This window comes from Lampris incognitus, chromosome 3 (genome assembly GCF_029633865.1).
Source record: "Lampris incognitus isolate fLamInc1 chromosome 3, fLamInc1.hap2, whole genome shotgun sequence".
NCBI classification, from domain to species: domain Eukaryota; kingdom Metazoa; phylum Chordata; class Actinopteri; order Lampriformes; family Lampridae; genus Lampris; species Lampris incognitus.
Window position 1 is genome coordinate 11,235,109 of NC_079213.1, and position 123,305 is coordinate 11,358,413.

A 123,305-nucleotide genomic window follows, 5' to 3' on the forward strand; every position below is an offset into this window, starting at 1 on the left:
ATGGATGAGCCAAGTGGCGGAGTTTTCAGGACGGAGCGGTGAGCAAGGTTAAGAGGACCCTACTGTTGAAAAACTTGGGAACAAATTAGCTCCCATGCTGAACCACCATCACCCAAAACTGTCAGTATTCAGATGCATGTCATTGCAGTCAGATTGGAATATCAACTATAATCATCTTTTAGCATACTGGATATTCATTGCTGAGACATCCAGTCGTATTCTATCAAATGGCCATGCAGTCAAACTAACAAAAACCTCCAGGGTAGGTTTGCCAATGAAAGGAGGGAGTTCTGTGTTTCCGGACCACAAGTCTTCCTTCCTGCAATGATTACTAAAAGTCACATGTCACACTGCTGCTGGCTGTCAACAAATAACCACAAACTTGGGGGGGGGGAATCATATTCACAAACAAACGAGTATTACGAAGCAGCTGCAGACAGGATGAAGTCCTGCAGCTGTCACATATCAGAAGCGTATCACAGGACAACGCTTCACGAAGAAACCAAAAAGAGAAAACAGAAAGAAAAGACAAATGTCCCCATGCACCCTTGTAGCTCATCGAGTCGCGCACAATTTGACCCAAAATTTGCGTCATCTTACGCGAATACGACACAAATCACCGACCGGCGGTTGTGCAACATAACAGCGGCTCGGCGGGGACGTCGTCGCGGGAAAACGTGCGCGTGAGGGACAGAGCCATGAACAACACACGGAAATAAAGCGCTCGCGGTGCGAACCGGAGCTCAGCTGGGCGATAAAAGGGTAGTTCCGTTCGGGAGCTCACGCCAGAACACGCGTTTCTACGCTGTGTGTCATTGTTCACAAGTTGGAAAGACAACAGGCTGTTTAAAAAAAACAAAACAAACCAACTCACATGGGCGCTGACGGGAACTGGCCGGTGGAGACGCAGGAAATGGTTGACGCGAGTAAAAGTAGACTGATGGAGAAAGTGTTGTATTTATCCATTGTTTTGCTTTGTTTTGGCTTCTCCTCCCTTTGAAAACGTAACGATCCTGATCCCGAAGACGTGCAAGATGCTCGGAGCAGTCCGGCGACTCCGTACCGGGTGTTTGTTGTTGTTGTTGTTATTGTTTGTTGCTGTTTGTTTGTTTGTTTGTTTTCAACGCGCGGCGTTCACAGAGCGAGTCCGTGCGACTTTCCAAACACACCAAAGAAATCTCGGCTGGTTGGCCGGCTGTTTAGAGCGAGGACCCGCGTGCGTTTTCATGGGTTTTGGAAGCAAGGAGGAGGAGGAGGAGGAGGATGATGTCTGTGTGTGTGTGTGTGTGTGTGTGTGTACACACGCATGCGTGCGTGTGTCCAGCTCAAGCTGCGATAGTTGGGGAAAGATGCACGGCTACGTGTGTTTGTGTGTGTGTGTGCGTACACACGCGTGTGTGCGTGTGTCCAGCTCAAGCTGCGATGGTTGGGGAAAGATGCACGGCTACGTGTGTGTTTGTGTGTGTGTGTGTGTGTGTGTTTCAAACGTAGAAAGGGAGGAGGGCGCGTCTCTGATCTCCCCAGCCTGCCAGCAGAGCAGGAGTGTCTCTGAGTGCGTCCTGACGCGCAGATCGGTTTCCGCCCTCCCACACACACACACACACACACACCCCAATGCTGAGAAGGATAATTATGTGTGGCTCTCTCTCCATGTAAGGCTCTCCTCTTGATGTCTTGAGCACCAGGCTGGGCCAGCATGGACACCGCTTGGCCAACCACTCAACACCACTACCTCCCACCAGCCCCCTTCACACACACACACACACACACACACACACACACACACACACACGCGCGCACACACACACGCGGAGTCCACAATTAGCTGGTGTCTGAAAAAAAAGAAACTTCTTCAGAAATAGATTGATCTTCCAGATTAGTCATCACTATGATCTGAACTTTGGCAATTTGTGTCTACATTGGAAACACATTGCCGCCTGACATTAACCACTTCATATTTCAAAAGCATATACAGCAGACCAGTGGTTTGCAGACGATGGGTCGTAACCTCCAAGTGGGCCACAGCAAGGGGGACCAGGTGGACCACGGGACGTCACAATAAACAGAACTTGTTTGGAGACAGAGAAAAAAATGCAACTGCATAGCCTGAAAACTACTCTTGACTCCTTGCAAACAAAGCAATGATTTCATTGTATTCCAAAATGTCACTAAAATGATTAATGTTGTCATGCCCTGTCTGTTTCATTTGATCTTTAGTATGCAATTATTGAACGTTAAAAAAAAACAGGAACACTGCACTGATGAATAATCTTGAGAGTGACTGTTTGACATTGATCCAGAATCTGAGTTAAGGCCCAGAGCGAGTTATTCTCATACCAACAACCATTTATTTTATCAGTCCATTTGTTTTCTCCTCCTAATGGTCAACATCTTAAACTCCACAATCAAATCTCTCCTTGGCTCTCCAGTTTCTCAAGTCAGCATTTCTACAATTCTTACAGAAGGCCTTACAGTTATAGTTATGCTTCCACATGTTTCATTACTCCACCACAGAGCTGTTGGCATGTCCCATGACTAACACATTGCATTGTGGGACATGTTAGAGATAGCTGGAGCACCATATTTTCAACTCTCCCAACTCCAAACTATACTGTATGACTAACATTGCTTTGAGTTTTGCTTATCAATCATATATCTGTGTGTGTCTGCACAGAGGACTTGTATGTATCTTATGTGTGTGTATTCACACACCGGTGTTCCTGTTTGTCTAATTAAGGCAATGTGGCCATGCTTGACATGTCAGTGGGTTCATTTATCCTTCACACTGTTGCGTCCTGAAGGAGAAGTTAGCCTACATCTTCAAATCATGTCGGCATCAAGCTTCTGTCCTGAACCCTTTTTTCCCAGTTTTGTTGAAATTGTAAGTTTCTCCAAGGATTTAGCACCCCTTCCCTAGTCTAATCCAATGAAGTCTTGTAGGTCTGAAGCCCCAGCACTTGCTTCATACTCTCATTCCATTCTATCCAAACACCGTCCAAATAGTCATTTCCGTTGACTCAACTTTTTGATTGCAAAACTAAGATGCAATTGTCTTCAAATTTTGAGAACAATTTTGAACGTGACCCCTCCCCCCATCCCCCAAGATAAACAAACTCACCGGCCGCTTCCCTTGGCCAACCCATTCAAAATTCTTTGGAGGCTTCGCTGCATTCATAGAAAGTCTGTTTGCTGTGGATGAGTACAATACCAAGCCAAAGCTTCTGAGATAGTGTCTTACAACCAAGGAACCAGTGCCAAACAGACGAACTTGCCAAGTGCCCAGTTTACCAAGCCAGCTGACAACCTTACATCCACCCTGTCTACTCAAGGTCTTCTTGACCCAGCAGCCCCCATGTCAGATTCAGCACAAGAGAAACATTTCAGTCTCATCCAAAAGCTATAACCCTTCAGCTTCCTTCTGATTTTTATTTATTTATTTGTTTTTTGTCATTGTAAACCATCATTTAAATTGCAACAGTGCAATGCATCTGCCTGTGCTGAACAATTTTCCCTGGACGCTCTGATAAATACTGTGAAATTACATTTACCTCCTCTAGCAAAGTCAGCAAAGTAAATACCGGAAGAATATAATGTGTTTTGAAATGAGTTCCTCTGTTTCTCCTTGTCAGGTTTGCTTGCTGATGTCTAAATAATTTACTGCTGACGCAATAATTTCATAACTTCTGACTCACTCGTTATAGTTATGTGGGTATGTTTGTCTTTCTATTTTATTTATATATATATATATATATATAATATAAAAATGTTGTATTCAAATATACACACCTCCCCCTTCCCATTGGACGTTGTGCACGTGATGTGCACAATGAGACAGTTATATGTTAAGTTCTTTGCCGTTTAGCTTTATTGACAGCTGATGATTACTTATAGCATGAAACAGGCTTGCACTGTCTAATTAAAAAAATACTTGAATCACTGGATTATTCTGCTCCTTGTTTGTTTTGCACTTTCCCTGCCGCTGAGGGTTTCATTTAACGAAGTTTTATATATTATAGCATTTTTTTCCAGAAACCATCAATGGTGCTGATAAAAGTGCTCAACAAATGAGGAGTGGAATATAAAGATAGATATAGGAGAAAAAAACTTTAATACATAGCAGTACAAGCTTGTTTCGTGCGTCACAGACTCATCAGCTGCCAATGTGGTTAAACAACAAAGAAAAAAGCCAATAAATAAATACATCTCCCCACATCATGCCCCTAGTATATATACATGTATGTGTATGTGTGTGTGTGTGTGTATATCGATCAGCCAAAACATTAAAATATTGAGAGGTAAGTGAATAACACTGATTATCTCATTACAGTGGCACCTTTCAAGGGGTGGGTTATATTAGGTAGCAAGTGAACAGTCAGTTCTTGAAGTTGATGTGTTGGAAGCAGCAAAAATGGGCAAGGATCTGAGCGACTTTAACAAGGACCAAATTGTGATGGCTAGATGACTGGGTCAGAGCATCTCCAAAACAGCAGGTCTTGTGGGTGTTCCCAGACCCAGTATGCAGTGATCAGTGGCTACCAAAACTGGTCCAATGAAGGACAACCGGTGATCCAGTAACAGGGCCATGGGCTAACAAGGCCCATTAAGGCACGTGGGGAGTGAAGGCTAGCCCGTCTGGTCTGATCCCACAGATGAGGTACTGTAGCTCAAATTGCTGAAAAAGTTCATGCTGGCTATGATAGACAGGTGTCAGAACACGGTGCATCACAGCTTGCTGGGTATGGGGGCTGCGTAGCTACAGACTAGTCAGTGTGCCCATGATGACCCCTGACCACCACTGAAAGCACCTACAATGGGCATGTGAGCGTCAGAACTGGACCATGGAGCAATGGAAGAAGGTGGCCTGGTCTGATAAATCATGTTTTCTTTTACAACATGTTGATAGCCAGGTGCACGTGTGTTGTTTACCTGGGGAAGAGATGGCACCAGGATGCACTATGGGAAGAAGACAAGCCGGCAGAGGCAGTGTGATGCTCTGGGCAATGTTCTGCTGGGAAACCTTGGGTCCTCTAGTTCAAGTTCAAGTACTTTATTTGTCACATGCACAGATATACAAAGTAAAACATGCAGTGAAATGAAGGGGGGTACTCCGTCTGTCACTGTGTGAAAAAAGACATAGGCCTAGTATTCAGAGATAAAAGACAAAAGATCAGCGCATTCTTAAGTCAAAATAAAAAATAAAAACCTAGCTGTCTCAAGTATGTGAAAGGTTGTATATGTTGAGAGTTATTATGGCCTGTGGACAGAAACTTCTCTTTAGTCTCTCTGTTTTGGCCCTAAGACTACAGAGGCGTCTACCAGATCCCAATAGCCTGAACAGTCCGTTGTTAGGATGAGAAGTGTCGCTCAAGATCTTCTTGGCTCTCATCCTCACCCTTCTGGTGTAAGTGTCCTACAGGATTGGGAGGGATGTTCTGGTGGTGCGTTCAGCCACTCTCTGCAGGTCAACTCGGTCACAGGCAGAACAGTTTCCATACCAGGCAGTGATGCAACCTGTTAGGAGACTCTCCACAGCTGAGGAATAGAATGTCTTCAGGATGGAGGGTGAGACCTTGAATTTCCTCAGCCTTCGGAGGAAGTGGAGCCTCTGTCTGGACTTCTTCAGAGTGTGCTGAGTGTGAAGAGTCCAGGTGACGTCTTCAGTGATGTGTACGTCAAGGTATTTAAAGCTGGAGACCCTCTCCACAGGTTCCCTGTTGATCTTTAGTGGGTTGTATCGTTTCCCCTGCTGTCTCCTGAAGTTCACCATCATTTCTTTGGTCTTGCTGACGTTCAGGGTCAGGTTGTTGGACTGGCACCACTGTGCCAGGTCATCTACAAGGTTCAGATAGGCCTGTTCGTTGTTGTTGGAAATCAGGCCTATTACCACTGTGTCGTCTGCAAATTTGATGATGGAGGTGGAACTGTTCGTGGCTTTGCAGTCAAGTGTGTAGATGTTGTACAGCAGAGGGCTCAACACACAACCCTGAGGCATTCATGTGGAATTCAATTTGACATGTGCCACCTATCTAAACATTGTTGCAGACCAGGTACACCCCTTCATGGTAATGGTATTCCTTGAAGGCAGTGGTATCTTTCAGCAGGATAATGCACCCTGCCACACTGCAAAAATTGTTCTGGAATGGTTTGAGGAACATGACAAAGATTTCAAGGTGTTACCTTGCCCTCCAAATTCCCCAGATCTCTATCTGATCGAGCATCTGTGGGATGTGCTGGAAAAAAAACAAAAAAAAAAACAACTCCGATCCATGGAGGCCCCATCATGCGACATACAGGACTTAAAGGATCTGCTGCTAACATCTTGGTGCAGATACCAGAGGACACCTTCAGAGGTCTTGTGGAGTCCAAACCTCGATGGGTCAGAGCTGTTTTGGCGGCACGAGGGGAACCTACACAATATTAGGCAGGTGGTTTTAATGTTTTGGCTGATCGGTGACATATTTATAACACACACACACACACACACACACACACACACACACACACACACACACACACACACACACACACACACACAGCTGCCTTTAATTTTCCAATCACAACTTGATGATAAGGGTCTTACTGATGACCAAAATAACTGCTCTACGTTTTTACATTGTGTGTGCGTGTGTACATTGTTACATTGTGTGTGTGTGCAAACAAGCAGAGCTGTTGCTCACCTACTGTTATACGAATCACACAAATAGATTTACTGTGCAAATAGCCGCCATGTTCCCCCACTCAGCAAATATCAGGTTCCACTGGAGCTCATAGAAAAGCTGTACCACAGGGACCTCTTGCCAGGCAGGGCTTGGAGCTGGAGAGATGAGTGCATTTACAGAGCTGCAGTGGAGAGGTGGGGCGTTAGGGTTGGACAAGAGACAGAGAAAGAAGAGCGAGGGCAACAAGGTTTTATGGCTAATAGTCCTGATCTACACACAGCAAAATGTAATAATAGCTATACGTATACATGTACACACACCAACACACACACACACTCACACCAATCCTTCTCCCCCATAGGCACATGCTAGGGGCAAGGAATGTGAAAAGAGTGGGTGTGGCACCATCATAATGCTATGATGACATCAACAGTTACCATAAACTTATACAATATCTCTATTTTGTGTGTGCATGCACAAGATAATTTATCTCAGCCAAAAACTAAAGATAATAAACAGACTATCAATGTTTTTTTCTGCAATTTACATTTTCAGAGGGATTTTCCGGTGAAATGCGCCATGCAATGGGCTATTTTGCAGCATATAATAGTCATATGCCAATCCCTCATGCTGCTTGTGTCTTTAAGACAGGAAAGCAAATGAAATACTCACTTTAACAGGATTATGTGGGATTTCAGAGGGATTAGGTTGCATTACTAAATCCTCTCACAATAACAGCAAATTTAGTTTAACTAAAGACATCACACAGGAAGAACTGATCAGATTAGTGGCAGACAGTTTTGTTTGGCTTAACGTTTGGGGTGTTGGAGTGCAAAGCATTTTAAAGGCATTAAAAATGGATAGGGTTTCCCACTGATCTTGATACATGCGTACGTTTAGCGCCACAGCAACTCTATGGCCTACATATGCCAACCGACATATATTCAGTCTTATCAATGAAGAAACCTCAGTCTAACCAATCAAAACAGAATTTAGACAGCAGGCTGGTGTGGCTCAGGCTGGATGAAGGATATTCAAAGATGTGGAAATAGATTAGATGAAGATTAGATTAGATTAATTAGATTAGATGTACATAGATTTTAGAGTAGCTGTAAAAAACGGCCACATTTCTTACAAATCAGTTTGTATGTTATGAATAAGCACTCCAGTAACGCTTTATATTATAATGAATAGGTGTTGTGTGAATAGTGAGTAGTAAATGAGAAATAGGGCTCTCACGACACACCTGTTAACATCAGTAAATGTATTAAAAATATTCATCATCATCTTGTCAATACGGCTCACAATATTGTATCTAGTATCATCTTCCATTTTGTGTTTTTGGTGTGTTGCTTTTATGTTTATTTTATCATATGTAAAGCGTCCGAGTACATTGAAAAGTGCTGTATAAATAAAATGCATTATTACTATTATATCTAAGTTTAACCTCTTCCTAATAGCAACCTTCACATTCAGGAATGTCAGGTCTAAATTTGATTTCAAAAGGCCTAATTTCACTTCAAGTGTTCTCGAGTTTTTCATGTCACGCTATTACTGACAATTATATGAAATTCATGAGATGGTTAACATTTTCAAGCTGTCTGCTAATGTAAACAAGTATGTGTAAGAGCCTAATGTCATATTACTCATTTATTAATCACCATTTACAGCTACTCATAATGTGTGACCAGCCGGTCAGAAGCTCGAGAAGCAGAAGAACGTTTTTCTTTACTGCCATGTATGTCAGAGAGGGCCAGTTTGGAGGCGGACATGTTTTCTAAAGGACTGAGGGCTGAATGACTGACAGACGGCAGGTGTGGTCGCACTCAACAGCTCAACCCCGCCCACCTGTCCAGGGAATTGCCCAGCAGCCGTTGCCTAGCAACCCCCTCCCATTTCCACGCCGTCTCCTCACCAACGTGCCACAAGGCTGTTATTTTCCCAACCAGTGAGAGTGTGTGTGTGTGTGTGTGTGTGTGTGTGTGTGTGTGTGTGTGTGTGTGTGCAGCTCATGAGGGGAGCCGAAGACCAGTGAAAGAACAGCAAAGATGTCTTTTAATAAAACAGGGGAGAGGACGCGAGGTGTTGCCGCTGAGGATGAAGACTGTAAAACGATGACCAAGTCCCAGATGTCCCATAGTGGCTGTTTGGCTTTGACCTAAAAGGCCTAATCCTTTGCATTTCTTGTGTCCTCCCTGTCCCCCAAAATGTCTAACCTGTTGTAAATCCCTCCAAAATGACAAGACCTTTACCATATCATGAAGAAGGACAGATTAAAATGGATAGCGGGTGCAGCCATATGCAGGGTGTTGATAAATCACTACAGCTATTTCCAATTTCAGCTATCTGCTGCAAGTGAATGGTGTGTATTTGTGTGTGCACATACCTAATTGTGTATCAATCTTTCTGCCCCATCTCTCTTTCATTGGGTGGCAATTTGGCATTTATCATAACTGTATCATATCTCATATCGCTGTCTTTTCATAACACCATATCAAATTGTGTGAATGCATTTTTAGTATCGGTTGTCCTATCCAGAATTTAATTCTGTACCTTTGGTTTCAACATTTCCCACTGAGCTCATAATAACCAGCGATATCCAAGTCTCCCAAGCTTTCATCTTCAACTGGAGAGCAAAACAGACTGGAGAAGTAGTGCTTAATAATAAAGTTTAATTCCTCAAACATGTAACAGCTCATTAAAACACACTTGCGAGGCAAAAGCCTTTGCATTTTATTCAAATGACTCTGGAGTCATTTTGGGTAGAAAAATCGCCGGAGGCCATTTTCCCATCAAATTACACTTCATAGTCAAGCAATGACAACGTTCAGGGATTTCAGTTAGCCTACTTCTCACTTTGATATCATCATCGTGTACATTGGGCTTGCTCCAGAGATGCTGACATCAATAAAACAATGCAGATTCCGAGTATTCAAAGAATAACGCAGTGTCGGCAATATGGAAGAATACAACAAAGATGAAGTGCTTGTCAAGACTCCTGTTCACAAAGCTAACCATGAAACATGTCACTGCCATCTCCTTTTGAATTTCCCAGTGCCTTGCAAAACAAACCAACAATAAAAAAGGGCATATTGCTGAGCATTCACGAAACAGGTAAATTCAAGAAACTGTTTGTGCAAAAATATGCATGGTCCCCCTTCTTCCTCCCCCACAGGCTGCCAAGAACAATTTGTGTATTAATTCCAATGGGTGAATGCGTTACCCTGGCAACAAATGATTTCCAAGTTTAAAGTTTAATCGGCATCTCCCCCACACAAGTCTGGGCTAAGAAGATGGGAAACGAGTTTTATTTTCATGAAAGCCGACACAGACACCATCCTCAGCATGCAACCCCACTGCCCTAGAGATGTGTTGGAACAGCTACTGACCAGTTTGTGCGGACAGAGAAGTCGCCCAACCGGCCCTTTGCTTCCTCTGATTTGAGATGGCTACAGCTGGGCTGAAGAAGCTTTGCCTCTTCCTTAAGAGAGAGAGAGAGAGAGAGAGAGAGAGGGCGGCATTATGGTGAATAACTTCATGATCGTGATGTTATTCAGTTTTTACAAAGAAACCCTGAAAAAAAATCCTTCAAATATGTCTTCAGCACCTAAAATGTAGTTGCACCGCATGTGGCTTGTTGCTGTTCAACCAAGCCACAATGTGACATTCTCGGGAATAAACTGGAGATACATGTGTAAAAGCATTATCTTTATGTTAATCTGTACGCTGCTGTTCGTGGTGCTGCTGCTGCTACAGAAGCAGCTGGTGGCTGTAGGATGTGCGTCAGCATCAGACAGCCCGCCCCATTCCCTGGTGAGGAGCATCCTTCCGGACATTTCGACGCGGACTCCACGACAGCCGCGAAAATCAGCCGTTGTGGGCGGAGTAATACGGGTGAAGTGACGCGGACCTCCCGACGTTATACGGTTGAAGCTTTCATTGACGACATTTCCGGCCTTAAATTTCTTTCCAGTCATCCAGTCAAGACTGGTTTAGGCACACGGTGGTGTTGCGTCTCTGCCTCTTCTACCGACACTGTCAGACATGTCCACCCTTTCCTTCGAGCGATCGTCGCCACCAGGCTGTTGGAGGTCGCCGCAAAAAACCACACAACTGTGTCCTTCCGCCGCGGGCCTCTCAGCAGCGATGGCCGCCATGTTTATGCGTCGTTGGCTCAGTGAAAGCGAAGTGGCGGAGACCGCGTGATAGGACGTCTCACTCGGGACAGGGGGGCAGCCTCAGTCCCCCTATGCGCAATGACTGGCCGCATTATTATTAGTCAAAGCTTTTCTGCCAGGGGGAGCAGTCGCGGCCAGGCAAGAGAAGCCTTTGGGGGTGACCCAGAAACCCCGGGAAGGGGAGCTGGGCCCAGGGCAGATCCTGGGAGATGGAACATGATGGGTCCCGCCTTGTCTGCCACTGTGGCCCACTCAAAATACTGTTATTTGTACAGCCTCGTTTCCTTCACAAGAAATTATTTTTTAAAACTTTTATTATATATATGTAAACTACCAATAAGACACGTTAGCCCCTAGCTAACGGGTCTGACCCTTTAGCCGAGCGGTTAGTGATGTCGCCTTGTGGTGCAAAAAAATAACCGGTTGCATCTGTTAGCCTCTAGACATTATCGAAACGGCTACCGAAAGGATCACGCCGATATATATATATATATATACACTACCGTTCAAAAGTTTGGGATCACCCAAACAATTTTGTGTTTTCCATGAAAAGTCACACTTATTCACCACCATATGTTGTGAAATGAATAGAAAATAGAGTCAAGACATTGACAAGGTTAGAAATAATGATTTGTATTTGAAATAAGATTTTTTTTACATCAAACTTTGCTTTCGTCAAAGAATCCTCCATTTGCAGCAATTACAGCATTGCAGACCTTTGGCATTCTAGCTGTTAATTTGTTGAGGTAATCTGGAGAAATTGCACCCCACGCTTCCAGAAGCAGCTCCCACAAGTTGGATTGGTTGGATGGGCACTTCTTTGAGCAGATTGAGTTTCTGGAGCATCACATTTGTGGGGTCAATTAAACGCTCAAAATGGCCAGAAAAAGAGAACTTTCATCTGAAACTCGACAGTCTATTCTTGTTCTTAGAAATGAAGGCTATTCCATGCGAGAAATTGCTAAGAAATTGAAGATTTCCTACACCGGTGTGTACTACTCCCTTCAGAGGACAGCACAAACAGGCTCTAACCAGAGTAGAAAAAGAAGTGGGAGGCCGCGTTGCACAACTGAGCAAGTAGATAAGTACATTAGAGTCTCTAGTTTGAGAAACAGACGCCTCACAGGTCCCCAACTGGCATCTTCATTAAATAGTACCTGTTAGAGCCTGTTTGTGCTGTCCTCTGAAGGGAGTAGTACACACCGGTGTAGGAAATCTTCAATTTCTTAGCAATTTCTCGCATGGAATAGCCTTCATTTCTAAGAACAAGAATAGACTGTCGAGTTTCAGATGAAAGTTCTCTTTTTCTGGCCATTTTGAGCGTTTAATTGACCCCACAAATGTGATGCTCCAGAAACTCAATCTGCTCAAAGAAGTGCCCATCCAACCAATCCAACTTGTGGGAGCTGCTTCTGGAAGCGTGGGGTGCAATTTCTCCAGATTACCTCAACAAATTAACAGCTAGAATGCCAAAGGTCTGCAATGCTGTAATTGCTGCAAATGGAGGATTCTTTGACGAAAGCAAAGTTTGATGTAAAAAAAATCTTATTTCAAATACAAATCATTATTTCTAACCTTGTCAATGTCTTGACTCTATTTTCTATTCATTTCACAACATATGGTGGTGAATAAGTGTGACTTTTCATGGAAAACACGAAATTGTTTGGGTGATCCCAAACTTTTGAACGGTAGTGTATATATGTATATATATATATATAACCGGTTATTTTCTTGCCCGGTGCGTGATTCGATACGGGGTGTACTGCACCACAAGGCAACATCACTAACCGCTCGGCTAAAGGGTCAGACCCGTTAGCTAGGTAGGGGCTAACGTGTCTTATTAGCACGGTTTAGCTAAATTTTCCACAAAAATTCCTCCAAACTACAAAACCGCGTATACTTTACATTTGAGTGGCCGTTTTCCGGAACATGATGTAGTTTATTTTACGAGTTTTGAACAGGTTTTTCCTACCTTGCAGGCAGCCGTTGGTTTCCATTCACGCCAACGTAGTATAATAATAATTAAAAAAAATTTTTTTGCAGAAACTTGAAACTTGCTTGAGAAAGAGAATCCATCACAGTGAACATTTAACCCCCTTTAATGTTTGTCAAAGTTACGTTGTCTTGTCCAAGTTGTTGTTTTTTTATGTTACATTATCGTCGCGGGATGATACAGCGGAAAGCGTGGATTGATTTGGGAAGTTGCACTTTGCTAAAGGCGCGACACGGTTGAAAACGTCCCCCACGACAGAATGTACCTCCGCCAGAAAATAGTCCACTGGGAAAAGATCGTCTCACACATGACATGAAAACCGCCGGGTATTCATGGCGACCAGAGCTGTTAGCTGGAGGAGAGAAGCGGAGTTTTGATGTGGGCTTATTGCCTGAGTGTTTGCGTTAAAAGAAAACAGAGAAAACGGGCAATTATTCAAACGTCTAAAACACCACGGTACACTTTGGGAAGAGGTCGGGGGTAATGAAAGTATACGCGACGTGTAGTGAATGGGCTAAAATTATGCAAAAACACCGGTATGGCCTTCTAGATGCAAGATCGCCAATACTCCCCCCCCTCCTCCCTTTTTCTCCCCAGTTCTACCCGTCCAATCCACCCCACTCTTCCGAGCCGTCCCGGTCGCTGCTCCACCCCCCTCTGCCGATCCGGGGAGGGCTGCGGACTATCACGAGCCTCCTCCGATACACGTGGAGTCGCCAGCCGCTTCTTTTCACCTGACAGTGAGGAGTTTCACCAGGGGGACGGAGCGCGTGGGATGATCAAGCTATTCCCCCCCTGAAAAGGCGCCCCGACCGACCAGAGGAGGCGCTAGTGCAGCGACCAGGACACATAGGGCTTCCCACCCGCAGACACGGCCAATGGTGTGCCTGTAGGGACGCCCGACCATGCCGGGGGTAACACGGGGATTCGAACCCGCGATCCCTGTGTTGGTAGGCAACGAATAAAGAGCGCCAATACTGCGCGTATTCTGGTTAATCTTGTAAAGTGCAGGAACAGGCGGTTCCGGTCAAAATGCGCCCTCTACCTATAACCTCTTTTCATTTTCCATTCTGCCGTCCTGTCTTTTTAATAGGACACCGCCCACACAGTCGTTTGCCCGGCAGTCTAGCACATTCATACACCGTCATGTTCCCAGTCGCTGGGCTCAAATGACATCATGACATTGACATTAGTCACCGGTTGACAGCACGGCCCTCAGTACCTTACCGCTGGGCCTTTCCAATCCATCCAGTCCACAATAAATGTCTAAACCAATTTCCAGATGGTTCCCACTTCCACCTCTTTATATCTTTTTACGTGTCTCTTTGTAATTGTGTTACTGGACCTAATGGCAGGGTACACGTTGCTTATCACCAGTAAAGACAGCGGGAGAGGGAGCGAGAGAGTGACATAGGGAGCGGGAGAGAAAGTGCAGGAGCCAGAAAGGGCAGATAAGCAGACAGCCAGGCAGGGTCAAAGTCATTTTGATGGAGCCCAGAGCATTCTCTCCAAACCCCTATAAGGTCACGGTGTCAGTCCAGGACAGCTCTGCCCTAACACAACAACAACAGCAGAGAGCGAACCCACGTCTACACTGACTGCACTTTACTGACCACCCATCGGTTGCACGACAACCGCAATATGATATGTTAAATGTTCGCTGCTTTGCTGTTACTCGATGAAATTCTGACCCAAATCAGACACGTGATTTGACTTTTCATGTCTAAATACCTTGAACACGACATAATCACAAAACCCTCATCCGTAACTTAGCGATCGTCTCAGGGATTGACAAGGTGCCTTGTCCTCATTAATGTTCATGAGCGGAACTTTGAGTGACAGGTAAGGTTAGGTGGTAAGGGTGGGCGGGGTTTCATATTTTGATCATCGACATCATTGGCTGCATTTTAATGAGTGAGTCTGATGACATCATGAGGAGAAATGCATTAAAACTGAAGTAACAGGTGCTGTTAAAAGAGAGTAGCGTTACAATTTAGGTCTGACTTTAAAAGGCCGATGAAACGGCAACCAGCGCAGTGCAAACGTTCATGTTTTGATGGATGAGTGAAACTGAGCAGTCGGGTGGGATTTTGTGGGGGGGGGGGTCTGAGTTGACTGACAGCCCATAATGACAGGGCCTTTTTAGAAGAACGTGGACGTTGATATGCCGTTGGCTGGTTTCAGTTTGGTGGTGCTCTTCCCTCAATCTCACTCCCTGTAGATTGGACTCCCCCCCCCCAAAAAAAGCCCACGAATGCAGGATGGTGGAACTAAAAACAACTGTCAGGAAGAACAAAGCTATTCTTATGAACACAAAAATAAACATGAAACATTTTGTAGATTTCTTGAGCGTGTCAAGATGTAAAATCAGTGTGGGTAAGAGGTAACAAGAATGAAAATACAATTTGCATTTTACGGCTTTTAAAGACAAACAAGGTGCAAATAAGATTTATCTCATATATATAGTATATATATATATATATATAGTATATATACACTACCGTTCAAAAGTTTGGGATCACCCAAACAATTTCGTGTTTTCCATGAAATGTCACACTTATTCACCACCATATGTTGTGAAATGAATAGAAAATAGAGTCAAGACATTGACAAGGTTAGAAATAATGATTTTTATTTGAAATAAGATTTTTTTTACATCAAACTATGCTTTCGTTAAAGAATCCTCCATTTGCAGCAATTACAGCATTGCAGACCTTTGGCATTCTAGCTGTTAATTTGTTGAGGTAATCTGGAGAAATTGCACCCCACGCTTCCAGAAGCAGCTCCCACAAGTTGGATTGGTTGGATGGGCACTTCTTTGAGCAGATTGAGTTTCTGGAGCATCACATTTGTGGGGTCAATTAAACGCTCAAAATGGCCAGAAAAAGAGAACTTTCATCTGAAACTCGACAGTCTATTCTTGTTCTTAGAAATGAAGGCTATTCCATGCGAGAAATTGCTAAGAAATTGAAGATTTCCTACACCGGTGTGTACTACTCCCTTCAGAGGACAGCACAAACAGGCTCTAACAGGTACTATTTAATGAAGATGCCAGTTGGGGACCTGTGAGGCGTCTGTTTCTCAAACTAGAGACTCTAATGTACTTATCTTCTTGCTCAGTTGTGCAACGCGGCCTCCCACTTCTTTTTCTACTCTGGTTAGAGCCTGTTTGTGCTGTCCTCTGAAGGGAGTAGTACACACCGGTGTAGGAAATCTTCAATTTCTTAGCAATTTCTCGCATGGAATAGCCTTCATTTCTAAGAACAAGAATAGACTGTCGAGTTTCAGATGAAAGTTCTCTTTTTCTGGCCATTTTGAGCGTTTAATTGACCCCACAAATGTGATGCTCCAGAAACTCAATCTGCTCAAAGAAGTGCCCATCCAACCAATCCAACTTGTGGGAGCTGCTTCTGGAAGCGTGGGGTGCAATTTCTCCAGATTACCTCAACAAATTAACAGCTAGAATGCCAAAGGTCTGCAATGCTGTAATTGCTGCAAATGGAGGATTCTTTGACGAAAGCAAAGTTTGATGTAAAAAAAATCTTATTTCAAATACAAATCATTATTTCTAACCTTGTCAATGTCTTGACTCTATTTTCTATTCATTTCACAACATATGGTGGTGAATAAGTGTGACTTTTCATGGAAAACACAAAATTGTTTGGGTGATCCCAAACTTTTGAACGGTAGTGTATATATATATATATGAGATTTCTGTTACCAACATGCAACCAAAGCATGATTCTAGAGAGAGAGAATCTGTTAATAGACAGATAACCAAATGCTGTGGTTGCATCTGTTTGGGGTTTAAGCTGTGTTTGGTCACCGTGTGTCCCCTGACCCAACTTGCAGGAAATACAGCGACGTCGTCAGGACAAATCTGTCAGTCTGATCAGCCTCAGCGCTCAGTGAATCACAGGCTCACAGGGACAGACAGCAGTGCTTCGCCAGGCCCTTGTGTTTTTTCAAACACACGGCCATCTTTGATGGCTGAAAGAGAGGAACAGACACCTCTTTAAAAGAGGATCTGAAAGATCAATCAGAGAGAGAGAGACAGAGCGAGTTATTGAAAAGGGGGATGGAGAGAGAGCATATAAAAGAGACCGCTGAAGGGAGAGAGAGAGAGAGAGAGCAACAGACGGAGAGAAAGAAAGAAAACTGGGGTCCTTTGATCAAAATTTTCAAATGGATGCACACAAATGCACGAGTCAAACTGATCAATGTGGTTCAAGCAGCCGGCATCCTCTACATCCTCCACAGGGATGATGAACTCACACACACACTTGTGAGCGGAGTCACCTCACGAGGACTGATTGACGTACTTTCAAAATGGAGAGGATCATTCTACCATTTGAAAAAACAGGACACCTGCTCTTACAAAGTGACTCAGCACTACACGAAGATACGTTGTTGCAGGCCCGCCCACAGAAATGGTTGGGCCCCTGAAAAGGTCCAGTGAATGCCCCCCCCCAAAAAAAATCTGCTTTACTCATATCAGTGCATGTGTGTGCTCTCTCTCTCTCTCTCCTACTAAACACATACATGTAAACTTAGACTTACTCAGTAATGGGGACTACATAGGCACGGACACAGACACACACACACACACACAAACACACATAATAACAGCACTCTTTGACACACTTAAACACACTAAGGTCAACAAAGATCTGCTACACTTACACCACACATTTCTCAGTAGAAAATGCAATTTCTTACCTTATGGCTTCATCTTTGCCTCTTGAACAGCCATTTTCCTTATCTTACTGGATGCACAGTCCTTTATAGTGTCTTTAAAGTCCACCTGTTTAGCCAGTTCACACTCAGTTGCAAGTATTGTAATTATCATTGCTTATATTAGGATGAACATGATTATTGCTGGCCTCCATGGCCCCCCCTAGTGGCTGGGCCCCAGAAAGCTTTCCCCCTTTTCGCCCTTATGTCCGGCCCTGGGCTGTTGCAATTTCTACAAGGAGGACAAGAAACTGTCCTTCACTGACGAAACAATGACACTTTCAGAGATGGGCTCTCATGTCGTTTGACTACACATACTTACATATTCAAAGCTTTTCCCACCAAGCAACCAGGCTTTTGAACAACGAACATTAAAAGACACTAAGCCTGGTGCCGGACTGATGGTACTGACCTATAGTCTTCAGCGGATCATCAGCTTACACACACACACACACACACACACACACACACACACACACACACACACACACACACACACACACACACACACACACACACACACAGAAGTAACATATGAAGAATCTTGAATCTTAAAAGATATTTCCAGCCCCACGGTGCAGTGTTTGTAAAGTATGTTAATGTTGCATTTTGCGACGGATATTTTCCAACATCAAGAATTCTGTCAAAGCTAAATGTGGATGATGAACATCTGAATTAAGACAGATGACCTATGGTCTAAGAATACGTCTCCGGTTATAGCCTACACTGGGAGTCCATTGCCCGTCTTTATTTTGAGGATCTCGCTTATTCAAGTGTACAGTGGGGACGCATTTGGAGACTGACTGCTGAGATATAAACGTCATAGCTATCGCTGCCCTTTTTTGAAGCTGGCAACAGGTGCGTGTGCAAAGGTTATTTCCCGTTTATAGCGGGTCATCAGCTGTGATGAGCAGACCCAACCTTAGTCTGAAGATATAACCTGGTTGAATTGACTTGCATGACTTTGCCCCAGCTCTCCTAAGACAAGTCTAGTTCCCAGCTCGCCCCGAGGAACTTTTATTAAAAAGCCACAAATAAACACATGGGAGACATCTTCAGTGGTAGGTTTTGGCCCCGTTACAAAAGGGGCTAAGATCATGTCTGATTGTCTTATGCAAGCGAAAAACAACTGCCCTCTACTCACACACTGGGTACAAATATCAGACCATTTTTTTAGGTATTCTGGATCAATTTGACACAGAGCATAGGTATGGTTAAGCTTTTATCATTATGTGAAAATGGTTAAAAATGAGATGTTATTGATTAGGCTCTGAATACTGACTGTTTTAATGACAAATTATAAATGTTAACATTTGAGTTTGGGGTGGGCTTCCCCACTGGCACAAATTGATACACAATGTATTTCCATTCTGCCATGAGATAGTCAACATATTAAAAAAAAAATGGGACACCAGGTTTTACAAAATTAGTGATTGCACAAATGTGTAACAAGTTGTGGAGATTTAGCCGCATAGTGAAGTCAACACTGAGCAGAAAACAGTTCTTTGGGATACGTCGTGAACTTACAGTGGTATTGTTTTGGATTTACCCTTTGTGGGAGTTGATTCCTCAAATGTACAAGCTGTAACTTTTCGGCTCTTGTGAACCCAGGAAGAAGAAGCAGGTGGTGCAGCTGCAGCCACAGTCAAACAGGTGCATGCACACATTCATTTCCCACTCACAGGTTGTGTGTGTGTGTGTGTGTGTGTGTGTGTGTTTATATGCTTGTGCAGTCTCTTTCGCTCTCTCTCGCTCTCGCTCTCTCTCTCTCTCTCTCTCTCTCTCTCTCTTTCTCTCTCTCTCTCTCTCTCTCTCTCTCTCTCTCTCTCTCTCTCTCTCTCTCTCTCTCTCTCTCTCTCTCTCTCTCTCTCTCTCACACACACACACACACACACACACACACACACACCCATCCATCAATTACTTGTAACCCCACGTTGAGTCTCTTCAGATTTTGGTCATGCCTGCAGAGCAAAATATGATTCTCTCGCCTCCCAGAGGCAGCACTTTGTCAATGGCTGCAATCAGATAGTTTTATTTGAGCGGAAAAAAATAGTGTGTGTGTGCATGAGCATGTGTGTGTGTGTGCATGAGCATGTGTTTGTGTGTGTGTGTGTATGTGGGGGGGGGGCACTGAACCATATCTATCATGGGAGTGAGGGCAAATATATGATCTCATCCAATAAATAAATCTTCTAATGGTATACATAACCGCAGGCATAATTCACTCCTCCCTGCACGCACGCGCGCGCACGCACACACACAACTAGCTAATTAATTAGATGATTGGTTTTATGCCTGTTCTGGATCATTAGTGGCTTTCACATGGAGCTAACCTCTTGTAAAAATGCTCGGATATTTTGATGGCCTCACACAATCTGATCTTTTTCATCCAAGTCTAAACAGCACTCTAACATAGCCGATCGTACCTTTGGGAAGATATACAAATAGAGAAAATCTTAAGGTCCGGCATTCTTATTTCCAAGTTTCTGGAGATTTGCCTTTCAACAAGACTAAAAGCTTTCTCTTGGCTATCTATCTATAGCCAGGAACAAACACTTTGACGTAAACTGTACACAACACTGTTATGCAGCATCCTGTTTATCAGGGGATATGAAATCAGCAAGGTTTCGTTTAGGTTTTTTTTAAAACAGGTTTAATGCTAAATGTACTGGAACGTCCTAAGAAAACAAAATATCCCAACATTAACAATGTGTCACAGACTCAACACACAAATTGACTGTTTGGCCCAAAGGCCTAGGCTAACCGGCATCAGCTTACCTAAGCTAACCGGTATGAGGATGCCACGTTTAGCATCCTCATACCGGTTAGCTTACCTAAGCTAAGTATGAGGTTAGCTTAAGTAAAATAACCTCATACCGGTTAGCTTACCTAAACTAAGTATGAGGTTAGCTTAAGTAAAATAACCTCATACCGGTTAGCTTACCTCAGCTAACCGGTATGAGGATGCTACGTTTAGCATGCTCATGCTAAACGTAGCATCCACAAACTCCTACTGTTTCTTTGACTGGAGTTTAATTAAATCGTGGCTCTTGTCCAGTCAAACTCGAAGCACGGGTCCAAGTCTGAAATGGAAAGACATCTCGCTGAGGCCCCGTATGTTGAATCACTGGGTTCGTTTGGATTATCTCAATAAAAAGCAACGAGAATTCCCAGAGTTTGTTCTCTGAGGACATTTCGCTCCTGCGGATTCGGGGTTTCAATCAGTTAACAACTTGCAGTGACTTTAGACTGTATTTACTATCTGTAATGCTCCGAGTCCTCTTTTCCACCCGAGTAAGTCACGGCGTTTCTCTTACGTGCGCCATCTTCCATCACAGGCGTTTTCCTCTTGGTTTCACCGACTTCCTGTGAAAACCAAAGGCTTCCTGCTGGTGAAACGAGCACGGTAGACAAGCGCGCGCGCGCACACACACACACACACACACACACATTTCTCTATAATTGTGGGGACCCCTCATTGACTACATTCATTCCCTAGCCCTTAACCCTAACCCCAACCATCATAATTACGTGCCTAACCTTAACCCTTACCATAACCTCAATCTAATCCTAATTCCAACCTTAACCCTAAAACCAGGTCCTGACCCTAAAACAGACCCTTTTCCTCATGGGGCTTCATAAAATGTCCCCACAGGATAGGTGGTTTCTGGTTTTTCTATCCTAGGGGACATTTGGTCCCCATTGGGTTAGAAAAACAAGCACACACACACACATATGACATATATATCTATCTATATCTATTTCTGTTGGTGCAGACCCCCCCCCCATGAGCCTCTGAACCGGTTTATATATGTCCCTTCCTATATGCTCACAGTACACTTAGCATGCACACTATGTCCCCCTTCACACGCCACAGCCCACAAATCACCCAGTACAACTGCGTTAGGACTGCAAACTGAAAGCAGAGGACAGAGGGACTGATTAATGAGAGCGCTGAGTAATATCACACATGCACTTACACACAAGCATGCGTATATACTACATACACACTTGTGCACTTGATGAAAGGGTGTATGCATGGACAGGAGGTGACCAAGAGGACAGTCGTAATAAGCGTTTGCTCGGGGTCAACTTAGTGGCGTGTGTGTGTGTGTGTGTGTGGTGGTTGGGTAGAGGGGCTTTACACCCACGCCTGCCTTCAGCCGCACGCGGTGAAGTAAAGTGACTCGTAGTCAATTTCAGCCGAGCAGATCAACGGACCGAGACACCAGATTCAGAGCAGATCACGTCATCCGAAGCTGCAACCGCCCAAATCATCTGCGGATGCGTGCGTGCACGCTATGGCCACGAGCCAGAGGCAGTCCATGCCGTGCTCCCGCCATCATCGCTTTATCTCCACGCTCCCCGGATGTCCTTTCCGCGAGCCGAACCTACAGCCGATTTCGTCAACAAGCAGACTTAAGTGACCGTCTGTTCTTTGAAATCCTACCAAACATGGAGAACAGCTGGAAAGAAGCGTGAGTTAATCTTTGTTAAAAAAAAACGAAAGAATAAGAAGCGAGTCTTTCAACAGTGATGACTTTGAATTTGAGCTGATTTCTCACTGGAAAGATAAAGTCAAATCACGCTAAACATGCTCAGCAAACTGGAGGAAATGAGCGTGACTCAGGGTGGGGAGGGTCACATGGCGCCATCTGGTGGTTATTTTATATTACTACACACTACTGGTGGTCTGGTCTGGCTGTCAGCTACGAAACCACTAAATAGGGGGGGGGGGGCAACAACAACAACAAAAAAGACAAAGTTGTAGCCTGAAAATTTAACAGTTACACATCAGCATCAGTTTTAAGTTAAAGACGTCGAAGTCAATGTAAACACAAACACAACCTCTCTTCGTTTGTACAGATATTTAATATTTAGACATGGGGCAACAGCCATTTTTACAGCACATTTTGCATAATTTATCAATACCTCCTGTGTACAATCACAAAACCATGACAGTAGTTTTTTTTCTCTGTTTACGTACAAGTGGAAAACCAGACGGGTTTTACAAGCATAATCTTTGTACAGTCAGCATATATCATTAAATAATTTCAGTAATTTTTCTTTATAATCTCCCCATCTATAACATTTCTGCTCTATGTCTTTCTCTACCTCTCACTCTTTTCTTTCTTTTTTTTTTTAATATAGTATCTGGACACAAAAATTGTATGAACCACCAACGAAACATGCAACATCCAGTTGTGAGCACATTTAAATTCTCCTGCAACTACTTCAGTTGAGTAAGATGGACAGACGTCTGTGTGTACTGAGACTGGTAAACCTTTCGTGTGTGGTGTAAAGGGCGAGGTTGGGTCTAGCGTCCCCTGTGGAGAAAATAAGGTCATTTCTCAATCTATTCCCTGTACATTGATCAAGAGAGCAACATCGATTTGTTTTTTTCTCCTTCTGTCACCTCTCTGACCTCAGGCTTAGTCTGTGAAAAGACTGACGGCCCGTCAGTAGAAAAAAACATTAGTATTTACAAGCTCGGAAATACAGAGATGGGGTCTGTGTGAGTTTTTTTGTACATGAGCATGTGTAATTCTTTGCATGTGCGCGCGAGAGAGATTTAAAGTCAACGTGTTGAGACGGACGGACGACACTGGACGTGAGAGAACCGCACCCCGCGGGGGCCGATGCCGTGCGCGAGGTTCACGGGGAGGTGCTGCACACAAAAGCGCAGGGGGTAATGGGAAAACAGCAAAACTAAAATGGGGGGAAAAAAATGGGGAAAACAGATTGACCTTAAACGAGTCACCGTTACCAGGCTTGCCATCGAGTGGCTGCGAGGCCGGCGGGCCTGTCTGGCTTGGCCGTGATTCGTCCGGAGAGACGGTCGCGCGGCGCCTCGACAGCTGCAGCTCGACGGCGTGGGGGGATGAGTCCGCGCGCGCTTTATGCAAATCTAAGCGGAAAGCAAGATCCGTGCACGTGTAGGCGTGCGCGAGGGCTAAAAAGTTGCTTCTCTGAGTTTCAGGACCTCGTAATCGTTGTAAACAAGCACTACGTTGTGTGTGTATGTGTAAATATATATATATATATATATATATTTAAAAAAAATCTCAATTATTTATGTACACCTGACAAGTAAACAAATACAATAAAACATAAGAATTACAGTCTCATGGGCAATAAATAAAGCTGCATACCGCAATACAGAATAAGACATTTAAAAAAAACAACGGTGGTGTCCGTGTGGTCTGTACCAGGCAAGTAAAAGGGGAAGAAAAACCAAGTGACACACGTGTTTGAGTAATGCAATGTCCCTCTTCCACCAAGCGTCAGGATGCAGTTACAACACTTTATGCTATGTTGCATAGATATCACTCGGACACCACTTGTGGCCTCGACGCGGAGGTCGGCGTAAACGGCGAGGTCAGCCGGTGAGCCAGCTCCCGCGCCCTTTGACCTTTAGCACAGGCATACTGGACAACCGAAGCGTGGTAGAGGCGGTGTGTCAGACGGCGGTGAGTACAATTTAGGGTTACCTTCTAGTTTGGTGCTGTGAAGACGAAATGGTCGGTCATGACAACAAACGTGGAAACGCAACAGCCACATCATCATCAGCATCATCAGCATCACAATGCAACGGGATGGAAGAAACGTTCCCCCCCTCCCCCCCCCCACTGTACCCATCCAATTACTCCGCTCTTCCGAGCCGTCCCGGTCGCTGCTCCACCCCCTCTGCCGATCCGGGGAGGGCTGCAGACTACCACATGCCTCCTCCCATACACGTGGAGTCGCCAGCTGCGTCTTCTCGCCTGACAGTGAGGAGTTTCACCAGGGGGGACGTAGCGCGTGGGAGGATCACGCTATCCCCCCCCCCCCCGGTTCCCCCTCCTCCCTGAACAGGCACCCCGACCGACCAGAGGAGGCGCTAGCGCAGCAACCAGGACACATACCCACATCCGGCTTCCCACCCGCAGACACGGCCAGTTGTGTCTGTAGGGACGCCCGACCAAGCCGGAGGTAACACGGGGATTCGAACTGGCGACCCCCCCGTGTTGGCAGGCAACGGAATAGAGCGCCGCGCCAGCCGGACAGCCCGGGAGAAGCGCTCCTCTTTAACAGCTTTCTTCTTCGAGGCTTTGCTTGTAAGGGTGAGCGGTCAGCAGGCAGCTGAGCAACCACGTCAAGACGACAGACGGAAACAAAAACAATGAACAGACTTTAGACTTCATGAGCGCCTCCCAAACCGGAACACACGCAACACTCGTGTTGACATGCTGGACCCTGACAACGGGCATCCTTTTCTTTTGGTTGTTGTTGCCATGGTACCTTCCAGTATTGCGATCTCTGTTAACCCCGCCCCCCCCCACCTCGGGGAGGCCGCGCGCGCGGGGGCTGTCTCTCCTCTCTAAGCAAGTTTACATTCTGAGCAGAAAGTGCAAAGTAATAATACACAGGTGTGCGTTTAAAGCAGGACTGAATGTGATGAGCGCGGATTTCACGATGCAAAAATAAAGTTACCGCCTGACTCTCCTGTGCTCCACGACTCACGTTCTACAGGGGGCGTCGAGGATACACGAACCTTCTGCGTCACAATCGCCAAGACCGGATTGTCCTTGATAAAGATATCTATATCTATAAATCTATATATAACTCCCCCCCCCCAGCTATTACAGTTAACTTCACTACATACGACGTGAACCTTATAGGTGAACAATTTTTTGTGCAGATCACGTGGCGCCAGATACCACGTAAGATAGACCCCTGCACACTATATAGTATCTGGTCTGATATCGGCTCAGATATCGGCTCAGATATCGGCTCAGCGGTGATATCGGATCACCGCTGAGCGCCATCTGATGTGGTTTAATCTACAATTGGGGAGGGCCCGAATGCAAACGAAGCAATGTTTTCTCCCCAAAAACATGCTTGAGGAGATTTGTGTGTGTGTGTGTGTGTGTGTGTGTGTGTGTGTGTGTGTGTGTGTGTGTGTGTGTGTGTGTGTTTGTGTGTGTATATATATATCTGTGTGTGTGTGTGTGTATATATATATATATATATATATATATATATATATATATATATATATATATCTGTGTGTTTATATATATATATATATATGTATATATCTGTGTGTGTGTGTGTGTGTGTGTGTGTGTGAAATTGGAATGTGCTAGGTAGTATGTTGTAGAATCGGGACGCGCCTCCCCCCCAGGTTTACTGTGTACTTAGATAATTGAGGAGAAGACAAATGATAGAACTCTACGCGGTAACCATAATACAAAAATAAATATGACGTCTTTAATAATGGGAGACTTTTTGATATTTCATTCCCCAAAAAATGCTTTCGTAAAACCAATGAGACTCTACAGATCATAACAAAGCAACGAGAGTCCGCTGAAAGAACCGTAATTTCATTCGTGGATAAAACATCTACATAAATAAATCAGAATCTACAAGTGTCCATTCCCTGTATCTATTAAAGTTTAACTTTCTCTTCTGTTTGGATTAATGTGTGCAAAACTACGTATCTGTGTGTGCGTGGGTGTGTGTGTGTGTGTGTGTGTGTGTGTGTGTGTGTGTGTGTGTGTGTGTGTGTGTGTGTGTAATACCTGGTTGACTCTGGGCTTGCCCTCTTAACCCAGCAAACACTGCGTGTTCTTCTCACCTCCGGCTACACTACTTCCTGTAAACACGTGTTCATGTCTTGTAAACACAGAACAACTTCCTCCCAATTTCCCAAAAAAACCCAAACCCTCCCCGATCCCTGACGGTTCCCCTTTTTTCTCAACCTAAAACGACTGGCCGCAATTCAAGCTATCCTTGCCCTGAAAGGGAGATTCAACAAAGAGACATCCCACCCGCTCCGCGCCCAAGCCGCCCTCAACCCCATCCCAACAGTAGAACCCGTGATTCAATTGGAAAAGAGTGGACCAGTGAGGGGAGACGTTAGAGCGTTGCGTCAGGCGCCTCCAGACGTCTCCCACATCTCTGACAGACCCCTTTGGACGGACTGGACTCTCCTTTTATGAGTGGATCTGGGCGGTGCTGGCCAGCAGCTTGTGCCAGCTCACCACTCGCTTGCGCAGGTCCACTTTGTCCAGCCACACGTAGGCCTCCCCGATCAGCGTCTTCTTCACAAACTTGCCACCGTTGGACACGAGGAATAGCTAGCACAGAACCAAAACGAAAAAAAAAACAAAAACAGAACATGATGTGTCTTACCATTGACAATCTACAGAGACTAGGATGTACAACACTAAATAAATCAATCAAGCGATCATTTATTTTACATGTTTCGTACATGGAAGTGCACTGAAACACACGGGGTACAGATGAAAATACACAAAAACATTCAAAGAACAAGAACGATGCATAGAATCTATCTATCTATCTATCTATCTATCTATCTAGCTAGCTAGCTAGCTAGCTAGCTAGCTATCTAATCTATCAATCAATGAAAATCCAGGCCCATGACATTTGACAGCAGCATCACTGTTGCTGCTAGTCTTTTAGAAATGGCTGACAGAACGGAGTTTGCACTGACAGACACAACTCTAGAGATAAAATACTTATATACGTGGACTCATAATTAGCCGTCTTTGCTGTAGCATAGTATGTCTGTAGCTCTTGGAGGGTTTGGGTCATATGTTCCATCAGTTTGCAGAAGTGCATGTGCTGCTGTTGTGTCCCAGATTAGAGTCTGCTCCTCTAACGTCACAGTCGTAAACATCTCTATCACACCGACAGTTCAACACCAACCCAAAACCCAAATCATGCTCGCGGATGGAGAATTTGTTTTGGACCCGGGGCAGGCCCGTGTCCATAACCTTTTGTTCCAGTGTTTTCTCTGAATTCCTCAACCACATTGCCTGCTCCTGTGTTTCCAATTACTGCTCCCTAAAACGTCTGATTACAATGCAATAGAATCTACACAACATGGACCAAGCTTACAACAAAAATTACATGTATTTGTATCACAAAATACACAAGAATGATTATGTTCAAGGTTAACAGGGCTAGCTGAGTGCATCTATCATTCATATTATATACAGAGTTCGCTTTTTTAAAAAAAAAGTCTCCCTTTTTCTCCCCATTTGTACTTGGCCAATTACCCGACTCTTCTGAGCCGTCCCGGTTGCTGCTCCACCTCCTCTGCCGGTCCGGGCAGGGCTGCCTCCTCCGATACATGTGGAGTTGCCAGCCGCTTCTTTTCACCTGACAGTGAGGATCATGCTATTCCCCCAGTTCCCCCTCCCCCCTGAACACCCCGCTCCGACCGACCAGAGGGGGCGCTAGTGCAGCGACCAGGACACAGACCCACATCCGGCTTCCCACCCACAGACACGGCCAATTGTGTCTGTAGGGACGCCCGACCAAGCCGGAGGTAACACGGGGATTCGGACTGGCGATCCCCGTGCTGGTAGGCAACAGAATAGCCCGCCACGCCACCCAGACAATAGAATTTTTAAGTTGAGTAAGGCTTTACTTTACTGACCCCTTTGTCACAACAGAAATTTGTCGGTTTGCTGCCTCTGCTGCCCAGCTTGATGTGTGTGTGTGTGTGTGTGTGTGTGTGTGTGTGTGTGTGTGTGTGTGTGTGTGTGTGTGTTCACAGGACCGACTCCAAGGCAGCATACCTGTAGAGAGTGTCCGGTGGGGTTCATGCAGAAGCGGAAGGTCTCGTTGAAAGAGGGCTCGCGGTCGTGTCGACACACCCTGGTCTTCTTCTTGATGATCCGCTTCTGGGTAGCGATGTTGACTACGTACAGCTTCACATAGAGGTCTGTGGACAACATGTGATCACATACAAGCACACACGCACACACACACACACGCACACACACACACACACACACACACACACACACACACACGGTGCAGCATTTCTGTCTTCTGTCTTGGTATGGGTTAAATGTGAATGTGTATGTGTGCGTCTGTGTTGATACGTTTTGCGTGCATGTCTTTTTATATAGTCGTATATATGTGGGTAGATGGGAGCATGTGGTCACTGCTCACATATTGATTTCTTAAGAGTTCATCTGTTTTCATGATGAACACACTTCTGCGTGTGCACCTGTGTGTTTATTTCCAATATCCCACAGGTGGTCTGGAACCTGGAGCTTGTCGGTAATAAAGACTACACGACACACCGGGCTGTACGCCTGAAGGTGGAAGCATAAAAACGTTGGAGAGGGGTATTTAAAGGTGGCTTACAGCCCTTCAGGGGGCACTGAACTGAGCAGTGTGAGTGAGGTTATTTATTTGCTGTCCATTAAATTACAGACGGTAAACATTTCCCCCAGCTGCTCTCCCAAACACACTCTCTAGTACAGCCCTTTTGTCGACTGTCAGAGTGTTTGTGTGTGTGTGTGTGTGTGTGTGTGTGTGTGTGTGTGTGTGTGTGTGTGTGTGAGTGTGTGTGAGTGTTATTTCCTCTACCTGGCAGGTGATCTGGAGACTTGAACTTGTAGGTGATGTTGCGACACTGGAGTATTTCCAGGACCAGATGCTCGCCCTCTGTCTTCATCTCCTTCTTGAGTGCGATCTTTATCTCTCCCATCACCTGGGTTTTACCTGAACACACACACACGCACGCACGCACGCATGCACACACACACACACACACACACACACACACACACACACACACACACACACACACACACACAGAGGATTGGGCAAATATATCAATACAAACTGAACAGACTATGAGTCAATCTGTGGTTGGTCTCTAGCGGCAAAGAAAATAAAATGGCGGCGGCCTCCATTTTGCACAAAGCATCTTTATTTCCATTTCTTCTTTCTCTCTTTCGTCACTTGCTCTCACTGAATCTTCATTCACTCTACAGCTGAGAACTGTCAACTTTTCATAAAACCCGGTTCAAATAAACCCAAACACCGAATCTGGTGTCTTTCCCGTCTCGTGTGCATCGATGCCCTCTACTGGACACTGAACACACTCTGCAAAGACCACAAGCAATATTTCTCATCACTGTCCTGCAAGAATGAGGAGAAACGATAAGAGGTCCTAACTGGCCTCGCGTCGTCTTTGCAACCGAATACGTAGCCGCTGGCCAGTAGAAAGAAACAAGAACAGAAAAAACAGCAGACTGCTCCTTTACGGCACAGCAGAGGAGAGTGTGATACCTGCTGACACATGTGAGGGAGTGTGTGTGATGTCGAGTTCACGGGACATTTTCCTAAGCGCAGGACTGGTGTCGGAGACGGAGAGAGACATTTGAAATGAGAATGAGGCCAGGGGAGGGTCTGAAAGTGAGAAAAGGAGGAGGAATACAACGGATTGCTCAAGCGATTCTGGTCAGCCGTTGGGAGCAGGGAAGAATCTTGTGGGGATGATAGCTGTGACAGGAGATGACGGGATTTTCAAGGACCCACAACCTGGAGACGTACGATAGATCAGGATAACTAGAAGAGGGACAGCTATCATTGACTGCACCTCAAAGCGTCGGAGCGATAGAGCCCTTAAGATCGAGATATTTGGAAGTCTGTGTGACTTGCTTCCTACCCAGATTAAAAGCAAAGAAGAAGGGAGTGGTATGTGAGGTTCCACTGTCAACAGAGGCCGAGTCATTTCGGGATGTTGCAGGTGTGTGCGAGACTAGAAGAATGACCAGATTCAGAGGAGGAGGACAGAAATTCTGTGTTCGACCTTTGAAGAGGGATTTCCAGAAAGAGTCCATCCATCCACCCGTTACCCAAACCGTTTATCCTCCTTAGGGTCACGGGGAGGCTGGAGCCTATCCCAGCAGTTATCGGGTGGCAGCAGGGGAGACACCCTGGACAGGCCGCCAGTCCATCACAAGGCCGACACGTTCACACCTAGGGACGATTTAGTACGGCCGAGTCACCTGACCTACATGTGTTTGGACTGTGGGAGGAAACCGGAGCACCCGGAGGAAACCCACGCAGATGCGGGGAGAACATGCAAACTCCACACAGAGGACGACCCGGGATGACCCCCAAGGTTGGACAACTCCGGGGTGGAAGGGGGATTGCCAGAAAGAGTGTAACTTGATGATGTGAGTTACAGGTTGAGGCCATATGAGAAAGCTCCTCTCAGATGTTTTTGCTGTCAAGAATATGGACACGTTGCAGCGGTATGTAATGGATTCAGAAGATGTGGGACATGCGGGGAGGACAACTGCAATGTGGAAAATTGTAAAGTTGAGAAAGCACAAGCAAAGGGCCTGCGATGCAAGAGAACTCATGATACGGGGTCAGCACAGTGTCCAAAAAGCATTAAGGAAGAGAGGGTGAATAGGATGAGAGCAGAAAAGGTAATGTGGTATTATGCTGAAGCTGCTAAACGAATGGAGAGGAATAACGAGAATGATGTGAGACAAGAAGCTAAGGAGGACAAGCCGGTCAGGAAGCATGCTGAGTTTTGCTTTTGTAAAGACCAGATGAAGTTTTTGGCCTTTTAGGCAATGTAATTAACGGTCCTGCTGGAGTAGAAAGAAAATCTGAGAGAATTGACATAATTGCAGACGCAGCAGGGATATTTATGGGTGTTGTGGGAATTTCTGGAGAAAGTGTGCAGCAGCAGCAGCTGCTGAGAGAGGCTTTTAGTCCCTCTCAGAAATCTGAGAAATAACAAGTTTAATTGAGAAGACATGAGTTTTTTCTTTTTAGTAAATAGATATTTTGATCCGGGTGGCACGGCGGCGCAGTGGTTAGTGCGGTCGCCTCACAGCAAGAAGGTCCTGGGTTCGAGCCCCGGGGTAGTCCAACCTTGGTGGGTCATCCTGGGTCGTCCTCTGTGTAGAGTTTGCATGTTCTCCCCGTGTCTGCGTGGGTTTCCTACGGGGGCTCTGGTTTCCTCCCACAGTCCAAAGACATGTAGGTCAGGTGAATTGGCCGTACTAAATTGTCCCTAGGTGTGAATGTGTGTGTTGACCCTGTGATGTCCAGGGTGTCTCCCGCCTGCTGTCCAATGACCGCTGGGATAAGCTCCAGCATCCCCGTGACCCTTAGAGCAGGATAAGCGGTTCAGATAATGGATGGACATTTTGATCCACTCTCCATTCCAGTTGGTGGCAGTAATGCACCAAATCATTGTTTGCCAACTGCCAATAAACCTAAAAAAGAAGAAAGAAGGGAGACAGTGTGTGTGTGTGTGTGAGGAAGAGAGAGAGAGAGAGAAAGAGAGAGAGAGAGAGAGAGAGATGACTGAGGAGTGAGTGTCTGAGCCAGCTGTAAACTACAAGCCAAGTGAGTTTAAATCCATTTTGATTCTCGTTCATATTAGGTCATAACAGTCACAGGTACTGGGGTGAAGAATCCCCGAGCTGCATCAGACTCCAGGACGACTGCTGCCAGCAAACACCAAGAGCAGGTTTGATTGTTGTTGTTTTTTTTTTTTACCTTTTTGCTGCTGTTCTGTCTGATTGGATCTGTTCATTACCTGGACAATCACGATGGGATCACAGAAAGTTGAATCGGTTCATCTGGACACAACGTTTAGGGAGCGACCATCGCTGAACCGCTGATCCGAGGAGGCGGCTAAGAGTCCATCTTACAATGCTTACAAGAGAGCGTCTTACAGTGCGGTGACTGCAGCTATTCCTCAGCCCTGGGTGAATAGTACACATGGCCATTAAAACTCTACTTAATGGTCACGGCAATTTGCATATGAAACCGAGCATTGATTTTGGTCGTTAAGCCGCTGTATTGTTTGTAAGGGTGGGGACACCTACAGCCCGTTGAGACTGACACTTAGATGAGTGACCACACGTTTCTGTCAACACACGTTGTGTCCAGATGACCTGACTCACCTTGCTGTGATTTTCTAACCTGGATTATTGAGCATGCATCGAAACAGCCCTGAGCTTCATGAAGACACACCCCCCCCTTCCTTCCTTCATGTATTTTGTAGCGTGACATCCCCCTTCCTTCATGTAGCCCCCTTCATGTATCCTTCATGTATCCCATGAAGACATCCCCCTTCCTTCATGTATTTTGTAGCGTGGGTTACAAAGAGAAGTTAGGCCTAAACTACCCCCCTGAGTGATTAATGACAGACTTAATTATCCGTCTGGTGCCTAATTTGGATAACCACAGTACCTTCAGGCCTTAAATTGCACTACTCGTAGAAATTACATTTTTGAAAGCTGGGTCAACAAGACCTTGGCACACAGTAGACTGATGAAAAATGCTTGTGTGTCTGTATGTGTGTCTGTATGTGGTGTGTGTGTGTGTGTGTTATTAGGGGAGAAAAGTCCTTTTTTCTTTTTACCTCCCCCTCACCCTTTTCTCCCAAATTGTACTAATTGTGTCCAGCCAATTGCGCTCCACCCCCTCTGCTGATCTGGGGAGGGCTGCAGACCACCACATGCCCCCTCTATACATGTGGAGTCGTCAGCCACTTCTTTTCACCTGACAGTGAGGAGTTTCACCAGGGGGACGTAGAGTGTGGGAGGATCACGCTACTCTCCTCAGTCCCCCCCTCGAACAGGTACCCCGACCGACCTACTTGTCTTTGGACTGTGGGAGGAAACCGGAGCCCCCGGAGGAAACTCACACAGACACGGGGAGAACATGCAAACTCCACACAGAGGACGACCCGGGACGACCCCCAAGGTTGGACTACCCCGGGGCTCGAACCCAGGACCTTCTTGCTGTGAGGCGACTGCACTAACCACTGCACCACCGTGCCGCCCTTAAACATCAGTCATTATTTCAAAACAACCCAAGTTCAGCAGGAGAGGAAAGGCAAGGAGAAGACGGAGAGGGGGAGAGCAGCAGAAACAACCTAGTGCTGTGTGTAGATGTGATGGGAGTGGTGAGGATAAATGGAGAGTTTATGCAAATAGCTGGAAATACACATGTTGAGAGTGACTCTACGGCATCAACACGTTCAAACGCACGAGCAGGTTTGCTAAGTTTGACAATTTCTGTTATTGACACACTTTACCAATACAACTCTGAATTCAAAAATTAAATCTCTTTTTGTTCTGTACAAGTGCCGAGAACGTTATTGTGCAACATTTCCACTTACTGTTCTAAACAGAATAAGGCCTTATTAATGTGATTTGAATCTTGTGCCCACAAGCGTACAGTAAAAAACTTATAATTGCTTTACAAGTAGAAAACTTAACAAGTAAAATTCATATTTTGAAACTTTTTAATACCCTGTCAACATTGAAATCAATATTAATATAAAAAAGTGTCAATTCATATTGTACACACACACACACACACACACACACACACACACACACACACACACAAACATATATATATATATATCTAACCTTCAGAGTCACAGTGTCCCATTGAGGACTTCATCACATCTGTTCCATTTGGGATTTTTCCACTGGACAGAAAAACAAACAAAACAAGATGCAGCTTGTCACACATTTTGAAGGACACGTTAATAACACGATCCTCTTAACATCTTTAACTGACTCAATTTGGATCAGTACGAGTGAAGCAGAGTAAAGAGCACTTACATGATTAAAATGAACAAATCAGAAATACGCAGACTCACAATCGTGGCACCTGAAAGATGGCACTGTCCACCTCATTGGTCTCTCCCTCCTCGTCCAGTAGGCTGAAGGCGCTGCCGCTCAAGCCGCTGTCCAATGAGGCGGCGGTGACCGGGGCATCCCCTGACCTGTGGCTGGACCGCGCTGCGTGGGGGTATGACCACACCGGCCACGACAGAGAGACAGACAGGAAGGCAGACAACCGAGAAAGCACAGGTGTTGTCAACCACATTCCAACTGCCAGTTAGGATTTTCCACAATCAACTTGTTTCTAACGACAGTTCGGAATACTGTTCACGCTCCATACGGCAATTAGAAGCTCTTACAACTCACTTTAAAATATTAATAGCTGATTTATGGCTCTTTTTTTTTTTTTTTTAATAATTGCCCATTTTTGGCATTGCAGGGAGAGAAAAAAAACGGGAAAATTTAAAACCGGAATTAAATTGAAATTTAGACCTGACACAACTTTAAAATGGTTAATGTTAGGACAAGTATTTTGGTCTAGAAAGTTCAGTGTGATAAGCGCTATTAGAAACCATCATCCATCATCCATTCTCCAAGCCGCTTATCCCAACCGGGGTCACGGGATGCTGGAGCCTATCCCAGCAGTCATTGGGCGGCAGGCGGGGAGACACCCTGTACAGGCCGCCAGTCCATCACAGGGCGGGCACACACACACACACACACACACACACACACACACACACACACACACACACACACACACACACACACACACACACACACACACACACACACACCTAGGGACAATTTAGTACAGACCTGGCCTACATGTTTTGGACTGTGGGAGGAACCGGAGCCCCCGGAGGAAACCCACGGAGACACGGGGAGAACATGCAAACTCCACACAGAGGACGACCCGGGACGACCCCCAAGGTTGGACTACCCCGGGGCTCGAACCCAGGACCTTCTTGCTGTGAGGCGACAGCACTAACCACTGCGCCACTGTGCCACCCTATTAGAAGCCAAGCCGAATGAATCGTTAATAATATATTCAAGCGGTCTGCTAATGTTAACAAGTGTGCCGTTAGAGCTCATAATCACTCATTATAGTGTAACCGAAATGCTCATTCAAGACACCAGAAACTGATTTGTAATGAATCGCACGTAAACAGACGACTAACGAGAAGCATGTGGACAAATGTAAAATAGCTAACTTTCTCTCAGACAAATACAAGACGGCAGACTCATTAACCAACATGGAAAGCGATAACATGAAACAGACAAATCCAGAGGCATATCACACATATATGTAAACAGAAGACCATACAAGAGGCACATAGACCCTACTGACATGGTTAGTGACCTTCATGTAAGCACTACTGGTTCCTCAGGCGCTATAACTCCATCTGTTGGTGTGTGGTGTTTACGAAAATGAATCAGAGCTGAATTATTAGCCTCTCAGAATCATGTTTTAACTTTTAAAGGCCGGTTATGGATAAACTTTGTTGGAAATAAAGGTTTACTGCATGTGTGCCACAGTTTTTAATGTTAATCCTAGTAATGAATAATACCTTTAAATGGTTTGATACCTCGACATAGTGATGTCATTACTCCCCGACAGTGGATAAAGGCGGTGACAAGAGTATGAATGACGTGAGATGCGTGGCTGTGGTGCAAAAAACCGGATCCATGCGGACACATTTTTCGCTCGGGCCGCTCAACCCAACGTGACCGGAAGACAGATTCACTAATACCATTTCAATGAACAGGGGTACGAGTGCAAGCAGCTGTCTGAGACCTTGTGACACAGCGGTTGCGAGAAGTGGCTTAGTGTTAACCGTCAGTGAATCACACCTTGGGTTGTAAAATTCATTTCCTTGGTATTAGTGAACTGTGTCAGCGATTTGAAAGGAGTTGTGTTCTGCTGCATGGATCTCTGGTGATGTGGCAATGTGTTACTACTCTCTTTCTTAAGCCCCTTACATACATATATTCACTAACATTGCCGGAAAGACTTCTCTGGTACCGCTGGTGGTGTCCCCTGTTCACACATGCAGCTTATATCTGTAAGACTTCTGGATAGTGTTTGTTCACACATGACATGACAGTGCCTTCTGTCGTTACACCCCGTTCGTATAGGAGGTCTTTCCCTAACTACACCATACGGCTGATTTTTTTATTTTGATATACTTTATTAATCCCCGTGAGAAAATTCCTCTCTGTATTTAACCCATCCTAGCTGTGGCGCTAGCAGCAGTGGGCAGTTGCCGTGGAGCACCCGGGGACCAACTCCAGCTGGTCTTGCCAGGCCTCGGTCAGGGGCTCAGACAGGAGTATTAACCCTAACATACATGTCTTTTTTGATGGTGGGGGAAACCGGAGCACCCGGAGAAAACCCACCGCAGACACGGAGAGAACATGCAAACTCCACACAGAGGACGACCTGGGATGACCCCCAAGGTTGGACAACCTCGGGGTTCGTACCCAGGACCTTCTTCCTGTGAGGTGACAGCCTTAACCACTGGGCCACTGTGCCACCCATTTTTAGGGCGGGTCTGATAATTTATTTCACCCTATGCGTGGACTGAAAGTAGCACTCAACTCTAGGTCGGTCTCGTTTTCATATAGTTTTAAACATGCTGTGTCTTTTACCGGTTTACAAATACGTCTACTGCCATTCTTGTGATTGGTTCACCTGCGTCTTATAGAACGTTTGGCGTAACACTTTGTGTGCTTGACCCCATGATCTTAAGTCGCCAACACATGATGAGTGGAGAGATTGCTGTGTGCTGGCGCTGAGCCATTGTTTTCCTATGGAGAGTGATGCTGCCCAACCTAGCAGCATTGCTAACTTGGGTGCTGCGGATGACTCCAACTTCAAATTATTTGAATTTTAAGCCGTTTTGCCCATTGACCGCTCAAAAAGCGTCCATCCAGACTAGAGCTTCGTGTGGTGTATGAGTTATCAACAGCTCTGGCTCGGACATGGAATAGACATTAATACTAAGTGTCGCTGAGTTTGCCAAGCTAGAAACATTAATTTTCAATCTTACCAAGAACCAAAAAAAAAAAAAAAAAAAAGAAAAGAAAAAAGCATGCATAGCAACATATCAGCCATCAGACAGGATTTGGTTTCCTCTTCTAGTGTTAAAAGCAAAGCTAACTATGACTAGCTACTTAGACCACTGTGCTGCTTGAGCTAATGTTTAGCTACTGGTGCTAGCTTATCTGCGCTCAACCCAGTGGCGAGCGCAACTCAGACCACTCATCATGTGTTGACGGCTTTACGGCTTTTTTGCAAATTGTCGTTTTGGGACATTTCCGGAAACGATAGCCTACTGTCTTGAACTAGCAAACTGCCAATTTAGCCTTTCTGGAATATTGTCTCACATATGACACTGACAGGGGAAATTGGCAGAAGAATTACAGGTTAGGCTGCATGTGTGGGAGGGGTTTCACTCTCTCTCTCTTTCTCTCTCTCCCTGTCTAGCTTTCTGTTTTTTATCTCGTCAGACTCCTCTTTCTCTCTTTCTGCAGGTGTGCGTTAGTAGTATCCATCCTCTCTTTCTTTCACTCTCTCTTCCTCTCCATCTGTGCTTCAGTCACAAGACAGAGAGGAGACTCTTGGGGGGCAACTCTCACCTCCGGAGGTCTGCGGTCTCTCTTCTGACATGGCTTTCCTGAGGGTCAGGTGTCTGCCGTCTGCTCTGTTCCCCTTGGCCGATGCAACCGATGGCAAGGCAGGCAGCCAGTCAGACTGGGCTCTCTGAATGGTGAGCACGCCCACTATGCTGTGTCTGTGATGCCTCAAAGAGAGGCGGCCTTGTTGGCCTAGGTGGGCAGTATGGTTGTTATTGTTTTTTTTATTTATTTTATTTTTTTCCATCGATGTAGGTCACAGGATCACACCAGGAGACAGAGATCATGGCCAGAAGGTTCAACGGTCAAGATGGAGAGGAGGGGGGGTAGGAGGAGCAAGATGGAGACTCAGAGAGTTGAATATCCGCACCATGGCAACCAGGTTGACTGTCAATCACATGCAGCCACAGTACGCGGTACACACTGGCCCTGCCCACATATCACACAGGGGCAGGGAGGTGCAGCGTCTACTGAGGTGCATTGTGGGTCCAGTAGAAATCAAAACAGAAAAAAGGGGTGGTGGGGCAGCGGACTACATGCACAGCCATCTCAGTGGAGTAGCCTCAGAAAAGCCGGCCGTTGTTGGTTGACATAACGGAAATCAAAAGAGCTCCAAATCAATAAAACACCAAAGGAGACTGATAATACCTCAGGGAAGGGATGGAAGAGCAGCTTTCTTCTGTTTTAGTGATTGGATCAAACAATCCAAAACGGTAATAATTTTGATCACTGTCCTGTTCAGACACTCTCTCTTGGAGCCATAACCTTATAGCACCATAGTAAGTCATTTGTTAGCCTCGTCATCTTGAAAAAGCTGAACGTGGCAGTACTCTGACATTGCTTGACAGATTGTCCTATCTTGACCCTTCAGAAAACAGCCTTAGAAGTCTGTTGGATTTGTGTCAGATTATGCACTCTACAACAGTCTTTCCTCAACTGTCATTATGCGTCAACTCAAAGGAGATCTAGGTCCATTAAGACTAATCTAAAAAGTAAGTAGGAGAAACTCAATGAAAGTGATCCTGTTGACTTCATCATTAAGATGGGTTTAAAGGAAAATATATCTATTTAATAGATAAATTAGATTTATAACCTCTTTGACAGTTTTGCATATTTATAATTTTACCTTTAGTAGAACTGTCTATTAGTCAATAAGCAGCCAGGGAAACATTTAAGAGCAAGCTTTATGCCTCTTTGGGACAATCTGAAGAAGGGTCAAACTGAGAGGGGGGGTGAAAGACAAAGGGTGAGGTGCTGACTCTACACACTGTGAGTACATACAGAAGAGAAGCAGCGAAAGGTGGACACGTTGTGATTATCAGGGGGTGAGAACCAGAAAATTAAAAAAAGGGAGGGGGGGGGATAAGGACAGATAATAACTCAACAGAAGGTGGCACAGATGAATGTGAGGAGGCCATGCTGCGTAGGCTTTATTTGCGTCTTGGTTTACTTGGTTGGACGCGTTGCTGCGGCTGGTGCTGCTGAGGGGCTTCGCCCGTTACTATGGCAGCGCCGCTGCCTCCATTTCCAGTGCCGCCCTCCTGATGGTGTTGCCGTGAGGCGCTTTTGCTGGAGCGTGAAGCACCGTGTGAGCGAGAGTGTTGGCTGTGGCTGTGTCCATGGCTGTGGCTTTGGCTCAGGCCCTCGGACGGGGAAGGCTTCGATGTGCCAGGGCTACTGTGAGATTTCTCAATAGTGGGCACCTGCGTGTCTAAAACAACCAGATTAACCAAATTACCAAAAACACTAGCTTTTATTCTAACTCTGTTACCGTTTTCTTAACCTTTGCACACAGTCTTTGGCAAAAAACTTAGCTGGCTAGTGCGCCATCTAGCTGGCCTGATGACTGCCTAGTTCAGGTAAAGAGTCTGGGTTATCCTTCTCATTTGAGGGGTTTATTGCGGGACAATGGGGGGGTTTCAAAGCCTTCCACGGCCAAGATGCCTTTAGCGTTAGAAAAAGGGTAGAGGGAAGCTAAGGCTAGGCCTTTAAGCTTGTTCAAGTAATGGGAAACAAAATCAAACCACGGGAAAAGCAAAAAGCGTGAAGCTGAAGCTATGATGGGTGAGCAAAAATGTGTAGAGGAGAACCTGGTCAAATAGAAATGAAGTTAAGAGAGACAGAAGACAGTAAGATAGGGAAAAAAACATGACAGGCAGAAAAAAGTAACAGAGGTATGCAGAAAGGCAGAAAGAGCATCAAAGACCAGAGAGGAGAAAAACAGAAAAAAGTAGAAAACCAGTAGAAAGCCAGTGGAGCGCAGAACATTAGGCGTGACCGTGGTGGAGTCAAGCAGGTGAGGGGGTATTTGATTTTTTTTTCCCTACCCTTGGCTGGATCGGGAAAGATCCCGTGGCTTCGGCTTTTGATGACGGACGTTTTTGGCGAATCCTGACCATCGTGGGACGACCCGGTGGTTTTTGGGGAGGAGTGCTGTGAGGAGGGTTTGGAGGAATGCTGTCGACCCTGACCAGAGTGGGACCGCCGGTGGTGCTCACCTTCACTCTGCTCCTTCAAAGAGAGCCAACGCGGGACGTTGTCCAGCTGGGCCGTGTTGGATAGGTCAATCAGGACCTAGGATAACATACACCCATTTTATAAGCGTGATTAAAGACGAGCATTTGTATTTGACCTTACGAAAAATGGTATACTTTAAGTATATATCTTTTAAAAGTATACTTAAAGGAAAATGATTTTCAAACATTATTTCAATATGTCTTGATGGAGGCTCAATAATCCAGGTAAGAAAATCAAAGAAGTGGGTGTCCGGGTAGCGTAGCGATCTATTCTGTTGCCTACCAACACGGGGACCTCTGGTTCGAATCCCCGTGTTACCTCCGGCTTGGTCGGGCGTCCCTACAGACACAATTGGCCGTGTCTGCGGGTGGGAAGCCGGATGTGGGTATGTGTCCTGGTCGCTGCACTAGTGCCTCCTCTGGTTGGTTGGGGTGTCTGTTCAGGGAGGAGGGAGAACTGGGGGGGGAGTAGTGTGATACTCCCATGCGCTACGTCCTCCTGGCGAAACTCCTCATTGTCAGGTGAAAAGAAGCGGCTGGCGACTCCACATGTATTGGAGGATGGCTCGAAAGAGTGGGGTATTTGGCCAGATACAATTGGGGAGAAAAAGGGGGGGGAATCCAAAAAAAAAAGAAAGAAGAAAAATCAAAGAAGGTTGAAACTGATTCAACCTTCTTTGATTATTTCAATATATGTTCCATTATGTTATGTAGTACATGTTCCACTCCATTAGCAGCTATGATACAAAACAGTCTTCTGTGTGTCTCTGAAATGCCACTGAAACTGTGCAGAACGGTGTCTGCTGGTGGCGTCCTCGGCAAACAACCCGTGAATGTGAAAGCCTACTTCCTGGTTTGTCATTAGGCTGCATTGTATAAGACAATGTGAATAAGAGGGCTTCACGCAGCTGTGTAGTGTCGCATTCGTATTTGCATTTTCTTATACAATGCAGTTTATCAGCAAACCCGGAAATAAGTGTTCGCATTCACAGATTGCTCGCCGGTGACGTCACCAGCCGACCACAATTTCACAGACACACAGCAGAATGATCAGCGTTATTGCTGTTAATACTAGAATGAGTGTTTTTCGAGCACCGAGAACCTGTCTGCTCCTGCATCTCCCGTACTCTTTACCCTCCTTTGTGTGTGACACTACACACACACACACGCACACACACACAAGGTTTCAACATTGTTACATTTCACACGTGCACGAGGACCTGTCGTCTCCTGCAATTTCATTTCAAAACATTCAATATTTTCTCACAATGTACCCCAGCTGCAAGTTGGGGGAGGGAGACAACAATTAAAAACTTTGCGTGTGTGCGAAGAACCGAGAGATTCGGGTCGTCCTGGACATGTCACAGGGACTCCGTGGCCACAACATCACATGTGATAACATTTTTACTTCACACAAGCTCGGAACACTTGTGTGAGATGTTCCTCAAACCAACAATGGCTGGTCTTCAACAATGTTTAGGTAGGTGTTACGTGTCAAAGTGACAACCACATGAATGCTAGGACCCGAGGTTTCCGGCAGAACACTGCCCAGAGCATCACACTGCCTCCACCGGCTTGCCTTCTTCCCATAGTGCACCCTGGTGCCATCTCTTCCCCAGGTAAATGATGCACATGCACCTGTTCATCCACATGGTGTAAAAGAAAACATGATCATCAGACCAGGCCACCTTCTTGCATTGCTCCATGGTCCAGTTCTGACGCTCACATTCCCATTGTAGGCCCTTTCGGCGGTGGACAGGGGTCATCATGGGCACTCAGACCGGTCTGTAGCTACACAGCCCCATGCACGGCAAGCTGTGCTGCACTGTGTGTTCTGACACCTGTCCATCATAGCCAGTATTAACTTTTCAGCAATTTGAGCTACAGAAACTCTTCTGTGGGATCGCACCAGATGGGCTAGCCTTGGTCACGTCACCTGTCAGTGGTTTTAATGTTTTGGCTGACCGGTGTATGTCCCCTTACTATTGTACAGACATTCTCTACTGTAGCAAACTGTCCAACAAAGTACATCCCAAGTCTGCATTGACTGTTTTTATACATGTATTTTGCTCAGGCACCTTGATTTCTTTCATTTCCCACACGTGTGTTGAGCCAGCAAAACACACATTTCACTGTGAGAATATGTATAAACCTGCTTTCACATATGACAAATAAACTTGAAACTTGATCTTGATCACATGCCATGTAAAGCCGCATGCTTGCAGGTTTTCCTCAAACCCCTGTGCCCGCTGATTTGAATAATTACTTGACTAAACCTAGAAGTGGAGCTAGAACGTTGAGATGATAATTGTCTAAGCAGCGTACCTCTCCCAAGAAGTCATTGGAGGAGTTCTTGTCGTAGTCCCACACGCTGACCTCGAGGGTCTTCTTCCTCAGCTGGAGAAACATTATAGGCATAGTTAGAAAGGCATAGTTAGTATTTTATCTTGGCCATATAACACACAAACAAATGGCAAAGCAACCCTTGGACAGAAAAGGATTATTCTCGCCATCAAGGGACCAACAGTGTATCGGAGACACTGAAACACAAAAACAGAAATGCACATGCTGTATTTAATTGATATGGACCCAGTGAACTGTTTAAAATGGAGTAATTAAATCCCAATAGCACAGCCATCTGCTCTGTGAAAGCTATTGGCCCATCAATCACAGTAGGGTCTACATTAAAAAAAAAATTACATCGCTAGTTAAAACGCGGGAACACCACAATTTGCCTGCACACACTAACAAAAAGACAGGCGAATGTTTGAGAAAGGTCAGTGTGGAGGAATTTAACACAAAAACTCATGGGACTGAGATCAGATGTATGATTAAGCCTATGTTTAAGGGGTATTGTCAGTGGGATTTCAGACTGTGCATGTGTTTATGTGTCAGTAAAAGAGGTACCAGTGAGGTACCCCTTCTGGTGCCCTGGGGCAGATAGCATTCATCCCATTTGTTTGGTCAGTTTACCATCTGCGTAGCTAGGAGCGGTGGGCTGCCGCCTTCACGCTTCGCCCGGGGACCAACTCCAGTTCTTTTCCCGCTGCCTTGGTTAGGGGCACAGACAGGAGTATAAACCCTAACATGCATGTTTCTTTTGATGGTGGGGGAAACCGGAACACCCGGAGAAAACCCACTACAGACATGGGGAGAACATACACACGACCTGGGATGACCCTCAAGGTCGGACCTTCTTGCTGTGAGGCGACAGCGCTAACCACTGGGCCACCGTGCTGCCCATACAATCAAACCAATTATTCATTTACAAAGCTTTACTGAATAAAATGCCCCCCTATATCTCATCTTTTTAATCTGGAACTCAGTTCTGGTACTCGCCCCTATAACAGGATTATGCTCTATGATCCCCCAGTCAGGACTCAAACCGGAAAAATGGGATTCAGTTTGAACGTGTCCTCCACATGGGACAAACTGCAGAGCACTTTGAACTTGATGAACTCTCTGCTGCTGATCTGGCAGAGCAAAAGACAGATTTCACAGATTGGATTGTTATGTTTTCATTTATTTGATCATTCAGCTCTTATATTTCATTTCTGTGATCCGTATCTTGATGCATAACCTAATATTTTATATTGTATTTCATTTTACTCACTCACTTCTTTTCACTTTAAATCATAGGCCACGCTTTACATGGAATTAACCGAGTAATAATAGGATGAGTGATAATTGCTGGGTAATATATGAGTAAAATGGGGGCTTTTCTATATCTCTAGTTTGATTCCTTGTCATTATTATGTGCTGTTAAATATCATTGAGATCAAATACTATGTATGATATTACATCATATTGTACCACACAAGCATTTTGAATCCCTTTTGTGTCACAGAGACATAATCAGCTATTAAACATTAGGTGAATATTGAATGTCCAGCTGAGTAGCATAACCAAAGTAAAGCTAGCACGACAGTAGATATTCACCTGGTATTCGAGTTTAACAGCTTTATTTATTCATCCGTATGACACAAAGGATTCAAAACACTTGTGCTTGTGACAGTGTGATTTCTGAATTCATCCCACATAGTGATGTAGATTATATTTAACAGCAGATTATGAAAAGAAAGAAGAAGAAATCCACTTTATTTTGTCATTGTAGGTAATGATGAAAATTTGTTCTCTGCATCTAACCCATCCTATTGTATAGGAGCAGTGGGCAGTGGGCAGCTGCAGTGCCTGGGGACCAACTCCAGTTCTTTCCATTGCCTTGCTCAGGGGCACAGACAGATGTATTTACCCTAACATGCATGTCTTTTTTTTTTATTCCCCCCCCCCTTTTTTTCTCCCCAGTTGTACTCGGCCAATTACCCCACTCTTCTGAGCTGTCCCGGTCGCTGTTCCACCCCCTCTGCCGATCCGGAGAGGGCTGCAGACTACCACATGCCTCCTCCGATGCATGTGGAGTCCCCAGCCGCTTCTTTTCACCTGAAAGTGAGGAGTTTCACCAGGAGGATGTAGCACATGGGAGGCTCGCGCTGTTCCCTCCAGTTCCCCCTCCCCCCTGAACAGGCGCCCCGACCGACCAGAGGAGGCGCGAGTGCTGCGACCAGGACACATATCCACATCTGGCTTCCCACCTGCAGACACGACCAATTGTGTCTGGAGGGATGCCCGACCAAGCCAGAGGTAACGCGGAGATTTGAACAGGCGAGCCCCGTGTTGGTAGGCAATGGAATAGACCACCACGCTACCTGGACGCCCCAACATGCATGTCGTTTTGATGGTGGAAGGAAACTGCAGGATCCAGAGGAAACCCACGCAGAGACAGGGAGAACATGCAAACTCAACACAGAAAGTACCTGGGACGACCTGTGGTTCAAACCCAGGACCTTCTTGCTGTGAGGCAACAGTGGTAACCACTGGGCTATCGTGCCGCCTGACAAGGTAGCAAACTAGAGATAAATAAAAGCCCCTATTTTACTCATGTTTCACACTGCAATTAACAATCATCATAGCTCAAATAAATCCATTTAGCCTGTAACTTGCTCAGTTATTTCTGTGCAATGAATGGCCTGTAATTTAAAGGCCTGCCTCATTCTTTTCTTTTTCTCGCAACTTGAGAACGTTGAGAATGTGGCGTCTTCCTCAGTGTTTTCCCAAGGTGAAACATAAAGGTTGACTGTATTTGTCCAAATACTGTACCTGCTCCAGGTGAATGTTCTTATAGATGACAGTCTGGTTCCACTCGGGGTTCAGACTCTTTCCGGCGTGTTTGGACCTCCTCTTGTTTTCAGCGCTGCACGAGAGAGACAACACACAGATACAGCGGGTCACCAACGACGGCTGACAGGTGAGACGGGAGTTTCAAGGGACCAACCACAATGCAATGAGCACGACATAACGGGCACAATATCACAGTCGAGAGGGAGAATGAGTGTGATGCATGGTGTTTAGTGGATGGCACAATGTGAAAGTCACGATATAAAGAGGGCCACGGTGTCAGTATGTCGGGAACGAACGAGAGGATGCACTGCAAATAATGAACATCTCAACAAGTCATTTAGTTGCATATTTAGTCTTGAAATTTTGTTTTTCTTCCGACGGTGGGGGAGAGAAAGTTTTGACTTGTTTCCCATGCAGTTAGACCTGGTTCAGGAATTTTCTCGGGGGGAAAAGTAGAGAAAAGTTATGCGTTTCAGAAGATTTGGAAGCAAGGCGGTGATCACTGAGAATTAGGAAAATGAGACCTTGGAAAAATTCTTGAAACAAGCTGCGTGCAAAACTGAAATTCTCTCACCCATTTGGTGGTTTATTCACCTCTTTTCGATGAAAGCAAGCTTTTCAGGTAAGACATCAGATTAAAGGATTTGCTAAGATGTATATTTGTTGCAGTGAGTCGGGTATGATGTAAGACCGCAATGTGCAACGCAAGTGTGTGCGATCTCGGTTAGTTCTGCAATATCAGAAAACGATTAGGAGAGTAAAGACAATAAATGATGGGGTAAAAACAAAACAAAACAATGCAGGGCAAAAATAATGGCATATGCGTGTTTATGGGAGCAAAGTTGTCGGGCATCGAAGGCACAGTGCGGTCACACAACACTTCTAAGAGATTCTAAACACAATAACGACGACAACCTAAAATGTCTAGGTCGCAGTATTATGGGTTCAAATAACAATGGTGGGAACACAAGGAGGTCGTCTACCAAGGAGAACACAACAGTTAGTTGGGGGAGAGGTTAATTGCCTGTACGGTGAGCTGTATGGAGTTGTATATTAAGGTGAACGGTACAGCGGATGTTAACACTGAGGGTTATAAGGGTCGCTGTTCTCTACGATACACACTCATTCTGAAGGCGAAGGGAGTATCATGGCATTACGGCGGAAAACAGATAAATTTGCATCAGTGGGGAAGGGTGGTGGGGGTTAGTGGGACTAAAACTGAATTAATTTGAATAAGCAGTGCGCTTCCAATCGGGGTTAGGGAAACTGACGCCAACCAATTTGCAACCTTGACCGACCGACAGCCAAATTCAAACCAAGAACAAAACCAAAGGACCACAGTGTCGTGATCAGTGTGGGCATGTCACATACCTGGCGTTCTGGACAACCATGACCTGACTGAGGGGGTCCAGCATGCATTGAATATGAAAAAAAAAAAAAACATACAGAAACAACTGTCAGACGGGGGGTGAGGGGTCAGAGAGTGTCTGTGGACTGTGAGTGTGTATTTAGGAAAAGGAGAGGGTAAGCTACAGTGTGCTAGTGTGTGTGTGTGTGTCTGTATATGTGTCGAGAAAGGGCGGAAGGGACTGAGGTGTGTTAGCATAGGTGGTTTTTTTTTTGTTTTGTTTTTTGGATTTTTCCCTTTTCTCCCCAATTGCAATTGTACCCGTCCAATTACCCCACTCTTCCGAGCTGTGCTGGTCGCTGCTCCACCCCCTCTGCCGATCCGGGGAGGGCTGCAGACTACCACATGCCTCCTCTGATACTTGTGGAGTCACCAGCCACTTCTCTTCACCTGACAGTGAGGAGTTTTGCCAGGGGGACGTAGCACGTGAGAGGATCACGCTATTCCCCCCAGTTCCCCCTCCCCCCTGAACAGGCGTCCCGACCGACCAGAGGAGGCGCTAGTGCAGCGACCACGACACATACCCACATCCGGCTTCCCACCCGCAGACACTGCCAGTTGTGTCTGTAGGGACGCCCGACCGAGCCGGAGGTAACACGGGGATTCGAACCGGAGAGCCCGTGTTAGTAGAGCATGGGTGGATTTTAACTTATGTGCTTTTGCGTGTGGTGGGAGTGCATGTCCTGTATGTGGGCGTATGCACAGTAGGTGTATGGACTGGAGTCGGCGCTCTACAAGCTGTGAGCAAAGGTGTATACACCAGCGGCATATACACATGTATGCATGTGCACATGCTGGAGTGACCATTCTGGTCTGAAATGACCCCTGTGATACAGAGAAATAAAAATCCAATGACAAACACAAGCAGCTCTTGAGGAATCCCAATGGCAGAGCAAAGAAGGTGGGATAGCCATCTGCATTACACGCTGAGAGAGAAATGTAGGACTTGTAGCAGAGTGCGCATCACATTACAAGCAAAACAGAAGACATTGATTTTTCTCGCGTACATACCGAGAACACCCGTTAACACGCGCTACGTCAGCACAAGTGTAGTATCCATCTCACCTCATTAACATAATGTTGAAATGTTAAATTAACATGTGATAGACCTACTGTACAACTTAATAACAGCAATGACGGAATTAATACGAAGGAACGGTAACACGCTGCCCACTGTCAGCTGTCATAGTGAGCCAAAATCAATTGGAAATTGATTTAAAAATGAATGATGAAATCAGGTTTGTGCTGTACTAAAATGGCCGCCCGGAGAACAGATTTGGATGGGAATGTCTTTGTGTTGCATCACAAGGCGTATTACTGCGGACAGACTGAAATTCCTTCTCCATGACAAACGGCTGAAAAAAAAAAAGACAGTTTAAGTCTGAAACAGTAATATCTTCAAACGTCAGCATTCGCGTCAGCAGAATTTTAACGTTTTTGATTGCCAACTGTCAACGCCTGTGAATATACAACACCATCAAGAGTTAGTTATTCTCTTCACTGCCGAACCCTAAATAGTTACCGTGACAGCTGCAGATACGTCACACAGAAACGAAATCCTCCTCCCTGTTGACAGAAACAGCACGCCTACGGGGCTGTATTAGCGCTCCTCTCCTAAACTATTTGGGGGTTGTGTTTCTCCACCCTTGACTCACCCTCGCCCTGGTAGAAGGTAGACTTTGACAAAGGGGTCCGAATAGCCGTTGTTGTCCTGTGGGGTGAGGTTCCTTGCTTGGAGGACATGAACGATCAAGTTGCCCAGCTGCTTATCATAGTGGATTTGAAGCTGCAAAAACCATCATCAAAATAAATTACAACCGAATCGAATGCATGCGACACACCCCGTCTGATGTCACTGATTCTCAACACAGAGATAAGTAACACCGGCATCCCACAGGAGAAGGGGGCCATAACCATGCTATCAGAGGATTATTGGGTTGGCAGACCTGTATGTCTCCGGTGACAGGGTGGGACTGGGTCTTGGCCCCCTCTGCCGTCTGAAAGACAAGAGTAAGAGTCAGCAGATGGAGAGATGGAGTCTCTCACCCACCCCACCCCCCATCTCCCACCGCCCTTGGACTTGCCTTGCTGCTGTGGCGTTTCTTGCTGATGGAGGGTGAGCCTGGCTGCCCGGGGCTGGAGCCCGCCGAGGTGGTCACGGGGAGGGCAGAGGAGGAGGAGGAGGAGGAGGTGGTGGTCGCGGAGGGCGCCTGCTGCTGGGACACCTTCTGCAGCTCAGCCGCCAGCTGCTGGGGGTCGACGCCCGGAGACCTGGGAGGTCTCTCGCCTGGAAGACGCACACACACATTTGCAGAAACAGTGCAGGGACAGCACTGTCATCCCAGTAGAAAAGAGACGCAAATATCGACACACAAACGCTCATGCACAGAAACACAAAAGACAAAGCGCACACACACTAGTGCCAACAAAAACACCTGCCGTGGGGACGGTAGAAAAATAGGTTGATGAGAAGCACGGAGGGAGAGCGTCAAGACCAACAACAGACGTCACGGCGTATGTTCCTCAGTGCCTTTTATTAAGGTGCCACGTCAACGGAGAAAGTAGGCCACGGATGGCACATGCAAGAACGTGATAGTGGAGAGGCATGTAGATGAATGCGGGAGAAGATGGCCCAAACACACGCGAGGACGAAGATACCCTTGTAAAAACAATGGATTTCAATAGAGAGAGAGAGAGAGAGAGAGAGAGAGGGAGGAGAGGGAGGAGAGGGAGAGAGAGAGAGGAGAGGGAGAGAGAGAGAGATGGCCTATTACCTTTGGTGTGCTCCTGTAAATCCAGGTTCTGGAAACTCTCCGAGTCGGTCAACATATTGAGGTCGCTGAGAGAGACGGATAGAGAGAGGAAGAGAGGGGCAAACGTTAAAAGAGGACTGAGACCATTAAAAAGAAAAAAACTCCAGTCAACGGAAGAGGAATGAAGATGAGGAGACAGACGACTCGGGCCTGGGGGGGGCGGGGGGGGATTGAAAGTCCTCTAAAGTTACGTCTCAGAGGTTTCAGTGTATTAATAGCGTGTTGATGCTGGAGCCGACAGTGGCAACTTCCTTTCAAACATCTCATGCAGCGAGGAAGATCCGTTTCTATACGTGTACATGTCGCAACACACCACTGTGTGGTTTTGGTGAAAAAACTCTCATTTTGTGTTGGTTGTGTTGCCGAGGGGAGGACAGAGAGAGAGAGAGAGAAGAAAGTATTACATAGGTAGTCAGGAGGGATGTGTGGTGGATTGGATTATCCAGCCAGAATGGACAATGAATTTTTAAAGGGAGTGATGATGGCGAAGCACGAGGAAAGGCGAGGGAGAGAGAGAGAGATTAGCGAGGGACGGGGAGAGAGGGAATTTAATAACTCAGTTCCCATCTCTAGCTCACGGTAGTGTTTACAAATGATTATAGCAGCAGAAGAGAGACGTTACAGAAAGGACGCACACCCACACTTTTCTCAGCTACATTTACAAGTCTTCACATTGCTATGGTGTGCTCACGCACCTAAAGGCCTATTCTGCACGTTATCCTGAGAGGAACTCTACCAAGGCCAGACCTGGGGGGTGGCCGAACCCTGTTGCCACCCAGTCGTTTGAAGAACAGAAAAATTGATGCTGATTTTTTCGGGAGGGGGGGATGTTTCTCCCCAATTGTATCTGGCCAAATACCCCTCTTCTGAGCCGTCACTGCTCCACCCCCCTCTGCCGATCCGGGGAGGGCTGCAGACTACCACATGCCTCCTCCGATACACGTGGAGTCGCCAGCTGCTTCTTTTCACCTGACAGTGAGGAGTTTCACCAGGGGGATGTAGCGCGTGGGAGGATCACACTATTCCCCTCAGTGCCCCCTCTCCCCCTGAACAGGTGCCCCAACCAACCAGAGGAGGTGTAGTGCAGCGACCAGGACACATACCCACACTCGGCTTCCCACCCGCAGACACGGCCAACTGTGTCTGTGGGGACGTCCGACCAAGCTGGAGGTAACACAGGGATTCGAACCAGCGATCCTTGTGTTGGTATGCAACGGAATAAACTGCCACGCTACCCGGACACATGTGTGCTGGTTTTGTGTTAGGGGCTCAGATTACATGCCAACAATCGCTCCATGATAACCTTACTGGTCTCAGATCAGCCTCCCTTCAACTCTTCTTACAACTACTACTACTACTACTACTTTCAGCTGCTCCTGTTAGGGGTCGCCACAGTGGATCATCTGTTTCCATTTCTTCCTGTCTTCTGCATCTTCCTCTGTCACACCAACCACCTGCATGTCCTCCCTCACCACATCCATAAACCTCCTCTTTGACCTTCCTCTTTTCCTCTTCCCTGGCAGCTCCATATTCAGCATCCTTCTCCCAACATACCCAGCATCTCTCCTCCACACATGTCCAAGCCATCTCAATCTTGCCTCTCTTGCTTTGTCTCCAAACCGTCCAACCTGAGCTGTCCCTCTAATATACTCGTTCCTAATCTTGTCCTTCGTCGTCACTCCCAGTGAAAATCTTAGCATCTTCAACTCTGCCACCTCCAGCTACACCTCCTGTCTGTTCGTCAGTGCCACTGTCTGCAAACCTTCAACTCGTACAAGACGCCTTATAATCATGGGACCTGAGCTTGTTTCGTTATTCCACTATAGAGCTGTCTGCAAATACAATAACTACCGCACAGCCATGATGAAGACTGTGAAGACAGCTGGGCCATAATATTTCCAATTCTCTATGACAACAAACAGGTTTTTCATTCTCTTATATTAGACAAAGTGGCGTTTGTATGGATTTATTGGATTCAGTCTCCTCATCCTCTTGATTGCACAACTATATCAGCTGCAATGGAAGAAAATTTTGAAGTTCAATTTGAGCTTCACGCCGTAAAAATGATCCCTCTCTGGCCACCCTATTCAAAACTCCCTACTCAATGATAGAATGTGTGTGAGTGCATGTGTGTGTGCATGTGTGTGTGTGTGTGTGTGTGCATGCATGTGTGTGTGTGTGTGTGTGTGTGTGTGTGAAAGAGAGAGAGGGAACGAAAGCACAACAGATTGATGGTAAAGGATGTACTCACAGTCTGACACACAGCTCGGCCTCCGCGCACTGCTGACCAACAAGCCCCTGCACCTCCTCATAGGTCTTCCCCATCAGAGGAACACTGTTCCACTCCAGGACTTGCATTCCTACACGCACATTTAGAAAGTGGCACACAAATACATATACACAAGAAGTGCACAAAAGCACAAGCATACAAACAGTCTAAAAACATGCAGAATTAGTTTTTACTGTTTATCCTCTTTGTTTTTCCAAGATTGACAGGAAACATGCTCACCTCAAATGATATTGAAAAGGAAACCAAAAGACCTGAATGTCAAAGATATCTGACTTAATTAAGTGATGGACACCTCAGAAGATAAGCTGCATACAGCGGGAACCATAATACAGAGATGTATGTGAAGTACACTACCGTTCAAAAGTTTGGGATCACCCAAACAATTTTGTGTTTTCCATGAAAAGTCACACTTATTCACCACCATATGTTGTGAAATGAATAGAAAATAGAGTCAAGACATTGACAAGGTTAGAAATAATGATTTGTATTTGAAATAAGATTTTTTTTACATCAAACTTTGCTTTCGTCAAAGAATCCTCCATTTGCAGCAATTACAGCATTGCAGACCTTTGGCATTCTAGCTGTTAATTTGTTGAGGTAATCTGGAGAAATTGCACCCCACGCTTCCAGAAGCAGCTCCCACAAGTTGGATTGGTTGGATGGGCACTTCTTTGAGCAGATTGAGTTTCTGGAGCATCACATTTGTGGGGTCAATTAAACGCTCAAAATGGCCAGAAAAAGAGAACTTTCATCTGAAACTCGACAGTCTATTCTTGTTCTTAGAAATGAAGGCTATTCCATGCGAGAAATTGCTAAGAAATTGAAGATTTCCTACACCGGTGTGTACTACTCCCTTCAGAGGACAGCACAAACAGGCTCTAACCAGAGTAGAAAAAGAAGTGGGAGGCCGCGTTGCACAACTGAGCAAGAAGATAAGTACATTAGAGTCTCTAGTTTGAGAAACAGACGCCTCACAGGTCCCCAACTGGCATCTTCATTAAATAGTACCTGTTAGAGCCTGTTTGTGCTGTCCTCTGAAGGGAGTAGTACACACCGGTGTAGGAAATCTTCAATTTCTTAGCAATTTCTCGCATGGAATAGCCTTCATTTCTAAGAACAAGAATAGACTGTCGAGTTTCAGATGAAAGTTCTCTTTTTCTGGCCATTTTGAGCGTTTAATTGACCCCACAAATGTGATGCTCCAGAAACTCAATCTGCTCAAAGAAGTGCCCATCCAACCAATCCAACTTGTGGGAGCTGCTTCTGGAAGCGTGGGGTGCAATTTCTCCAGATTACCTCAACAAATTAACAGCTAGAATGCCAAAGGTCTGCAATGCTGTAATTGCTGCAAATGGAGGATTCTTTAACGAAAGCAAAGTTTGATGTAAAAAAAATCTTATTTCAAATAAAAATCATTATTTCTAACCTTGTCAATGTCTTGACTCTATTTTCTATTCATTTCACAACATATGGTGGTGAATAAGTGTGACTTTTCATGGAAAACACGAAATTGTTTGGGTGATCCCAAACTTTTGAACGGTAGTGTACGTACTTTGGTACAGACCTAAGTAAAAAAAAAATTATACCTGTTTTTTAGGTATTTGAACTGTTAGAATTCCTCTTTATGTTTCTGGCCATACACTTAAATCGCATAACCAATTGGGAGCATTATTTACATGACCGGACAGGTGAAGAACAACAGGTCTATAATCATGAATTAATACTGTGATGCGTTCGACCAACGCCACCACGACTTTGTCCAAAAGGTCTCCGACTACGAGACGGTTTTCCTTCCAAGACCTCTGTAATGGTGCCAAACAACGGCCTCTAGGTAACACCATTACAGGCTCTACCTTTAAAGGATTCAGTCCAATTAAAGTCGTGTTTTGCCATCTCATTGTAGCTTTGAACAAAGGGTTCGTCAATGTAACCATTCTACACCCGGTAATAAATGACATCATTCCATACCCTGATTTGATTGAACAATCAATCAACAATTGTCATCATCAGTAAGTTGAACTGTTTTCAAATACTAGTTGCCTAGCAACATCATACAAGCTAGCAAGCTAGCTAGCTGTAAAAAAAAAAAAAAACCCAAAACTTCCATTGAATTATTATTGACTGTATTGAGAGAGGAGGTATTTCTGAAGTTGAAAAAGATGACACGCCAAACACTAATGTACAACTATAAGACCTTTCCTGATGTAATCAAAATTGTTGGACTGGGTCTTTAACCGGGGAGGGGATTGACCCGGTGACAGTTCAGAGACAGTCCACACAGCACAGCAAACCCACTCCTCCACACCACACCCTGCTCTCCTGCAGGACTTACAGGGCTTGAAACAGCTCATCAGGAGGGCCCTCGGCTTGCGGCGGAGCTCCCTGGCTGCGTGTTTGATTGACATGGAAGCTGCTGTGAATTTTTGCTGACGGCAGTCGTCGGATTGAATGTGTGACGTGCGCGCACAGACGAGTGCGTCGCACTTTGCACGAGTACAGTCAAACAATTTACTGAGATCACACAGCCGGGAAAGGGGACGACAGTGGAGGGGCATGTATAGAGGCTGAGGGCTGGGTAACGAGTTATCATTTATCGTGTATCAAGGATATTTAACGGGATTAAATTAATATGACGGTTTCTTTCCTTCTTTATCACCCTAATTGTACTTGGCCAATTACCCTTCGAGCGGTCCCGGTCGCTGCTCCACCCCCTCTGCCAATCCGGGGAGGGCTGCAGACCACCACATGCCTCCTCCCATACATGTGGAGTTGCCAGCCGCTTCTTTTCACCCGACAGTGAGGAGTTTCACCAGGGGGACGTAGCGCGTGGGAGGATCACGCTGTTCCCCCCAGACCAGACCACCCCCCTCCCCTCGAACAACTGCCCCGACCTACCAGAGGAGGCGCTAGTGCAGCGACCAGGACACATACCCACATCCGGCTTCCCACTTGCAGACACAGCCAATTGTGTCTGTAGGGACGCCCGACCAAGCCGGAGACAACAAGGAGATTTGAAGCGGCGATCCCCATGTTGGCAGGCAACGGAATAGACCGCCACGCCACCCGGACGCCCTGAAATTCATACCTTGATGCACAACTTTGTTGTCTAAATTAATAGTAAGGAAAATCTATGGCTTGAAATTTCTCACATAATGAAGTCTGAAATATCTGTATTATTTGAAAACTGGTTTTGCGTCGACATTATACTTTACCAATCAGTTGACAAAACTGACAAGAGTGCATGCATGAACACAAACACACACACACACACACACACACACACACACACACACACACACACACACACACACACACACACACACATACATAAACTGCCTCTCTCTTTCCCTCTTTGCCCATATCAAATGTGACACAGTGGCACAGTTGTTGAGTGGGATGCTTGCTATGTTCCTACTGCTGACAGGATTGAAAATGTGAATGTTCAAGGCAGTATCTCACCTCACAACACACCGGACACCTCGTAACTCCTAAAATGCCACAGTGTTGATGCTGTCCTGTGATGAGTCTAGGAAAGGCTAAATTTGACTCCTCCAGATGGGGTGGTATAGATTGAAATGGAGTGGTGAACAACGTGTTTATGCACGCAGCCCTCTTGCACTAAAAGTGGGAGACCGTGCAAACCTTTACTATTTATTGGACGGCCTCCCTTTGGGAAGGCACAATTTTGCACTGGCACCTGAGAAACTGCAGAAATTGATCAAACTAGTCCCCTGACCCTTGTGCCCGTTTTGGGTCAAAACAACCCATTTTAGATAATTATTAATCATAAATACTGTTAATATTACCAATAACTGAGGTGAAGACAAGATACATTTTACAACGGTATAACTATAAAATAATTTGCTAATTAGTGAACAGAACATGAGGGTTAATATTGCTATTGCTAATGCCTGCAAAGCGACTTCACAGCAGCAGCAGCAGCAGTGAAGGGCAGTTGTGTAACGTGTCACTTGTTCTCTCAGCTGTGAGAACCAGATCGGTCCTGGTTTAGTCTAGACAAAACTGGAATCTGATCGCTAAACTGGAATCTAATATCCACACTGATCAAATCAAGGTGGATAAAACTCAATTTGGCTAACTTGTACCATATGGGCTCAGGGCTAACCACCATGTCTCACCTGTCTCAAAAAGAGCTTTGCTGTCACTCTCAACCTTACAGCCTACACCATTAAAAACAACCAGTGCAGGGGCATCTGGGCAGCGTAGCGGTCTATTCCGTTGCCTAACAACACGGGGATCGCTGGTTTGAATCCTCCTGTTACCTCTGGCTTGGTCAGGTGTCCCAACAGACACAATTGGCCATGTCTGAGGGTGGGAAGCCAGATGTGGGTATGTGTCCTGGTCATGGCACTAGCGCTTCCTCTGGTCGGTCGGGGTGCCTGTTTGGGGGGGGGGGGACTGGGGGGAATAGCATGATCATCCCACGTGCTATGTCCCCCTGGATAAACTCCTTACTGTCAGGTGAAAAGAAGCAGCTGGTGACTCCACACATATCGGAGGAGACGTGTGGTAGTCTGCAGCCCTCCCCGGATCAGCAGAGGGGGTGGAGCAGCGACTGGGATGGCTCGGAAGAGTGGGGTAATTGGCTGGGTACAATTGGGGAGAAAAAGGGGGGAAAATCAAAAGTACCATTGCAATCTTTTAAAAGAGAGTAAGAACGGCGGGTGAAGAATAGAGCGGTGGAGAGTAGAGAAGTGTAGAATAGAGCTACGATGAGAAGTGGAAAAGGTAGCAAGTTAATAACCGCAGAGGATAAGGGTCGAAGATGGAGACAGCCAGACGGTGAGAGGAGGAGATTGGTGGATGGAGAGCGAGAGGGAGGAGGAAGAAGAGTAAGTGAGAAGTGAGGAGGAGACGTGCTCTCGCTCCAACATCCACACGTCTACTGAGTGCCGACTGATGGATAGCTCTGCACGCAGGCCCAAATACACAGGCCGTATTTCATTCCCCCTCCGTCTGGCCACCCACAGATCACCGGTGTGGTGACCTCGCAAACACTGAAACCGCCGCCCAGTTAGTATTTACCCCGGCCCTCAACGGCCTCCGGTGCCTCAGCGTGGAGAGAGTGGGGACCGTTATGACACGGACTGAAAGAGCGAGACGAAGACGGATTGGGTGAGAGGGGGTTAGCTGTCCCCCAGTCTCCCTTTTGTGAAATCAATACGAGTCTTGGAATGTGTCTCCGCTAATACAGCACACGGCCATTTATCTGTAGCTGGTGTCAGCCAGAGGCGTGTAAAGCCGGCAACACAGGTTTTGTATCTGTGGGTTGGTGCAAACAGACGGCCGTGACCAGGTATTTCTAAGCAGAAGCACATATTGTCTTATGTAGCGTTTCCGGAAAAGACGAGAAAAGGAAGCAGCTGCATAAAGGACAAAAATTACCTCATCGAACTAAAATATGCAACTTTTTCAGAGAGAATATACGTTTATGAGCATCAATAACTAACAATTTTTCAAAATAATACATACTGCATATGCGTTGGCGTATACTTTAATAGTCTCCGATGCCTTTGGCTCATGACAAGAAATGTAATTACGTATTACATTACATTAGACTATGATAGCATTTGATGCATTTAACCTGGATTCCAGTTTTTGGATTGAAAACTCAAATTCATTTTCTATAACAGCTTAATCCAATTCAGGTCCATTGCAGGACACAAACACACCATTACTGACATGCATACCTGTGGGCTTAAAGTGTCCTATTCATTCATTCCTTCATTCCTTCATTCGTGTTTCATTCATGATTCATGATTCATTCATGTTTATTTCACTCACCTTCAGTGTATACTTTCAAACAGTACTTTCACATACAAATACTTTTTTACCTACACAATCATACACATATTACCATAACAAAGTTCAGTAGCATAAACGTAGCTGGCCTGCCAATCCAACAACGTTTGCTCCTACAATCTTTTGTAAGAATTAAAGATCACAAAATTATATCCATCCATTATCTAAACTGCTTATCCTGCTCTCGGGGTTGCGGGGGATGCTGGAGACTATCCCAGCAGTCGTTGGGCGGCAGGAGGGGAGACACCCTGGACAGGCCGCCAGTCCATCACAGGGCCCACACACACACACACACACACACACACACACACACACATTCACACCTAGGGACAAATTAGTATGGCTGATTCACCTGACCTACGTGTCTTTGGACTGTGGGAGGAAACCGGAGCACCCGGAGGAAACCCCACGCAGACATGGAGAGAACATGCAAACTCCACACAGAGGACGACCCGGGGACAACCCCCAAGGTTGGACTACCCCAGGGCTCGAACCCAGGACCTTGTTGCTGTGAGGCGACCGTGCTAACCAGTGGGCCACCGTGCCTCCCACAAAATTATAAATGAATATAATAACATGGCATCATAATACCCAGAATGAATAGATGAAACCAGAGGTACCCAAAGGAAACCCATACAAAGACAAGCTGGGATCAAGGCTGTGACCCAGCAGCAGTGCTAACTGCTCGGCCACAGCGTAGCCTGCAGATTACCCAATTTCCCCTCGGGGATGAATAAAGTATTCTGATTCAGATTCTGATCTGTGCCTTCCTATGCACAGAAAGCTTTTAAAGATTCTCTCCAACGCGGTGTTTTACGAGGACACAAGGGCGAGGCGTTCATAATCCCTCTACCTGCGAGCTTCTCTCTCCCTCAGTTTTCATGACCAAACGCGAGTCATGGCTGAGTTGATGAAACTCAATGCAAATTAAGTTCGATTTTCATCAGCCCCCCTCTCTCCCTCAGACCTCAGACCCAACTCGGACAGGTTTGTAAACTTCGAGGAACTTTCGATTCGAACCATCCCTCTTTTTCTGTTCAGGAGAAAAACGGGTTTTTATGGGGCGACCTCACCTTCTAGTATCTTCCCAGTTTGTTCTGCGGCCCCGCCAGGTAAGACTTTGGCCACGTAAGCGCCGATGTCTCCATTACTTCCGGGGACTTCTTTCCCACCGACCACACGGATACCTAATCCATTTCCTAGAGAGGAAGAGACGCAAAGACGGGTGAGAGACACACAAACGGAAATTAATACAGAAATACCTTAAAATTTGCAACCTCTAACATATTGTTGTCTCTCTTATTCTCTAGCCCCCCCCACCCCCCCACCCCACACACACACACACACACACACACACACACACACACACACACAACACCAAAGAAAAGACAGAAAGTGACACTGATACAGACTCTGGCACACATCGACACCTCTGCACACCAAACTACGAATATCAATAAATCCTCAAAAAGCACGCCTATTAGCTAACCCCCTACGTATCGCACAATTATTAAGCCCTTGACAAGGCAGAACCAGAACCAACCTCCCCTCATCAAACGCTGTAACACGGTTATTGAGAGAAGCACAAATTTGTCGAGAGGAAAATGAGTCAGTTCGGCGCCCAGCCCTCATAAACAAAACAGTCTCTTTGTGGGCTGCTTGCTAATTGCATGAGATAATCCAGCGTGTGAAGGATACGCCATTTTGAGCATGGCAGTGACTGAACAGTGTGGAGACGTGCCAAGTCAACAAAGGAGCCAGGAAATGAAATGTCTGCCTGCTTTGGGCCTGAAGGAGAGGTATGATGGAGCACTATGGTCCAGAGACTTGGCAGCTGTTGAGGTTTGGCATAAATATCAGGCAAACAGATGCATGAAGTCTACCATTCATGCTCCACAGTGTAAAACTCCCAAGCAGTCATAGTGAATATTATGATTATGGGTGGGGCGGGGGGGGGCGGGGGGGCAGGCATCGCTGCATTTCCCCTCAGTTGTAACATTGAAGCACAATGAGTGGATGCTGTGAGGAGCTTTAATGTAATGCTATCGACACCTCTGTTTCAGTTTGAATTTGTTTGAATGTGTACGCAGGTAAGCCTACTCATGTGCTGAGCTGTTGCATCACATGGGGCTTGAATTAAATTCATTTAAAAAAGAAAATTAGATTATTGAGTCAAAATACCAATATGCATCAGATTGTTTGTGTAACAAAATTGTGTAACAGACTGATGCATACGGAGATTTGTTCGCTGAGTTTGATGTGAGGATTTGTTGATCACTTCAGATTATTGGAACTGGTTTATCCCTACGGAGGCCTGTTTCTGCCACACTAAAAAAAAGCTTGCTTAATTGTTATTTCTTGCAATTACGACTTCATTTCTCACAATTTGATTTCTCGCATTTGCGACTTTGTTTCTCGAAATTCTGACTTAATTTCTCACAATTCCTACTTCATTTCTTGCAATTACGAGTTCTTTTCTAACAACCAACGAGCAGCTTGAGCCATCACTTCTGCTCCCGCTGGCGTACAGCAGCAGACAGGACTGAAGGCCACAATGGCTGCATCTGCTCTGTCCAGGTATTTAATATGGTGTTAGCCTACTTCGAAACTTGCAATGATAATGATCTTGTAAACATTAACCAGGTTTGAAATGGAAAGGGACAATAAAACTTAACTTTCGCCTCAACAGGTGTGAGGCCTATCTAACGTTAATGCTTTGAGCATTACAAGACCCTAACAATGGTGGCATCGCACAAAATATACGTTCTAATTGCAGTCAGTAAAAAATATCAAATATACTGTGCAACTCAAACATACTAACATACTGCAGAGGAGGTGACGCTGCCTGGCATCAAAAAAAGTCAGAATTGCAAGAAATAAAGTCGGAATTCTGACAGATAAAGTCGCAACTGTAAGATATAAAGTTGGAATTGCGAGGAATAAAGTCAGAATTCCTAGAAATAAAGTTGGAATTGCGAGAAATAAAGTCAGAATTCCAAGAAATAAAGTCAGAATTCCAAGAAACAAAGTCGGAATTGCGAGAAATAAAGTCAGAATTCCAAAAAACCGTCGCAATTAAGCAAACTTTTTTTTTATGCCGTGGAAACGGGCTTCCATACTAATCTGTATGTTATATCCTGCTTATTTAAATGTTCAAAATAAATCATCATTCATTCATTAAAAAAAAGAGTAATTTGTGTTGCCTTTACCTGAGACACTGCGGTCTTTGGAATCTCTCTGGAGTTTGACTCTGAGGTGAGGAAAGGGGTAGTATGGGCCTTTTCCCTGTCGCACAGACACAGTGATGCAAAATGAGGTAAATACAATATAAAGTAACATGGGGCGTCCGGGTAGCGTAGCGGTCTATTCCGTCGCCTACCAACACGGGGATCGCCCGTTCGAATCCCCGTGTTACCTCCAGCTTGGTCGGGCGTCCCTACAGACACAATTGGCCGTGTCTGCGGGTGGGAAGTTGGATATGGGTATGTGTCCTGGTCGCTGCACTAGCGCCTCCTCTGGTAGGTAGGGGTGCCTGTTCAGTGGGGAAGGGGAACTGGGGGGAATAGCGTGATCCTCCCACGCGCTCCCTCCCCCTGGTGAAACTCCTCACTGTCAGGTGAAAAGAAGCGGCTGGTGACTCCACATGTATCGGAGGAGGCATGTGGTAGTCTGCAGGCCTGGAGCAGCGACCGGGACGGCTCAGAGAGCAGGGTGATTGGCCAGGTACCATTGGTGAGAGGGGAAAAAAAGGGTGGGGTGGGGAATAGGTAACATGACAGCATCCAAATCCATGATTCAAGTGTTTTTGTGATACTGTGTGTGTGTGTGCGTGTGTGTGTGTGCACACAGAACACACCGTATCCAGACTGCATTATGAGCGGATGCAGGTGCATATGAGTGTGTCCTGCCCGTACACGGTCGACACAGTAAAGGCAATACTCTGACCGCAGTACGTAGAGGTCCACGTTGAGCATGCCGGCGAAGTTTGCACACGATAACAAGTGTAACTGCGTGTACGTATGTGCGCGGGCATGCATGTCACTGGTGTCACCTGTCTCCTCTCGTGTCCGTTCTCCAGCCGCCCGTCTCTGGGCTTGTCAAACCAGTCCGTCTCTTCCCGTCTCAAGTGGTAGGCTTCAGGAATTAAAAACAAGCATCACTTCAAAGCTAACTGGAAAATCTGTTTTTTTTCCCCATCCTGTCCACACAGGAAACTAGTTTATCTGATTTTAGAGATGAGAGAACACATGCTGGAAAGGGGCGGGGCACTTTTGAGAGCACAGTGTTACTTTGTTATTAGGATGGAGAAGCAGATATTAATGTGAGCACAGTGTTACTTTGTTATTAGGATGGAGAAGTAGATATTAATGTGAGCGCAGTGTTACTTTGTTATTAGGATGGAGAAGTGGATATTAATGTGAGCAGTGTTACTTTGTTATTAGGATGGAGAAGTAGATATTAATGTGAGCACAGTGTTACTTTGTTATTAGGATGGAGAAGTAGATATTAATGTGAGCACAGTGTTACTTTGTTATTAGGATGGAGAAGTAGATATTAATGTGAGCGCAGTGTTACTTTGTTATTAGGATGGAGAAGTGGATATTAATGTGAGCAGTGTTACTTTGTTATTAGGATGGAGAAGTAGATATTAATGTGAGCACAGTGTTACTTTGTTATTAGGATGGAGAAGTAGATGTTAATGTGAGCACAGTGTTACTTTATTAGGATAGAGAAGTAGATATTAATGTGAGCACAGTGTTACTTTATTAGGATGGAGAAGTAGATATTAATGTGAGCACAGTGTTACTTTGTTATTAGGATAGAGAAGCAGATATTAATGTGAGCACAGTGTTACTTTGTTATTACGATGGAGAAGCGGATATTAATGTGAGCACAGTGTTACTTTGTTATTAGGATGGAGAAGCGGATATTAATGTGAGCACAGTGTTACTTTTTTATTAGGATAGAGAAGTAGATATTAATGTGAGCACAGTGTTACTTTGTTATTAGGATAGAGAAGTAGATATTAATGTGAACGCAGTGTTATTTTGTTATTAGGATGGAGAAGTAGATGTTAATGTGAGCACAGTGTTACTTTGTTATTAGGATAGAGAAGTAGATATTAATGTGAACGCAGTGTTACTTTGTTATTAGGATGGAGAAGTAGATATTAATGTGAACGCAGTGTTATTTTGTTATTAGGATGGAGAAGCAGATATTAAAGTGAATGCAGGGGCGCGAGCAACAGCTCACAGAGGCTTAATTTGGCTTCACATCATAGATCCCTGGCGTGAACATGAATAAGGATACACAAAGCAACAAAATGGCGTCAGTTTATTGCAAAATGACAGGGAAAATAGTTATTGTGAGGGTGAACCAAAATAAATAAAACACTTTGGTGTGTTAATTTTTTTTATGAGTGTACATGTTGGGTACATATTGAGGTTTTTTTTTAATTATCCCCTTTACATCAATTGGCCAGTTGTTCAGAATGTGTCATGTGTGACATGCTTTGAATTTAAATTTTTAGGTTTTGTGCGTCAAAGTAAAATGCAGAAATGCTTATTCGTTTCACCAGATACCGGGGAATCAATCTGACGATTTTTTTTTTCAAAAATGTCAAATTCCGTCTGGTCACTGTCTGCCATCTGTTGACTGCCCTAAACTTTCCCAACATTTAGCCATGATTTTATGTAGATGTGCCCCCCCCCCATACAGGTTAATAAAGATGTTAGCTTAACAATAATTGGAGAATTGAACTAATACTCTACCATTGGTCGCATCGTCTCTGTTCAAAGCCATCAGGGAATCACTTAGGGCTGGAACCAAGGCAAATTGATTTACATTGCATAATCCTGGGACCCATATGATGTCATCAACATGGGCGATGTACAGTAATAATGCTGCATTAAAGACAACTCAGAAGTGGGAATTTCTTTTTCTTTTACTCCCAAGCCAGAAGGATAAATTATAGTGTCATTCTGAAAAGTGTGAGCTTTGACATTAAAAATTGAAATGCTCAAACCCCATTTACGGTATAACGTCTTCAGCTCAGAATCTTTCCCAGTTCTGAGTTGTTTTTATAAACACCTCATTAGACACTTAAAATTACTTGGTATGGATATAGAAGGCAATAATGAGGAAATGTTTTATTAATATCTTAATCTGCAAAATAAGCATGAGCAATGCTCATTAAAATAATACTTGAAAATAAAAGGAGGTACTTGAAATGTATAAGCCTCAGCAAAATGAAAAGAAAAAAATCTCTTAGCAGTAGCATCTATAAAGTATGTCTTGCAAGAAAGCAGCATGTCAAGGTTATAAAAGAAGGCATAAATATATCCCAAGCAAGACAGAAGTCAAAGATACATTGTATGTGATCAAGTATTTACACAAAGGCATGCGATGTGTTGTTTATCTTTATTTGTACATAGATTATAACATGCAATTGAAATCATAAGAAATGCACATGCAAAACATGCAAGACCCCTCTATCGATCGTCAGTTCCAGTTTCTGATTGTAAAGAGACATCTTCACTACATATCACAGCATATACGATCAAAAACACACTGACAACACCATCCAGCATCTACTGTACAGATCAGCTTTCAAACAATGACCTAATAGATTGCTGAATTCATTAATGAATAAATCATTATTATTTTTTATTATTATTGAAACAAATAATATCATATCAGAAGCCCTGTACTAATTACATACATTTTGAAGATTGGGGAGGCACTTTTGTTTTTACTGTTTCATAAATAACACAGAAGTGTTTTCCTTGCAAACCCTGACCTTAGTTGTTTTTTCACCCCTTTTTCTCCCCAGTTGCACCCAGCCAATTACCTCACTCTGTTGAGCCGTCCCGGTTGCTGCTCCACCACCTCTGCCAATCCAGGGAGGGCTGCAGACTACCACATGCCTCCTCCGACACATATGGAGTCGCCAGCTGCTTCTTTTCACCCGACAGTGAGGAGTTTCGCCAGGGGGGCATAGCGCGTGGGAGGATCACGCTAGTCTCCCAAGTCCCCCCACCCCCAAACACCAGAGGAGGCGCTAGGGCAGCGACCAGGACACATACCCATAGCCGGCTTTCCACCTGCAGACATGGCCAATTGTGTCTGTAGGGACGCCCGACCAAGCTGGAGGTAAAACAGGGATTCGAACCAGCGATCCCCATGTTAGTAGGCAACGGAATAGACCACTATGCTACTCGGATGCCCCTGACCTTAGTTTTGAAGAAAGCTTATTCTGCTATTGTTGCTCAAGCCCTGCGCACCTAACAAGCAGGATTTAAAAGACTAAAAATTAAATCCTCTTTGTGACATAAACAACAAAGCTACATTTTTCAAGAGTTTGTGTTCAAGTTGCTAGAGATGACAAGCATGCTCTTAATAAAATACAGGCTGCCACAACAGAGCTAATGCTACTGGAAGAGGGCTACTACCTCCCACACAATGTAGCTGTAAAACCAAGATATACTGTACAGTATGATGTGATGCAGTGAACTATATATTTGGAATGCAGATAGAAATAAAATGCATGCAGACACTGGACTCAAAGGAAAACAGAAAGATGAAAAAAGACCCAATATGCATGCAATCAAAAACTTAATCCAAATTAATATTCTGAAAGAATATACCACATGTTCATTTAGATAAATACATAAACACAAAGACTTGAAATGACAGACACGTGCAGATGTTAGAGTAATATGCATTGCTAAAAATAAGGAGTATTAGTGCTGAGTGCATGCAATAAATGTCCCAAATATAAAATACCGAATAGGAAAAGTGTGACTGGCGAGGCTGTTTTTTACCTTCGCTGTCTGACATGGTGCCCTGAAGGTCATCCAACAGGGCATAGCCTCTACCCCTTGTGGGCTCCTCCCTGATATGCTGCTGTTGCTGGGGGTCCTGCAAAGATAGACAGGAGCCAAACTGGTCCCTTGAATCAGCCGAAATGGGTGGCAGAGGTCCCGCCGATGCTCGAGCCATTCCCATTGGCTGACCGACAGGACTCAATGGACTCTCCTCCTCAGAGTTCTGAGCCACTATAGGGATTCGACCACGCCCACTTTGCACAATGGGCAGGCTGGTGGGTTTGGTCCGACCTGAAGGTGTTTGAAAGCTTGACCCATCCCCAGAAGTTTCACCATCTCCCTTGAGTCTAAGGGAGGAGCTGGAGGGGTCTCTTTTGATGGACAAGTCCAGACCATAGCAAGAAGTAGGCCTGGATGAGGGTCTAGAGCGACTGCCACTGGGATAGGCAGAATCAAGACCCAAACTTTGGCCAAGGTTAAGTGACCCGGCCAAGTTGGCCCCCAAGGTGGAGCCCAGGTATTTCTGCTGCTCTGCAATATTCTTGCGTAGACCGAAGGTAATCTCATCCTGCATGAGTCGGCTAGATCTTGGGGACCCAGTGCTAGACCCCAGATAGCTGCTATAGTCTGTGTCCAAACCTCTGTTGTCTGTAATAGAGGAATATTTGGAGGAAATCTTGGGCTCTATAAGTGGAGTTTTGTGTTTTTGGTACAGCATGGATGCTGGAAGTTGCTTAGCTGCCTGCTTCTCCAGAGTAAGCCGGCTGATGCTGTATTTCTCAGACTTTGGGTAGTGTCTCTGAGAATAACTGGAAATGCCAGAGCTAGGAGCGTAGTAGTGATGAGAAAGACCAGTAAGTTGTTCCAGGCTTTCTGTCCCACCTGTGCTTCTCCTAAACTCCTGCTTCAGCTGCTGCTTTAGCAGCTTTAACTCATAGGGCTCCTCCATGGAGTCCTCTTCATCAGGGGTTTTTCCATATGTATGCAGCCTGGAGGTTGAACCCAAGTAGTCAGTAGACCCCAGATCCGCAGCACTTCTGCGTAGCAGTTTCTCTGCTTTGGCTAGTTCCCTCTCAGCTAAACTGTAGGATGAGGACAGGCTGGTGGAGCCCTTGGCCAATTCTGCAGCATCTTCCAGTAACATATAACTCCGTGGTGTATGGTGATCCACATCTGTGTAATAGGATTCAGAGACAGTTGACATTGGGCTGCTTGCTATACTTCCCCCCTCAAGGGCTCGCAGGTCAAGGTGATTGCCATATTTGTCATACTTGACTCCCAAGAAGGCTGATGATGTAGGGTCAGGCTGGCGGCTGATGACGTCATATTTGGTTGCGTCCAGCTCTGAGAGGAGGGCTGCTTGTCTGGCTGCTTTCTGCTGAAGTAAAAGCATCTGGTGATAGCTCTGTTGCTGGGAACTAGTGAGTGAGGGGACAGAGGAGTAGATGGATTGAGATGGGTAGGACTGGGGAGTTTGGTAGAGAGATTGCTGGTATTGACTTTGAGGGTACTGATACTGGGAATATTTCCCATACTCGTGTTTGGTTTGAGGTGGGACAAAATCATCTAGTTCAGACTGTGGTGCTGTCCTGGGACGTTCAAGACCATGGCCTCCAATCTCTTCATCTTCACCATCTCCGATGCCACTTCTCGTCTCTCGAATATTGCTGACCTCACTGTCTGACATGTAGTCTCTGTCCTCAGCCACGCTCTGCAAATAGGCTCTCTCCCTCTTCTCTCTCTCCTTTAGTAATGCATCCTTTCTGCGATTAATGCCCATCTCCAAATACCTCAGCTTGGCATCAATCTCTTTCTCCTCTTCATCTAGCTCTGCCTGCTTCTTGCGAAGCTTTGATGACTCACGTTCCACCAGGTCCAGCTCTCGGTCTATGTCTTGTAAGATCTTGGCACGTGCCATATTCGAATTTCGGCACATTCTTCTGCGGGCAGAGCCTGTGCTGTATGCTGGCTGGCCACTGGTGGTTGACTCATCCTCTGATGGTGGATTGGGAAGAGTTCTCTTCACCTTCTTTTGCGTGCCTGTTGGTGTGCCCCCTGAGCCTTTTCCCTTTGGGAAAAAAAAACCCAAATAGCTGGGGTCAGGGAGACTGATTGGAAGGTTGTAAACTTCAAACATAGTAGTTCTTTTTTTCTCCACAGGAATAAGTTGTTACAAAAAATGAAGAATGATGCACTCTGAAACTTGTTACACAGATTAAATCAAGATGAGGAAATTGCTAAATATTTTATCATTTCAATTATTGAATCAAATTAAAAATGGGCAAAAACATGAGAAAAATGTTGTGCCCCTTTTCCTTAATTATAATAAGTTATGAATAAAACAGAGAATTGTAAGAAAGCTTACTGAAGAAAAGAAAAAAAAGCATTTATTGATCATACTATGTACTTCCCAATAAGATGTGTATTCTTGCCCGTAAATATTACCCCCTGCTCCTTAACTGGAACGACCAGGATTTCACTCCCACCTAAAATGACCATGGCTGGTCAAAATGACCACCGGTTTTTAAACTCGATATTCTGTCAAGATAAATACCCAATTGATACATTAATGCATTGCATATGTTAGTATATGTCTGTTAGGAAATGACTGATAAAAAATTAACATTTTAACAACTATAATACTATTTTTAAACTATTTAACTTTCAGAGAGACATGGTCGAACTTGAATGTGTTAGGTAGATCTTATCGTAACTTTTTTTGTGCAATTGATCTAAAACTCATTTTAATACAAATATATGCAATTTTAGGAGCATTCAGGGAGCAGCAAGTCTGTATCTTTTTCCCCCCCACAAATTTATTAAACTTTGAAAATCCAAAACAGTCAAAATGACCGGCTTGGTCGTTCTAGTGTTAAATTTTAGCCTCTTGAGCTTGGTCTCAAAAGAAGTAGAAGTCATTTATACACATTAAGCCCCAGTGAATCTCTGACAGCTCAATATTTTCTTGCAAGCTCAGCTTTTCCCCCATCCTTTTTATGCATGTAGTATGAGATTCTCAACAGTCAATCGCCCAGCCAGAAACCTGACTTCCATACCCCATGAGAGCTAGAAACAAAATAAGCCTAAGTAGAGAATGTATAACCTTGGAATAAATCCTTCAGTTATTTCTACTTCATTTCCTTGCATTATATTTGCAGCCCAAAATAAAATTAGAGCATTAGCTGTGACTGTTTCCTTTAAGTGTTGCCCATAAAAGATAATGAGGAGGAAGTGAATTAATTTTAACATAGAGTGCTACTAAATTTCATCTTTTACAATAGCTTATTCTTATTGACATTCCAGACAGCATTTCTTATCTTCAGTGGAGGCCTTGTGAGTCATCTCCTCGTGTGTGATCTCGCACAGATGAATAGCCTCCATGGAGGATGAGTGGAAGTCAATAGAAATAATAATAATGGCAGTAAACCACATAAATTAAAGGACTCATGTACTTTTTCTGATTTACATCCAACAGCACTGCAACATTAATTTCGACAGTTCCAAAGTTCAGACATATATTCTAGTCTAATAAGGTCAGCCTGCTAATCAGTCAAAGTGATGTATAATGAAATGAAATGAAGAATACATTTATAACCTTATCACAGCTAATGCTGTATGTGACGATCTTCAATTTCCTAATATCACTCTGCTATATCAGTGAGATGAAATTTATTTTATTTAGCTTGAAAGGAACATACTGCTGTGCATCAACCCACCAGGATACCATGTCAAAACTGCAATACAAAGCACTGTGAAGTAAGTATGAAGACGAGGCAAATCCTTCAGAAAATTCTCTCAGTATTACAGGCTACAGTTCAGAAGCTACATGACAATACAAATAAATCTCCTTTACTGCAGCAATGCCTTGGAAAGGGCATGCTATTAGTGAATCACATTAAAATGAACAACAGGCTCAAACATGAGAATAAAGCCTGAGGTTGCAATAATGAGCCAGAATGAACCAAAACTGCCCTATGACTTCATTTCAGTTTCAAAGCTGTGCATGCTGGATATATGTCCCGTACTACAGTTTTTATTGTTAAAAAGTCTTTATCCTAAAACTCCTTTGGTATTACCAGCAGGAAACAGTTAAAAAGAAATAATACATTCATCTTCACACAAGCATTATCAACATACTTATGGGCGTATCATGATTTGCCACTGTAAGCATCTTTTGTCCTAATTGGGATTTATGAGAATTACATGCATTATACTCACAGTATATCCATCGCCATACTGCGTGCCAGCCGATGACCTGTCTTCTCCTGTTGGACTCATGGGCTTAGGGTCAGACATGGATCTCTGCATGGTCTTTGGTCCCCTTGGGCTTGCCGGAGAGGCTTTAGAGGATTCGGTGCCTCCTCTCAGTTTCTGAGGGCTTGTATCACCCAACGATTTCTCATAGGACACAAACTCAAGGGATTTGCTCGGGGATATACAAGGGGATATAGGAGAGTAGAGCACTTTAGGGGATTTTGGAGGTGCCTGAAGGGTGGAAGAGTCAGCTTTGAGGTTGGGAGACTGACCTATTTCTAGAGGTGTGGGTCGTTTCTTTGGTGAGGTTCTTTCAGAGTCAGAGAGCTCCATCTTCGTGTCCATTCTGATGTTTCCCTCTGTGTCAGTCTGTATGGAGATCTCTGTGTGGGCTTGGAGAGACATATCTGACTGACCACTTCTATCTCCTCTTGCGGTACGAGGCCGGCTTCGCCGGCCCCTGTTCTGCACCTCCCACTCCTCCTGATCCTCATCATCAGTCTGCACACAACTGTCAACACTCTTTTTAGCACTCCTCTTCTTCCTCCCTGCTGTGTAGGCTTTGCTGACAGAATCGTCCTCTTCATCTGTTTGGCACCCGCTGTCTGTGATCTTTCTGGAAAGCACTGTACCATCAGGTCCAATAACAACTGCTTCCTGTGGACCGTACCCAGGTATGTCTCCACCTGGGTACATCTGCCGAAGCTTTTGCTCCTCTAACTGCAACCGAAGCTGTTCTTGGAGTCTCTGAATCTGCTCAAGCTGCTGTTGTTGCTGGGCATAGGTTTCTTTTTGCATCATGAGATGAGCCTGCCTCTCCTCCTCCTGCTGGGCAAGGATCTGCTGCTTCATGACTTGCAGCTCCTCTAGCTCCTTCTGCACCAGGAGTTGCTCCTGTTCACGGAAGCGCTGTATTTCCTGCCGCTCCCACTCCAGCTCCTCGGCCAGTCGTTGCTGTTTGAGCTTCTCCATCTCTAGCCTCTCACGCTCTGCCTGGTACTGGCCGTCCCCAGGAACCATTGGTGAGGACAGAGCCTCCAGTGAGGCAGCTATGGCCTCCAGGGATGCATCTGTGTAAGTATCCAGGGACAGTGAGGACATGGCTGTGGTGACAGCATCAGCAGTGGAACTAACCTCTTTGGAAATCTCCAGATTGAGCGGGGCATCCTCTTGCTCTTCAGCTGCAGTGATGGAGATAGTTGAGAGAAAGCTATGGGAGCGTGTGAGTGGCAGGTTTTGGAGGTTAGACAGTGATGGCATAGTGTCACTGGTATGCATACCTGACAAAGTGTTGTATGAAGTGCTAAATATGGAGCCTGGTTGGGTGGTAATGGCATAAGTGGATGGGACTGGTGCAGCGACAGAAGAATAAACAATCCCATTTGATGATCTGAGGACGCTGCTTGTGCCAAAATGTGTACCAACAGCACCTGTGACTCTGGCTTGGGAATAGGGTGGAATTGTCATTCCTGAATATGCCCCTTTTTTGGAGTAATCCACAGCTTCACCTGTCAAAAGTCAAAAATATTAATTGAGTCCAAACAATGCAGATAATCTTAATAATGAAGAGGTAGACAGCACACCATGCTTCATCCACATGATAAAAAGGGGGGGGAAATGAAAATAAAAAATGAAAAACCCTTCAGTCTCCAGGAGTGCAACAAGCCCAATCACTATACAACAGTATGCAGGCACATGCAAAAAAATGTCTTTATGGAAAAAGAAAAAAAGAAAAAAAAGAGAGAACAACGAAAGTCCATGCAAATCATGATGACAGATGAACGAAACAAGCAAAAATCAGAGCAAAAAATGCCACATGTATTAGCTATGAATAAGTGGAGGCAGTTCAAATTGACATTTCAGGGAGAGGTCTGCAATATCACTCCACTGACCTGCCTCGGAAATCTTAGCAGAGGTAAGGTCTACGGCACCCTCTGTGGTACCATTGAAATTATAGCTGTTCTTGCTCTTATAGAGGAAAAGGCCAGCCTCTGCCAGATTGGTGTCAGACATTGATGGTTTGATTCCACCAAAGCCTCTCATGCCATAGGGTGAGCGGCCATACTGGTAATGGTCATCTCTGTATCCGAAACGGTCTTCCGGCAGAGGTGTGGTAGGCTGCTGAGTGGTGCAACTCCCCGCAAATGGAAGTTTGTATACAACATCACAACATACTGCTCTTTTCCCTGCAGTTAGATCCACGGGTTTGCCATCATCTTCTGTGATCACAGCTGTGACCACTTCTGCTGAAGAAGCATCTACTGATACCACAGTGTTAAAAGGTTTTGTTGTGCTAAGGTCCATGGCTCCTGCTACTGTAGCTGTGCCAGTAGTTAATCCATTGGCCACACAACCAAGAACTCGTGTCGGAATGCTTGTAACAGGAGGAGACTGGAGCGTTCCTCCACCTATACTAGATCCAACTGACAGGTTGATAGGGATTTCAACATTGGAGCTAGTCGATGGCTGAGAATCGATTGGCCGATAGACAATTTGAGAAACAGGCTCGAATGCTTTGTTTTTTGTCAGTTGCAAGGGCACAGTAGATGCTTGGGAAGTGTTCATGCTGTCATATTGTTGAATAGTGGCAGCACAGGTTACGATGGTGATGCTGTCGGTAACTATGGAAAAAGTTGATGATTCAGCACTCAGGTTGACCACAGGTGACTGAACTGCACTGTTCTGACGAGCGTTGATGTCAGTTGCACAGGACTGACGTCTCGATTCTGAGCCATTAGACAGATCCACACCTTTCAGCTCTGATTCTGGGTCAACCTTCATGGTCCTAAGGTCTACCACCTCACCAGGCTGGTAAACCTGTCCATTCTGCTGTGACGGCTGGGGTTTCTCCATTGAGACCGGAATACCATTCGCCCTCGGAGCTGGCACTGGGGGGGGTGTCCGTTCATGCACCACAGAGACAGTGGTTCTTTGGACCTCTGTGGTGACCACTTGAGAGACAAGGTTTGGCATAATCACAGCTGGCTGCGCTTTGGCAGATACAGCCTCAATAATGTGACAAGAACTTGACACATGCTTTTCTGGGCTGCAAATTTCTTGGCTTTCTATGGACTCAGTGACTCGGGTATATGCCAGGGGTACCTTGGTTGTTTGCTGAGAGGATGGTTGTGGATACTGATAAGGATATGACTGTTGCTGCTGCTGATGACTTTGAGGGGGAGGTTGTCTTGAAGGAGATGCTGGACCAGGAATAGAAGGGGCTTGGGTTGAGACACCCTCAACAGGGGAACTAGGCTGTGATGGCAGTGTGATCACAACATACGTGTCACGAAGATTACTGGCGTATCTTGGTGAAGAGGGTGATTTTGGCGAGGGATGAAATTGCTTGCTTTCAGAAGAGGGACTCAAATTCAGCGCTATGTCTGCTGGGCCAGTGGCAAGTACAGTGGGTCTTGGTGGATGTGGGACATGAGCAGGCGAAGATGGCTGGGAGCCAGGTTTTGGTGCTATGGGTGGTTTGAAACCATCCCCTGGTCTGTGACTGTACCCCATACCTGCAGGAATAGATGGCTTTGGGGGAACTGGAGGAGGAACATGAGGTTTGTATGTTGGTGCCACCACTTGTCGTACAGATGGCCCTTGGGCTGTTGTCACAGCTACTTGTTCTGGCCTGAGTGGGGTTGCTGAAGCCTGAGGTGGAAGTGGAACTGGAGCTTTCCTGGGGAAAACAGTAGGTTTTGGTGGGGTGGGTGGAGGTGGTGGAGGTGCAGATGGTACATCTGCTTTTTCCTGAGAGTTAGCTCTGCGTAAGATGTTTGGCTTAGGGGGCACAGGTGGGGCAGTTGATACAACACTGGGTACTGTGGAAGTATACTGAGGAACTGTAGGCAAGGGTGATACACTGGCAATCACAGGCGCTGATGGTCTGAGCGGTATACTGGAAAGGTCCACAGCATCAGGTTGGGATGCTACTGTGGTGGTCTGTGGTTGCTGATCAGAAGAAGAAACCTGACTAACTACTGCTGTGGGTTTCATTTCTGGCACTGGTGTTACTGATGGTACATCTGATGAATCCTTTCTCTCTTCTTCCCTCTTAACTACGCTCATCTCCTCATCAGAAGATATTTCTCCTGAAGAGCACTGTGTCACCTTTAAGTCTGGAATAGGGTGGAGTGCTTTTCTTGATGCAGTGCCTTCCACCTCTGGTTCCTGTTGAGTTGGACTAGTCCCAGGAGTCAGTACCTTCCTCATAAGCTCTTCATAGGCAGCCTCGGCATCGAGTAATGGCCTTCCATCCTTACCAAGTGTTACTGTGCTGTGCTCAGATGCTGCATTCTCAGCAGGTTGCAAGACTATCTCTGGTTTGATGTTTTTTGTTAGTGGCTGCATCTTTTGATATTCCTGCTCCAGCTGTATAAATTCTTTTCTCTTCTTCATCATGTCTTCGTAAACTTCATCTGGGGATCTCAGCTTTTTGGGCTGAGCCGGAAGAATAATTTTTTCAGTCTCTTCCAACTCAGCTTTTCTATTATCTATAAGGGTTTCATAGGCATAGTCCTCAATGAGCATGCCCCCATAAAGAGACTCTTTCTCTGGTTGTACCTCTTCCCTCTCAGCTGTTGGAGATTTAGCCCTCAACATGATCTCCTCATAAGCCTCGTCAGCAGTTTTGAGAATTTTTTTCATTGGTTTGTCAGCATTTTGGTCATCAGTTGGAGAGTGAAGAGATACTGACATAGGCAACTGATAAGTTTTCTGGACAGCTGCAATCTTTGCTGCATGGATTTCAAACCCTTCAGGCTCTGACTCGATACTGGGGGAGAAATCTGAGCAAGAGGACCGTCTGATCTCCTCCATTTCAGCTTCTTGCCTCAGTTCCTCCGTTGGTGAGGCATCTTCAATAGGGGACAGGTTGCTCGGTGGTGTTTTAGGACGCTCTCGTCTCCGTTGAGCTCGAATCTCTTCTTTGTCTTTCTTGGATTTCTTTCCAGAGCCCTTCTGTTTCTCTTGCTCTCTAAGTAGCTCTTCTTCCTCACGTAATTCCTCTTCCTCAGAAGAGTCTTCAATAGTTGGCAGCACTTGGCCAGGTTGTCTGTGTTTGGCTTTCCTGTGTTGTTTCCCTTCCCCAGAGCGGATATGGCTTGTGCTACTACTGTCACTGTCTTCATCCAGTGAGGAAAGGGAAGTTGGCGATGTACCAGGAGTGAAGCTGGATGCATGCAGACTGGATGACCCCTCACCTTTTGACCGGTCATCGGGTGAGTCTGTGAGACTTTCCATTTCAACCTCTCCATCATCACTAGGAACACACACAGGAATGCTAGATGCACTGAGCTCAATAGTTCGGAATTTGCGTACTGCAATGCCACTCTCTGTCACCCCATCTCTGGACTCTGGTTCTCCCGCTATTCCTTTCTCATCAGGTTTTTCCAAAGATGAGTGCAGTTGTTTGTCATCTTCATCCTCCGGGCTTATTGTGCTCTTCTTGAGAAGTCGTCTAACTTTTCCCGATGAACTCCTATCTGTAGCATCCCGTTTCTCCTGACCCATCCGTTTCTTCTCCTCCTCTTTGATCTTTCGTCGGATGAGGTTTTCTTCATCAGATAGAGAGGCATCCTCATTCTCACTCATTTCCATGATTTGTTTTCGGATAAAGTCCTCCTCATCTCCAGACACGGGGCTCTCTTTTCCAAAGCTCTCACTGCTGTCATCCAATGAGTCACCCCTGATATCAAAGGGTACCAACAGTTTTCTCTTTGAAGTGCCAAAGGTATCATTCTTCTCAGAAAGTTCTCTGTCATCTTCTGAGATAGGAGAATCAGGTGAGAGAGGAACCACCTCTAGTTTACGCCTAGTTTTCAGGGTGTCAGTAGGTTTGTCCTCCTCATCCTTTGGTTGTGTGCTTGCCTGGGCCTCAAGAATAGGAAGCACTGTGCTCTCCAGCTTGGCTAGGTCTGAGGGGCTGGTGGGACTTGTCTCTTTAGCAGTGATTTCTCTTTCTTGAGGCTCTTTCAGGGTTTCCCTCATGTCTTTCGACTGTTGGAATGAAGAAAGATACAATTATAATGCAATTCCTTACATACTATCATAAAAACAGTATAGGTATTAGTGAGTATATTGAATACACAGTATGAACACTGATTCTTGAAGGGCAGACAATGTGGATGGAAAATTTTTAGAGGCAAAAGAAGGCATGCTCAAATGGTTTGAATAGATTAATTTAAATAAATTTCTTAACTGAGAATTTGTTTATTGAGTTTGTTATACAGGTTTATTATAGAGGGTTATTGTTCATTTCAGTTTATTATTATTATTTTGTTTTTATCTGTTTTTCCTTTTTTATATGTTCGAAATAAAAAATAAAACCTGAAAGTTTGAAAAAAATAGCTTGAAAAAATAAATTCTTGATAAAATTTAGTTGCAACACAATAATGAAACTGTTTTTCATACTTTAAGAATCATATTCAGTCTACTGTTTAGATTTCGTTTAAGAGACAACTGGTTTTTTCTGTCTTGGTTTTTTTTTTTGTGTGCGTTTGCTTTTTAAACATAGGGTTCCCATGACAAATTATTACAATAAGTAGCACAAAAATAAAATGAAGGACTTGAGGCATATCAGTGTATGGTAAAGTTTAGCTGCACTGTACATATTAATGCTTTTTTGCAAATTGTAATGTATTCCAGGATGAATAATACTCTTCAAGAATCAATGTGCAACAAGTGAAAGTTAACAAGTCTGACGATTTTAGGGTTTTATGGTTGACAGGTAAAATACACTTATGTCAATCCATTACCCAGTATAGTGATAGTGTAAATGGTGATGACTTTAATACAACATGATGGATTTGTCAAACACAGAAGAATGAAAAATCCAGTTTAACAATAATGCAGCACACTGTTTTTACCACATCACATCTTTTCAAATATTCATGGGAGCAACTAAACGTCCAGCCACTTAAGTTTTCTACACTGAGCCTTCTACCGTCACACTACTTGTCCTACATACTACAGTCACCTCCGTCACTGCATCTGGATCACTGGGCTTTTCCAGGGGCTGAGCGTCAGCCTCCTTTTTCTCCTCTTTGTCAGCATTCTCTTCTTTTGAGCCTTTGTCTTTGTCCTGCTCACTAACTACAGAAGCTGGAATATCAGGGTTTGCTACTGGGGCTAGAGCTACAGACACACTTTCATTTTCGAAAGCAACTCCAGCTGTTTTATCTTCCTTTGATATAGTGCTCTCTCTGACATCACTCCCTACACTGCCCTTCTTGTTATAGACCACGTTTGCCTCTGACACTGAAATAGACTTCTGTTTGTCATCAACAACAGCTTGTGACTCAGCTCTGTTCACGTCTTTGTCTGATGGAGGGATATCTGATATAGCAACAGGCTCTGCTTCCTTCTCTTTGGTTGACACTTCTTCCGCGACAACTTTCTCAGGCTCTCTCTCATTGCTGCCTGCTGGGGACATCTTTGCCCTCTCCCCTTCTTGTTTATTTTCAGTGGTGCTATTTGTCTTTTCTGCTTCATCTTCCGTCTCTTTCTGCGTCGGTTCCTCTTTACAAAGGCCTTGTGCCTCACTAGCTACAGAGGCGGATGACACCATCTCTGAGCATTTTTCTTCCTCATTTGCACTGAGAGCTAATTCAATCTTTGTATCTACTGGTGTCTGACTTTCCTCTTTCTGTTCAAAACAGTCTGATTCAAATTTAGGTTTTTCTCTCTCTTTGGCCTTCTCTGCTAGTGGGGCTATCTCCATAGGGCCCTGTGTAGCAGTGGATGCCTCATTTATTGCCTCTGCTTCTGCCTCTTTATGAACCAGGTTTTCCTCCTCTGAGACTTTTTCATCAACTTCATTAACAGCTAGCTCGGCTGCTTCGGAAAGTGGAGCTGTCTCTCCTGTTGTTTCTAAATCTTTCTTAGTATCTATCACAAAGCAAGTTTTTTCTGGTTCTTTATTAACACATTTCTCCTCCACAGATTTCTGCTCAGCTGTCACATGCTCAGTGGCTGACTTCTCAATGTTTTTTTCCTCAATCCTTTTCTCAACAGACATTTCTGTAACTGTCTTTTTTTCCTCTGCTTCCTTCTCTTCAGCTTTCTTTTCCTCACCAACCTTTACCTCATCAGCACTTTCCTCAACAGGCTTTTCCTCAACTTTCTCCTCTTTGACTTGTTTTTCCTCATCATTCCTCTCAACTTTTTCCCCAGTTATTTTTTCATCCACTGTCTCCTCATTCACTTTTTCCTCAACTTTTGTCTCCTGACATGCCCTTTCCTCAACAGCCTCCTCCTCATCTGCTTTCCCCAAAGGCGTTATTTCACTCTCTGCTGGAACATTAGCAGGTTTATTCTCTGGTACAACTGGTGTAAGTGGAGTTGGCGCTTCCCCTTTCTCTACTGGTTTCCCTTCTGCTACACATGCTGAAATTTCCATTTTATTAACACCAGCTGAAAAAGGCTTCTCTCTCTCTGCAGGTACTGAGGGAGATTCCTTTACACCTTCTACATCTTTTGGTGACTCTAGCTTAGGTTCTGGCAAGGTTTCCACTGGTTTAGGAAGCTCTGCCTCATCGACAGGAGTGGTAGGAGCTGTAATTCCTACAACCTGAGCTGGAGCCATGGGATAATCCTCACTGGATGCTGATTTATCTGCTGTTGCTTCTAGTTCTACTTTTGATTCCACAGTCGTTTTTTTCTCATCTGGTGCTACACTTTCTGCCTCGGTTTTCTGGGTGATGTCTGCAGGTTCAACATCAACTGTGGAATCAACTATAGTTTGTTCTGTATGTTCAGTTGGAGCTGGTTGAGGCTCAACTTCCTGAGGTTTCTCCTCTATCTCTGGGAGTACAGGTAGAGCAACACACCCCTCTAGCGCTGCAACTTTCTCTTCTTCTGGAGCTGTAATTTCAGCCTCGGGAACTGACTGCACAGGAAGTTCCTGTATGGCCAGTTCAGAGGCAGGAGAAGACGCTGCTATTTTCTCTTCTTCTGGAGCTGTAATTTCAGTCTCGGGAGCTGACTGCACAGGAAGTTCCTGTATGGCCGGTTCAGAGGCAGGAGAAGACACTGTCTCTTCTGAAGCCCTTTCTTGTGTGGGCTCTATTTCCTCACTATCCGGTTTGGAGCTCTCCTCTACCTTAGTTTCACTCTGAGTAGCCTCTGGGCTTGACTCTGGTGCTTCCTTAACAGGAACTACCGTCTCATCTGTGCTTATATCGGGTAAAGGCTTTTCAGGCTCACCTTCTAAAAGGGGAAGATTTACACTTTCACTTTGTACTTCTTTCTTTGTATCATATGGTGCCATTTCAGCTGTAGGCTGCTTATCTTCTAATTTCTCAGAGCTACTCTGCAGTTGCTCAACTGATGGGATTTTTGGGATGCTGTCAGCTAAATTCTCTGGGATCGGAGAGTCCTTGGACATTGGTTTTAAAGTTTGGAGCTGTTCTTGTTTGTTTGACTGAGAGCTGTTATCAGTGGAAGGGGCAATATCAGCAAGAGGGGTATCATTTACAGGTTGATTTGGTGCACTATCAGGGGTTGGGGGGTTGGGTGTGGGTTCGGGCACTACCTTGGCTTCAGGAGGTGGTGGGGTTGGTTCTGCTGCTTCTACCAAAGGTTTGCTATCTACAACAGCAGCAGCAGGGGTGGAGGAGGGGGTAGGGGCAGAAGCAGATGGTTGCTTCTTGGGGGACACCATGGATGGAGGTGGCATGTTTCCCAGCTGGCCCGACATGGCCCATTGGGTCTGGCAGTTGAGGCAGAGCCATTCTTTCTGTAAGAGACAAGAAAGTGACAAATGTTGTAGGTGGATAATATGGACTATTTAAATCATCTGCAGATTTTTTTATGGTTAACATATCTTGATTAGAACATTTGGCATTCATATCAAGTGCCCAGTTTAATTAACATGGAATGACTTGACAAATCTTTTGATTCCCTGCAAAAAAATAACAACAAAATGTTTTATTTTTTATTTCTATAACTGTTGTGGGAAATCAAAATATTGCCCAGCTCCTACGCAGTTACCGTGTCACTGTTACACCCTTTCCACTAACACGAACTTAAGTTCTAGCTCTGGGCTGGTGCTAGTGCCGGTTCACAGTTGGTTCACCTTGTGAACTTCTAAAACCCAAATTGCTTTCACACAGGCTAGAGCTGGCTGGAGAGCCACGTCATTACATCACTGTATAATCTATATCCGTCTCCACTTCTCCACCAAGATGATGCAAGAAATCAACAGTGAGGATTTCGATTTTTTTTTGTGCAATTTTTGTATGCAATTTTCGTGTGCCATTTCATCAATAAATTCACATCTGAGAATTGTTGAGGGGAAAAATCAGCTGTGCAGATTTCACATATTGGCAATTTTACAAAAACTAATGACAAATCGAAAATTTGCTCCAACGTTTTCGGGGTTGAGAAGCTCGACAAACTGGTCACCGGCTGGTCAGTAATGCTCATAGACCCTGCTGTGAGCTGGCTGGAAATCTCAAGAGACTGGTCTTATAGACAACAGGCTTTTATTTCCCTGCTGATGGATGGTTTTTTTAATTCTCATAAAGCCATTATAAAATTCACAGAACCTGTCTTGTTCTCTTGTGGGGTGATTGGTCTGAAATTTACAAGGTTTCCTTGATTAACCTCTCAATATTTCTTAGGAACCCTTTGGTGTTCTTTGTTGTGTTTTTAAGCATAGGATTTAAGATTGTTATACTAAAATGAGGTTTTCAAGTGTGGAAAAATGAATATGGGGTGAAAACTTCACTCTGTCAAAGTTGACCAAATAAAGTTTGTGCTGATAAAATCATTTGATTTGACATGTCATGTTAAGGGGTGCATGCATTATTTGGCAGAACTGATTGTTGCCCTTGTTGGTCATGATAATCCCGGTTTGTTCCTGTAGCCCAGCAAAGAGTTGGTGCCATTCTGGAACCAGTTTTCCTGGTTGTGAAAAGCCCAAATGGAAAAAAATGCTCAATATAAAACACCTAAATCAGAAAAAAAGGGCCCAAAACAAGGTTGCAGATGGGTAGTTTAAACCTCTTCATAAACCGATAAAAAGAAAAATTGTACCATGTAAACAATTTAACTGGATTACTTTCTGGCTGTGTTCTTTCTACACATGTGCATACCCTGCTCAGTCATTTCCGGTTGTCAGCTGAAGGTTTGTTTGTTTGTTGCTCTGCTTCCTTGATTTATGGTTTGCCTGTACTATTTTATGGACTTTATCCAATCATCGATTGTTGCACGAACTTGATCGTACTGAAGTTTCTGACTCTGTAGTGCTAGTGCTGTATGTGGCAAGAACCGTGTGGACTCAACCCTCAGCCATGGATGGCCCTGATCGACAGTTTTGTTTATACTTCAACACTGAGCTTTTTGTCTGATTTCTGGAAATACAGCCTGTTATTATTTAATTTATGAATGGATTCTAATGCCGCTCAACTGTGGCTACCTAACACTCAAATTGGGCTTTCCTGGCTTTGCTCATGATCGCTGATCCGTGAGTTTGTACCACTAGCAGAGTCTGCTGCTAGCTAGCACCAGTTTGTTTTTAGCCAAAGTAGCTAACTAGTGCTCCTAGACAATGACTTTTGCCGGGTCATATCTCTTCAAACACTCTGGAATTCTCTTCCCAGTGTCAGTCGTGGTCTGCCAATTGAGAGACTGACATCTTTCTACCTCACAAAAGTTGAATTGCATCTGGATCAGATACAATGCCCTGTGAAGACTGCCAGCTGCTCCAGAAAGTGAACAGGAAGACTGTTAAAGAACTGAACATTAGGGCATCCGGGTAGCACAGCGGTCTATTCCGTTGCCTACCAACATGGGGATCCTGGTTTGAATCCCGATGTTACCTCTGGCTTGGTCAGGCGTCCCTACAGACACAATTGGCCATGTCTGTGGGTGGGAAGCCAGATGTGGGTATGTGTCCTGATCACTGCAGTAGCGCCTCTTCTGGTCGGTCGGGGCGCCTGCTCAGGGGGGAGGGGGAACTGGGGGAAATAGCGTGATCCTCCCACGGGCTACATCCCCCTGGTGAAACTCCTCATTGTCAGGTGAAAAGAAGCGCTTGGTGACTCCACCTCCACATGTATCAGAGGAGGTATGTGGTAGTCTGCAGCCCTCCCCAGATTGGCAGAGAGGGTGGAGTAGTGACTGGGACGGTTCAGAAGAGTGGAGTATTTGGCCAAATACAATTGGGGAGGAAAAAAAGAAAAGAAAAAAGAACTGAACATTATTGGATGCCTAGACAGTAAGGAAATAACGACCTATTCAAAGAAGTCCACAAAAAATGTCATACAGCACACGTCACACGGCTGTTCCAATTAAATGCATCAGCACATGTAAATACCAGACCGTATTAGATCACATCCCATGCAAACAGTTGACCCGAAATCTTCAATCAGAATGATTTCAGTCAGAATAGAAAAAAATGTGCATGTAACCACAGCTAGTGTAAGTTGTTCTATTTGGGGCAAGCTTTTTACATTTATGGGCCCTGGGAGATGGGCCCATCCATAATATACATGGTAATGGGACAGGAGTTTAACAAGGCATGTCAGAAAGACTTGGGTGGCCGGACATCTCAGGGACCAGCCTTACGAGAGATACTGTATTTGAGTGTGTATGTCTCTATGTGACCGTTTTTGAATGTGTATATGTCTCTATGTGAAATTATAGTTGTGTGTGTGTGTGTGTGTTGTGCCTATGGCAGCAGAATGTACACATCTGAAACCAATTTTCCTCTGTTCCCTTTTTTTTAATTGTTGTACTGATGCCCGGGATGGGGGCACTTTTAATATTTGCAGTGATCTGTTTATTTCATTTGTGTGTTATTTTCAGCATCATTTCCTCCCTTCAGTCACTGGGGATGTGGGCAGTCCCTAAAGCTCCGAGATTAACTGCTGTGTCATGAAACAGCAGCACATCGAGGCAACCAACAGACACATTGCTGGCACAGCTGATGTTATGTGCCATCTCAGGGCTCCGGTAATTCTGTCGTCCCTTAGTTATCCTATCATTGTAGTTTATCCTGAATGGCCAACGTAAACATATAGTGCACGAGAGGAAGATATCAAGACTGAGGGCCTTTTCAGGGCGCCTCCGTAGCTGGATGTTTACAGCGCATACCACATGGTCGCAACTGCCGCCGGTTCGACCTTTGTTGCATGTCATGCCCCCCTCTTTCTCTCTCTTTCCAATTTCCTGTCTGCCTCTTTACTGTCGCTGTCTAATAAAAGGTATAAACATTAATTAAAAAAAGAGACTGAGGACCACGATGTAGACGTTTGAGCCACTAAGTAGGACTTATATCAAATAGTTTAATATACAACAGGAAATGAAACTCAAAAGTTATAAGAAACATCCAGCACTTTGGATTCAAGAGAAAATTGCTATTTCGCCAAAAAAAAAAAAAAAAAGTTCTAAAGCCAAAACTTCAAATATCTTTGACTCACTGGTGTTACAACATACTGAATTTTTCTAGGGCCTTAAATTAAGCGTGATGAACAGTGTTTTCATAATTCATAAGTAAAACAAATTCTTCAAAGAAATTCAAGCTTATCTCAAGTTTCCTCTGAGACTTTGATGGGCTTCCACCACAGACACAATTACACAGTCAAACGTGTGTGTTTGAATATGCTCACTCACACACACACACACACACACAAACACACATACACACACACACACATATGCACGCACGCACACACACAAATTGTTCCCTCCATTCCCAATGTCTCCGCAGTGGTAACAAGTCAGCACGTTTCTGTCGAGCGCTCGTTGTGACGTAGCCACTTCATTTCCCACATGGCCACATGCGTTTGCCTGCGTAGCTCTGCTCCTCGGTGACACCCTCTTATGCATGCCTTTGGCTGGCTTAACAGTGGGGTTTATGCTAAATTCAGCCCTCGGAGAAGATCACAGGCCTGTTAAGCCACCCAGCACAAATAGGCCCCTTTCCAAGCAGAGCGAGAGAGAGAGAGAGAGAGAGAGAGAGAGAGAGAGAGAGAGAGAGAGGGGGGGGGGGGGGGGGAAGGAGGGTGGAGGTAGACAAAGAGGGGTAGAGGAAGAGAGCGAGAAAAGCGAGAGGATGAGACCGAGTGAGGAGTGACTGCATGGCAGGTCTCGCCACAGTGGCAGAGGCAGGGGGTAAATAAGGCATGAGCCACCTTCTGACGCACAGTCACGCCTTAACTGTGTAACACACACACACACACACACACACACACACACACACACACACACACACCTCCTCCTCCTGACACAACAATATAAATAGGCAGAGGGGGAAAAAAAGCCTGAAGCAACTCCACTGGGTGTGAAAAAGCAGCAAAGAGACGAGCGAGGCAAAAGCTGAGTATAATGTGTGACGGAAACAGTGAGATTATTTTTAATGGAGAAACAGAGAGAGAAACACAGACAGACATAGGACGGACAGAGAGACAGACATAGGATGGACAGACAGACAAATGATGGCCAGGCACCAAAAGATCATAAAATGAAGCAGCCATGCAATAAAGCACTTTCACACAGCCGTTTCTCTCGCCATGTCCGAGTTATAATAAGAGAAATCCTACTCTCCATCCTCAGAGGGGATGTACTACGTAGACTTACATGATGATATACTGTGTGTGTGTGTGTGTGTGTGTGTGTGTGTGTGTGTGTGTGTGTGTGTGTGTGTGTGTTTTGTCATGGCTGCTGCTGTCAACACACCACCCCACCACCCACATGGTAGCACTAGCAAAGGGGGTTTCTCCAGCTGCACTTCATTATCTATTATATCAGAGCGAGCTGTAGGGAGGAGAGAGAAAGATGGCCGCCGACAGGGAATCCGACGAGCTCGGCCACTCAGCCTGGCTCAGCCACTTCTGACTCTGTCATCGCTGACGTTAGCGCCTCACAACTAAGTGGGTGCTGTAAAAGGCTAGACCGCCCCCATCACACGACCAGGGTCGCACACACATACGGACAAACGCACACACAGGCAAAATAACAATAATGTCACACAAAGCCGCAAGATCTGCGTCATCTCGGTGTGTGTCTTTTGACTGCTGTGTGCAGCTGAGTCACTCTCCAACCCATTTGGAATGACATACCTCCTCCTCGAGGCTAAAGGATCAGAATTTCAGGCGAAGATGCCCAGCAACCATCTTCAAAATATCAGGACTCACGTCTAACAAAAAGAGCAAATCAGTCATCATATAAATTAAGGCAAATAGATGTGTGTGTGTGTGTGTGTGTGTGTGTGTGTGTACATATGTAAGCACGAAGCATGGGTGATTCATACCCATCAGAGTCATGTTCACAGTTCAAACATTACCTATGAGTACACATACGCATGCAGTGAGGTTGCATACTGTCTTTTGTGTGTTTTTGTGTGTGTGTGTGTGTATAAGAGCTGGTGCAAAAGTATCTACATAGGGGATTGATTTTTTGACTTAACATCCACTCGTACTACTGAGTCTCACAGCAGCAGAGCATAAGGACAACCTGTTCGCCCACACACACACACACACACACACACACACACACACACACACACACACACACACACACACAGGCATCCAAATGGAGAATTTTGAACATCACATCTTCCTCATTATTCCTCCAAGGACACTGAAACAAGCCAAACAAGTTTCTGAAAGTAACTCTATAAAAAACACGGGGGGCATCCAGGTAGCCTAGCGGTCTATTCCACTGCCTACCAACACGGGGATCGCCGGTTCTAACCCCAGTGTTACCTCTGGCTTGGTCGGGTGTCCCTACAGACACAACTGGCCATGTCTGCAGGCGGGGAGCCGGATGTGGGTATGTGTCCTGGTTGCTGCACTAGCGTCGCCTTTGGTCGCCGGTCGGGGTGCCTGTTTGGGGGGGGGGGTAGCATGATCCTCCCATGCACTACTTCCCCTTGGTGAAACTCCTCACTGTCAGATAAAAAGAAGCGGCTGGTGACTCCACATGTATTAGAGGAGGCATGTGGTAGTCTGCAGACCTCCCCAGATCGGCAGAGGGGGTGGAGCAGTGACCGGAAGGGCTCGGAAGAGTAGGGTAATTAGCTAGGTACAATAGGGAAGAAAAAGGGGGGAAAAGTCCACCCAAAAAAAAATAAATATAGATATACTATATTTATGGGCTATACCCATCAGCGTGTCGTCTCTGGTCTTTGGGGACAGCAGGTGCTATGAAGCATTTGATTACAAGGAGGAATTCTTGCAAGGGTTTCAGCTCTTCCTAAATCAAGCCAGGGCACCGAAGGGAGATGACGGAGAGGGAGAGGGAGTAGCGAGCATTGCCAAAAGGGAGGAGAACAAATGAGAGCGTGGGGAACAGAGAGAGGAGGCAAAAATTTGGGGGGAAGGAAAGTGATAACGCATGGAAGTGAGGATAAGGTGGACGAGGAGGGGATGGTGGTAAAAGAGGGGCAGCTTGATGAAAAACAGGAGGGAAAAGGGGGAAGAGTGAGGAGGATGTAGCGGAGAGGTGGGGGGGGAGAAGCGGGTAAAGCTGCATTCACATGGAATCCGGGGAATGGTAAATGGCAGCTGGCACAACGAAACAGGAAAAACCACAAACTATGCGACGGAACGGCAGGATGGTAAGAAAAAAACTACATGGGTTGCTATGGTGATGTTGTCTGCAGGGGGAAAAAATTAATTAAATTGTACAAATGTGTTTTGTGTTTGTTTTATTCAATTATATACAGTAATTCTGTCAATCCATATACCTTTTAAATGAATTCGCCACCTTTTCTGTTTTGTGATGCGGTATGTTACATCCGGTTGTAAATTCTGTCGCGGAGGACGACAAAAACTTAAAATAAATCAACTCTGGACGGCAGTGCCGTCTGCCGCTGTCGGCATAATTAACCGGCGCCATCTGATTTTACTGTCCTGCTCTCATCTGCAATAATGACTTCCGGTTTGTCGTCTGCCATTTACTGGATTCCATGTGAACGCAGCATATAGGTATAGAGGGAAGCAGAACCTGACGTCCATCTGAGGTCGGTCGGTGCCAGCTGCTGCTTAACAAGCTTAACATCACAACCGTCTAAATCTGCAATTCAATCAATAGGAAATGAAGAGACGGCCGAGTGCATGACTGCCAAGAATGCGCTTAGAATGCAGCTATACTGATATACATCTGTGTACATCCCAACAGTACACACACACACACACACAAATGTGGATACATTTGTGTGTATTCCTGTAAATATATTCCTGTAAATTCTCAACACATTGAGTGTACAAATGTTATCCTTTGCTTCCATCTGTAAGTGACTGAATATTGGTCCAATTAGGTCTGGGTAGTGTAGTGGTCTAGTCCATTGCCTATAAACAGAGGGCTCGCCAGTTCGAATCCTCCAGCTTGGTCAGGTGTCCCTAAAGAACCGAGTGGCCGTGTCTGCGGGTGGGAAGCCGCATGTGGGTATGTGTCCTGGTCGTTGCACTAGCGCCTCCTCTGGTCGGTCGGGGCGCCTGTTCAGGGGGAGGGGGAACTGGGGGGGGGGGATAGCATGACACGTGCTACGTCCCCCTGGTGAAACTCCTCACGGTCAGGTGAAAAGAAGCGGCTGGCGACTCCACATGTATCGGAGGAGGCATGTGGTAGTCTGCAGCCCTCCCCGGATCGGCAGAGGGGGGTGGAGCAGCGACCGGGACGGCTCGGAAGAGTGGGGTAATTGGCCAAGTACAACTGGGGAGAAAAGGGGGGGAAAATGCAAAGGAAAAAAAAGAGAAAGAAAGTAATACTGTGGCCTGGCAACACTGAAGTCCAGACATATTGAAGACTACAATAGTCAAGGCAAAGAGGATACTTAGTAGGCTTGGGCAGCATCTATTTTTTCATACCTTCCTGACATTTCACCGGGGTATATGGTATATGACGGCATTTTTGCAAAAAAAGAAAAGAAGTAAATGCTGAGCTGCTGGTGACAGAAGTCCTTGTAGCATGTATGACATTGGCCTACAATGCTGTGTCTCTAACATGCAATTAGCCTACTTCGACAAGTCTTGCTGGGTTTCATACTTATGGCCCACAGAATAATGAACAGACAGGAAATAAGCGCCCCTCTTCCATAGATTCAGCACACCATGCTGGATGACCCCAAGACACTTGTTGCCGGTGGATACCACCACATCAGTGGGCTGAATGGAGATGATGTGCGGGTGGTTGTGGCAGACGGGCAGTGGAATAAAATCACGCGGCTAATAAACTGCTTTTGTAGCTGGAAGAAGCCACTGCAGGATAAAGTCATATGTGGCAATATATTCATGACTCCATATCTAGTCATATTTAATTGATTAGCTAGGAGGCCTACAGAGCAGAAATGACCAGCCAATTATTTCTTCCCTACCTCCAGTAATTCCTCTGTTGGCTAAGTTCCCTGCTGTAATAAATTAACTTCATTTTATATTATGAGAGGAAAGGCGTTTTCTTTACAACAGTCACCTTAGAAACAGTGCCGAAACTGCACTTCACTGAAGCTCTTGCCAAAATGAACACAGTGAGAAATGTCATTTCAAGTCATTTCATCAGGAGTCGAATCTGTGAACCTTAAAACAAGCAACAAATTTTTTTTTTTTAAAATGCAGATGGGATTAAATTGTTTCATTAGTTTCCAATGCAGATCAACTTGTTCTGATAACTTCATCTAATCAAGTGTGTATGTGTGTGTGTGTGTGTGTGTGTGTGTGTGTGTGTACACACAGCGTTATATATATATATTGAATGTATTAGAGCCTGGAGAACATTACTACCATTACTACATCACATATAGGGATGAGGCCAGCAGTGTGTTCACTCACAGTCAGTGGCAGGGATTATAAATGTTGTCTCTTAGAAATGGCTGTACGATATTAGCTCCAGCTCGCCAACATGTTGAACTCATATCCAGAATGGATGCTGGTGGTGAATATATAGTACGTTACGGAAAGCAGCGGACAAGAAACTTTATAGCCCAAAAATGTAATTGGGGTGTTGTTTCCCCTTTAAGTATAGTGTGCCAGACAGCAAGCGGAGTCGTGCAGTGTCAGTAAGTGTGCTAGCCAAAAAACCTCTTCTTCTAATGAACGCCTTGCTGGTAAAGAGATTCACTCTTCAACCTCATTATGAGCACCCTTTAATGTAATTCATGCACACACATTGATCTAATATTCAGTATAGTCATGGAAATAAATGGTACATGAGTGGTGGTAGCTAAAAAGTAGGGCTGGGTGCCTTGTCAATGGAAGTATGTAGTCGCGCCAAATCCTCAGAGGATGGCAAGTTCTCGGTGGGGGAATTAAGAAGAAGAAGGGAAGAAAAAAATCGACAAGCGTTCAAGCGGAGCGTTTTTCATCATCCATTACTCCGGTGGACCAGCTCAGAGGCCAGCAGCAGAAAACAGTGGTTGTACTGGGCTAAGTGTGAAACTTCATTAGTCTGAAGTGCGGCACTGCCGAAAAACCGTGTGTGTGTGTGTGTGTGTGTGTGTGTGTGTGTGTTGAGCAAACATTGACTGGAAAAAGAGCAGGTGAAAACGCGTTAATGCTGTCGTTTAACGCACAGGTCTTTCGCTCGAGTCCAAGTTGCCACGAAACAAACAAGGAACCAAATGTCTCTGTTCTCCCATGACGAGAGTAACAGGATGTGTTGTTCCCTCGTAGCTTAGTTAGCCTTCCCCTGTCGGAAGGAGGGAGAGGGGGAGAGGGAGTGTGTGCTCATACGCATATGTGAATGTGTGTGTGTGTAGGAAGTGGATATGACAGAAAAAAGGAGGTGAGAGACAGCTTCTATAAATACCCTAAGCTCGGGGACTACGGAGAGGGGAGGGAAGGAGAGCTAGAGAGGGAGAAAGGTGTGTTCGAGGGTGTTTTCTGTCGGTGCCAGTTTGTCTTTTCATAACCCGGCTCATACTACGTCTGCCCGTGTGAGGATTTAAATTTGAAGTAAAACAAGTTACTGCATTGTGCCTGTGAGGCATCGGAGACGAAGCTGAGGACGGGTTTTAGGGCCTTCTGTTCTCCGTCATTGTCTATCAAGTTCATTCCCTCTGTTTGAAAACAGACTGCTGTCGCACAAAATGAAATCCTGGCTGATATGATTTCAACACCGATCTCGGCGCTCTGTATAGTTATACATGCTGTAAGTCACACTACATTACGCGCAAGTGCAACTCATATTATGGCATTATTACGCCCCCCCAGTTTCTCACAAGTCTACCCAGAGTTCAGCTGGCTAATGCTGGCGTGTCGTCTTCCTACCCGCCTCACATCCTATTGGTCTAGCACACTGGACGCCACCTGAATAAGACGTAGGTGATTCAGAGGGGGCGGATGGTAATGTGCATAAGAAAGAGAATGGATATTACATTGCCCTCAAAGCGGCCACGCAAGGCGTCTCTTCCGTCGAGTTTATCACAGGAACAATCATTTCTACCGCCGTACAGAAATACCGCCATGTTTTCTGACCGAAAGATGTAATTGCAGGTTTACGACTTCATTAAGAGACTCGTTAGGACGCTTGCTGCTGTACTTTTGGTTTAATGGAGAACTGTGGATAGACTGCATGACTAGTGTTTTCATTTAACTACTGTAGAAATGTTTCAAGAGCAACAACATGACAAAAATACAAAACCGGACAGGTTTCCGTGTGCTAAGTTCACACAGACAAACAGGTCTTTCTTTTTACAGATTGATTTATTACATCACACTGAATTTAATAGCATCTTCATTTAAAGAAATTCATCCCTGATTTTTTTTTAAAGCAAAGCAAAAATTCGTAAAAATTTTCTGTTTTTAATTCAACACCACGTGATTTGCACAGTGACGCTCACTGTGGATGAAGCCCTGCTGATGTTGAATTTTATCCCTGGGTTATTCGTCATTTAATCAGCGTTTTCATCATGCTACCACTGATGATGTTTCTCAAACCCATGGAAGCTCCAAAACCATCTGAAATACTAACCGTCTGGTGATTTCCTAAATCAAGGAATACACATGTGAAGAAAAGCAAGCGACATCGACATCAACCAATCTATTCAATGGGCGTCCTGGTGACTAAACCAGATAGGCTCGTGCCGTGGGCTCTGGCCAGATCGCGGCGTCTTGAGTTCAGATGCGCCTCAGCACCGTGTTCTGTGTAACGCTTCCTCTCACTTCCACCCCACACCTCGTCGCTCTGCTTTTAAAATTGGCCAGAAAGAAATCTAGTCATAGTCTATTACAACATAGTCTATCAATACATACATATTACTGCTACATAGAAATCTAGTCTATTCTATTACTGCAAAAGATATGTATGCGACAGGAAGTCAGCCATTTCCGATGGCAGCTAGTGACATGAGCTAACATCAGCAACAGCGACAGGGCAACCCTAAGCAAGGTGACAAGGTTAAGTTAAAAAAATTTGCCTTCTTTTTTTAAATTTTCCCCCTTTTTCTCCCCAGTTGTACCTGGCCAACTACCCCACTCTTCCGAGCTATCCTGGGCACTGCTCCACCCCCTCTGCCGACCCGGGGAGGGCTGCAGACTACCACATGCCTCCTCCCATACATGTGGAGTTGCCAGCCGCTTCTTTTCGCCTGACAGTGAGGAGTTTCGCCAGGGGGGATGTAGCAGGTGGGAGGATCACGCTATTCCCTCCAGTTCCCCCTCCCCGCCGACAGGTGCCCCAACCGACCAGAGGAGGTGCTAGTGCAGCAACCAGGACACATCCGGCTTCCCACTCACGGACACGGCCAATTGTGTCTGTAGGGACGCCCAACCAAGCCGGAGGTAACACGGGGATTCGAACCGGTGATCCCCGTGTTGGTAGGCAGCAGAATAGACCGCTACGCCACCCAGATGCGCATCCCCCCCCCACAAAAAAAGTTACTTTATTCAAATGTGTAATGACGCATAGGTGTGACAACTCAAGTGAACCAATCATTAGAGTGCTTGTCTGTGAGTTCCACAAGAAATGGGTACACAACACTGGTTCCTACTCAATTTTGGTTCCCAGTGGGGGGAAATTGATCATCACAGTCTGCAGGTTCCCTTTGCTTCATAATGTGTCTGTCCAGCTATAGTGACTAAATGAAAAGAAAAAAAAAGATACGTGGTGAAGATATTAGAAGAAGAAACACGTCAAGCTGAAAGGGAAGAAATGAAAACACATCGCTGTGTAAGTACCCAGCTTGCAGGCTGGTTAGACAGCTATCTTTTAGCATAAAAAGCTAAGCAGCGTCACAAAATAACTGTCAAATCAGTGTTGGCCATGTAAATTTGGATTTAAGCACAAACGTGTCTAAAAGCGACAGTTTCTGGGGGAAAAGACAACACAGATGTGCACACAGTGTAAGACGTAAACAGTTCATTGGTCCCTACATAAACATTTAGAAATGTTAGTTTTGATTTTTTTCTTCTTCAGATGTTTGTGGGGGATGGTAATTATGCCTACAGGTGCTGCTGGCGTGACTAAGAGACGTTGACTCACTAGCATTAAAGCTAATGTCAATAGTCAGTTTGTCATGGTCTACCCTGCTTAAGGCAATGTGAGCTGGCACTCAGATTCAGCGTGGCATACCCCTCAACTACTCTGCTGGACACTTGGTTTTTGCACGGCCATCGCCCCGCTTCTTTTTCCTCTTTTTTGGGGTCTGTCCTCCACAACACATTCAAATGTTATCCAGATGTTTCTAGTCATTCGCTCTACAACCCTCAGACGAGCAAGAAGCTTCTACTGCTTCTACAATCTCTTGTCACACTTGCATTTCATCTCTACCTCGTATCTTTATTGGTCCAAGATACCTCTACGATATCTATCCTTTAACTGACACAGCTAAATGAATGGCTAATTTTTTTGTTTAGTTTGACAAATGTTCACTCATCTACCATATACTTATTTCACGGAGGCTTTTGTGCGTGTGTTTGTTTGTTTTTGCCTCTCCATGTCTCATCAGGACTCCAGGTTGGCACAAACAATTTTCTGGCCTTTTTCTTCCTATTTATTCTGGGAACTGAATGCACATTTGCTAAAATGTGTGCCTTGGTAAGAGTCCAAGCACCAGAAGGTGCCTTAGTGAAATGAAGCTATAGTATGGCTGCAAGGCATATCTGGAAAAAAACTACTGTTACAATTTTACGTGCGGGTTCTGCTCAATCAGTTATTTAAAATCTACAAAAATCCGCCATAAGAGATCTGAGTATTGTTACATCCCTAAACTACAGTCACTGATAAAACACAATGACCTTTGAACTTTGACATATTAACCTTGCTTACATGTGACGAGGGAAAATTTGGAGAAACCAAAAAATTTCAACTAATTGGCGCACAGTCTTTATATGGTCATTGACCTTGTAAAGACAGCTTTGCCCTAGTGGGATGTGGTCATTTTAACATGCAATAGAGTACTCATACAATTACATCTACACTAGAGACGCAAAGACTCGGGTCATGCTTGAGCTTCATATTCACAAGTGCAAGCAACTTCCGATTATATACACTTTTAGCAGACACACACACACACACACACCTTAATATCTAAAAATGCCATCCCCTTTCAAGCCTAGTTTTGTGGCCATGCTGAGGCTCTGTGGGCAGCTTGGTAGAACAGAAAGACCCTTTCAAAAGAAAACAGATATAAAAGGAAGAGAGAGAGAGAGCGAGGGGAAGCGAGAGAGGGGAAAATGGAAAGGGGGGGGGGATGGAGGGAGAGGGGACAGAGAGAGAGCAAGTGAGGGGGGAGAGAGGGGAAAAGGGAAAGCGAGGGGAGAGAGAGAGAGAGAGAAAGCTGCCCTGCAGTTGCTTGTGTTCCCGCCTCTGTGGCTCTTTTGTGGCTGGGGCTATTTTTGTACACTCGAGTCTTGTGGGGAAGTGATGGGAGCAGGAGAGATGTGATGGGAAGCCACTGAAACTGGATGAGGCGGATTCAGACTAGGGGTCCACCGATATGTTTTTTTTTCAGGGCTGACGCCGATACATATTATTAGTAATCAAGAAGACCAATAACTGATATTTGGAACTGATATACAATTGCAGTAAAAATGACTAAAGTAGTAGAGTGCAGATCCCCGCCAGGTGTTTCTCTCCTTCTCTGGTACTTGCACTTGGTGACTAAACCACCCGCTTTTTCACCTACTGGGAGAAGGAAAAATACAAAATATGGAGGCACTACCTGTATTTCTCCCTTTCTCTAGTGCTTGGACTGGGGCGAAAAACCAGCTGAGGAGTTAGAACTCAATTGCGGTGTAAAACAGGTTTTTCAAAGGTTTTCAATTACTGCAACCACGAGAGGTCCTTGATAATACAGTCATAGCTGTGCACAAAAATGATTGGGCTGACAGGCCCAGTAGTATGAGAGATTAGCAGTGGACAGATACACGCGCACATGGACAGAAAAACCAGGGTTTTCCTGCCATTATAAGACTTTTGCACTGCGCCCAAGTTGATTGAAAGGGAAATTTAAAAAAAATAATAATATGCAGTGCTTAAGTTAAAAAATCTACCTTATAAAACTGTTATGCCTGTCAATCTGTGGATGTGCAGCCTCCTAGGCGGAACCTCGCATGAATGCGACCAAGTCTAATATGAACTTGCACTTTCCAAAAAGAAAAAGTTTGCTATGCGACCATTCTGGTCTAACCCTAACCCGGTCTTTATTTTCATACTATAATAAAGCTGGGTAAACCGTTTACGCTCACACATGTGCGACTCACATCTATGGTTGACTCAGATCGGGCAGTGACAAGAATATGCAACACTTCCTGTTTTGGCTGCAAACTAGTGGAATCTGTTGCGCATTTTTTTTTGGATTATCAAAATTCTTTTAATATTTTTTTGATCATGTCGCTGCCCAATCTGAGTCATCCGTAGCTTTAAGTCAACTGTGCATGTGCACACCGTTTTTTACCCCCTTTTTCTCCCCAACTGTACTTGGCCAATTACCCTACTCTTCACATCCGGCTTCCCACCCACAGACAAGGTCAATTGTGTCTGGAGAGACGCCTGACCAAGCCGGAGGTAACACGGGGGTTCGAACCACCGACCCCCATGTTGGTAGGCAACAGAATAGACCGCTACGCTACCCGGGCAGCGACCGAGAGCAGCATTGGTTAAGCGAGCTAGAGTGAATGAAGAGAGGGAGCGGCGATGGCAAGAACAAACATTTTTTCAAAGATTTTGAATCATCACAACCACGAGAGGTTCTTGATCATAAAGTCGTAACTGTGCACGAAAATATTGGGCTGATAAATCCAGAAGTATGCGAGATTAGCCGCGGACAGATACACAAACCCACATACACACACGACCAAATGCATAATAATCTGCCTGGCGGGGATAATTATGGTTCAGCAAATGAACTTGTTGACGTTTGCTATCATTTGCTATCACATTCAAGTTAGCCCTACAAGACTGAACATTAGCTTACGTTATTATGACCATCGGCTACCTATAACAAAGATGCTAAGAGTTTCATTGGGGGTGATGATGAAGGACAGGATTACGAACGATTAGAGGGACAGCTCAAGTTGGACGGTTTGGAGACAAAGCAAGAGAGGCAAGATTGAGATGGCTTGGACATGTGTATGGAGGAGAGATGCTGGGTATATTGGGGGAAGGATGCTGAATACGGAGCTGCCAGGGGAGAGGAAAAGAGGAAGGCCAAAGAGGAGGTTTATGGATGTGGTGAGGGAGGACATGCAGGTGGCTGGTGTGACAGAGGAAGATGCAGAAGACAGGAAGAAATGGAAACGGATGATCCACTGCGGCAACCCCTAATGGGAGCAGCCGAAAGTAGTAGTAGTACTAGTAGTAGTGGGCGAGTATCTATAGCATATAAAAACACCAACTCATACGGGCGATTATTGTGACGTTCGCAATTTGGTACCTAACATAAGTTCCAGTTGCACTAGCACCAATGTTACTCAAAGATAAATCTATCGCTACATAAATAAACTCTTTTATTTCTTATAGTTAACTGTATATCACTGCAACTAATTGCATTGTTCGGGCCTTTTCAGTGGTGTAACTGAGAAACTGGGCATGTGTGTCATCATAGAAATAGATCATAAGATTGTGGTGTTTTAGCAAGTTCAGCGTAAGATTGTGATGTTTATTGCAACTTCGGCAATATCTGCTACCTCACCTTCGAAACAGGGCCGTCTTAATGCATGGGCACACTGGGCAGTTTTCTGGGGGCCCCACGAGCATAGGGGCCCCATGCTAATCTTGCTAACCCCATGCGCCATGCTAACCCCCATGCTAATGTTGTGACTTGCTGTCAATAAATAAATACTATATTATACTAAACTATAAATATTTGTTGTTAGAAAATGCATATTTAGCATGTGTTTTACTAAAGATAATGAACAATATATATGTTAATTTTTATGATAACAAGTGGACATTGGCATTTGCCTCTGATTTAGTATCACGGTCACCTCTGCAACCACACGTGAATGTATGTGTACGTATCTCACGCGCTACATAATGTAAAAGCATATATGTTAACGTCATTTACATTTTTATTCCTGTGAGTGGTTGTGTAGGTAGGGGCCCCAGTGTACTGCTTTGCCCGGGGGCCTATAATGCTGTTAAGATGGCTTCGAAACACAGCTCCGCTTGCTCACCAGAGCTGCCTCAGTCTGCAAATGCTTTTCTCGGCCTTCCGTGTTGATGGGCTATTATTACTCATGACATATAACCAATCAGATAGTGCTGTGGGTGGGACATCGCTCGAGACCACCGAGTGGTGACAACAGACAGAGTGTGGTGGCTGCATATCAGAGCAAAAGCAGCGCATTTTGAAATTAAATTTATTTATTTTATCGCCAATCGGATAAAATAATCGTAAATATGCTGAATAGCGGATCCGATAATCAACCAGGCCGATAATCTTTTACCCTTTATTCAGACTAACACAGGTTAGAGATACAAATGCACAGAAATTCATTTCTACAGTAAACAACAGATGTAAGTGTGGGCTGTATATTCAAGACGTGACATTTTACATAACAAGAACAAACTGCACCAGGTTGAGGATGTATGTCTTCTAAATCGTGTTTTCGCGCGCGCGTGTGTGTGAGAGAGAGAGAGAGAGAGAGAGAGAGAGAGAGAGAGAGAGAGAGAGAGGGAGTCATATCTGAATGACAGACTGTCTGATGTCGAAGGTGGTTTATGTACATATACACTACCGTTCAAAAGTTTGGGATCACCCAAACAATTTTGTGTTTTCCATGAAAAGTCACACTTATTCACCACCATATGTTGTGAAATGAATAGAAAATAGAGTCAAGACATTGACAAGGTTAGAAATAATGATTTGTATTTGAAATAAGATTTTTTTTTACATCAAACTTTGCTTTCGTCAAAGAATCCTCCATTTGCAGCAATTACAGCATTGCAGACCTTTGGCATTCTAGCTGTTAATTTGTTGAGGTAATCTGGAGAAATTGCACCCCACGCTTCCAGAAGCAGCTTCCACAAGTTGGATTGGTTGGATGGGCACTTCTTGCGTACCATACGGTCAAGCTGCTCCCACAACAGCTCAATGGGGTTCAGATCTGGTGACTGCGCTGGCCACTCCATTACCGATAGAATACCAGCTGCCTGCTTCTGCTCTAAATAGTTCTTGCACAATTTGGAGGTGTGTTTAGGGTCATTGTCCTGTTGTAGGATGAAATTGGCTCCAATCAAGCGCTGTCCACTGGGTATGGCATGGCGTTGCAAAATGGAGTGATAGCCTTCCTTATTCAGAATCCCTTTTACCCTGTACAAATCTCCCACCTTACCAGCACCAAAGCAACCCCAGACCATCACATTACCTCCACCATGCTTAACAGATGGCGTCAGGCATTCTTCCAGCATCTTTTCATTTGTTCTGCGTCTCACAAACGTTCTTCTTTGTGATCCAAACACCTCAAACTTGGATTCATCCGTCCACAACACTTTTTTCCAGTCTTCCTCTGTCCAATGTCTGTGTTCTTTTGCCCATCTTAATCTTTTTCTTTTATTGGTCAGTCTCAGATATGGCTTTTTCTTTGCCACTCTGCCCTGAAGCCCAGAATCCCGCAGCCGCCTCTTCACTGTAGATGTTGACACTGGTGTTTTGCGGGTACTATTTAATGAAGATGCCAGTTGGGGACCTGTGAGGCGTCTGTTTCTCAAACTAGAGACTCTAATGTACTTATCTTCTTGCTCAGTTGTGCAACGCGGCCTCCCACCTCTTTTTCTACTCTGGTTAGAGCCTGTTTGTGCTGTCCTCTGAAGGGAGTAGTACACACCGGTGTAGGAAATCTTCAATTTCTTAGCAATTTCTCGCATGGAATAGCCTTCATTTCTAAGAACAAGAATAGACTGTCGAGTTTCAGATGAAAGTTCTCTTTTTCTGGCCATTTTGAGCGTTTAATTGACCCCACAAATGTGATGCTCCAGAAACTCAATCTGCTCAAAGGAAGGTCAGTTTTGTAGCTTCTGTAACGAGCTAAACTGTTTTCAGATGTGTGAACATGATTGCACAAGGGTTTTCTAATCATCAATTAGCCTTCTGAGCCAATGAGCAAACACATTGTACCATTAGAACACTGGAGTGATAGTTGCTTGAAATGGGCCTCTATACACCTATGTAGATATTGCACCAAAAACCAGACATTTGCAGCTAGAATAGTCATTTACCACATTAGCAATGTATAGAGTGTATTTCTTTAAAGTTAAGACTAGTTTAAAGTTATCTTCATTGAAAAGTACAGTGCTTTTCCTTCAAAAATATGGACATTTCAATGTGATCCCAAACTTTTGAACGGTAGTGTACACCTACACGTTTTCCAGTGTGTGTGTGTGTGTGAGAGAGAGAGAGAGAGAGAGAGAGAGAGAGAGAGAGAGAGAGAGAGAGAGAGAGAGAGAGAGAGAGAGAGAGAGAGAGAGAGAAACCAAGCAAAAAGGCTCGATCGTTTATTGGCCATATAAACCTTAGATAGTTCAGAGTGTAGGAGGGAGTGTGGGCACTACCATAGAATAATAATCAGTGTACAGGAATCCACGCATCCAGAGGAATCTATGTTGTGTGTGTGTGTGTGAGAGAGAGAGAGAGAGAGAGAGAGAGAGAGAGAGAGAGAGAGAGAGAGAGAGAGAGAGAGAGAGAGAGAGAGAGAGAGAGAGAGAGAGAGAGAGAGAGAGAGAGAGAGAGAGAGAGAGAGAGAGAGAGAGATGCCTGTGGGACGTGAGGATACAGACTATATGTATCAGGGCTGCCTTTCTACAACTTCACACTACCCCCCACACACACACACACACACACACACACACACACACACAAACAACCTCAGCAAGGACCTCTCCTGGACATCAAACACCCAGGCCCTTTTGAAAAAGGCCCAACAACACCTGCATTTCCTGAGGAGGCTGAGGAGCGCCCGTCTATCCCCCAAAAAGTTCACCAACTTCTACCACTACACCATAGAGCATCCTGACCAGCTGCATCTCAGTGTGGTACGGCAACTTTACAACATCAGTAGACCAGAAAGCTCTGCAGCGGGTCGTCAAGGCAGCCCAGCATATCACCGGTACCCAGCTCCCAGCCATAAAAGACATCTATCACAAACGCTGCCTTCGAAGGGGTCTCAGCATCAGCAGAGATCCCACCCACCCCAACCGTGGACTGCCCCCCCCTACGCTCTGGGAGGCGCTACAGGAGCCACACTACCAGGCTCAAAAACAGCTTCTTTCTCCAAGCTGTTACCCACCTGAACCTGGCTACCCACTGAATGTCTGTAAATATGTCTATATTCGTGCTCTTTATTTATTTATTTATTTTACATCATCTTTAGCTTTTAGTCTTCATCTGTATCTATCTTATACTATGTCTGTCTACGTCTGTCTTGCGCTGTTCGGCGAAGCCGCAGCCATCATTTCGTTTTACACATGTGCCTGCAGCCCGCGGGCTAGTAAATGAAACATGGATTTGCTATATAAGCATCCGCATAGCTCTCAAACTGTAGTAAATTCGGCCGCTTTGGTGAATAATCAATTAATTATACCTCGGTAAGAAAGCGAGATTTAGTTGGCTTTTTTTTTTTGCGTTACGCAAGCACCCCCCTCACCTTGGATGCGTTGGTTTAGCCTCGTTTGCATGGTGGTGCCTCACCCATCGTTACGTAAGACCTGTCGAAGTAGCACGCGCTTCACAGCCTGAGAAGGGCAGCATGACATGGAGCCTGAGCAACAGTAACATCTCCAGCAAGCGTCACACGCACACACACACAGACACGCACACGCACACAGATATATGCGTCCCCTACATCAAAGGGAGAAGGAAAGCACTAAGGGAGAGTCTGACAATAGCATGCTCCAAACAAAACAGAAAGAAAAAGATACGTGTGGTTGAAAAGGAGGTCAGCCCATCAAACTGGAAACCCCGCTGACTTCAATTAGAGCCTGCGAATTAGAAACAAGGAGGATGTAAAACAGATCACGGAGAGGGGGGGGGGATCACGCAAACGTAAAAGGGGGAAAGAAAAAGAAGACAAGAAAGAAACAAAGAGCAAAGTAAAGAACAAAAGAAACAAAGCAAGAAAGACGCATTGAAAAGATAAATGCTTTTCTTGGCCAGGTTGGCCTGTTCTCACCATTCAGATATACAGATGGGGATTAAGCAGTACACCTGAGCGAGGGATCGGTGGACATGACAAGCTTCCTGCCGACCTTCAAATCCTTTTACGAAGAGATTACCACTTCCGTCTGTCACCAAACACGCGCGCGCGCGCGCACGCGCACTTCTTCTCACAATGTTTTTCGGAGTTTTGCCGCACACGCGTACTCAACTACACCCGCCAAACCAGTACACAAACGCACATGAATTCACACACATACAGAGCCGAACCCTTCTACATGGACAAACAGCAAACAGCCTGCCAAGTCCTCTCGGGCGTCCTACGCCGGCGGGGGTCCATTGAGAGACGAGTGCAAAATGTTTCGTTTCAACCGAGCGCTTCACCAAGCGGTTCTTCTAGCTAGCACACTGTGATACGATTCACACACTTCCGTAAAAGACACAGGGAGAGATGACTGCCTTGGTGGAGTGAGCGTCCTTTTAATCAATAACAACCAGCGATGCCTTAAAGTCAGATCCAACCCAGAAACAGGATTTCCCCTTTCATGTCTAATAAACCTTATCTGCGCATGACTGATGCTTACTTTCTATACGTTTACCCGCCAACTGTCTCAAGAGCCGTGTAGGAGCGATACAGGCCTCACTAATATTCGTCAAAATCATTGTTCAATATTCATGAGCCGACCTTTGAGTGACAGAAACAAGCAAGCGTTGGTGATAAGGGTGGGCGGGGTTTCACAGTTTGATGATTTGCTCTGATTGGCTGTATGTAAATGGGCGTGTCTGATGACATCACGCATAGCGGCAAAAAAAAGATAATTGGAGAGAAGCTCAACTGGAGGGCGCTCTTCACAATACAAAATAGAAAAAAAAATCAACTTTTTAGAATAGATTTTTTCGTTTCGGTAGAAAGAGACACGGCAAAATTGAGAAGGATTAAAGTAATAAGAGATGCTGGAGTTATTGGTTCAATTTCAGTATGACTTAAAACGAACCCAGCGCTCAATGTTTCTACTGCAGGCACAGCCAAAAGTCTGTCGACAAGTCTCCCTTTTCAGATGATGTGTTGATGTGCTCCACACTTACATTCAGTTCCTGGTTTTTTATTTTTTACTAATGGTCCCTAGTATCATGCAGTCTTGTAAAAAGGCTTCTCAGTTTGCCTACATAAACCAAGACATATAGGGAGAAAAGTTTCTTACAGACATGTTCCTCGGATGACCAACTGCTGATTCTCCCTCTCTCCAACCACATCCCACATACACACACACACACACACACACACACACACACACACGCACGCACACACACACACACACACACACACATTAATACCCACATATGTATGTCATCAAATGAATCCCAACAGCAAGTGATATGGTAGTGAATGACACAGAAGTGAGCAATAGTACAAGGGAGGTGGATGAGTCAACCTAGGTGGGGTGTGTGTGTGTGTGTGTGTGTGTGTGTGTGTGTGTGTGTGTGTGTGTGTGTGTGTGTGTGTGTGTGCAGGCAGGAAGGAAGGTAGGCTGATCATCCACACAAGCAACTGACATAAATCCGATGACTCACTTCCAGCCTACTTGCTCCTCATTAGTAAGTGCAAAATAAAGCACTTAATTTTGCAAAGCTTCAGATGACATTCTGGCCTGCCACTTCAGTTGAGAAATAAAGATGAAGAGGAAGAAGCAAAGTATTGCACTTCATCGTTGATGACATACACCGGGGTTCATTTTATCTTCAACTTCAGCTGAGTCACACAGTTTACATGGGTTCATCAGCAACCGTCAGTCGTAGCATAATGAAAAATGAACAACCGCAGTCCCTCATCGCATATCTTAACGATACTTAAAAAACACATCCCGAGTTTATCATTTCTGGCAAAAAAAAATAAATACATAGGGCTCTTACAGGAGCTCATTTCTAGTCAACTACAGCATCAATAGTCTGAAACCTGAGCTGTGCTATGAGTACTCTTTTCCCCGTGCTTGGCCCAAATTACATGAATATGTCTACCATCAGCTTCAAAATACGAGCCACTGACCGCAAATTAAGAGCTGAACGACAAGAAACTGAAACTTCGGAGTAACCTTTAATAGTGCCGCCATTATGACGTCAACAGTGGCCATTTTGTTTATGAGTGGTGATGATTTGTTTTCCCCCATGTCCAAGGAAAGATCCATCAAATATGAACACTTCTCTCTGTCCCCTGTGGCAAAAAATAGGAAGAAGTCTGCTCGACCTCCTAATCTGCAAAGTCATGCAAATAGAGAGCTCAGTGACCACTGAACTGGAAGAAATGGTAAATGGTAAGATGGGGGAGCACCAAAGATGGTTCTATCGAGTAAATTGCATGGTGTAGAAAAGGAATGGGATATCTAAATATTGTGTGCATAACAGTTTAAATGAAAAAAAAAATATATATATATATATATATGCAAGAGTCCACAAAAATCATGTTCTATTCATCATCAGAGGAGAAGCTGTGTTTTTACTTCATCATATATAATCGCCTATTTCTAGTCTATTTGGGAGAGCTACTCTATGAAATAACAGATGAATATGAATATCCTGAAATTGAATCACATTCCCCTTTAAACCTTTCCAGTAGGCTTGTGCCGACCGGCGGTCGGATCGTATATCGGTGACTGAAGGGACGAACGACGATTGGTTTTTCCTACGCCAACACTGAGAGGAGTTTAGCTAACCTGCTCTCAGAGCGAAGGTGTTACAGAATAATCTCTAGAATCTACTGTGCATTCAGAGATGCTTCTGCCGGGGCGGCATCTCCACCCGCTGAGCCCCGTTAATCTGCACGAGTGACAAGTGGATTTCAAATCCTTAACTCCGAACCAGTCTGCCGTCGCTTTTCCATGGTTCTGACATCCCGCATCTCCGTTCTCCATATGCTTGCCCACCAAAACACCGGCCTGCGCTCCATGAGAGTAGTTAACGGTATGGGTAGGATTTGGATGGTTATATTAAAGATAAGACAATAATAGTGTAACGTGCATGGATAAGAAGACACGCTGGCCGCTGGCTCCCGGTTCTGAGCCTTCAGTCTAGCGGTTAGCGATGCCTCCTGCGGTGCGGGCGATACGGGTTCGCGTCCCGGCCGCGGCAGTTCCTGTGGTTGCGTTGCCTCCCGAATTCGCTACACTATCAAACTGAACATGATGCTGTGATATTGTCGCACAGACACGCAGACTTTTTAAAAGGGCGTCGTTGTTTGAATAGAGAAGACATTGCAATTACACAGATTTTTTTTAAAAAAGTTTTCACATTTTGAATAAAATGTTCAGGCTCTAACTTTAACTGTACAGCTTGCAGAAAACATAAAGGCTTGATTATTTCAAGGCTCTGCCAGACGCTGAGCCACGCTCAAGGTGATTATTCATCGGGGCGCCCGGGTGGCGTAGCGGTCTATTCCGTTACCTACCAACACGGGGATCGCCGGTTCGAATCCCCGTGTTACATCCGGCTTGGCTGGCCGTCCCTACAGACACAATTGGCCGTGTCTGCGGGTGGGAAGCCGGTTGTGGGTATGTGTCCTGGTCACTGCACTAGCGCCTCCTCTGGTCGGTTGGGGCACCTGGTCAGGGTGGAGGGGGAACTGGGGGGAATAGCCTGAGCGTGCCACGTTCCCCCTGGTGAAACTCCTCAATGTCAGGTGAAAAGAAGTGGCTGGCAACGCCACATGTATCGGAGGAGGCATGTGGTAGTCTGCAGCCCTCCCCAGATTGGCAGAGGGGGTGGAGCAGCGACCAGCATGGCTCGGAAGAGTGGGGTAGTTGACCAAAATTTCAATTGGGGAGAAAAGGGGGGAGGATGATTATTCAAAATCTTTAATCCAAATTAAATCTAACATCAATAATAATTTTAAAAATGGTAAACAGAGAATCCATCCATCCATCCATTATCCAAGTTGCTTATCCCAATCGGGGCCGCGGGACGCTGGAGCCTATCCCAGCAGTCACTGGGCGCCAGGCGGGGAGACACCCTGGGCAGGCCACCAGGCCATCACAGGGCATGTACATGATACCACATTTACTGACCACTGCTCCTTCAGCAACGCTCTACCACCCAACCTCATCGTCTGGGATTAACAACGTTGTATATGACATCAAAATATGTTGTACATGATACCGTGTGTAATGACCGCCACTCTTTTAGTGCGTTCATGCACAACACTGACAGTAACACTCTGTATGTCACTAAAATATCACACATTAGCTTTGTTCTTTTAGTCTAGTTACACCCGAAGGTTAAGCACAGATAAATGTACTACTACTACAAACCAGGTAAAATCCATAATATTCACAAATATGAGCTGTTACGTTTTTCTTTGACACTAAGCCCAAGTCATCCATGCTGGTATTTCACTGGCGTGCTGTCACGCCTATTGGCAATCTCGAGTAGCCACGACTGGACGATATGAAAATAGGAACGATCGCCCAACCCTACTTTCTAGCTATCAATCCTCACCCAAGCATTATTCACACTCATGTTAAGCACAGTGTAGCTCAAGAGACCAATGGCACTTTGGCGCTACAAAATATTCTCCACGCTCAGGAGAGATTTCCCGATTTCCTGACAAGAGGGTAGCTGTGAAAAGTGCAAGTCAAATCCAGGTCAACGTGCGTAAAGAACCCGGGTCACAACCTGTTCCAACTCCTCCCCTCTGGTAGGCGCTACAGAGCACAGTACGTGAAAACAACCAGACACAAGGACAATCTCTTTCCGCAGGCTGTCACTCTGATGAGCACTTAAAACAGTCATACAGTGTCAGAAACGATCCCCGTGCAACACACCTGCAACACGGAACATCCACCGCACCTACAAATGTACTAATTATATATAACATATCATTGTCAGAAATAAATCTAAGCACGCTATACATACTGTATATTGTACACATGCATATTCTGTCATGTCCACCTCCCTCATGTCTATAAAGCAACCGGTTAACATATTTACTCCAGCATCTTTGCACTCGGCACCATTGCTCTGTTGTCTTGTTTGTATAACACCATGTTGTTTTTTCTTTTTATATACACTACCGTTCAAAAGTTTGGGATCACCCAAACAATTTTGTGTTTTCCATGAAAAGTCACACTTATTCACCACCATATGTTGTGAAATGAATAGAAAATAGAGTCAAGACATTGACAAGGTTAGAAATAATGATTTGTATTTGAAATAAGATTTTTTTTACATCAAACTTTGCTTTCGTCAAAGAATCCTCCATTTGCAGCAATTACAGCATTGCAGACCTTTGGCATTCTAGCTGTTAATTTGTTGAGGTAATCTGGAGAAATTGCACCCCACGCTTCCAGAAGCAGCTCCCACAAGTTGGATTGGTTGGATGGGCACTTCTTTGAGCAGATTGAGTTTCTGGAGCATCACATTTGTGGGGTCAATTAAACGCTCAAAATGGCCAGAAAAAGAGAACTTTCATCTGAAACTCGACAGTCTATTCTTGTTCTTAGAAATGAAGGCTATTCCATGCGAGAAATTGCTAAGAAATTGAAGATTTCCTACACCGGTGTGTACTACTCCCTTCAGAGGACAGCACAAACAGGCTCTAACAGGTACTATTTAATGAAGATGCCAGTTGGGGACCTGTGAGGCGTCTGTTTCTCAAACTAGAGACTCTAATGTACTTATCTTCTTGCTCAGTTGTGCAACGCGGCCTCCCACTTCTTTTTCTACTTTGGTTAGAGCCTGTTTGTGCTGTCCTCTGAAGGGAGTAGTACACACCGGTGTAGGAAATCTTCAATTTCTTAGCAATTTCTCGCATGGAATAGCCTTCATTTCTAAGAACAAGAATAGACTGTCGAGTTTCAGATGAAAGTTCTCTTTTTCTGGCCATTTTGAGCGTTTAATTGACCCCACAAATGTGATGCTCCAGAAACTCAATCTGCTCAAAGAAGTGCCCATCCAACCAATCCAACTTGTGGGAGCTGCTTCTGGAAGCGTGGGGTGCAATTTCTCCAGATTACCTCAACAAATTAACAGCTAGAATGCCAAAGGTCTGCAATGCTGTAATTGCTGCAAATGGAGGATTCTTTGACGAAAGCAAAGTTTGATGTAAAAAAAATCTTATTTCAAATACAAATCATTATTTCTAACCTTGTCAATGTCTTGACTCTATTTTCTATTCATTTCACAACATATGGTGGTGAATAAGTGTGACTTTTCATGGAAAACACAAAATTGTTTGGGTGATCCCAAACTTTTGAACGGTAGTGTACATCTATATCTGTACATGGTAGTTAAATGTTTATGTTTACCTTGTCTGCTGTAGCTGTATGTCTATTTTGTGTAAATATATGGAGAGCAATGGAAGAACCAGAGTAAAGTTCCTTGTATGTGTAGGCCTAAACACACTTGGCCAAAAAAAACTGACTCTGAACCTGAGCATACATCCATTAATTTTGAAAACACACCAGAGAGCCAGAAATAGGCCCGCGTGAGATTAGAGTGCACGCGCCACACCACTTAACACACCTACAAGCAAGACAGTTTACACGTGACATGAGGATGCACTTGTACGCCTGCTGGATGGCGAACATGCGGCCAGTTAGGCCAACATTCAACCTCATACCTGTAGTAACTGACATACCAGAGCATGCCAAACGTGTTCCAGCTCACTAAATCCTATGCTCTCTAAGCATATCGGCTTATAATCATTAAAAAATGCACATACAGTAGTTCACTATGAACTACTCAATAGCAAGACGTAACAGTGTACACGAATTCTCTTTTGCTATATGACTTGCGCAGTACATGGTATATGAATGTTGACCACATGCTTAAAAACCACTGAACCATGATTGCAACTTGGCAGTTTTACCTTTATTATAATATGCTGAACCTACATACAGTACCATCTGTTCTCTGGAAATCAACACACAGTCTTGGCCCAATGGCGCATCAGTATGAGACAGAGAGCTGTGGTGACAACAACAAACCAGCCCCAGGAATACAGGCAGGCCAAAAGTGTTTGGTTTCCAGGTCATCACCGGGTAGGCTCCAACAGCATGAGCAGACAATATGACATACAGTACGCGCACACACACACACACACACACACACACACACACACACACACACACACATGCACACACACGAGCGAGCAGTCTCCTGCTATATACATACTCAAACAAGCATGCTTGAACACACACTGAAGTATGCTCACAAAAGGAAACACACACACACACACACACACATACACACACACACACACACACACACACACACACACACACACACACACACACACACACACACACGAGCACTGAGCATTCTCCTGTATGCTTGAACACAGACTGAAGTATGCTCACAAAAGGACTCACACACACACACACACACACACACACACACACACACACACACACACACACACACACACACACACACACACACACACACACACACACACGAGCACTGAGCATTCTCCTGTATGCTTGAACACAGACTGAAGCATGCTCACAAAAGGACTCACACACACACACACACACACACACACACACACACACACACACACACACACACACACACACACACACACACACACACACACACACACTGTTAAATTACACAGCCAAGTGTCAATTGTCTAAAGTGCTCCTAAGTGATGAGAGTATTTATATTTATCAACCTGGCCAACCCCATTGAGTTTGAAAGCTTGACAGGAGAGGGATCGTCTCTTTACAATTAACCATATTAACCAAAAAACATTTACTCATTTACCAGGAGACGGGAAATACACGCACACACCAGCGCTTTTCCTAACATTGTAAGACTTTTGTGCAGCTCACAAGTCGAAAAAAATATGAAAAATATTACATATGAAAAAAAAAGTTCTTAATATTCAAAGGAAGAAAGTTGAATCGGTTCATCTGGACACGGCGTTTACTTAGAGAACTGTTTCATCACTCATCTGAGACTGGACAGGTCACTTAGACGAGTGATGAAGCGTTTCTCTCAATAAACGCCGTGTCCAGATGAACCGATTCAACTTTCCTCCTTTGATTTTCTTACCTGGATTATTGAGCATGCAGAAAGACATTCTTGATGTGCGGCGCTCAAGCTAAAAAAAAAATCTACCTAATAAAAACGTTTGCCTGTCAGTCTGTGGATGTGCAGCCTCCTCGGCAGACCCTCGCACGAAAACGACCAAGTCTGAGATGAAATGACAGAGATCAGGCTATCATAATTTCAAAGCTCTTATTAAAAGACTTCAAATGTGTTTAACTGTGGCGGTGTTCATGATATAATGGCTGCTCTGCAGACTGACTTTCATTCATAAAACATTGGTAAGAAAACATAGCTCAGCCATGGGACAGGTTTTATTCTAGCTACTGAGATGATTTCCAGTTGTGACTGTGATTAATCCAATTCTTGAAACTGTATTTCTATAGCCGAGTTTTAACATTGGAGACTATGGCACTTCCACATGACGGTGAGGTGAATAAGACAAATCATTCTTGGTTCATCCAGTGTTCCTCCAGTTCTCCTGTGCAGAGATTAGCCATGAATGATTTGCTGGCTTGCAAAATATGACTGACTTCTCATTCATGTTCAAGAGTCACACTTGAGTACATAATGATTTGGTTTCGACACTGTCACTGCCCGATATGACTCAACCGTAGATCTGAGTCGCGCATGCACATGGTTGACTTAGATCCGGCAACGATAGTTTTTGAAATAAATTTTTTTTATCAACTTAAAATGTCTTATGCACAGTTATGAGTGTATGATGAAGAACCATGAGAGGTTCTTCATCATACACTCATAACTGTGCATACAATTTTTTTAAGTTGATAAGTCCAGTAGTTTGCGAGATTTGCTGCAGACAGACACAGACACACACACAGACACAGACACAGACACACACATACACATACACACACACACACACACACACACACACACACACACACACACACACACACACACACACACACACACACACACGACCAAACACATAATCCCCTACAGGCTACCGCCCAGTGGAAATAATCATCATGGTTATACTTAGAATGGTATGAATCTAATAGTACATTATTCCACTTCAGAATGTTGATGCAAGTGGCAACTGCACTAGGAAACATCCAGATGATCTTTTTATTCTATTTATATCAAATAAAATGCATATGCAGTATGTAGAGTAACGGATACAAAGCAGAAGAAGAACACAATTCTTATGAATGGTGGCAATGAGACTAATCATATACCTGGGACTGGAAATAGCTGGGTGAAAGAGAATGGGCGGTATCCTTTTTAGGGTGAGACTGTAGGTTTCTTACCTCTCCAAGGTGAGGAGTAGGGTTGAATCCACACATATTACACGCCATCTTCTTGCACTCGGTGCATACACTGTAGTTGGGTGCATCCGCGGATCCCACTGTCAGCTCTATGTTACAGAGCGAGCAGTGTTCCTTGGCTGCCAGGCCTGAAGCTGGAGGAACCGATTCAGCTGCCTTTGGAGGCTCTGGGGTGGGATCAGCTGCAGGGACCTTCCTTTCATCTTCCACAGAGAGGGACTTAGGGTGCTTCTTGGATTTAGCTGGTGGGGTGTCAGGAGCCGAGTCTGAATCAGGGGGAGACCCAGGACCAGAGAAAGGGGAGTCAGGGGGTGAGCCGGGGCCAGAATCAAGAGGTGAACCTGGCCCAGAGTCAGCAGGGGAATCTGGGGGTGATTCAGCTTTCTTGTCATCTTCCGCACCCGTGACAAGATTAGTGGCTGAGCTCAGGATTGAGGATCCAAAGCCAAACATCTGAGAAGCAGCAGCTGGTGGTTTTGCTGCTTCAGTCAATCCCCCAAAACCTCCAAAAAACTTTCCTGCCACTGACTCTTCCTGTTTCTGTTTGGCTGGCCCTTGGGGCTTTGCAGATTCCCCCAAACCACTAAATCCGCCAAACAGTTTCCCTGTAACAGACTCTGCTGCCTGAGAGGCAGCTGACGGGGGTTTGGCCACATCAGTGAGGCCTCCCAGACTAATTCCACCCAAACCTCCAAAAAAGCTGGACTCTTGCTTGGCCTTTGCTGGGGAAGGTTGGGGGCTGCTTTTCTGCTGAATGGGGCGACCCGTCTTGGGGTCAATTTTTGGTGATCCGGCTGCAGAAGAGCCTGGGGACAGGGGCCCTGGAGAGGTCGGGCCTGGTGATTTCTGCCTGGGCGTGGTCGGTGGAGTTAACCCCGGGTCAGTGGTGCTCTGTTGTTTGATCAGAAGCTTGCCTGGCTTGCCAGGTGCCTGTCTCTGAGGTGAGGGAGGGGCTGAGCCCTGCTTGGGCTTCATCCCACCAGGGGGATCCATGCCTCCCATAGCTCGCTGCATCTGGCAGTTAAGACACAACCATTCCTTTCCCTGTGGAGAAATACAACATGGACGACATTTTGTCAGAAATTTTGCACGCCATTATAAGCGAGAACATTAAAGGAGTTTTTGAAGCACATCCCTATTTTATACTCACTGCTCATATGCTACATACATAGGTAAGTTTCATTTTCAGTCACACATCCTTTTCTTCATACTGGATATGCAGATCCAGTCCACCATAAATTCAGCATGATTAAAAAGGGACAAATCCACAATCCTCATTCAGTGAAAAAAAAAATCACTCCACGGTTCAGCTAAAGCTAACATAATGCTACAGCAGTCTATCATAGCAAATTTGAGTAGACATTTTAAATCTACAGCCATTTTTACGCTCGGTTACAGTCTTTTCCTACCGAGCTACTTCCTGCACCACAACCTACAAGAGATTAGCAGCAGGAGTCACTCTGCCGTGGCTCAGCAAAGCAAACACTAAGAGGAAATTCAGCAATAAAAAACAACTGTGAATTCAATTGTAAACGACTACTGTGATGCACTGCTGTGGCGTCATGTTAGCTTTGGCTGAAACATGGAGTGCTTTTTTGCACCGATTGTGGATTTTTCTTCCATTAATTGAATTGAACTGTACATGCCAAGGTGGAGCTGCATGTCCAGTATGAAGAAAAGGATGGATGACTGTGAAAAAGAAACCTAGCGATCTACTACATAAGCGGTGAGAATAACATAGGGATAGACTTCAAAAAACTCTCAGCTATTCCCTTTGATACCGCATTCAGTCACTTATACACACACACACACACAATCAACAACACACTCCCAAAATAACCATTCCTTCTTTTGCTAATTACAAAGACAAATTCATTAAGAGAGAAAACAAGTCATTAATTAGGCCATTTTGAATGATGCTGAATCCTGTTTTCACATGCAAGCTTGCTTAGAGCACAAGGGATTTCAAATTTGGGAAACAATACATATATACAAATCATTGCATTACAACTACACTGTATATTAGAGCAAATTGAAAATCATTAGTTGTCTGAATAGAATATTGATTATTTTTGTCATTAGATGGGCATGAAACCACTTACTTATAAATGCGAGTTTTTCTTTCAAAAACAACACAAATTCAATCATCTCTCTCCCAAATGAAGGAGTTTTCCCGGGAAAATTGTTTTCTATGATGATAAAAGTGAATATATTGCATGGTCAGCTACCAAAACCTTCCTCTATTTTCAGGCATAGAATCTCATATACTACACTGGCTTTTCACTGTCTGGGCTCTGCCAATGTTTATCAACTGTTACCAAAAAGCCTATCAAACCTACAATGCCACTTGTTTTTTTTTTTAGCAAGCAGCTTAGGGCTTCGGTTTCCATTGTGGAGCTGCAGACTTCAACAGGAGTAATACTGACAGTTAAATCTCTATCTAGTGTACAGGGGCATGTGAATTTTGCACCGTTCGTGCTGAGCAATACAGAACACATTTTATCACCACAATCATAGGGAATTTTACACAATGTCAATATTTACATCATAACATCTGCTTTCATATGCAAGAAGACTACACATGAGAATCCAACTGAGGTTCATCACACTGAACTGTTTGCTAATCTTAAGTCTAATATCAAGCCAAACCTAGTTTTAGTATATTGAATATTGGCATATTAGTATATTGAATTGTTGGCCAGCCCTACTCACAGTTAATACAAATCGCTCATACCCATAATGAGGTCATTTTGATATTTGTATGCCAACTGCAAGTCACACAATATTGATAAGGTCTTCACTCTCAATGATTTCATCATGATTGACCATCTTTCAGATCATTTCAAAGTTTTGCTGATTTAAGGATGAAACCGGAAAGGAACCGAACCTATCCCGGATCCATAACAAATTTCCAGAAGCAGCTCATTTAGTGGAAATCGGTCGTTCTGCTCGACTGTATTACAGCCCTGTAAGAGCTTGGCCCGTGTGTGACTGAGTCTCCATACTGGCAGTAAAATATCGCCCTGTGTCTATGACATGAGTCACCTTGATCAGCTTCCTCTGGGTCCATATGGACCGTCTTTCCCTTCAATTTGTGTGCTAAACATAAGTCGCAATTGCCATGCCAAGCTGCCGGTGTTGTGTATGGTCTCTGCAAATTTTTAACATGCAATATGATAAAAAGCTATCGTGGGATTCAGTAATAGTGAACAAAATCAGTTCTGATTTGATAATCCGATATTTCAGACATGTTGAATAATGTTGTGTCTGCAGGCAAATCTTTATGTGACCTTTTCCTCCCTCGGCCATCGATAACAAGGGCTATTAGGATATTAAATGAATGTGTCAACAATATGTCAACATATCCTGAGCTGATTGGAATTTCCTTTGAAGATGAGTTATCCATCATTGGATAAATGTGACACCCACTTCATCAGAATGATTGCTCACGACAGTTAACTTGCTATGGATTCTAACTGAGGACATCTAGACATCTACTGAATGACTTTAAAGTTGTCAGAGACGTTAAAAATGTTTTCAAGGTGTTAACTGATGTATCTGGAAGATGTGTGAGGTATAATAATAGGCATTAAAGGGGAAGAATCATGATTTTCAACTTTATCTCTACAAATACATCGTAGAAATGACGCTACGTTAGTAACCATAACACTCAGCAATCTTCTGTGTGTCTCTGAACTGCCACCAAAATTGTGCAGAAAAGTTTCCGCCAGTGGCGTCATTGTAGGTTGCATTGTGTAAGAAAATGTGAAAAACAACACTACATATATATCTGTATAGTGTAGTGTTATAATACAATGCAGCCTATTGGCAAAGACAGAAGTAAACTTTCACATTCATGGACTGTCCACCAATGACCTCACCAGTGGACACAATTTTCAGAGACACACAGAAGACTGCTCAGTGTCATGGCTGCTAACGGCGTGTTATCCCTACAATAAGATCATGTAGAAAATTGTGATCGCTTCTTTTTAACCCCACAAATACATGCATCTGTTGAAATGCTGTCGTTTCAGGAGCTAAATCACCACTGTCTTTTTATTTTTCGATATTGAATCAAAAGTAGATCATTGGATGTTTCATAGTGTTTTACTTTACTACATCTCTGCATCATATCATCAGTTTTATAATTGTCACCACCCCCAGTATAAATAACATTTCACAGAAGGTATGGCGATGTCCACTCTACTCTCCCTGCACAATTAGGCAGGTTGTTTCCCAAGTTTTCAGAGACCGAGACATTTTCAATCGGCGCTATTTTTCCATTCACTTACAGTTCATCTACAGTTAATCTATTTTCCTGCTGTTATTTGATAATTCAGATAGTTTTTTGAAGTTGGGAGAAGAGGGGAAAAGTCCTCTAATTTAAATGATCCTTCTGTGGCAAAGGTTTGGTGAGATTCTGAATCATGCTCCATCTTCACTGTAGTGGGCATGTGTGGAGGAGGCGATACCCCGCCCCCCCCCCACACACACACACACACTCTTCTCCATACCCTCCCTCTTCACTTTTGCTCTCCATTCTCATTTGGCTGTATTTTTTTAAGACTGAGGTGGGCACAGAGGGAATGAAACTAGGGTTTCATGACAATTTAATAGAGATTTAACCACTTGTTTTTCTCTGATATTAGATTGAAAATCAGGAAACTCACAAGGAAACAGGTGTCAGCAAGAAAACTGAGGAGCAAAAGAGGGCAATGAGAAGAAAACAAAAGAAATAAAAAAACAAAGAAAAGAAAGCAAAAAAATAATCACTGATCTCTTACCGCAGAGTCTGGAGGACTGAACCCACACAGGCTGCACACCTGACTCTTACACTCTGTGCAGTTATTGTAGTTTGGTGGTTCTTTAGACCCCACATTCAGCTGGGTGGTCTTACACAATGGACAGAGACCACCTCCAGGCTTCCCAGGCCCCTGCTGACCCGGGGGCTCTGCAGCTTTAGCGCCTCCCCCAGGCTGTGTCCCTGGACCAGGTGGACCTGGCTGCTGGGGTCCAGGTTTCCCAGGTCCTTGCAAAGGCGGACCACCTTTTTGTTCGGGGGGAGCACCCTGTTTGGGGCCTTGACCTGGTGGTCCTTGACCTGGCCTGGGGCCCTGTTGCCCCGGAGGACCCTGGCCTGGTTTTGGCCCCTGTCCTGGAGGTCCCTGACCTTGCCTGGGTCCTTGTCCAGGGGGTCCTTGCCCTGGTTTTGGCCCCTGTCCTGGGGGTCCTTGACCTTGCCTTGGTCCCTGTTGTCCTGGGGGTCCTTGACCTTGCCTTGGTCCCTGTTGTCCTGAGGGTCCTTGCCCTGGTTTTGGCCCTTGTCCAGGGGGTCCCTGACCCTTTTTGGGGGGACCTTGCTGTGGTCCCCGGGGCCCTGGGCCTTGCTGGGGGCCCTTGCCTTGTGGTTTCCCTCCCTGCTTGGACCCAGATGCTGCAGACCCATCTCCCTCCTCATCATCCCCAAACAGGCCAAACTTGGGCATGTTGACAGCGTCACCCATGGATGACATGGAGGAGGAGACAGAAGAAGTCATTGATGAGACAGCGCTAAGCGGGTTCGCCCCGCTAAGGAAGCTGGAGCCGAACATGCCGCTGGACTTGGTTTCGGGGTCTTTAGGCTCCTGCCGGAATCGGGATTCGAGTAGGCTGAGGGATGAAGGGCTGCGGCCCGGACTGGGCTTGCCAACTGGACCCTGGCTGAAGGCGTCAACAGTCCGACTTTTGCTGAGACCAGGGGGGCCTCTGGAGGCCCCAACTCCTACCTGCTGAGAACACTGTTGGGCATCAGCTTCTGAAGGTCTGAGAGAAAGAGAGAGAGCGACAAAGAAAGAGAGCAAAAGAGAAATAGATATGAGTATTTTTCATGTTGTTCGTCTTGCTCTTTATATTGTCTTTTACTGTGGCATTGAAAAAAAGATCTTCATCCTGAATAATGTCTTTGATATATTTTTAGAGTGAAGTCACCACAAATACATGAGTTCGAGTGTGATCTTGTAAAATAATTTCTTTATCTTGCTTATGTTCCTGGCACTTTGTCATGGGGTTGAAAACCTGGAATCAGCACCGACGAAGAGCACATCATATAAAGCTCCTTCTCTTGCATAATTCAACGCAGTCTGGATTCAAATCACTTCGAAGAATTCTTAAATATATATCATCATGAGGATATAAAAGAATACATAAATCAAGGAATTTTATGTGCTATCTGGTATATATGGGCTCCCTGACAATTTTTTTTAGAAAACAGAAACATCAGTGGGAGATATAAAAGGATATGGGACAGTAAAAATATGTATATATATTCATTCATTCATTATCCAAGCCGCTTATCCCGCTCTAAGGGTTGCGGGGATGCTGGAGCCTATCCCAGTAGTCATTGGGCGGCAGATGGGGAGACACCCTGTACAGGCCGCCAGGCCATTACAGGGCCAACACACATTCACACCTAGGGACAATTTAGTACGGCCGATTCACCTGACCAACACATCTTTGGACTGTGTGAGGAAACCGGAGTACCTGGAGGAAACCCACGCAGATATGGAGAGAATACGCAAACTCCACACAGAGGACAACCTGGCACGACCCCCAGGTTTGGACTACCCCGGGGCTCAAACCCAGGACCCTCTTGCTGTGAGGCGACTGCGCTATCCACTGCGCCACCGTGCCACCCATATAGTATATATTTATATATAATGAAACAAAGGCAATTCTCTCATGAGCAACATTTTGTCAGTGCAGACAGTTAATTTAGTCAACAATACAGTTTGTTATTAGCTAATTAGCAGACAACATTATGTTTGTTTTACTTACTCACTAGTCAGTTCCCATCCAAACCAATATCACCAAGAGTGTTGTCACATTTATTTGCCTCATTTGAGTTACTGCCAGTGCACCATCACCCTAACATAATAAGCCTAGACCTTAGCAGTAACTCCACCAATGTAAGGCACTGTCGTCACATCAGTGAGCACAGAACACGTAGCCAGCAGCACAAGGGTGCAAACGATGGGAAAGTCAATAGAGCTGACTGACAAAGACTGTAGATCACTGAAAGAAAGAGGGAGACGCTTGGATCCATGGTGGTAAGATGAGATGTCTTTGTTAGCTTGGGTTTAGAGGCTACACAGACATCCTTACACATACTGTCATGAACGTTGACAGGCACCTTAGTGAAATGCCTCAATCAATGGAAAGCGGGAAACGAGTTCAAACTAGGGTTGTGCGTCTCACCCTCTGAGACCGATTTGATTCGTATCTCGACACACCATCGGTGATCTGATGTATCCAGATACATTTTAACCAGCAAAAAAACAAAAAACAAAACTGGTACGATTTGATATGGCCCTTTCTTGATAAAATATGATTTGATGAGATTCAATACAGGGCAATGCAATAGTACAAACAACTCCATTTTAATTCTACTAACGCTATAGTTTTGTGTCTGGTTGCAAGACAAAATTCTAACGGGTATCCATCCACTCAGTACAGTAATGGGAGAGGGGGAGAAGGATGGTGTTAACGTTGGAGCTGGGACGGTTTCCGGTTTGCTGGTCCGGTTCGGTGTATGAGGTTAAACCGGTTTTACAAACCGACTGAACAGACATTTATTAATATGAGACGATCTGGCAAATGAAAAAGTAGCCTACATCAGCAACCTGTGCCGACGGCCAACTTGTATTGCATTAGTAATAAGCAACATGACTAGTGTCTGACAGCCCGTGCACAGTTTGTCCAGTCCAGTCGATACCATGCAATGGAAAGGCTCCATTGGTGCCGAGCCTAGGCAGGCAACAGGGAGATCACATTTCAGTAGAGGTGGGTGGGGAGGAAAGGTGCGCACGGTGTGTTTGCTTACTCTGGGGGTGACGAGGGAGACGAGAGCTAGGGCTGTCACGATCATGGACTTTCAGCTGACGATTAATTGTCACACAAATAATCGCGGTTAACAGTTTAATCGTGCTGCTTCGCCTCCTCTGCCAATCCCCCGAATTGAACCGGCTGCACTTCGTTGACCGTCCCGGGTACGACGCTGAACTGCAACCGCCGGGTCGTCGGCGACTAAACCGGCACCCCCACTTCAACCCTTGGGCTGTTGCGAGGAGGGTGTGTGGACACCCGGCGGGGCTAAAAACAAAACGGATGAGTTCCTCTGTGAACCAACGGCCATCCATACCTGCGGAGGCGATAGGGACCACCAGGTACCCCCCCTACTGAAACACAATGATGACTCGACCAAACTCAATCGCCATACCGGATCGGTTGAGGCCCGGGACCCGGGTTAACAACGGCCGAGAGAGCTGCGACGGATAGGGGGACGGTGGAAGATACCTGTTGAGGCATCAGCTGTGCTCCCACGACCTCCATAGGTTATGGAACTGGTGATGATGATGATGATGATGATGATGATCTCTTTGGCTGTATACAGCGTTACACTGTCTGTTAACGTGCGCCATCTGGTACTGTCACGTTTATATTGTAACGGGCATGGATAAGAAGACACGCTGGCCGCTGGCTCGCGGGTCATACATTGTGGTGACCCACACCCTTTAGTCTAGCGCTTAGCGATGCCTCCTGCGGTGCGGGCGATACGGGTTCGCGTCCCGGCCGCGGCAGTTCCTGTGGTTGCGTTGTCCCCCGAATTCGCTACAATATCTAGACACTCGTCCGAAAGCAGGAACAGCCAGTTGCCGGGATGGAACCGAGGCGGTGGCTGTCTTTCCAAGTTCGGCGAGAATTGGGTGGGGTGGTGGGTCCGTAGATTTTTTTTAAAACTTTTTACTGTGTAATATTAGCGTTTTCGACCACCACCTTTGTGCTGCAAATCCAACAAATCGCCTCCTCCAAGTTATTGGGGCTCTCCTTTATCATTTGGCTTAAAACCAAAATGTGCGCGTTTGGCTTTGCAGCTATGTCCGCGATGTTCATGTCAACAGACGCTCGTCGAAATGCCAGCGTCGAATATTATAAGAATAGGCGTCTCAACAAGATGGGCGCTAATTCGCCACTCATGTGCCAGGGGCGCAATAAGATGACGTCATTGAAAGAACGCCAGTCGAACAACACACGGTGGAAAACGACGTGGATATAGTCAAGTCAATTTTATTTGTATAGCCTAGTATCACAAATTACAAATTTGGAAATATGACGTTTCTGGTATTTTCATCCAGCTGGTTTTATACAAATGAATGGAAACGATTCTGGTCAAATAATTGCGATCAGGCGATTATGTAATAATTGTGACAGCCCTCGCTCACAAGATATTTTTCGTTTAACGAAAACTGCGCCAATATGGCAGCATTTTGGATACGAAGCCAACCAAAGACGTGTAAACACTAATTATTTAGCGTTTATTGGCGGCTGGTAAACTAGCTTAGAGCCGCATTACTGCCACCAACAGGACTGGAGTCGCTACGCGCTCTTTCAGACTCATGTTCAACTTCGAAGCGGCTGAACCATTTGCGACACCTAGTGGTAAAACTCAGTATAACGGTTCGGTTCGGGGTTTGGCTTAAAGCCAAAGTTATTAACCCACACTAGTGATCTGTAAGTATTCGGTGGTGCACCGTCGGTGGGTGAGAGAGACATCGAGACATAACATAACATAGAATAAGTTTCATCTGAGCCAGGGCAGAGAGATACAGGAGCATACATTGCGAAAGGCGCAGCTATTAGATGCTAAACAATAAAAGATACATGTTATATCAGGCTTCACTGAAACCCACGTCGATTTTACTGTCATTCCTTTCCAACTTTTATCCGATACAAGCTGTCTGAAGTAGTCGCATCTTAAACATTAAACCCGGCGTATCGATTTGAGCCAGTTAATGGTCACACCCCTAGTTCAAACAGTGCTTCAGGATCAGACGTATAGGGGACATCTGCAACACACAAGTATAGAGTTAGACCGACCGTCTCAAAATGAGAACTTGCAATCATACACAATACCAAAACATGCACCAGCCTTTGTATTAACAAGTGGTGATGTTGATATTGCCCCATAGGAATATGTCCCAGAATGCAGCCTGCATCAGCACCATGGACAGTGACCATGTCCCTATTTAGATCATGTGCCTGCTTAAGAGCCATATCTTCCGGATCAAAGACGCAAATGAAAGCATTGAAAACCCACATAAGAAGGGAATCAATGAGTGATGGCATTTGTGCCAGCTATTCTATTTATAGTCATATTAATATTTATGCATCCCCCACCGTCCCTCATTCCTGCTAAGATAAAAATAAAATTTCACTCAAACGCAGTTGTAACACACGTCGCCACGTCATCCCATTTGATGGCGAGGTACCGAGAACATATCTGGTGCCTGTGAGTCTTAAAATCCAGAATATGAAGAGGAATTGAGGAATTGCGGCGTATTGTTTTTATTGGTGCGCTCTCCGTCTCTCCGCCCACGACACAGCCTACAGTAGCCGAGACGCGTTTACTAGCCATGCACAGTCCGTTTCAACATGTTCAAAACTTGCAGGTCGAATTGCCTAAATTTACAAGGGGACACACGTCTGATTTGGGGGGGGGGGTGGTAAGACGTCGTTCGGGTGGAAAACAGTGTAGTCCGACAGATTTTTTTTTTTACCCAGCAGGCATTTCGATTATTTCACAAACGTGGGAGGTGTGTCTCGCCGCTGATCGCTCTCAGTCAAGCTTTCGGAAAACGATTCAAGCCAACAAACAATTCAGGGATGTTCCGAGACTGCTGGCTAAGACGTCACACAGACCAACGGCGACACGATTTGCTGAATAACGCATCGCTGCAGGACGCAGTGAGTTGGCGTTGCGACCCCTCAGCTCCGGCGGACGCGTCCCGTTTGAAATCGGGCTGATGACACGCGGTTGTGTGGCAGCCACGACGTTGTGTTGTTTTTTTCCTTCTTTTTTTTTCTCTCGACGCCGATTTCAGCAAATAATCAATGGCAAATAATCAATGGCAGGTTATTAACACGACCCGTGAATACTGAATGATCGCTCCGTGCCGCGGCGTGGGTTGTGAATGGGCGTGAATGCGCGCCTCCGAAACGATGATGAGGATGATGATGATGATGATGATGCGCTGCAGAAACACAATCACAACAATGGCACACAAACGCCTCTCGTCTCATTTCATCGTACGTCGTTACCGCGGTGTGCAGGGCGTGTGTGTCCGAGATGGAGACTGTAGAAACAGAAACACTATAGCAGTTAATTAATTAATTAATTAATTTTAAAAAAAGGAGCCCTGCCTTCGAGCTCCTGCTGCGCCTCTGGGCTGCCTCGCCTGCGCCCTTGACATCGCCGCGGCGAGCTGCTTCCTGTCCTCCTCGCTGAGTTGGCTCAGGTCCGCCTCCGGTCCGCCGGGGACCCGCACGAATCCCCCTTTCCCATCAGGTACGAGACCCTCCGGTAATCCGGACAGCTCCCCCTCACCTCCTTCTAGACTGGCTTCGTTGCCCATTATCGACCCCTCCCCGCCGCCACCGCCGCCGTTACAACGAGGAGCCTACGCGACGCTTTGCGCTCTCCAGCTCCAAACGACGCAGCGAGGACCACGACGGTGATGAGGAGGAGGAGGAGGATGACGACGACGGCGGTGGTGAAGATGGTATCCGCTTCTCCCGCGTCTCGGCGCTACTCTGTGCCTCGCGCATCTCTGCAGCCGCGAACGGTGGTTTCCGTGAAGGGGGTCTCCGCGCGCTCCGCCGCCTCCCCCTGCTCCTCCTCCCAGTGCGCATGTGCCGCGTCCGACAGGTGGTCGGACGACGTCACGGAGGGGCGTCTTTTTAAAGGGGACACACATACACACCTCCGCCAGAGCGCTGCGCTGAGCCGGGCACCGGGCCCAGTTTGATACGGAAACGGCGCAAAGTTGGATCCCCCCCCCCTCGGACTTGCGGGGTTTTAAGTCAAGTCAAGTCAAGTCACATCAAGTCAAGTCAAGTCACATCAAGTCAAGTCAAGTCAAGTCACATCAAGTCAAGTCAAGTCAAGTCACATCAAGTCAAGTCAAGTCACATCAAGTCAAGTCACGTCAAGTCACATCAAGTCAAGTCAATTTCATCTGCATAGCCCAATATCACAAATTACAAATTCGCCTCAAGGGGCTTCACAGCAACACCACATCCTGTCTTTTAGACCCTCACATCGGATAAGGAGCAGCCCAGGACCCAAGCCACGCGACCAGCACCACCGTTTCACGCAGTGCTCTCGTTCTTGTGCTCAAACTAGGCCACTTATACTACAGATGGATAGATAGATAGATAGATAGATAGATAGATAGATAGATAGATAGATAGATAGATAGATAGATAGATAGATAGATAGATAGATAGATAGATAGATAGATAGATAGATAGATAGATAGATAGATAGATAGATAGGTCATATCTGTTTTCATTTTAATCAACCAGTCACCAGTAATGAAATCTGCATTTCAAAATGCAAAAAAAAACAAAAACAAAACTTTGGACTATAATTGTAATGCATTACTCTACGTGCCCTTCTTGCGTATGTGAGCACTTTTTTTTTTAAATGGCAGATCTCATTTTGAGACGAAACTCTGCATAACACCCAGCACCTGTACTTGTCTCAGCGGTGAGAGAACGAAAGCTGACAGGGAAACGGAGAGAGAGGACAGGCCGCTGGTGCAGAAGGACGACGTGCGGCTTTCGGTTCATAATGAAACGGGAGACGCACGTGAGACGCTTTGAGAGATCCTCGACACTCTGCACACACCGACATCGAGTCCAAGTTACCACGATGATGCATCTGCATGACACCATCACCTATCTCCTTGCACACACCGACGAGGGCTGCAAAACCATACAGAATCACATGCGCCTGGCTGTATGCATCATCAGACCAGAATCAGCAGGCCTGATGCTCAGGCACGTCCACTCGCCTGCACGTCAGCGAGACGTGTCTCGGTATGACAGCTAGTGCTCATTTGCTGCGATGTCTACGGCGCTGTAGGAGAGATTTGTCCTCCATGAACCCAGCTCCGAGCTCTTGCTCTCTGGGCGGAGGTGGAGGAGAGGTCGCCTGCCAAGATGCTAACAGGACTATGGTTATTAACATATCTGTCTGTTTATCTCCTCTTCTTCTTTTTCCTGACGCAACATGGAAAAGCCTTGGAGTAGCAACATGCAGACCTTGACACACTTCTGCTTTTCATTGAAACCAGTGCATGTCAGATTACACCTTAGCAGAGGGACGCCACCTCCGCCAGATGCGGCGGTTCAACCCGTCGGTTCAATGTGCAGTTTCTGAGTTATGCAATGATGGCTGCAGACTTTGAATAACACTACGGGGAGAAATATGTAATGCTTTGCCAGTTTAATGCAACACATTTACGGGAAACAGGCCACACACTGCTGAACTCGGAGGGCACCTTTAATCAGTTGGAAATTGTATCCGACACCACACCTGTTACCTTTGCTCCTTTCCTTCCTTTCCTGATCAGCCCAAAGTCCTGTTGGGTCGGCAATGTGACGCAGAACCAACTTCCTCTCATCACCGTGTCATACCCTTTCCTTCGCCTCCTCGCTTTCCTCTCTCCACATTTCCCTTCTTTCACATGCTACTACAGCCTCTCTCTCCTGTGTGTGTGTGTCTGTGTGTGTGTGTGTGTGTGTGTGTGTGTGTGTGTGTGTGTGTGTGTGTGTGTAAGCTGCTGTGAGTTTTCGTTTCTGTCTTTGGTGATAAA

The 123,305-nt window shown here is 45.1% G+C and overlaps 2 protein-coding genes across 2 annotated transcripts in view; both read right to left on the reverse strand.

Moving 5' to 3' along the window:
- cacna2d1a (calcium channel, voltage-dependent, alpha 2/delta subunit 1a) overlaps positions 1-1,219 on the reverse strand; it is a 152,827-nt gene extending 151,608 nt beyond the window's left edge. The window contains 1 exon segment of the mRNA XM_056275601.1: positions 875-1,219. Within this exon segment, the coding sequence (XP_056131576.1) occupies positions 875-966 (92 nt within the window). The 5' untranslated portion in view covers positions 967-1,219.
- Positions 1,220-26,409: 25,190 nt separating this feature from the next.
- On the reverse strand, positions 26,410-121,058 carry pcloa (piccolo presynaptic cytomatrix protein a). Its single transcript, XM_056277081.1, has 27 exons — positions 120,847-121,058; positions 114,396-115,413; positions 109,594-110,655; positions 79,274-79,480; positions 78,776-78,783; positions 71,637-75,727; positions 69,709-71,252; positions 65,488-67,558; positions 63,436-63,483; positions 61,716-61,798; positions 60,874-60,949; positions 58,738-58,863; positions 51,803-51,911; positions 49,513-49,577; positions 48,823-49,025; positions 48,685-48,735; positions 48,394-48,524; positions 46,702-46,728; positions 45,310-45,403; positions 42,478-42,549; positions 39,964-40,210; positions 37,640-37,828; positions 34,033-34,174; positions 33,797-33,858; positions 28,962-29,096; positions 28,160-28,305; positions 26,410-26,689 (listed from the first exon to the last, which is right to left on the reverse strand). The coding sequence occupies exons 1-27, from the start codon at positions 121,056-121,058 to the stop codon at positions 26,546-26,548; spliced, it is 12,363 nt and encodes a 4,120-aa protein (XP_056133056.1). The 3' UTR covers positions 26,410-26,545.
- Positions 121,059-123,305: the final 2,247 nt, after the last annotated feature.

Coding starts and splice junctions, on each gene's coding strand:
- pcloa (XM_056277081.1), bottom strand. CDS start 121,058: ATGGGCAACGAAGCCAGTCTAGAAGGAGGTGAGGGGGAGCTGTCCGGA. Junction 60,950..61,715: donor ACGGACACGAGAGGAGACAG/GTGACACCAGTG, acceptor TCTGTGCGACAG/GGAAAAGGCCCATACTACCC. Junction 48,736..48,822: donor AGAAACGCCACAGCAGCAAG/GCAAGTCCAAGG, acceptor CTTGTCTTTCAG/ACGGCAGAGGGGGCCAAGAC.